Consider the following 113019-nt stretch of genomic DNA (forward strand, 5'->3'; position numbering starts at 1 on the left):
AGAAGTAACCGGAGATCATAAAAGATGATGATTGGGAGAAGCTTCAACAAAGGGCTGTGAGTACGATTAAATTGATGTTAGCCTTAGATGTGAAGTACAATATTTTGGAGGAGACTTCGCGAGTTGTATTACAAAAAAAAAATTAGAGAGTTTGTACATGTTAAAGTCACTCACAAATCTTTTATACTTGAAGAATCATCTATATCAACTCAAAATGAAGGAAGGTATTGATGTGAGGGATCATCTTGATATTTTGAATAAATTAATTATCCAATTAGCTAGTGTTGATATGAAGGTAGATGATGAAGATAAAGTCCTCTTGCTTTTAACTTCTCTCCCACAATCTTATAAAAGTTTGGCGATAGCCTTAACAGTTAGGAAAAAGACTTCGAAGGTGGAGAATGTTACCACAGTTATCTTGGATGATGAAAAGTTTAATAAGACAGGCAGTAGCAATAAATGTGGAGCTTTTATTGCTGGGTCTAGTCATGGTATAAGCAATCCACATGAAAACAATTGGAGAAGAAATAGTAAATCGAGTTCGAGACCTTGGGTGGACCTTGAAGATAGATAATATTATTACTGTCATGAGAAATGCCACATTTAATACCATTGTATGAAGATGAAGAAGATTTTACAGAGTTTAAACAATTTAAGATGAGTCACGGAAAAGAAAAAGAAGGAACTATTGCAATTGCAATAGATGATGGTGTTGATGGTGAATGTTTGAATGTGTATGATAATATGGAAAATGCAAAAGATCCATTACAAGATGAGTGGTTAAAGGATTTTGCTTGCCCATTCCATAGTTGCTCAAAGAATGAGTGGTTTGATGTGATTGAAGAAAAGAAAGGAGAGAAAGTGAAGCTAGCCAATGGAAACAAGATAAAGATTGAAAGTGTTGGAAGACTGAAGATCAAGCTACATAGTGATAGTGTGAAAGTGCTTGATGAAGTGAGGCATATTTCTAAATTCGAAAGGAACTTAATTTCCTTAGGTAAGTAGGATTCTTTGGGTTATGATGTTCAGTTCATGGTAGAGTCATGAGAATTAGCTGAGGTGTTCTTATGATCATGAAGAGTGAGACAATTGGTGCAAAGAATCTTTACAAATTGAAAGGAAGTACATTGATTGGAAGAATGCAAGTTAAGACAATAGACAACATTAACAATTAATAATGTAAAGAACTATTCAAGATAAAATTGATTTTTGTAAAAGTTGTGAAGACTAATTCTATTTAACTTGGAGGCAGAGATTGTTAGAATCAAGTTAAATTAGAATTAGAAAATTAGATAAAATAAAAAATTTAGTAGAATTTAAATTATAAAATTTAAAAATTAGAGTCTCAAAAAAATTAGATTTTAGTGACCTATATATATGAATAGTTAGTTGGCCGTTATATTGTATTATAGAGAGCGCACAAAGTAGAGATGTGTATCGAATTCTATAAGTTTTGTTTAAGTAATTTATGAGGGTGAAAAAAATAATTAATAGCTATAATTATTTTTTCTTGATAATAAATTTATTTGATAGAATATGTTTATATCAAATTATATTAAATTTTATATTTTTTATTTTATATAAATATAATTTTTTATAATATATAAATTTTATATATTTATATTTTAAGTTTATAATGATTCGCATCTGAGTAAGAATTTCTGGTGAGCCAAGTGCCATTGGAGGTTGATGGTCAATTATCATGGCTTGCTATTCGTGGTTCTATGAAGGGAGCGTCTCCTCTTTACCGAAGAAGTGCAGAACTTGTCTTCTGAATTTCAATCCTTTGATGTCTTGTGGGTTTGCCGTACAGATAATGCTGCGGCCCATACAATGACACTTATGCTTTTTCTCAAGCTGATGACTCTTTGTTTCAGGCTCTCGTTCCTGCTGTCCTTCGCCCGATTACAGTGAAGGCAGGCTTTCTTCTTTGTGTTTGCAATGAAATTTTGCTTATTCCATAAAATAAAACAAGTTGTTAAATTTTCAATTTTATAATTATAACTTTAAATCAATTGCTAATTATCAACTATCATATTTTAATAATTAAAAATAAATAATTATTAAAAAATTGAATTGAAAATCTCAATTTTCAATTTTAATATTATGATTATAATTTTTAAAAATTAATTTTAAAACAATTCTCTAGCATAATTTTTTTTTAATACAGCTGAAATTAGTAGCCAAAAATTTTAAAATACTCAGTTAATAATCTGAGTCGTATTCTAACTAAATGTAATTTAAGAAAAAATTTATCTATAATTAATATATATAATTTATAAGTATTCCCTCTAAATTACTCTTTATTTTATATGTTAAAATGAATTTTAAAAAATTATACATACATAATTATTGTATTTAATAAAAATAAAATTAAATAAATTAATACTTTAATTTTAAAAATAATACATAATTATAAATAAAATAATTTTTTAAAAAATAACAGAAAAAAATATTATATTAGAGTTAAAAAAATTAAAAAAAAAATAATTTTTTAGTAATTAAAAAATAAAATGAATATTAACATGATAATGTTTTGTCCACATTATTCATGCCGACAAAGCATATAAATTTAGAAAATGATTGAATCTAAAAGTGGGATCACCGACGTCGCTTTGCTCTGAAGAAACTTGCTCCTACCCACGTGATTGTTCCTTATCATTGACGCCATTAGACCCACATGCATTTATCATGGAAAATTTTGTCTTCAGTGGTTAAATAATTATTTCGTAATGCACAAAATTAAAGATTTTATTATTTGTAAGTATTTTTAAAATATTAAAATTATGAAAAATTTAAGAATATTTTATTAAAATTCTCTTATCTTAATTAATAAATTTTAATTTAATAATACTAAATCATCTTAAAATTATAAAATTTTAATTTTAAATCTCGATCTGAATAATAAAATAGAAAAACTCTTATTTTAAGATAAAAAGCCTACAAACTTATGCAATTTGCTTGTCTGAGAACAAGTTTATATAATATAAAAAATAAATTTTTAAATATTATACGATATAATATATGTGTATTGAGTATATTTAATAATTTTTTTAATAATTAATTAATTATATATAAAATATTAAAGTTTTCATTTATTCATAATTATATTTAAATATTTTAATTTTAAATTATATATTTTAATTTTTAAAATTGAGGGCAATTGTATTTAAATATTATAATTTAAGGAGATTTTATAACCACAACAAAATGCTTTGATTATAAACTATTTTTTGACTTCTTATTATTATTAATTACTGTTTTAGATGGATAAAATTTAAATTATTACTAATTTTAAAAATTAAAATATTTAAATAAAATTATTTATTATCGTAAATATTTAACCTTTTATGTCTGTAAACCTTAATAATTGTGGACACGCTCTAATGCTATTAATAATTGGCCAATTGTATAGGGAAGATTAAATATTTTCGTCAATTAATAATTATATTTAAATGCTTTAGTTTTAAATTATAATTTTATCAAAATTTCACAATTTTAGAATTTATTTTATCAATCACAATAAAATGGATTGACTATAAATTATTTTTAACTTCTTGTTATTATCAATATTTATTTAAATAAATAAAATTTACAATTTCTCAAATTAATTTTGAGATTTTAATTGCTCATAATTTTAAAAATTGAGATATTAATTCAAAATTAAAATATTTCTATATAACTATCAATTATCGAAAATATTTTACCTTATATCTGATAAGCATTAGTAATTGTAGACATAAAATGGACGTAGAATATTCAATATTGCTAAGTAATTAAATTAACTTTTATTTTATTTAGAAAATTATATAAATATTTATTATAGTATTTAATAGAAATAAAAGAAAAATTAAAAATTGTCACAATCTAACCTATGGGCCGGACTGGCATTAGGATCTGGGTCAGCCTAAAGCCTCCGAGGCCCGTGATAAGCCTAACTATTCCTCAACCCAATCCTAAGGCCCATTTGAGCTCAATTTTAAGAATTCAACCGGACAAAGTCCGGCCATAAAATAGACCATTCAACGGGGAGTTTTTGACTCGTCCGACCTGTAAACACAATATATAATAATTTGGAGAGTTCAGCTCACCCTCCACATACTCATAATATCATAAAATCCAATGGAAGCTCGGCTTCCTCATCCAATTCAGTCATGCATGTATTTAATATTCTTACAAATTTAACACAATATTATATTACAGTCCCAAATTAATTAAAATACTACTAATACATATAGAGTCTAAAATTTGACTAAATTATACAAAATACATTAGATATTACTAATTGACCTGCGAAGAAGAAGAGCAGGTTAATCACAACAAGTAATCCTCCTTTAGCCTGGAAAAATAAGATGAACAGGAGTGAGTGTTCGACTCAGAAAGTAAAATACTAATTTTAACCACAATTTCTATAGCTATCTAAAGCTAATGCTTCATAAGGAATGGAATGCAATATCACCATAAATTTCATACAAATCACATCATAACAGTAAAAAAGCAATTTGTAGCACTCACACACCTAATACTATTCAAACAATATATTTATGGGAGCTGATCCCCTATACAGCTCTCTTAATCCAACCTCTGCCAGCGAGTGTCTCTCAAGTCGGACTTTCGCTTAATAAACCAAATGCGGCGGCCAGCGAGTGTCTCTCAAGCCGTGCCTACCCCAACTTATCCATAAAGGACCGAGTCGCAGGAAGTGTCTTTCAAGCTGTGTCTACCTGTCCTATCCATATCCAATACCACACACCACATGTACGCACACTGCTCCAAATTATCATAAATAATAACCATGGCATTTCATCAATTAAGAATGCATTATAAAACGTGCCTAGTGTTTAACTACATATGTACATATTTATAAGTGATGCATGGGCATACTTGAACATATAATAATATAGAAATTATAATTAAAATTATTATTTTACTCACAGACTTAAACAGAGGTCACTGAGGCGGTTGGGCGGAGGAGGAAGGTTGTTCCCTCACACCTGATAAATTTCATTATAATTATTTAATATATTTGACTTAATACAAGTCTGAAAAAGACCAAAGACACCCTAAATCATACCGTAAATTTGGCAAAGTCTCTCCTATACCTAAGATCTACCCAACCTACAAAATGGTTCAAAATGCACTTCTATATCCATAAGTCACACATCCACAACTCAATCACATCACATGGCCCCTCCTGGGTCCACCCAAACAGTCAACAACCATAATTTAGAAAATTACAATTTAATCCCTACAATTACCCCTTTTGGAAAAGCTACCCAATTGAGCTTTAAAAATTCTAAAACTTTGCCCCGCGGTCCTTAGCAATATTATTAAGCAAATTCAAAAGGAATTATATTTTCTAACTTATCATGAATATTTTATAGATTTTTACTCGAAATCAGGTAGTAGATAATTAAGAAAAATGAGGGTTCGGGTTTACCTATGCCAATTCTGACCCTGGAGACCCGTCCGGGACGCCTGAAAATGGTGGGATAGCCTATACTCTCAACCCGGTTCTGAAACTTTCCCGGTAGTCTGTCTATCTGGTCTGAAATTATAAACCCAAGCAACCATCTAGTTTCAGCGAATTGAATGTACTTATGCGAAGCTCATGACACGGGGGTTAGTATATAATTTTTACGAAACTTTCTAAACTCATTTAATGCTCAGAAAAACACTGTGAAGTCTCACGGGACCCACTGAAAAATAGTGTCGGAAAAATTTGAAATGGGAATTGCCGCGAAGCTCTCGACGAGTGGAGCACTCTGGTACTCTCGAATTTTTGGTGGGATTTACGATTTTCGAGAAATCTAGTCCGAAAATCAAAATGGGCTAAAACTTCCCAAGCAAAAATTGAACAAATCGCTCGATGGATTTTTGTGTTATTGGTGTCTATGGAAAGCTCTCGAGATGTAGATGTATTTTGGGATAAGACCAGATCCAATCGGTGACCGGATCGGCCAAATTTTGGCATGCGCGTTAAGGGGGAGTTCTTAGGCCATTTTCCGGCGGCCTGGAGCGTCGGCCGACGGCGGGGAGGGGTCCTGGAGGTGCGCCGGCGACCGGGGAAGGCTGGGGCTGTGGCTGGCAGGTGAGGGGAGGAGGGAGGAGAGACAAAAAGGAAAGAGAAGTGAGGGTGTCGGGGCACACGGGGGAAGAAAAGAAGAAGAGAAAGAGGGCCGGTCTGATTCGACTGGTCCGACCCTATCTAGTTTGATTCGGCCGGTCCAATTTAGGATACCCGAATTTGAATTTTTGCTCTGCCTTAGGATAAAAAATGAGGCTCAAAAATTCTGAAAAAAATTTCAGAAAACTCAAAAAAATTCATAGAGTCTAAATATATTTTATTTTTGTCACGTGGTCTTTAAATAATTTTTTAAAAATTATCAAAATTTTATATTTTCTGAAAATCGAACCCGATTTCAAAAATTCGAAAAATTTCAAATAATTTTTCAAAATTTAAATAAAATAAAATATTAATATCTATCCATAAAATAATTAATTTAAATATTAGGGGTGTTACATTCTTCTCCCCTTACAGAAAATTCGTCCTCGAATTTTTTACACAAGGCAGAATAAAAGAACATAATTACATATTGAACAAATATGGGTACTTACTATGCATGTTTCGCTCTGACTCCCAGGTGCATTCTTCTACTGATTGGCTCCTCCACAACACCTTAATCATAAGGATCTGTTTTGACCTTAGTTGCCTCACTTGATAGTCCACTATGGCTACTGGCTACTCCTCAAATATCAAGTCTTCTTTCAGCTCTACTGTATCCAGTTGTTGCACGTGAGAGGGATCTGGTATGTATTTCCTGAGCATGGAGATGTGAAATACAGGATGAACATGAGAAAGGCTGGGTGATAACTCCAACCGGTAGGCAACTGCTCTAACTCTATCAGTAACCTCATAAGGCCCAATATACTAAGGTGCCAACTTGCCCTTCTTTCCAAATCTCATGACTCCCTTCATTGGAGAAACCTTCAGGAATACGTAATCGCCTACTGCAAACTCTACATCTCTCCGTCTGGGATCTACATAACTCTTCTGCCTACTGAAAGCTATTTTCAATCGTTCCCTGATTAAAGGAACCATCTTTAAAGTGTACTGCACTAGGTCTACATCATGCACATACGCTTCTCCCATTTCTGTCCAACACAGAGGATACCTACACTTTGTGCCATATAGCGCCTCATAGGGTGCCATCCCGATACTGGAATGATAACTATTATTGTAGGCAAACTCCACCAAGGGTAGCTGATTATCCCATTGACCTCCAAAATCCAGAACACACATACGAAGCATGTCTTCCAATGTTTGAATTATCTTTTTGGACTGCCCATCAGTCTGAGAGTAGAAGGCAGTACTAAAGCTTAACTGCGTGCCAAGTGCCTCTTGTAACTTTCTCCAAAACCTAGAAGTGAACTGGGGTCCTTTGTCAGATATTATGAAAGCAGGAACTCCATGCAATCTGACTATTTCTCGAACATAGAGCCTGGCATATTATGCAACAGAATAGGTGGTTTTCACAGGCAAGAAATGAGATAATTTAGTCAGACGATCTACAATTACCCATATCAAATCATATCCCCGCGTGGTACAAGGCAAATAAATTATAAAATTCATAATGATCATTTCCCACTTCCATTATGGGATAAGGAGCTCTTGCAGCTTCCCTGATGACCTCTAGTGTTCAAATTTCACCTTTTGACAAGTCAAGCACTTGGACACAAAGTCTGCTATGTCTCTCTTTATGCCATTCTACCAGTAGCTATCTTTCACATCATGGTACATCTTGGTGGAGCCTGGGTGGACATTGTACAGTGTATAGTGTGCCTCTCGCATGATTTCATTTCTAAGATTGTCCATGTCGAGCACACATATCCTGAAACCTTGCATAAGAGCGCCATCATTGGCAAATCCAAACTCATCACCTTCACCCTGCTGTACTCTTTCTATAATCTTCATCAATTGCGGGTTTCTATGCTGGGAAACTCTGATTCTGTCTCACAGGTCTGGTCTTACTGAAAAATGGGCCAATAATACCCCCTCATATGAAATATCTAAGATCAGACTTTGATCCATCAACTCATGTACTTCCTGAATCACCGGTATCTTCTCCACTGATATGTGAGCCTAGCGGCCAAAAGATTTTCTACTCAAAGCATCTACTACTACTACATTGGCCTTCTCAGGGTGGTACTGGATGATACAATCATAGTCCTTCAGAAATTCCATCCATCTCCTCTGTCTCAAGTTTAAATCCCTCTATTGGAAGATGTACTTCAAACTCTTGTGGTCAGTGTATATCTTGCACACTTTGCCATACAGGTAGTGTCTCCAGATCTTTAATGCAAAAACTACAGCCGCCATTTCCAAATTATGGATAGGGTAGTTTTCTCATGCCTCTTTAGCTGCCTTGAAGCATAAGCCACTACTTTTCCATTCTGCATCAAAACACACACTAAGCCAACTCTAGAGGCATCACAGTACATGATATATCCTTCACCGCTCATCGGTAATGTCAATACAGGGGCTGTAGTTAGACATTCTGTAAGCTTCTGGAAGCTCTCCTCACAATCATCTGCCCAAATGAATGGAACATTCTTCTGAGTTAACTTACTTAGAGGAGCTGTTATCCTGGAGAAATTCTATACAAAGCGCTTATAGTAGCCAGCTAGGCCTAGAAAGCTTCGCACCTTAGTGACTGTTGTAGGCCTAAGCTAATTCGTTACAGCCTCAATTTCTTGGTGATCCACTTGAATGCCTTCACTAGACACCACGTGTCCCAAGAATGAGATGCTCTCTAGCCAAAATTCACATTTTAAAAATTTAGCATATAGCTGGTGCTCCCTGAAAGTCTGCAACACCATCCTCAAATGCCACACATGTTCTTCCTCGGTCCGAGAGTATACCAAAATGTTATCTATGAATACGATGACAAAACAGTCCAGAAATGGCTTGAACACCCTGTTCATCAAGTCCATGAAGGCCACTGGTGCATTAGTAAGTCCAAAAGACATCACCAATAACTCATAGTGACCATATCTTCTCCTGAATGCTGTCTTGGGCACATCCTCATTCCTGATTCTCAACTGATGGTAGCCTGATCATAGGTCTATTTTGGAAAAGAATTTAGCCCCTTAGAACTGATCAAACAGATCATCGATCTGAGGAAGTGGATATTTGTTCTTCACAGTCACCTTGTTTAACCGTCTATAATCAATACACAACCTCAAGGACCCATCTTTCTTTCTCACAAATAAAACAGGAGCGCCCCAGAGTGAAGTGTTCGGACGTATGAAACCCTTGTCCAAAATCTCCTGTAGTTGCTCCTTTAGCTCTTTCAATTCTGCTGGTGCCATCCTGTAAGGTGGCATTGATATGGGGTTTGTACCCGGCACAACATCAATGCAGAACTCTATTTCCCTTCCTAGTGATAACCCTAGAAGTTCCTCAGGGAAGACATCCATAAATTCTCTTATAACAGGAACATTCTCAATATTAACACCTTCTATAGATGTATCTCTCACCAATGCCAAATACCCTTGACACCCACGCCTCAACATTTTTCTAGCACTAATTACTGACACCAAGTTATATAGAGCCACGCTCCTATCACCATCAAAACTAAACTCTTCCACACCAGGTATATGAAAGTACACCCTTTTGTTCTTGCAATCTAAAATGGCATAATGAGTTACCAATCAATCCATTCCCAAAATTACATCGAAATCCATTACTGGTAGAGGAACCAAGTCTGCTGGGAGGACCCTTCCATCCACTACCACTAGAATACCCGGAAAAATCATATCCACATTTATGTTGTTACTAAAAGGGGTAGCTACAGACAAGGGGCATTCTAAAGTTGTAAGGTTTCTACCCAATCTCATGGCAAAAATAGGAGAGACAAATGAGTGCGTAGCACCCGGATCTATTAAAACACGAGCCTCATAGGAACAGACTAGAAGAATACTTACCATAACTGCATTGGAAGCTTGAACATCCTGGTGGGTCAAGATAAAAACTCGAGCTTGACTCATACCCTGCAATGCAGAACCCTAAAATTGACTTCTACCTTTAGACTTGTCTCCAAATCCACGTCTTCCTTGTCCTCGGCCATGTTGGCCACTGAACTGACTGCCTGCTATGCTGGAAGCACCAGGATATAATTGATGAGGAACATTTGCAACAGAACCCTGTGACCCCATTTGTGGCTCACTGAACACTAGACATTCTCTAGCAAAGTGACCCTGCTAGCCACACTGAAAACATACTCTTGAACCCATCATACAAGGTCTTGAATGTCCTCTTCCACACTGCGTGCAAGGAGGATCCTGAACCAGACCCATAACTGTTATGACCCGAATTGTGACCACTGCTGGATCAGTACTCTGATCTGAATCATCGAGATTTGTATTTAAAACCACCCTTCTTGTTGTTTCTACTCCTTCCTCTGTAGTGACTTTGGCCTCCACTATCTGTGGTACCCATGTAGGGAACACCTGAAGAACTCTCTGCTCTATTCTTCTTTGTCCTTCCACTGTCATCTCCTGTATAGCTAATTTCAATCTGTCGGGCTCGATCAACTACCACATCAAAAGACTGATCAGACATCATGACTAGGTTTGCATACCTCCTGTCCAGCCCCTTTAGGAACCTCTTTACCTTTATACTTTCTATAACCACTGCTGTGGGGGCATACCTACTCAGTTCCAAAAATTCTGTAGCATATTTATCTACGGATCTGCCATTCTGCCTTAAGGCCTCAAAGGCCCACTACTTTTGATCTCTGAAGCTTTCTGGCAAACTTGTTGATGAAAAATTCCAAAAACTGGGTCCAAGATAATCCCTCAATATGAAGTAGTACATAGTTTGTCATCCACTGCTTTGGCACTGGCCCCAATATATGCTGCACACACTCTATAAGTCTCCTATCAGTCAACTGCAACTCCATCCCTGCCTATATACAGGAGTCCAAAAATCAGTAAGCATCATCTGACACATCATAAGTATCAAGCACCAACTTCTTGAAATTAATTATTTGTTTGGAAGGTTCCCCTCTTGGTGCGGTGGGCTGCTGCTGTTGTGGAGGGTGGACCATATATTATGCCATCATATCGATGGTTCTCTGCAATCTAGCTAAGGTAGCTGCCATTGGGTCCATGGGACCCTGGGCCACAAAAGACTATTCCTGAACTAGTGGCGGCTGCTCCCCTACTTGAGTAGCTCTAGGTCTCCTCCCCCACCTCCTCAGGGTAGGCGTCTCATCTTTGCTGACACCTCATCTGGCACATCCTGTTCTGGTGCAGTGGCAGCTCTTCTACTTATATGTATTTTCCTGAAATTCAATAGCATTAGCCCACAAAAATTCAAAACAGCATATTACACAGCTCTATAGACTCATATTTACACATAATTATATAAAACAGAAACTAGAAGCAAAGATGACAATGTAAGGATGAATGGGGACCCTATTCTCCGCACGTGACTCCTATTAGACTCTTCCCCAAACTTTAGACATATACTCCCTATGAATCTGGAGCCTAAGCTCTAATACTACTTTTGTCACAACCCAACCTATGGGCCTGACCGGCACTAAGACCTGGGCCAGCCTAAAGCCCCCGAGGCCTGTAGTAAGCCTAACTATTCCTCAATCCAATCTTAAGGCCCATTTGGGCCCAATTTCAAGAATTCAACTGGACAGAGTCCGGCTATAAAATAGACCATTCAACGGGGAGTTTTTGACTCTCCCGACCTGTAAACACAATATATAATAATTTGGAGGGCTCAGCTCACCCTCCACATACTCATAATATCATAAAATCTAATGGGATCTAAGCTTCCTCATCCAATCCAGTCATGCATGCATTTAATATTCTTATAAATTCAACACAATATTATATTATAGTCCCAAATTGATTAAAATACTACTAATACATGCGGAGTCTAAAATTTGACTAAATTGTACAAAATACATTAGATATTACTAATTGACCTGCAAAGAAGAAGAGCAAGTTAGTCACAACAATTAATCCTCTTGTAGCCTGAAAAAATAAGATGAACAGGAGTGAGCGTTCGACTCAGAGAGTAAAATACTAATATTAACCACAATTTCTATAGCTATCTAAAGTTAATGCATCCTAAGGAATGGAATGCAACATTACCATAAATTTCATACAAATCACATCATAACAGTAAAAAGGCAATTTGGAGCACTCACACACCCAATACTATTCAAACAGTACATATATAGAAACTGATCCTCTATACAGCTCTCTTAATCCAACCTCTGCCAGCGAGTGTCTCTCAAGCCGGACTTTTGCTTAATAAACCAAATGCGGGGGCTAGCGAGGGTCTCTCAAGCCATGCCTACCTCGACTTATCCATAAAAGACCGGGTCCCAGCGAGTGTCTCTCAAGCCGTGTCTACCCGTCCTATCCATATCCAATACCATACACCACACGCACACACACTGCTCCACATTACTATAAACAACAACCATGGCACATCATCAATTAAGAATGTATTATAAAACGTGCCTAGTGTTTAACTACATAGATACATATTTATAAGTGATGAATGAGCATGCTTGGACATATAATAATATTGAAATTATAATTAAAATTAATATTTTACTCACAGACTTAAACCGAGATCACTGAGGTGACTGGGCGAAGAAGGAAGGCTGTCCCCGCTTACCTGATAAATTTCATTGTAATACAAGTCTGGAAAAGATCAAAGACACCCTAAGTCGTGCCGAAAATTCGGCAGAGTCTTCCTTATACCTAGGACCTACCCAACCTACAAAAGGGTTCAAAATGCACTTCTATATCCACAAGTCACACATCCACAACTCAATCACATTACATGGCCCCTCCTGAGCCCACCCAAACAGTCAACAACCATAATTTAGAAAATTACAATTTAGTCCCTATAATTATCCATTTTGCAAAAAAACTACCCAATTGAGCTCTAAAAACTCTAAAACTTTGCCCCGCGGTCTTTAGCAATATTATTAAGCTAATGCAAAAGGAATTATATTTTTCTAACTTACCACGAATATGTTATAGATTTTTAATCGAAATCAGGCACTAGATATTTAAGAAAAATGAGGGTTCGGGTTTACCTATGCCAATTCTGACCCTGGAGACGCGTCTGGGATGTCTGAAAACGGTGGGATAGCCTATACTCTCAACCCGATTATGAAGCTTTCCCAGTATTCTATCTGCCCAGCTCAAAATTGCAGACCTGAGTAACCATCGAATTTCCATGAATTGAATGTACCTACGCGAAGCCCATGACACGGGGGTTAGTATATAATTTTTACGGAATCTTCTAAACTCATTTAATGCTCAAAAAAATACTGCAAAGTCTTGTGAGACCCACCGGAAAATGGTGTCGAAAAATTTTGAAATGGGTATTGCCACGAAGCTCTCGACAAGTGGAGCACTCCAGTACTCTAGGATTTTTTGTGGGGTTTATGGTTTTCGAGAAATCTAGCCCGAAAATCAAAATGGGCTAAAATTTCCTAAGTAAAATTTGGACAAACTGCTCGATGAATTTTTTTGTTCTTAGTGTCTATGGAAAGCTCTCGAGGTATAGATTTGTTTTGGGATAAGACCCGATCCAATCGGTGACCGGATCGATCAGAAAGACGAAACGACGCGCGCGCGAAGGGTGAGTTTTTGGGTCATTTTCGACGGCCTGAAGCATCAGCCGGCAGCGGGGAGGAGTCCTGGAGGTGCGCCGACAACCGGGGAAGGTTGAGGTGGTGGCCGGGCGGCAAGGGGAGTAGGGAGGAGAGAGAAAAAGGAAAGGAAAGTGAGGGTGTCGGGGCGCACAGGGAAAGAAAAGAAGAAGAGAAAGAAGACCGATCCGATTCAATCGGTTCGACCCGGTCTGGTTCGATTCAGTCAGTCCGATTTAGGATACCCAAATTTGAATTTTTACTCTGCCTTAGAACAAAAAATGAGGTCCAAAAATTTCGAAAAGAATTTCAGAAAACTCAGAAAAATTCATTGAGTCTAAATATATTTTTTGTTTTGTCACATGGTTTTTAAATAGTTTTTTTAAAAATCATCAAAGTTTTATATTTTAGAAAAATCGAACCTAATTTCAAAAATTCGAAAAATTTCAAATAATTTTCTAAAATTTAAATAAAATAAAATATTAATATCTATCCATAAAATAATTAATTTAAAAATTAGGAGTGTTACAAAAAATAATTAATACTTTTTATTTTTTTAAATACAATAAATAATTTTAAATAAAAAAATTTAAATATAATAAATAAAAATAACAAAAATAATATAAAAGAATATAATGAAAATTACTATATAATTTATACTTTTTAATAAAATTAATTATTTAATTTTTTTATTTTAAAAAATATACTATTCAATCTATTTAATTTTTATTCCGTAACTGCTTAATCTCTCTTTTCAACTCAATTATTTAATTTTTATAATTTAAATAATATAATTATTACATAATTTTAAATTTATTAATTATTTAATCTCTTATTACAATTATTCTCTCTCTTTCAATTGACTTAACCAGTCAAAAAAGTTGATAGAAGATATTAAATAATTTAAAATTAAAAATAGAAATTAAATAATATATTTAAAAAAAAATTAATTAATTTCTTTAGAATGTTGGGGCTAAATATTAATTTTGTCCCATAGTTTATTTAGAACAATATCCACTATTAGTCCACTTCTTGTGCTGTATTGGTGGTTTACAGCGAAGAACAAAGAAAAGGAAACAAGCAACAAACTATTACTAGGACTAACAAAAATGTGATGTAACAATCTTGAATACTGGAAAACAGGAGAGAAACCCAAATCAAACAAAGAAAAACTGGTGGATTTTTCTTGGCTAGCTAGCAGTTGTGAAGTAGGGTTAAGATTGGTGGCGCATGACTCATCGTCATCAACATCTATAAAAGGAGATAGACACCCTTTGTCCTTAACCAAGCCTTTTTCTTTTTGGGTCTTTCACAGACTTGCCAGAATGAGCTACATTTCTGCAACAGTGACAATGGGGTATTGGGAAGTGTTGGTCACTGGCTTTATGGCTTCATGGGTTTTGAGTGTAGTGGGTGATACTTTGCCTCCATGTGACTTCCCGGCAATTTATAACTTTGGGGACTCAAATTCAGACACTGGTGGCATATCTGCTGCGTTTGAGCCAATTCGAGCACCATATGGTGAGGCTTTCTTTCACAAAACAGCTGGTAGAGATTCTGACGGCCGCCTCATCATAGACTTCATAGGTAACTCAAAATTTTCTTCTCTCTGTATTTCTTTCTCTCTCTTTCTATGTGTGAGTTCTAATTGGCTTGGTAACTTTTGTAGCTGAGAGGTTGAAATTGCCATACTTGAGTGCCTACCTGAACTCCATTGGGACAAATTATAGGCATGGAGCCAATTTTGCCACAGGAGGATCAACCATTAGGAGGCAGAATGAGACCATATTTGAGTATGGGATTAGTCCTTTCTCTCTTGATATGCAGATTGTGCAATTTAACCAATTTAAGTCACGGACTGGAGATCTCTACCATGAAGGTTCTTATCTTTACTAGCTATTAACCGCAAATCTAAATCTTGATACATACAGTAACTAGTTAAATTCTTCCTTTTTTTTTTTTTTTTGATGTTCAGTGAAGAATACCCCTGAGGCAGAAAAACTCCCCAGACCAGAGGAATTTGCTAAGGCTCTTTACACTTTTGATATTGGTCAAAATGATCTTTCTGTTGGGTTTAGAAAGATGAGCTTTGATCAGCTTAGAGCAGCATTGCCAGACATCGTTAACCAATTGGCCTCAGCAGTCCAAGTACTAAGTAGCCCTATGCTAATAATGATTGCTTGAGTAGTTGCTTAACATGTTTTTAGTTTTTACACATATAAGGCAACTTTGATAAATAGCATATGTGGATATATGCATGTTTGTATTTGTTTCAGAATATATATCAACAAGGAGGGAGGGCATTTTGGATACATAACACAGGCCCTATTGGTTGCTTGCCAGTGAATCTTTTCTATGTCTCCAATCCGCCTTCTGGTTATCTTGATGAGCATGGCTGCGTCAAGGCACAAAATGAGATGGCCGTAGAGTTTAACAGCAAGCTTCAGGATAGAATTGTTAAACTAAGGGCAGAGCTTCCAGAAGCTGCAATTGCATATGTGGATGTATATTCTGCTAAGTATGGACTTATAAGCAATGCAAAGAATCTAGGTAATTTATTTATGATATTTGTCAAGATTCACCACAACTTTATTTTAAGCTATCATAAAAGATTGGAAAATGTTATACTTTTTTTTTTTGGGGATTATCTGATGTTAGAAGATGCCTATTTTGACTACTGATAAGAATCATTTGCAAGGAAATGTCCTTAAATTCAGCAGATATGACTATTACCTCTCAGAAACATGAAAGATTTGTTTATAATTTCATTGTTGTTCTTGTTTGAACCAAAATTGTAGTCAATTTTCTTCTTGTTATGAAGTAGTGGCGTGGCTTTTTGTTTGGAAAAGGAATTGAGAGGATTTTACTTGGTTTCTTATAATCTTGTATCTGTCATAATTTGCAGGATTAGCTGATCCACTGAAGGTTTGCTGTGGTTATCATGTGAATTTTGACCACATATGGTGTGGGAATAAGGGAACTGTTAACAATACTGAAGTCTATGGTGCCTCTTGCAAAGACCCTTCAATCTTTATAAGCTGGGATGGTGTGCACTACTCTCAGGCTGCAAATCAATGGGTTGCTGATCATACACAGAACGGTTCACTGGCCAACCCTCCAATCCCAATTACTTATGCGTGTCATAGACAGTAAGTGGAATAACCAGGTTAAAGAACTGGAATATTAGTATTGAAAGTGCGTTAGTAGAATTGCATGTTTTTAGGTTGAAGTTGCATTTGATTTGTGTTCTCAGGATGATTGTCAAATGACCATGAGAATTTTCCACTGTATCTGAGAAATCAGATTAAGAAAGAGCAATAAATGATCCCGTTCCCTATTAACATTTCCTCATATCTAGAGTATGTTAGCCTTGGTTGGCATGTTTGTTCCTTTTTGATAGTTTTTGTGTTTTCAATTGTTCTGGTTTAAATCTCAAGTTCATAAGCCAGGCTGCCAGTATATCAATAACACTGGCTCTCAGTCTATTTCTGGGTTCAGTTAATCCTTGGACTGGTAGTAGGACATTCTTGTTGTTCCTTTTGGTGAAATTCTTAGATACACCAGTTGGAGTGCATTTCATACCTTTAAGTATTTATGAGAGAGTCTTAGCCATGAATTAACTAAGGGATCTCATTGGAGCACTAAATAATTACTCTTACTGTTGCCGTTTTCTGACACTAGAGTGACCATATTCCAGTTCCAGCCATGTTGCAAGATTTCGGGTTCAATTAGAAGTTCGATATAAAAAATGCGTCAAGCTGTAGCCTTCTGTAACCTAAAGAAATGACTGCTATTCTATTGAACTTGCTGCAAGTATATGCATCAATTACCCAGCTACGGGGGTGTAAATGATCCTTGCCGAGCTGAGTTTTAAAAAGTTTATACTTGGATTGTTAAAATTTTTTCGAAATTGAGCCAAGCTCGAGTTTAACTCGTGTTGAGCCCAAACCAAATATCCATAAGCTGAAACTTGGCTCATTTAGAAAATGAGATCTAAACAAGCCAAGCTGAGCTTTTTATAGACCAACTCCCGAGCAATTCATGAATAATTCAACTAATTTACAAAGTGAGTTTTAGATTTAGGAATAAGAAGTTTAAATTTCGTAATTTTGATTAGCTACCATATAATTATATCATAATTTTAAGTAATATATTATTTTTTAAACATTCATAAATAAAATAATAAATATTTATAACATAATGAAATATAATAATTAATATAAATATTTTTACAAACGAGTCTGTTCACGAGTTTATTTAATAAATCCACTCTCGAGCCAGCTTACAACCTTTAACAAGTGGTATATTATGAAGTTTGAACTCGATTTGTTTATTAAATAAACTTAAAAATTGAGCTCGAGCTCAGCTCACTTTTTAAATGAGTCGAATTGAATTGAACCTCGAGTAACTCGCAAGCAACTTTGCTCATTTACACCCTTACACACAGCAAAGGTAAAACCAGGCATGCCAGCCATGGTACCAATTGGTTTTGCTATGGTCATCCTGAAAGAATGCCCTGTTGCCATCTTCAACACCATATCAGTATCCCACAGTTCGTTTTAAACCAACCGCTGTTGCTTGCTCACTATAAGGTTCTATGTCTTCCATGAGCCATCTATTAGACTGGAGATGCTATCGTAGGCCATATAAGAGATTAATGGGCCACCGCCATGCCTCTCCAGGGGTGGCATCACCAAATGATCTCTGTTTCCTCATATTTGAACCAATCTAAACAAGAGATCATTTTCCAAACAAGGCATGTTAACTGCTGGAAAAAATCCAAGGCATCGGAAGCAACGATCCTTGCAGTCCACTTTTTTAGAAGATAACAGAATCAGAAAACCTTGGAAACCCAGAGCATCAGCTGAAAAAGCGTCCTTACCAACATAAATCAGAAGAACAACCTTCCATATATTTTGATCTAGGCCATCATATCATCTTCTTAACCTATTCTTTTTGGTTACCACTGACATTTGACATGCAAAAGCACCAAAATCTACTCCTGTTTTAAGTTACAATAGGAATACATCGTACCACTCTCCTCAGCCACATCAGTTATAACAGGTGGTTTTTTTTCTACCTTTAATGAACTCGTAGTCAAGTTCTATTGTACCAAGATATCAATGTTCAACCATTTGACCTGAAAATTTTTCCAGCTTTGACAAGCTCATCACACTTAGATTGCCTAAAAAAGAATGAAAACTGACAATGCCAATCATTTACAGAGGATGGATTGTGCATAATTTTCACCCTTGCAGTCTCTCTGAATCCATTTTTCTATGCAATCCTGAATTTTCATTTTGCAGTTTGGAAGAAGAAAATCTAACCCAACTCCCTAATTTTCAAGCAAGTTGAATTTGGCTACTTTTATAGCTCAAATGAGGAAGGAGTTTGCTACATCAGTGTGTCCCTTTTAGTTGAAAGGAAGAAGGGGAGAATTGTCTGGCGGACAACACTACACAACAACTTTAATTATGCACAACTATAAACAAGGATTCATTGACGGTGTCCGTCAGGCAAGGGAACCACATTGTAAAAGGGTACTGCTCGTTGTGGCAAAGCACCATCTTCCTCATCATCATCAAACTCCAGCAGGTACCTGTCCAACAGAAACAAGAACATGATACAACAATGGTGAATTAATAACAGAAACTAGGACTGAGGGTCAAAAGTCCCACAATTTATTCTGTTGAAGACAAAGCATTTGGAAATCACATAACCATTACATAATTCTGGTTCAGACTATGTCAATGGTGACCCAGCGCACAAAGCATTCCACACTTGCGAGCCCTGGGGAGGGTTGATGTATGTAGCCTTCCTATGCTTTGCTTTGCAGAGAGGCTGTTTCCATGACTTAAACCCATGACCTCTAGGTCACATTTGGACTATATCAAAAGAATATATCATTTACAATGTCCATTTCTTTCACTTGAAGATTCAATATAGAATATGCTTCCTGCCTAATTTATCATTCATTTTTCATTTTTGGAGGTCATAGGATAAAATGATTAGCAAGAAAACCTTTTTATTTAAGTTCCACCAATCCACAGAATAAGAGAGGGAATAAAATGGATACTGCAATAATTTCCACAGAGCAAACCAAGGATGAAACCTAACGGGCATGTTACTTACTCGTCTGTCTTTCTCTGGAAATATAGAATTTGTTGATTGAGCACACCCCAATAATATGCATAATAAAATGTAAAAACTAATAGTTAGTATCAAGTCAGAGTTGTTAAACATATTCAAAATTGGATGACAAAACAATTGAAGAATAAAATTCCATTAGCTAAGTACAAGCACTATATTTTGTTTATAATCTATCAAAACAGGAGGAACGGAACAGTCACCTTGCGTGGCGGACTGACAACAGTTGCCTTGTAGAGTGCTGTTGTTCCTGGATAAACAGCCAAAACATGTCTTCCAGGAGGAAAATCAGGGGCACTAGATGGATCATTTTTCTTGGGGAAAGGTATAATACATGACATGGGCAGCTTGTATTTTCTGAAAGTAATAATGACCAAAATAAACATCATTCCTGTCAGTTAAGTACCACCATGCTTAAGGTAAGTTTTGAAATGAGCAGACAGCAAAGATTCAATAACAGAGAAAAGACCAAAGAATAATCAAGTCAATATGTGCAATTTAAAGGCATCCTTATACAAACATACCTTTGGCCACCACCCTCTTCATCATCACCTGGCTCCTCGTCAAGTACTTCAAATCTGCACATCAAGTTGAAGAACTTAATAGAGAAATCTTCTGTTTTAAATGACCTATTAAAGCAATAATCTCTCAATATTAAGTCCCATCACATTTTTTGAAAAAGTAAAGATTAACAATTTAATCAACAGGCAGAGGGGGAAAATGCCAACAAGCAACTCAGGGTATGCTCCATAATCCACTTACTAACACTATTCCTTCACTTGATGAGCCAAAGCTTTGAACTATGGACAGTGCCTAGAAAAAGTCAACCTTGACTTAAACTTGCAAACATAAGATATATGAAGCCCTGAGAATCAGTGACCAAAATATCTCAGAGAAATAAGGTTTAAAATATATTTGTCACATCTATATATGTATTTGCTCCAACTCAAAATTTTATTCCAGAGATTTTTTTCCCCCAAAATTTTCCCTCTCAGAAAAGCCAGGATTTTTAATGACAAGCAGGTAGAAAATACTTTTGTTTTTGGGATCTGTTATTGAGCACCATTTGAGCATTTTCAGAACTCATACACGTTATTATCTCTTTCACTGTAATGAAGCTAGTCCATGTTTGGTGAAAGGTCACTTGACAAAGACTTCTACCAACAGAGACCACAAGAATGCTAACACTTGCTAGTCTAGCATTCTATATATAGCGATTGCTTAGACATATTAGGATGCAAAATTGCAACATTGTTGATAAAAAAATAATAGTATTACCTGAAAACTAAAGTTAAACATGATCATCATTAGCCTAGCATCAACAATGCATGATTAACAATTAATGCCATCACATCATAGGATGCATTAGGATAGACAGAGTGTAGAAAAGTTCTCAACGATTTCATTATGCAAAATATTATCATGTGCTTTGCTGATGCAGGTAATGCCATAATAGCTGAAACTATATCTTTCCCATTGGAGCAATCACACTCTGATAATATATAACAGCAAATAAAAATCACAGTACTGCTAACAAACAAATCTCCCATGACCAATGCTCCAGCTAAAGAGCCGAAGCATCTCATGTATACAAGTTAAACTTACTCTTTCGTTTCCCTATCAAATTGCATCACTTTTACAACGAACCACTCATCCTTTTCAGCATTGTTACCCGTGACCCTAGCTGCTACCTGAAGAACAAGCCAATCCTTTCAGTGGGAAAGAGTGAAATGGAACTGTAGTTGTAATTATTCATGCAAGGAAAAACATCACTTAAATCAATATAGCAGCAATGAAAAATGACTGGACACCAAAGAGCGACATGAGAACCTGTTCACCCTTTAGACTAGCACAAGCTTCAAGTTGATTTCTCATGGAAGGAGAAAGCCTTGAGATATCTGACTCATTCTTCATTCTTTTCCTTTTCTGATCACTACCTTCTGCAATTTATTTAACAATCGTAAATAATGACAGAAGCATCCACTTAATTATGAATGTATACACGTTCTTTGTACTTATTTACACATCTATCAAATGACAGGTTGAAAAGCTAGCATACCAAGCAAAGACAGACTGTGTTATACAAAACTAACAGATGAGAAAAAGCAAACATAAATATATTCATATGTACATAATGTATGCTAAGGTCACAGTTTGTAGCCCACACCTATTCTCCTTCGTTGTTGTGCTAGAGGCCCAGATGGAAGCAGAAGATCCAGTTGACTCAACAACTGGTTGGAAACACTGCATCTCAATAAGAAAACAATGGATTGGTGAAAACTATTTGAATCACATTCAGATCTACAATAGATCAATGGAATCCAACCAGAACTCATCATTCAAGTACTGCACACATTTTTATAGAAATTTACAAAGTAGGCCCACACTCAGCATCCATAGAGAGAGAGAGAGAGAGAGAGAGAGAGAGAGAGAGGAATTAAAAGAAGCTATCAGCTTTACTGTCCATTAATAGGCATACTTTACTTCATTTTCTGAAAGATCCTTGGCCTGAGTATATAAAATTTTAAGCCTTGACAAAGAATTATCACCAGGCTTCTCAACTACCTCAGGAGCTGCATTTTACATGCAAAGAGTCAAGAGTCAATATAAATAAATAGTAATAGGTTGGCAAAAGATGGAGAAGAAAGCAAAAGAAACAAAATTAGTATGCAATAACAAAGGCATATTTCATAATTGGCATCCTAGTGTTCATAGGTAGGCTATCTACTAAGAAGAAAGAAATAGAGTAAAAACGCATGCCAGTTAGATGCCATGTATTCTCCAGCACAAGCAAGCACTCATTGAAGGTTCATGAAGGTGATGAATAAGTCTATAAAGCTTGAGGCTCATGATTGTCTCATCAAGTTGTGGATTTTAAGACAAAACACAGAATCAGAGATCAAACATTTGTTATTTCACTTAACAATTAAACTATTAGTTTCTACATTAGTTAATTTCCTAATAAGGTTGCAGCTTTTGCTTGACATAAAGGACACTTTAAAACCAATAGCCTTCCTTTTTGCAATGCACAGTTTTCTGTCAGCCTCAAATCAGTTAGCAACTGCAGTGGGATGAGGGGAGGGATTAAACAGGAACACGATATAGTGTTGTCCACACAATTATGTCGAAATCTTTTTATAGGTATATTAACTTTAATTCATGATACAGGATATGATAGGAACAGTAAGCTAACAAAAGAAACACTCAATCTTGGCTGATTACATAAGATTCACCACCCAAAACTATATTAACCAACATGGATATGTAATTACAAGCATATATGACAAAATGAGCTTGAAAGTACTTAATTAGGAGAGATGTCTTTGTCTTCATACGCATAAGTGCAATAAGTTAGTTTCCCTAACGCACAATGTTTGACAGAATGAGTTTTCATCAAGGTAGTTAAAAGCATAAGGCGAACTCAAAGTGATGCATCACCCCATTGCTTAAAGCGCAAAGCGCAAAAAAAGCACTCCCTTCATTAAAGGAAGCGCAAAATTATTCAAAATAGTTAATATAATATGCAAAGAAAATACAATCCTTTATATAAAATTTAAACCCTTAAAAAATTATCAAACATCCAAAAGTTTTTAGCATTTAAATTCAGTCATAACCAAGAGATCTTTGCTTGATGTTCCTATCAAAATCCTCAACACTTTCATCCTCATCTCTAAATAAGATCCATTTCCATCAAAATGTTCATCTAAATCAGTCTCAACATCTTCCAACGTTCACCTTGAAGTTGAGGCTTTTTGTCCTCTGAGCTTTTCTTTTTTTTTTTTTTTTTTTTTGCGCTTTAAGTGCAGAAAGCCCCCATTTCACTAAAAGCACTTTTTTATCTATTGCTGCGCTTTTGCAAGCGCTTTTGACTACACTGATTTTCATTAAAAGTAGTTTCTCTATGAAGACCTCTGAAAAAAAGACCCAAATTGCAACATCTAAAACAATCCTCATATCATATTAAGTCATTTCATCCATCGCGTGTTGAATCCTAAATCAAATACATATTAAATAAAAGCATTTACTGGGCAAAGAAAATTGCAGCTTAAAGAACCAACTCTTCACAAAGTCATCCAATTAACAACTTTGATTAATTCATTTTAGCTGTATTAAACTTACTAGGGAAAGATACCACAAATCTTCTTCCTAATCATAAATGTAGCTAAAAATTTAGAGTCAGGTTGATCAATTACGGTTGAGACAATGGGTCCACAATTCACAATGAAATTTCTTTTTTGAGAAATTGGTACTTTCATGAATTTGATCAACTAGAAAAATCCTACATGGTTCACTACTAAAATATGAACACCCGCAAGCCTGCAATGAAGAAAACAAAAAGCGTAACCTGAATTTCAAACTGAAACACAACAATCCCATCAAAATACCCCAAAACCAAAAACATCAACATTCACTAATCAAACAGAAACCCATCAACGTCAGACTAACCAAACATCAAATTACAAAGCACATTCGATCATAAACATTGGTAAAATGCAGTTGAAATCAAAGACTTACTAGCTTGGAGCTTCTTGTGCATCTTATTGATCTCCGAAAGCACTTCCTCTTGCTCTTTCCTTAACCGATCGAGCTCCCTCGAGTTCTCCAAAATTCCCGCAATGTCCGGCGACGACATTTTTTTTTTTTTTTTAAATTTCCCTTGTCGCAGAATCAGAATCAGAATAAGCAATGTTTGTTCTGCTTCTAACAGAAAGCTCGATTCTTTTAGCTACAGTCCCACTTCGATCTTCTCTTTCGTTGTTGGAAAGTTTTTACTTTTTCCCTCTATGGAACAAAAAAGGAAGGGTTTTTTTTTTATTTTTACCCATATATATATATATATATATATATATATATATATATATATATATATATATAGACTGAAGCAGTTTGTAAATGCTTAAGATTTTATTTATTTGATTTAGGATTGAAAAGGAAATCAGTGGATAATGAGTTTTTTTTTTTAATTCTTTTAATTATTATTACGATCATTCCGGTTTTGATTATGAGATGAAGTTATAATCCATCTGTTTGTTTGACATTGCCAAAATTATTTTTATTAGTATATTAGTTTTTTAATTAATATGCCTACGATTATTTATATTTGTTATTTATATTTATAATTTAATTTTTTATGAAATTTTTTTAATAATTTTTCATATATTATATGAAATTAATCACTTCATTAAAAAATAAATAATTCATTAAATATAAACATTTTTTAAATTATAATATTTTAAAATGTTAAATTTTATAAAATTTTATAATAAAAATAAAAATAATTTTTAGCTAAAAATCCTATCTTATAATAATAATAATAATAATTATTATTATTATTTTATCTCTACTCATTTTTAATTATTGTTTTTATAATTTACGTATAAGTATTAAATGTTAAATTTCATTCTTTAAATTAAAATAATAATAACGTTAATATTAGTTTAATTAATTTCATAAATAAAATATTTATTAAATTAAAAATTATAAAATATTATTAAATTAAAGATATTTTATATCTTTCATTAGATTAAAGTTTTATAGATAGTTATTCTTTATCATTAAATTTAATTTTAATATCTAGTAAATAAATAAAATATCAATTAAAACAATGTAAGCTTAATTTATAAAAATTATGAAATTGAAATAAGAATTCTAATATTACTATAATCGTATATCAATTCAGTTTCTCGATATATATATATATATATATATATATATATATATATATATATATATATAGTTTATTTAAATTTTTTTTATCATCAATACGTTATATAAAATTTTAAAATTTAAATTATAATTATATTATAATTATAATTGTAATTATAGTTATCAAATTATAATTTTACATATAAATAATTTGTTACTGATAATTTTCTGACGTAATTTTTAATTATAAATCAATTTAAGTAAATAAATATAATAATAATTATTATAAATAATTAATATAAAATAAAAAAATAAATATAATAATAATTATTATTATTATGAATAATTAATTAACTCTTATAATAATTAACGGTATAATGAATTTATTTAGAGTTTGGTAAAAAAGAATTTTAATAAAATACTAATTTATTGAGTAATTATTTGTTAAAAAAAGAATATAGCACATAATAAATTAGAGTTTATTTTTTTTTAATGCTTAACTATATAGGTGTATTATTGTAAATAGAATTTTAACTCTCATATTTTTTTTTAAATTATAATTATATATATATATATATATATTTATTATAATTTAGAATTAAAATTGTTGAAAAATATTAATAGAAAATTATATATATATATATATATATATGCTTAATTTTATTAAACTACCTAAATAATTTTTAATGAATTAATAATACTTGTAGGATTACAATTATATAATTACTATATTAAGAATTATAATATATTTTTTAATATAAGTTGAATTATTATTAAAATAATATTAAAATTTTAATTTATATTAATTATTATAATATTAAAAAATAAAATTATTAAATATTTAATAACAAATAGTTATAGCTAAAAGTTATTTAATATCATAAAAAATTTAACGATGAATTTTATAAAAAATTAATAATGATAATATTTAAAAAGTATTGATTATTAAAATTATTAACCATATTTTTTTTTTGCTAAATAGTATTTATGATGACTTTATATGATTAACTATATATATTATTTTTAATATGTTTTATTGGTAACGAATTATTTATTTATTATTATAAATATATTTATTTTATTTTTGTAAATAATAAATATATTAATTATTTTTTTATAAAATTTTATATTTCATTGAAATTAAATATAAGTAGGATTAAGTAATGTTTTTTATTTGAAAAATAATTTTGCTATTAAAACCTAACATTAAACAGGTATTATAAAATGATTCACATATAAAAATAAATTTTATAGTTTTAAATCAAAATTTAACAGGAAGATTTATTTATAATTAGTATATTTATTATTTTAATCATGTATATATTTTAATTAATTATACATTAAATTCTATAATAAATATTTAAGTTAAAAAATAATTAATCTCGATTTTATATAAATAAAAATTACAATAAACGTACCCTTATTTAAAATTCTCATGTGAATTCCTATAGTAAAGTTTGGATTTTAATGTTACTAGTTTGATGCCGCGTGTCATAATAGATTTTGGTATTAATCTTAAAATCTATTAAATATTATTATTGAAATAATTATTGTTAAAAATATATTTTAAATATATTAATTAGATAATGTTAAAATTAATTTAATATATTTTAATTATAGAAACACTAAAATAATAATTTTTTTATATTTTTTATCTGAAAATATTTTTTTTCTTATTTTTCCAAGCTTTTCTTATGTTTTTATAGATTAAAGTTTGAATTTTAAATTTTATAATTTTAGAGGTGATTTTAATATCAATAAATTAAAACTTATCAATTAAAATTGTATTTTCCTTTTTTTATTAAAAACTAAAATATAATTAAAAATATAAGTTTTAGACATTTTATTAACAATATATTTATATTTTTTCTAAAATTATAATAATTATATTTTTTGTAAAATTATGATATTTATATATATATAAATATATTTTTTAATAAAAAAATAATAATATATTACTATAAAGAGTAGATTACGGGAATTTAAGGTAGAAAAAAAAGTCTTTCGATCCCTACTCCGCATAAATCAGAATTAAAGAAAATTAATTAGATTTAAGGTAGGCCAAATCCGATTTAAAAACTTTTGTCATCTCTAAAAGAAATGCCACAACAAATATAATATATGTTTAGTTGATCAATTTAGAGTTATAATTTTTATGCTCTTAGCTACCTAAAATATTTAATAAACATAATATTTATAGTAGTTTTTTAAAAGTAATTTTTTTAAGATTTTTTTATTTAAATTCTGTTTAATATGAACTCCAGACATAAGATATATGGTGTAATTCACCGATTAAATATATGAGTTTTAAATATTTATATTTTATATCCATAATGAATCGAATTTAAATAAGAATTCCCATTTATTATAAGAAATGTTTAAATTTTTTTAAAAAATAATGATAAGGAAAATTGATATTTCAAGCTATTAATATTTTAGCTTTATAAATATTATTCATGAATTACTAAAATTTAATAGTTATTATTGATCACTTATTATAAAAACTCAAAATCTACAATTATAAAGCTTATTGATTACTCATAACAAAAAATTAAGTTAAAGGAATTGAAGAAAAAAAATAGATTTCTTAATTTCTCTTAAAATCTTCAAAAAAAATTTCTACTAATTTATTATAAACAGTGGAAAAATAAGAAAGTAAAAAAAAAATGAAAATTGAAGTTATGAATATACTTGTAACATCATAAAAATAGCAAAGGCTATATGATGAAGGTATAATAGTAAGAATTTATCTAAATAAAGTAATTAAATAATATAATGGAAAATAGATTTTCTTCTCTTTTGTTTCTATTATTTATTTTTTTTTAATTTTTATTGAACAATTAAGTAACCAAACAAAAACTAAGGCAAATAGATAATTTAAAAAAAAAAAAAAAAAGAAAAAACCACATAAGCAACCAAAGCAAACTTAAATTTAAGCCGTTCATAGATTATAATAAAATCTTTTATTTTTTCAACATCAATAGCATTATACAAAAGTGTAAATCCACCTCCACCGAGTAACGATGACAACGAATTAAATTTTTACGGATATTTAATTCGATCAAAATCTAATAAGATAAATTTGAGTAATATATAATTAAATTTAATGATGGATTCAAGTTAAAAAAAAATATTCATTATGGGTTCAGATCGAAATCAAGTTTTGTATATTGCACATCCATTACCCGACGAATTTATGGTTATGGCCTTTGCATATATTCATTTTGTTAAATGGTCTGTCGGTTTCACTCAGGGTGATTTCAACTAAAGTGCTAATGTGCCTAACTTTGAAGTTTCTTGTAAAGGGTTCTAATCAGACAACCATGGATAGATGATTAATTAACAAGTTTATGCCAATTACCTAATGGAAGAAAGCTTATTTTTCCCCCTCAAATTTTTGTCCATGTCCAAGTTTTTAGTTCAATTAATCCAAACCCCTCCCCCATATAGAAGTAATTAACTTATATTTTCAATTAATTAATATTAAAAATATTTTTAAAAAAATAAAATTATACACTACTTTATTTAAAAAAAGGGCTAATTTGAGTTTGAATCAACAAATTTGGATAAATTAATCCAAAAATTTTAAAATGAATATAATTGGTCATGGACAAAAAATTCAGTCCATTACCAAATCCAAGTTGCCTATTTCTGTAGAATTTCAGCTTAGGGTGAGCATTCGGTTCAAACTGAACCGAATTAAATCATAAAAATCAAATTAAATATTTTAGAAATCAAATCAAATCGAAATTAATGAAAATCAAATCGAATTGAATCGCTCTATTTTAAATTGGTTCGATTCAAATCGATCAATTTTATTTTATTAATTTTTTAATTTAAACTTAATTTTCAAATTATTTAATCTAATTTTGATATTAGTTTAAATTTAATATTAATAATCATTAATCAATGAAATTAAACAATTTATATTTATATAATTACATATAATTCATAAATTCCCCATTAAAATAAATCAATTCAAAAATTAATAAAATTATTTGATTCGGCTCAATTTAACTAATTTCTCTCTTCAAAACCGAACCAAACCGAAATAATTAAAATTTTTATAATATAAAATCAAATCAAATCGAACCGAATTATTTTAAAAATCAAACCAAATTATCAAATTAAGATGATTCAATTGAATTCAATTCGATTTATTCAGTTTGAACCTAATAATGCTCAACCCTAATTTCAGCATAATTTGTCCCTTCCTTTTTAGTCTGCAAATTATGGTGTTTACTTATGAGAATAATATAATACTTTCAAATGGCATTTTCCCATATAAAATTCTCAGGAAAAAAAAATCTCGCGAGGCACATTCTGAAGGCAAGGAACTTTATTAGAAGACGCAAATAAATGAAATATGGAGCAACGATGAAGGTTCCACGTAACTTAGATAATGCCTATGGGAGGTCACTACCGACTGGAGATAGTGGGTTATTCTGTGAATCACAAGGGAAAGAGACTCAAAATACTGAAACCCCTTGTCTGAAAATTCCCGTTATGACAGGGTCTTGAGATCATCTTCGTTAAGAAGTGAAGGAATAACTTGCACAGGTTGAATGACAAAACCAGCTTTCTGACAAGCGTCCTCTAGAAGCTTTACTTGAGAAGGCCCCTCAGGGCAGTACACGACAACAGCTCCGCCACTACCTGTAAATTTTGAAGCAGCTCCTACCCTTCGGGCCACCTCTACCATTTCTATGTTTAAAGCACCAATAACATCATCTCCAAACATGCTCCTGTAAATTATTGCATACCAGATAGGTTAGTAACTTTATAAACCATCTTACAAAAGCATAGGAACAATTTATTACAAAAGAATGCAAAACCAAAAGGATGAAATCAAGCTAAGTAATTTGGATGAAGCCTGCATAACATCAGCGACATTGATGATGAACTGCCTATCATCTCTCTCTCTCTAATTTCTTTTACCTAACAAAGGATTTCAATGAAAGGGGAAAAGTACAAAAAAAGTACCCTTAGTTTGAGACATTTCACATAGGGCCATTTGGTTTAGGTTTTGACTAACGAGTACCTTGTGATAAAGTCCAATAGCAAAGAAGGTCTAAACACCCTAACATCGTTAATGGCTGTGGTTTCAGAGCGTTTGGATCTTCTTTGTTAACGAACTTAATTACAGGATACTGTTTTGTCAAAACCCAAACCACAGGATCCCTCAAGCCACATGTTTATTTTTTCATACTTAGCCCTTAATGAAATCAGGTTACTATCATACATATGACCAGCCTTTGGGAATTCATACTTGAACTACATCAGCACAGAGGAAGAAGCATAAGCCATTCTTTAAGTGTTGAGAAAGAAGAAAATTATAAAATAATATCCGATCAGTTTTTATCCGCCATTTCCAGAGCACAGCGTATTCACATGAAGGATGCTCAGAAGAACAACATTTCATTCCCAAATCTAAATTTAAATTTTCGAAAGCCACCTAATCATATGAATTTGGAAACAAAAAGAGCTACAATTATATGAACCTAAATTCATCAAATGCAGAAATTAATTACCTTCGAAGATCAAAATTACGATTCATCAGGCCTGCAAGTTTGGCATAATCTTTGTCAAGAATTGCAGTTCGTCCTTCTAACGCTATATCTGCAACTTCTGCCATGGATGATATAATAAATTTGTCACCATTTAGCCACCTTTGCTGAACTGTACTATGTACCTGCATTTAAAATTGATTGTTATAAATGCAGCCCACAGCTACCATTCTGAAAAGCTCATACATAGTTGAGCCTACAATCTGAGTTAAGTTTAAAGCTTAGTATGCTTAGTACTAGGGAACTAACAATGAAAAAAGAGAAATAATAGATAATAAAAAAGTCATCCTTTTGAACTGACAGAACATACTAGGGAACTAACAATGAAAAAAGAGGAATAAGAGATAATAAAAATGCCATCCTTTTGAACTGACAGAACATGAGTTGAGGACCACTAAAACATAAATGAATTTAAAAAAAAAAATTCTGCAGTCAATTGCACACATAAAGAGACTCATACAAGCATACGCATGAAAACAAATAAATTTCAAAATAAGCTGCTTTTGCAGCTATGAAAAAAGCAGCTTATTATACAGAATGATGCTACTACATTGTGTTTTCCTTTAAATCTGGATTTTCTTTAGCATATGCAATACATTTAAATTTGGTGAACATGAAAAATTTGCAGGCAGTGCCATATTATATTAACTCTCAAAAATAAATATTTAAGAGAATTATATAATTCTAACCTTCCCAGAATCACTTGGATTCTCAGCATAGATGAGATGGAGAGGTGGAAGTAGACTAATATCCATGGGTGTGTAGATGCCATGCCCCAACTTATCCATATTTTCCTTAGAAAAATCCTGCAGAAGAGTTCACAACATGCATTAGCCAACATATTTATACAGATCAGTTGTGGATCTCTAAATTAGCATCACCTACCATATAAACAAGGCCTCCATAGACCTGTGCCACTCGATCTTGAAGGCCAGCAACAATTCCAAGTTCTTTCTCAGCATTGAGAACAAGTTTAGGTCTGACTTCAACTTTGATCAAATGCCGGACTTTGTAGAAATCGAGAAGGCAGTTCAAGGCCGCAGTTACAATAGCACTAGAACCTGAAAGCCCTGTCTGGAATGTCAAAATTAGAACTTAAGGCCTACGTTGTGAGTGCAAGCTTTGAAGGGGAAAAAGGAAACAAAAAATTCATTTCTTACACATTTTCAAAAAAAGCGATTTTTTTTTTCACACAATTCATATATCCAAAATTAAATCACTGGGACTGATAATTGGATTCTAAACCTCGAAAAAGTTTTAATTTTTTAGTATCACAGGGCAGATATACCATGAATTTCAGTAACACAGATAAGAATGAAGATCGACAAAATGGATGTACCTGGCGAGGAATATTAGTATCATAAGAAAGAGTGAAATTCCCACTATGAAGATCAATCTGGTTCTCTTTACAATGCTTATAGAAAACCCTACAAATCGCCATCAGCAATCGAACTCCTCCATAGTAGCCTTCACTTTGCAACCGATTCACCTATACGAAGTACAACGTTCAATCCACATTACACAAAATGAACTAAGCAAAATCGAACAAATACCATTGAAATAAACAGAGAGAGAGAGAGAGAGAGAGAGAGAGAGAGAGAGAGACCAAGTGATCGAGGGAAGAGAATTGGACAAGATCGTGTTTAGGATGGGGCTTGATGACGAGATCATCGGAGGGCTGCAATTGAACGATGGCACAAAAGTTGCCGAGGCTGAAAGAGATGGTACGGCCATAATAAACGTCGCTTGGGTTGCCCAAAAGACCAACACGGGCGTATGCCTTGTGCTCTATCGTCGTGGGCTGCTGAGCCATCATCGATCTCTGTAATTGAATATCAGGGCGGATTTCTGTTTAAAGAGTCCAAGTACAATGTGACGCGCGGGGCAACAAGAACCTGTTTGAGCCGATAGCCGGTACGGCTAATATTTTGTAAAATTATATTTAATTATTATTATTGTTATATAAAATGATTGGTAAGAGTATTTATTATATAATTTATTTAATTTTTAAATAAATATAAAATTATTAATTTATTATATTATATTATTTATTTTATTATTAAAATAAAAAAATAATTATTTTTTAAAATAATTAAATAATTTTAAAAATATAAATAAAATAATAAAATAATTATTATTGTTAATAGTAAAATTTATAATTAATTTTAAATTTTTAGATATAAATAAATATTTTATATTTTATGTTATTAATAAAAAATATTTTAATAAAATTAAAATATGTTAATTAAAATATTAAAATTATAAATAAAAAATAAAAATATTAATAATTTTAATTTTTAAGTTAAATAAAAAAAAATAATATAATCAAAATAAAAAATAAAATCAAATCAACTAAATAATTCTAAAAATAGAGTTGATACAAATTACAGTTGATGGGTATTATATTAATTATTTATCAGCTATCAATTTTATTTTTTTAAGCTTATCAAATACTATAATTTAATTATTAAATATCTATTAACTATCAATTAAACTCAGCAGATAAGTTAAACACCTTCGAAATATAATCGATAGTTCGCTGGATGATGACGAGGCGACACGCCAGCCGCGGTGGTCGTCTTTTTGAGGGACGTGGGAGACCTAGCGCTAGCAGGAGACCTTTTTTTTTTTTTTTTAATTAGTAGACGGGAATACGCTACCAAATTGGCGAGATAATCCAGCTGGACTGTTCTCATCTGATCTTGTTGTCATCAAATCATGCAACAGTGACCGTTCATTTTACCCACACAAATTATTTATTATTTTATTTTAATAACAAATTTTAATATATATTTTATTATACTTTATAATTTCCAAATTATATTACAAAATTTTAATATTAAAATTTTGATTAAGTATTATTTTATTTCAAAATTAATAAATAATTAAGTTAATTAATAGATTTTTTAAATTAATTTTTAAATTATTAACATATACTAATAAAAAAATAAAATAATAAAAATACATGTAATTTTGAAAATATCATTATTAAAATTCTTATATTTTAAATATAAATAAATTTTTTTAAAAAATATATTTAAATTTTCTAAATAATTTTTTAGCGAATAATTTTATATATATATAATTTTTTTAACAGTAATTCATCCTTTTTCAATGTAACCAAAAATTAATTAAAAAAAATAATTTTAGAGATATATAATATGATAAATATAGTTTTATAATATTTGAAGTTATAAATTTAAAAAAATTATAAAATTTTAAAAATATACTAAAAATAATTTTTAATTTTAATAGTTGAGATAAGATTTTTATATTTAAATTTAAAAATATTTAGTTAAATTAATATTTAATATTATAAGTTAATTTTTATAGATAAATTTAAATATAAAGATAAAAAAAAAATGTGTCATATTATGATTTTTAAGCATGTTTATTAGCCTATGTGACACACTATAATATAATAGAAAATATGACACATGCGTAGACTATTTATCATTTTATTTTAATAACATAATTTAATGTGTATTTCATTATACTTTATAATTTCATAATTATATTACAAAATTTTAATAATATTAAAATTTTAATTAATTATAATTTTATTTTAAATTTAATATTGATTAATAAAATTTTTTAATTAATCTTTAATTTATTTGACATATTCCAATAAAAATATAAATAAAATAGAAATAAAATACGTATGCCACTTCGCAATTTTAGAAATATCATAATTAAATTTTTTTTAGATATATATTTAAATTTTCTAAATAATTTTTTAGTGAATATATATATATATATATATATATATATTCAAAAGTAATTCATTCTTTTTTTATGTAATTAAAAAATAATTGATTTTAGGGATATATAATATGATGAATATAATTTTTGTAGATGTAAATTAAAGAAAATTTTAAAACTGTTAAAAAATATAAAAAATATATTTTAAATTTTAATAATTGGGTTAAGATTTTCATAGTTGAAATTTAAAAATATTTAGATAAATTAATATTTAATATGATAAGTTAATTTTATAGATAATTTAAAAATAAAGATAAAAAAAGAGTTGTCATATGATAATTTTTAAACATGCTTATTAACTTATGTGGCACACTATAATAAAAGAGGTGTCATATACACCGATTATTTATTATTTTATTTTAACAACATAATCTAATATATATTTTACTATACTTTATAATTTCATAATTATATTACAAAATTTTAATAATATTAACCTATATGACATGCTATAATAAAAGAGATGTCACATGCACGGACTATTTATTATTTTAATAACATAATTTAATGTGTATTTTACTATACTTTATAATTTCATAATTATATTACAAAATTTTAATAATATTAAAATTTTAATTAATTATAATTTTATTTCAAATTTAATAAATAAATAAGTTGATTAACAGATTTTTTAATTAGTTTTTAAATTATTTGACACATATCGATAGAAGGATAAATAAAATAGAAAGAAAATATGTATGTCACTTGGCGATTTTAAAAATATCATTATTAAAATTCTCATATTTTATATATAAGAAATTTTTTGAAAATATATATATATAAATTTTCTAAATAAATTTTTAGTGTATATATATATTAAAAGTAATTTATTCTTTTTAATGTAATTAAAATTTTACTTTTAAAAAATTAATTTTAAAGATATATAATAAGATGAATATAGTTTTATGATGTTTGAAGTTGTAAATTCAAGAAAATTTTAAAATTCCTAAAAGATACACTAAAAATAATTTTAGATTTTAATAGTAGAGATAAGACTTTTATAGTTGAAATTTAAAAATATTTAGAAAAATTAATATTTAATGTGATAAGTTATTTTTTTAGATAAATTTAAAAATAAAGATAATAAAATATGTATTACATGACAATATTATTCTATGTAGTACTCTATAATAAAAGTGGTGCCACATATCAATATTTTTAAGCATGCTTACTAACTTACATAACACATTCTCACAAAGCCTTTTTTAAGTTTTGATTTTAATATATATTACCTTCTTTGCTATTTTGATTATAATTAATTTTTTTTAAAAGAATTCTGGAATTTGCTAGTGACTTATGATAAGAATGTCTCCCCTCATTGATTTACCCAAAAAAGGAAAAAAAAAAAAACAAAAAAAACATAGTTGCGAAGAAATCTACTGAACAGCAAATTCTTCTGATAAGATTTTAGGCGTTAAAATCTGATTTCAAGATATTGCTCTCAAAAGTGCTTTGAGACTGGCCAATGAGATGCCAAATTATCGAGCCAATGGCTAAACTGTATTCGTTTCTTCTATCAGTTTAAGTGTTGATTGCAATAAAGAATTCACTCGGCTTCTAAAATTTACATCTGAATCTGATCCATAATTTCCCGAGGTTTCAATCAAATCCGTCTACGTATCGTTGGGTTCAATATTCCACCTGTCAAATTCCAAATAACCTTGTACAAAGCCAAAAATAAAGGAAAAGAAATTTTCCTTTATCTTTTTAAAGCACTGATTTTCAATACTAGTTATATGCTGAATGAAAACTGAAAAGGGTAGCAACGTAGCAATTCTACATGAAATAATAAATTAAATCCAAGAACATTTTGATTCAAGATTCAAGCTATCACAAGAAAGTAACTGAAGTAAACTGTACAATTCACTAACAAATGTACAAACCGAGTCAACATAAGAAAAATGCAATGACTTCAAACCATTATAAATAAGTGCCTAATCAGTCTTCCTCTTCTTCACCATCTTCAGGCAGCCCCATGTCATCTCCGATACCTTCAAGCAGTTTATCTACGTCCTCCCCTAGCTCCAACAGCCTTGCAGTCAGCTTTTCCACCCTACTCTGTTCTTGCCCTAGGCACACTAGCAAATCGTTCAGTTCTGCTTCACTCTCCTTCTGGGCTTCTTCCCTAGCTTCTTCCTTTATTGCCTCAATATCTGGAACTGTTGATGCTCCACCATCCTTCAAAGCTTTCACCTCTTTTTCTAGATGGAAGTTGGCCTGTTCAAGGCTGTTGTAAGCGTCAGACAGACTCTTTAGATCGGACTCCATCTTCCCAGCTAAATTCTGGTACATGGATGCCTCAGATTCAATTTTGGCCTTATCTGCTTTAAGCATCTCTATCCGTTGAGAAGCTTCCTGAAGATCTCTTCTAAGTGTCTCTGCTTGGACTCTTTCTGAGCCCCCACTTGCCCTTTGTTCAGTTTGGGAAGAGCCATTCCCACCTATCTTGGCCAGTTCCTCTGCCAAAGTTGCATTCCGACCAAGAAGATTCTGAGAGACAAAAAATACAAACCATCAAATCAATCTTCAGTTTAAAATTCTTCCCACAGAGGTGGTAATGGCTAGCCTGTCAAACTGCATTATGACAAAAAATTGAATGACATCTAAGATGCCCAGCACATACGTATACTGTGAGTGAGGATGGCAGTTCCAGTACAAGGCAATTTTAATTTGCCTAGCAGCAAATGAAATATAAGAATGATAAAATAGAGCATAACAAATGACTTGAGAATAAAATGATATTCTGGAAAAATGGGTTCTGGCCTAGGAAAGAACATGATCAATTCTATAAGCCAACATAAAGAAAGTGGGACAGAGCACAGGGGGTTACCAGTAGATTTATCAGTGGCAGCAATTTTTCAGCTCAACTCACTTGCCTATCTGAATCTGTTATAACATTATTGCAGTTCATAATATTCTTTCACTTTTAGGTTCTTTGCAGGCTTTATTTGTTTGATGTTTAGTTTAATATACAACACATTTGGTATCAGTGACATGAGTATATCGCACATGACCATTTTCATCCAGAAGAGATCATAGAGCCTGGCTTATTTAATTAACATTTCTTAACGTTTTCAAGTTGGGCCATATCCCACTGCAGGAATACAGGTGTCATACAACTAATGATGTGGTCCTATTTTATTTCAAAACTGGACTGGAAAACAAAAGAAGGTATCCTATCATGCCTGGAAGAACAGAAGTATTTACAATGAATTAAGACAACTAGTAGAACACACCTGTATCTCAGAGCATTGCTTCTCCACAAATGATTTCAGCCGCTTGATATAGTCTTTATCACTTTCTCCACCCTTCTGATCCAATTCAGCAGGCACAACTGCCACCTCATTTTTTGGACGACTGTATATCTCTGCAATAGTTTCTCTGATATCTGTCTCCACCCTCTTGAAAAAGTTAACAAAAGAGCTATCTAATATTGATGAAACAATAGGATGATCCTCATTCTTTTGATCAGAGGAATCCTGCTCTTCAACATCTTCAATCTCTTCCATGCTAGCTGCAGCAGATCTTGTCAATGGTTTATGAGGCTCTGTTGGCTTTGCAGGGGAGAAAATGAAGCTTTTCATCATTTCATCAAACTTAAGAAAGTATGATGCGAGCCCAACTTTCTGACTAATGGCATCAACTACAGTCAAAGCGTCCTTTCCGCTTTCACTAGACTTGTTGTAAATAACACACTCTCCCAAAAGAACTGCTGCCAAGCCCCTTATGCACACAGTTGCAGATGGATTTGACACCAATTCAAGGAGATATGTTAGATGGGGACGTGAATCCAGGAAGCACTGAACTGCAGTGGAGCAGTCAGCCATCCAAGTGACCAGCAATTTCAAAATAATTAGTTGAACATATGAGTTCCCAGTTGAACTTGATTTTCCATCTTTGTTTTTCATGTTGGACGCAAGAGCCAAATACTTCACCATACGGTGCATTAGTGGCTCTGCAGCTCCTAAGGATGACATTGGTGACTCAAGCTCAATTCTTAGAACCTGCAAGCATTCTCCAAAAATTAGATTATCTTGAAAAAGACGAGAGATTTTTCCTTGAGAAAAATCAGGTTCTCCAATTCTTATCAAATTTCGTGGTTATTAAAAAAAAAAATCAATACTAAAAAAAAGGCTACCCTATGGCATTCATACACAATTTGTCATTGACAAACAGTATCAAAAATTAAAATCGTTTTTCAAGTTACCAGTTACATGTCTATAATCAATTATAGCTAGTTTTACAGCTCAAGCTTGTTACAAGAACATGAAATCATACAATGGATCCTACATGATTGCATGGATACAAAGTAGCTGAATAAGAATGAAATGCTCTTCTGAGTGTTTTGAATGTCATTCTGACTATCACTTAGGGTCTATTTGGATGAGAGTGACAAAGGGATAAATAAAGGTAAGGAGAGGCAAATAACTATTTTACCTCTATTTAGGAAAAGGTGAGTTAATGGAGGGCAAGGGTAAGCCTTACCCTCCCTTACCCCTCGAATTTCAATTTTTCTTACACCTCCAATTGGGTTGTAAGGAAGGGTAAGGAGGGAGAGATGAGAGTTATGAATATTTCTATTCATATACTCCCTTAAATTTACCCCTCCTTCACCTCTTCCTAAACATAAAGAATACAAATTACCTCTCCTCACCTTTTCATTAATTCACCCCTTCCCAAACATGAAATTTTTTTTTTTATTATAACTCTCTTTACCCTTTCCCTTCTTTATCTTTTCTTACCCTTCCATTACTTACACTTCCCTCAGCCCATCCAAACAGATCTTTACTCTTACACCCTCAAGAAGGAATAACAAAAATAGAAGATCAATGTTTAAGACATCTGTATTGACATATTTGAGCGATATAAATTATGCATCCACATATCATGGCAAACCAAGATTGCATCACTTACATTAGTAGATACTGACGAAGGTAGATAGTAAACAAATCTCAGGTATGCAGAAAAAATCAAAGCAGTACTAATTGAAAGGAGTGCAAATATTTGTTTCAAAAATATATATAATTAAATTTAAATATATAAAAAAAAAACAACAAAAAGAAAGTGAATTTTGTAAGATGGTTCACAGTATAGCACGTATAATGATTGTTTCCAAAATGTTAACACCTTGTCATTCCACATTCATCTAAAAACAGAACACAGAACGAAATGAGATTGCATACCCTTTCCTTGCACTGGATATTGTCCTTAAGCACATGAGAAAGTACACTAGCAGCCCTGCAACAGGTCTGCACTTCAAGATATTAGCCAGACTTTTCAAGTGTGAAACATAAAGAAATAAATCTCAGGTTCTATTCAATGCATCTCAATATTTACAATTCACTGTAATTTTCTATGAGAAAAGCCAACTACTTCCGGCTTTTTTTTTTTCAAATAATATTATGAAATATTAAAAGATTACCTCAAGATCTCCATCACTTTCACTCAAAGTCAGACCATGTAACAGCATGCTGTGACAGATCATCCATAAAACATTCAATTTAGGCAATAAAAATTTTCATATGGCCAGGTCAAAAATAGAATAATAAATTAAAAAAAAAAATCATTAAATGCACTTGAAACAAACAGACCTTCCAAAAGACATGTTAACATCCTCCTCTATGGGAGCATTAGTCATTGAATGTGGTTGAGGGATTAATGTAGACGCTAACATAGTTTGACTATCAGAATTTGTCTGAACAAATATGACAAATGTCCAAATTAGATATCTGAACTACTCAATCAGTCAATCAGCATAAATGAAATATGTGAAAATTGGAGATACTAGCCTATTGCAGATTTTACATATTCAGAAACTAAAGGGTTTAATACATTCAATAGTTACACCAGCATAGGGAATCATGAGTCTAAAGAGCAAATAATTGAAGTAACCTCACAAAAACTCTTAAAAACATGGTCAGCTGCCGTGAACTCTTGCATACTGGATGTCCGCAAAATGATTCGAAGAATGGAATTCAAAGCAGGTTCTACTTGTGGCTCCTCACCAAGAACTTTGGTTGCAAGAGCATCGAGATTCTTGGGATGTCCAGCAATCAAATTACCAATACATCGCAGTGCCTACCAAAGAAATTAATTTAAATGAATAAAGCTTAATAATTGTTCACGGCATATTAATTTAATTGAGGAGAAGAAAAAGTCAGACATATACACAAATAATCAAGAATAAGACTGATCCAGTTACTGGTGAACTGCAAAAATCTATTCCAATAGGCCATAGGATGTAAATCATCTGACACAAACTCCAAGTTTTTTAAAGACTCTTAAAGTCTTCTTTAGATGTCATGGCTAAAGTTGCTGCCTCCAACAATTTGTAAAAACAAGTAAATAAGGTTCAAGAAAGATGTCTTACCTTACAACGTACAGCAATGGGAGCCCACTGACTTTCAACACCCAGCATTAGAAGATAATCCAAAACCTTTTTCTACAAGACAATACAACATGACTTTAGGATAAAAAATCACTATTATATCTCCAATGCTAGCCATTAACAAGAGCAGATATCATCTTGTAACAAACCTGAACCAGGACTGTTTTATTGGTCAGCTTGTTTGTGTCTTTTCCAGGCTCAGCCTCTGAACCCCCCATCATTAACAAATTAACTGTTTCTAATGCACTGAGTAGATTGATTGTCTACTGGATGGTTTTTGTTATAGAAACAAAATTTCATGAGTAAGACTTGTGTGATAGCATGCTCAAGTATCTACAGCATATCAAAATGTCAAGCCATTGAAACAATAGTGTCTAACCTTCTGTTGGGTAAAACTGTATGCATTTCCTCGTAGCTTCAAAATTGATATTAAGGGATCAAAGCCCATTGTCTCCCTTAGTAATATCTAAACCACTTAGTTTCAATTAGCAGCAGGATAAGAATGTTTGCACAAACAACATCAGAAGATACATACCTGATTAGAATTATTTTTACGGAGGAGATTGTTCAACAATTCAAGACAGTCCTGGGTAGTAACAAATATAAAGGTATTTCAGCAATAAGTTTATATATTCCTCTGCCACAAGAAAGGACACACTGAATTTGACTTAAAGAACAAGGGAAGGCCTTTTCAGCCATGGACACTCCAGTAAAAGTTTCACTTCTCCTGTATTTACATTTAAGAAGGAAAGAAAAGTAGTAACAATAAAATATTCAGACCAAATTTTAGTAAAAGTTAGTCTGATAATTTTCCCCCAGTGACATTTGTTAGGGACAAAAAAACAAAATAAAAGTGGTACACTGGTGTTCAATTTCTGTAACCCATTAAAGAAAAAAAAATACCAGTAGAATATGCATTCTCACAAAGTTTGTCATCATTTTTTAAAGACAAATTTTGAAATTTGCAATAAAATTCAATATGCTCTGTAAATGGGAATTCTCTTCAGTCCAATTCTTTATCAAAGCAATTGATAGATACAGAAATCAAAAGCCCATTCATGGTTCTGACAGATGCAATGACCAACTGACTCAAGTTTCCAAAGCATTGGCAATAAATTTTTATATATAAAGAAAGCTGCCTTAGCAATCACTCAACCTAGAATGCGATGAAAATTTGAAAAGGGGAGGAATTCCAATGGAAAATGTATGAATGAAAATTTTAAAAACTGTGGTTGTGCAAAAACCTTCAAGATATAAATGAATGGTTAAGCAGCCTAGTACTCCAAGGGAAAAGTGATCTAGCAGCAAACAAGCTAAAAAGTTGATAGATCCATATTATAAAAGTAAGTGAAAATCAAATCACCTGCACAACAACACCGCCTTCTGAACCTCCTTCCTCTTTGATAATGCTAAAAATCTTCTCAAATGCACCCTCAAAGACCACAATTTTTTGGATCTCCTAAGATTATCAACTAAATCAGTTAGTACTTAGTGAGAACATTATTCATGCAGGCTCAGCAATGAGGAAGAGATGAAAGAGATAAAAACATAGATATTATAGATGGTGAGGGTAAAAAAAATTCACCTCAGCTTCTCTAGTGAGGTAGGTAAGAAGCAATAAGGCCTCATTTCTTATAACCTACATAGTAAGAGATGAGTACTTTAATAGAACAGAAGAACAATGATTTCACAAATATAATGACTTGTTGACAACAAACTGTAAATACTAATCTAACATTTTTCTGTTTAAGATTTCATAAAACAAAAAAGAAAACTCAATAGTTTTCCTATGATCAAATATTAATATGTGAAAGGTGTAAGACTGACGAGAGATTTTTAAATTCAAAACTGACGAGATTTTTAAATTCAAAAACTTAAGCATGCTTGACAGATTGCACTTTCGACGAAATCCTACAAATAATTAAATTTAATTAAAAACTTTTCATTTAGTGAAAAGCTTTTGCACCTCTCGATCCATAAGCATATCCATCAGCCGAGTTATACCACGAGGAATGGTTAGAATGGCTTCCTGCAACCTGAAAGGAACTCAGAAAATTTCTTTCCAGCATAACTGAGGAAATGCAATATATATGTATTGGTAAAGAAGGAAAATGTTGCTATAAATTCACACCTATTTGGAGAATTTGTGAGAAGGGCAGTCAAAATTTGAAGAGTATAATACCGTACATAGAAATCCTCTTCTTTCTGCCAAATTGCCAAAAACAATAATAAAAATGTTCTCTAGCTAGACGCATAAAAATCCAAATTAAATATGCGGTAAATCAAAATGTATAGATCAATCTCACCAATAAGCTTAGAAGCAGGGAAATATTTTCTGCCTCTCGAGAAAGCAAATCAGTATTCATTAAAGCTGGTTGGACCTCATTCTTTGTCCCTTTTGCATGATCGATAGGTGTAAGAGCACTCACTAGAGTTTCTAGGGCACCTCGAATCTGCACCATGTATAATCCTTTTCAGTACATAATAAAGTGGGGTAAGCACTTCATTAAGGGGGGAAAAATATGTAAATATCAATAGAAGAGCCAAAAGGAAAGACCAATTATGCAGATGACGTAATAAAATCTCAAAAAAGGAAAGATAAAGAGAAATAGAGATCATTAGGATTTAGAAGAATGCAAGATCCAAACATTTTACAATTTGATGGTTCTGCAGAACAGAACTTGAGTTTTTTTTTTTTTTTTCCCACCATAACAATGGCAATCTTAAAAGGGACAGTGAAGGAAAAAATTGAAAAGAAAAGAAAGAAAAGAAGATTGTCAACCATTTCAATGTCATCTCTTTCCTCCTTTAAGACACCCATAACTACTGGAAATCCTGCAAGAAAGTAAATAATCCAAGCAATAAATGACAAGAATGAGGCAAAATAAAGCTTAGTTTACATAATTAAACAGGCACTTACCCATTGCTCCAAATGCCAGCTGTGCAGCATTACTTTCTGCCACAATAGATTGAAGCTCAGCCATGGCAGTCCTCCTGTCCTCTGCCAGAACACCATTGCTTATTCGGTCCAGCAACCGTTCAACATAGCTATTGATTTTAAGTGAAAAAGAAGATTAGTTCCATTAAACATAATAAATGAATGGAATAAATGCAAAATTCTGTTGACGAAAATGGAAATGAATGCTATGAACCATCAAGCAAATTATAACAAAGAACAAAAGTTTCTTATAACTCATTGAAAAACTAATATGAAACAGCAAAAGCCCTGCTATGGAGAAAGAAGATATATTCTCTAATGTAATCAAGCAGAAAAAATTTTCAAGTCTTGAATGTAAATTATTGCATTGAAGATTGGCCTGCACCGCTGGCTGCATGAATAAACTGAGAGATATAGATTAATTACCTACCCACAATATCCTAGACTCCAATATGTGACCACCTACCATACATCAGTGTATGTGCTTGAGAGAGACCATGACAGCCTCACTAAATTATAATGAAATATAAAAATGTCAGACAGGTTGTCCAAATCCATCAGGGGACTTTCCTTTAGTAGATATAGTGATGTAGAACAAAAAAAGAACAAGGACCAATCCTTGAGGAAAGAGAACTAATTCTCAATAATTTTATTAATCTCAATAATAATCATAGTCAAAGCTTCCTAATAGCAATAGAAACCCCAAGTCTTATTTATAGAATTAGGACTCCTAATCGCATTAAGATTTTAAAACCCTAATTCAATCCTAATTACGAATACTAAATTAAACCAAAATAAATTAGGAAATAATAAAATTCCTAAACAATAGAACTCTTAAATTCCCTAATTTTATAATGAAAATATTTCTTGAAATCTATCTTCCCATATTGTACTATTCTCCTCTGGTTGGAAAAAAACTCGTCATTGAGTTCTAAAGTGTTGAAGGACTAAGAACCAAGTAAGGAGAACACACAATACGATTATCTTGGACAGTAGCAGCAAGAACGGCTTGAAGAAATTTGCATTCGCTTTTGTATTCCTAGAAACATCTGGGCAAATAAAATCAATTAGAATAATAGTTGAGATTTGATTGACTTTTTACTCTCAAATAAACTCTTCAACAGGTGAGGGCTCAACAACCACAACTTCGGATTCTTCAATTTCCATTATCCGCTTTATAGCTTGATCGTCTTCAATTTCAAGTTGCTCTTCTTCAATTTCATCTTCAAATTGCTCTCTTTTTTTTTCTTCGATTACAAGTTGCTTTTCTTGCTCTTCTTGTAGTTTCCTTGCATTTTCAAGACTTCGTGCTTTTATATTTTCAATATTTTTCCTTGTATCCAACTGCTCTCTCAATTGAAACATATGTGCTTCTTTCCATACATTAAATTCTTCAACTTCTTTATCCTTAACTTGTTGATAAACTTGTTGACCATGATACTCATTTTTACATTCTTCAAGTGCTTTCTCCCTATATTCTAAGATTAGTTGTATATCTTGATACTCATCAAATAAATCACAAGGAGCATAATTAGGACGACCATATAAATCCATCAAATAACGTATCTCATCAGGTTCTTCATAATAGTCATCAATTTCAGTTTGTATTCTTTGAATTGTGTCCCATGACTCATCTAATTATATACTTGAATAAGTAATTTTATTATGTAGTCTTTCATTATTGCTCCTCCACATGGTATTCAAATTAAAAAAGCATACCTCATCTAAAGAAAACTCAAATTTCTCCTTTTAGTTGTAGCACAATCTATTGTTAGAAAGGTGATGTGGCGGCTGATGACATGGCAAGTTGGCAGAATGGTGTGGCAAAAGCAACAAGATCCGACCTGAGCTCAGGAAGAAGGTGTGAGCTTACATAATGCAGAAACGGATCAATGATATGACTCGAAAGAAACTTGCAACAGGAGCGTCAGATGACAGTTCCGACAACAGGAAACAGAAGATCGGTAGCCAGAGGAGGACTAAGGAGGGTCAGATGGCTGAAAAATCTGAAAATCTGGTGGGTTAAGATTCGAGTCAAGATTTGACACAAATGAGTCTTGAGTTACGTGCAACACCCAACGGCCAGAATGGTCACTACAGGGTCGCCACAGGCCAGCGAGGAGATCTGCAGTGGCGGCAAGGAGTTTTTGGAAGGCCGACGCTGCTGGTGCTCTGTTTTTCAAAGTTCTGTTTCAGGTTTTTTTCTTTAAATAGTAAACAGTAGGTAGCAGAGATTTTCAAAAGGACAAGAGTACTAGTTTGAAGGTTTGAAAGATTGTGGAAGCTAAAGAAATTTGGATTGATTTTGGGCTTTGATACCAAAATTGATGTAGAACAAACAAAGAACAAGGACCAATCCTTGAGGAAAAAGAACTAATTCTCAATAATTTTATTAATCTCAACAATAATCATAGTCAAAGCTTCCTAATAACAATAAAAACTCTAGGTCATATTTATAGAATTAGGAATTCCAATCACATTAGTATTTTAAAACCCTAATTCAATTCTAATTAATAATACTAAATTAAACCAAAATAAATAAGAAATAATAAAATTCCTAAATGATAGGCCTAATAAGAATAAAATTCCTAAATAATAAAACTCTTAAACTTCCTAATTTTACAATGAGAATAGTTCCTAACTTCTATCTTCCCATACTGCATTATATAGTAAAGCTGCAAACAACTAACATTGATTTTATTGTTTTTTAAAAGCAATATCAACTAGCCACAGTTTCATACTACACTGAGTTGAAGCAATAGATTCACCATTTTTTAAAATGTAGAAAATAATTTTTATATTAAAACAGTTCCCATTAAAAGCATCATCAACATGAGACGTTCGGAAGAACTTTATTACCAGAAACTTAACTTTTATACAGAGGTAAGATTAATTCACACAGCCATCTTAGAAGTTACTGTCTTACTGACTCCATTCCATTTAAGTTCTTTCATTTGCTCTTGGTTACAAGGAAATACTTTCAAAAGTAGAGCCATGGTCTGTTATGATCACAACCACCATATAATGACTATATTTCTCAATCCTAACTACCATAAACATGTACAGTAGCTGCAGCCAGTACTTGGTGAACCTCCACTGACGCATTCTTTAAACTCAAAAATGGTAAACACCAAAATCGAACAGCAATTTACCTATCTTCATTTGAAGCAGAATTGTCATTGCCAAAAACAAGCCCAACGACCCCCTGCCACCAATAATTTGTTATTTGATCAGACAGATACAAATGTGAAACCTCAAACTAAAATCACACTACAAAAAATTCATCCAAATTACAATAAATAACAAATTGATCAGCTCCAGAACGAGCATTGCGATTATAGTCTAAAAAGGACGAATACATCATAAGGTAATCGAGTAGTGATTTAACTAAATACAGAAGTCCAAGAATCTGGAAAACAAAGCAGCAATCATATGTAAAATTTGCATCAATCGTCTAACATTGGGAATCAAAACAAGATTAAGAGATGATCACCTTGTAGCGAGAAGCCAAATCCATCTTGCTAGGTTAGCTTGATAGCGGCAGAACACCTAGAACCAAATCAGATAGAAATTAAAACAAATTCACAATGGTAGAAGATTAGGGCTTTAGCTGAACTAAATAATCTAAGCAAAATTTAGGATCCCTCGCGCCGAGAAGAAGAGGGAGAGTAGTAGAAACAAAAATTGCAGGGCAGTTAAAAATGATACCTCACGTGTAGAGCGAGCGAGAGAGAGAGAGAGAGAGAGAGAGAGAGAGAGGGGTCGAGCTTTTGACCCAGAAAAGCCAGATGAATTACTACAGCAACACCTGGCTGGCAATGGTATTTAAAGGTATGGGCTTAAGCCCACAGGACCAAGGCCTACAAGCCCATTAAGTTTTGGGTTTAAGTCTTCAATTTTAATTAAAATAATAAATTATTTTAATAAAATGAATACATGCCAAAAGTAACGTTATTTTATAAGCATTCAATTTATTTAATAAAATTTTATATTAAATATCTAAAATACCATAATTAAGTTATATTTACTTCTTTATAAATAAAAATAAAATATAAAAATAAATATATTTATTTCACTTACAAATTATTTTAAATAATAAAATTTAGTTTTATCATTTTAAAAATTATTTTAAATGCATAAATTTTCTTACAATGGTTGAGAATAAGCCTGTGGTAAATCTCACGGAATGTCAATTAATATATTTAAATAATCTATTAACACAATTAAATTCTTTAAATTAAAATAAAAACATTATTTTTATATAAATAATTTATTTTAAATAAAAATATAATAATAAAAAATATTGTATATTAAATTTGTATTATATAGCTTTTCAGTTCAATTATCAAGCCCAAGGTTGGATCCCATTGAAAATTAAATTAATATTTTATACCAAAAAATAAATTAATATATAATTAATGTAACATCCAGAAAAAAAAAAAAAAAAGGTTAAAAAACGGGAGGAGGAACTCCCCCCCCCCCTTTTTTCTCTTCTCTCTCCTCTCCTTCCCTCTCTTCTTCTTCTTCCTTTCTCCGGCGACCGGTCGACGACGTCCCAAGCAGTTCCCCACCCGGCCGGCAACCCTCCGGCGATGGCCAGACCACCAGAAACGGCGGCAAGAGAGGGAGAAGAGAGAGAAAACGCGGGCACAGTGGGCAGCGGCTTTCCGGCACGATTCCGGCTTCGTCCGACGTCCGATCGAGGCGATTTAGGTGGCGTTGGAAATCTTGTTCCGAGAGCTTTCTTTTGACACCAATTTTGAAGCAAATGGAGGTCGGATGAGTGAGATATGGAGGAGAGAAGTTTCGGGTTTTTCAAGCTTTTTCGTTAGATCTACGACGATCCGACCGTTGGATCAACGATCCGAGACCACATATGGACTAAGGAAGAGGAGAGAAACATGGTGGTATGATCAGATCCGGCAAATGTCGCCGGGGCCGGCCACCGTGAGCGGTGGTTCCGGCGGTGGCTCCGGTGGGCTATGGAGATAATTCAACTTCCAGAGGCTTCCTCATAAATTTTTAGAATTTTTGAGACACAGATAAACTTCGGATAAGACTATTTACATTATTTTGCTGTCTGTGAAGCATAAATACAGTGTTTCTTAAACAGAAAAAATTGGAGAAAAATTCTAAGAAAAATATATGATGAAAGTAAAATTATTTGGAGATATTCTATGGTGTTAGTTGAATTTTTGAGTGATTGTAGAATATTTTTGAGAAATATGGATGGATTTTAGTTAGATTTTTAGCATATGAGCATATAAGATTATTTGAAATTAAGATGTTTAAATTTTATATGATTGGTTGAAGCTTGAGGATGGAGGTTTAAATATGTGAATATTAAATTGGGTTGAATTAAGGATATGTTAGTTGTTGAAAACTTAGGAAATTGAGTAAAATTCTTGAATAAAATATTCATGGGTGATTAGAAAATTACAATTCATTTTGCAATAGCCTTATAATATTATTAAGGACCACGGGGCAAAATTTTAGAATTTTTAGAGCTTGTTTGAGTGGATTTTTGAAAAATGTCAATTATAGGGACTAAAACGTAATTTTTAAGATTTTGAGTATTGTCTGATTTGGAGGGCCCAGAAGGGGCCATGTGATATTGATGAGATGTGATTGTGGAAATTGAGAATTTGGAAGTGTTATTTGAGCCTTTTTACAGGTTGGGTAGGTCCCAGGTATAGGGGAAATTCTGCAGGATTTCCGGCATGAATTAGGCTGTCTATTGCCTCTTTAGAGTTTTGTCTTAACTTAGTACTAATAAATTTATAATTTAATTATTAGGTGATCGAGGTCAGCTATTTTCCTGCATCCAATGATCCAATAGTCATCGATTATCTTGTGAGTAAAATATTAATTTTAATTGTAATTTCAATATTATTATATGTTCAAGCATGCCCATGCATCACTTATATGCATATATCTATGTAGATAAACTTTAGGCACGATTTATGTTGCATTCATAACTGTGAAAGTGCCATATATGTTGTTGCGGTAATTTGGAGCAGTATGCGTGTGTTGGCGTGCTTGTGATGTGGTGTGAACTATGGATAGGACAGGTAGTCATGGCTTGAGTTCTTCACTGGGACCCGATCCTTCGGGGGGGTAGTCACGGCTCGAGTTCTTCGCTGGGACCCCCGATTTGGTTTATTAAGCGAAAGTCCGGCTTGAGTTCTTCGTTGGCACCAAGTTGGATTTAAGAGAGCTGTATAGGGGATCAGCTCCCATATATTATGATTGATATTACAGGGTGTGTGAGTGCTCCAAATTACCTTTTTGATATTATGATGTGCAATTGTTGTTGATGTTGCATTTCACTCTAGAGGGTGCATTAGTTTTAGATAGTTATAGAGATTATGGTTAAAATTGATATTTTACTCTCTGAGTCGAACGCTCACTCCTGTTCAACATATTTTTTTTCCAGGCTACAGGAGGAGACATTTTTTGAATAACATGTCCCTTTTCTCTCAGGTTATGAAAAGATTACTTAATTGTATTATTATTCTCTAAATTTGTAATTTAGGACTCCGCATGTGCTAGTAGTAGCATTAAGCCTGTCAGGGACTGTATGAATTCAAGTTTTCGTATTAATAAATGAAAAGAAAAAAAAAATTATGAGTTTTAAATGGTTATAAATGAGGTAACAGGGTTGAGCTGGGCTCCCCAAATTTTTATTTCTGATAATTTCTGGGCTAAGTTGGCCCGAAATATGAGTATAACAGTTTAATTTAAATTATTTTATGTGCATATTGGGCCTAAATTGTGGGCGTGGTTATGGATTTGAGGAATAGTTAGGCTTACTACGAGCCTCGGGGGCTTTAAGCTGGCCCAGGTCCTAGTGCCGGTCCGGCCCATAGGTTGGGTCGTGACAAAGTTGGTATCAGAGCTTAGGCTCTAGATTCATGGGAAATAATATAATTGGGAGTGTAAAAGGAGTCTTGTTAGGATGTTACATGCGGAGTATAGGATTCTGTTTCGTCTTTTTCTGTAATTCTTTGTTTCTAGATTCTGCGTTATACATCGGGAAATATAAAAGTACCTCAGTTAGTGTCTTGATTTTCGTGGAGTACATAGAAATATGAAATAGATTTAGCAAACTTATTGAGGTCTGCCATGGAAACACGTATTCTAATAAATACTATATTTTTGTCAGTATGGGTTTAAATGGTGTGCCCATTTCGTGCAAGGCACGAGTACATAAAGGTGAGTTTTGAAAGTACAGTTGCCCTAGATAAGGATGAGGATACTACTGCTGGCAGTCGTCAATGGATGATCCAGTTAGAATAAGTTTATGATAATAGAAGATTCAAGAGAGATAAGAAATTAGGAGACCTAGTCTTTCAGGACGTATCGTAGTAACTATACAATGTTCTCAATGTCTGCTCTGTAAGCTGCAGATTACAGTACCGACATGAGATTATTGTGTAGAGCTGCGTGCATCCCCGTGGTGCTCCATAATGAGAGTGTTTGCGGATGGCTTCTGTTTTGGTACAGTTATGCCAGAACAGAGTTTTATATCTGCAGAGGAGTTGGGAACTCCTGGTTAGGAGTCTAGAGTTAGAATATTGAAAGGTTACAGTTGGGAGATAACTTGAGTCAGTGACTCAGTTACCCTAGCATGAGCTAGAGTTACAATAAGAATTGCCATCAGACCAGAGGTTTCGGATTAGTTGCAAAGTAAAGGTGACACCTATAGAGTGAGATTATCTAGTATTCAGTATGGAATTTTGGATGGTTTTTGCAGTATGACAAACATTTTGCTTAGAGCTTAGTGAGAATAGTATACCTTGTGTGTATTAGTATGGAATAAAGTACAACCCTACTACCTAGAGAAGGTTGAAATTATGAATTGATGATTTACAGAGCTATGATATGATAAAAGAGACATTAATTTGACATGGTTTTGGGCAACGTGGTAAATGTAGTACCTTTGTTGCAGCAAGTTAGGGTATAGTCCTATCTTTTCAGAAGGGATCGAAAGTTATTACTAATAATGGTGACCAACAAAATAGTGCCCCAGATGGGACTGTAGAGTGTGGTAGAAAGTAGTTGGCTCGGGTATCCTACAGAGGATACAAGTTCTATTATAGGAATCATATATAATCAGATCACGATGGGTGTAAATCCTTTGAATTGGATGACGGGTTTGGGTGCCCGGAATTTTAAGTTTTGGCTAATTGAGTAAACATGGAAAAAAAAAATAATAATAATAATAATAATAACAAATAAATAAAATTACTGCAGAATCAGTTCTCAAGGTAGTAAGGGTATTATGTAAACTAAAGGATAAGAATAGAAATCATACGATAAAGGTATGACTGCAATTTCCTGAGTTCCTTTCTAACTTCATATTGTTCGAAATAATAGTATAATCTAATTATAACAGTGTTAAGAGTAATAATTTAGCAAAGATAAATCACAGAAGGCCAATGGATAGAGAAAGTACATAATGAAAGTTCGGACAATTGATTGCAGATGCAATATAATTTAAATGCCAGTGAAAGTACTAGCTAGAGTGGTCAAAAGACCAAATCTGAGTAGCACAGATATGTGATAACGTGGTAGAGACTCTGAAAGATATAGTTAGCAAGTACAGCTGTCATGTTAGGAAGAAGAATGGAACCAGGGATAGAATAGCCAAGTTCTATTTTGGGTAAGACAAAAGAATTAAATGAAAGGACAACCTGAAGGGCGCGTAATAAAAGGAACAAAGTTAAGATATAGGGTAGACTAAGTGTTATTCTTGGCAAGGAGAATGACAAGGATAGAGAACCCGAAATGGGACCATATTAGTGAGAATAGTGATGGAGGTATGGAATCTAGGAATGTGATACTCATAGCAGGATGTAGTTGAGATTGTGACAGGGGCTAAAATATAGAGCTTGGAGTTACATGATTGGATCATACTTTATTTATTCCCTATTTCTAAAGTGAAGTGGATAGTAATGGGGCAAGAATATTTTAACTTGTTAACAGTATTAAGAAGATTAGGCGAGGAATACAATAATAATGAGCAAAAAGTAGAAGGTGTGCAATGATATTACTGACTATCTAATTAGGCAGAGAAAAAGAAGTTAGTAAGTAGTAAGTTGAATAAAAGTTAATCTAAAGGATTGAATAGGTATGATGAGTGGAAAGAATTATAGATAATGGCACATAGGCTTTAGGTTAGACTTTTGAGATAGTGAGAAGAGAGTAGAGGTTCATTATGAATGTCAGGCAAGCATTGTTAGTGTGATCAACAGAATTACTTTGCAGTGAAGCAATGACGACAGAACAACAATAGGGGTAGAACGAGAAGTGACAAGTATGGGTGGTTATAAATCACTAAAAAGTTAAAGGATCAAATTAATGACCATAGATAAGGGTGGAATTAATGTTGGAAGGATCTAATAGTGAGAGAAATCTTTCAAGAATCAACAAAAGTTAAGGGCACAATATAAACGATGATAGATATGAATTATAGGTCGAGTATAAGTAAAGTTAATAAATTATAAAATATTATGTCAGGAAGGACAATGGTACGGTAAAGGGTTCATGCAGATGATACCTTATAGGTAGAGCACAATTGTGCTAGGAGATGATGAAATTTAAAGAGAAAGACCAAGAAACATAGGTTAAATATTATTATATGGACAATCGAGCGTAGTTGAATATAAGAGTATTTTTCTTTCTTTTCAAGTTTAGTTTGTGCTTTTGGTTCTAGAAGGTTATATAAGGAACAGAGACTGAGTCAAGGAGACCTAGTTATTTGAGAGTTTGGTAGGCACCAATTCATACATAATTTCCTGATATGAGAATGACAGTAAGTACATACCTAGTGTTAAGTATGAAAGGACGATCAGAATAGTGACAGGAGTCAAATGGAGTTAGCTACCAAGGCTTGCAACCGTTTTAAACTATGAGCTAGAGGAAGTACTATTTATGGATGAGTTTCAATAGATGAAATTGTTTCTAATGGGAAAAGTTGAGGCTGAAGTTTGGAAAGCTATGGGCAGTATATGTGATTATATTAAGGAGAATGAACATGTGAAGTATTTTGTTTAGAATTAAGGTATGGCATACATTTTCCACAGCCATGTTAGTTCAGATGGAACTTATAGTTTCTGGGGCTCATATCCATCCAGGATAAGCAATTTCCTACTAAGGCGGGTAGGGAATGATAATGTTCTGATAGTTAAGTTGGAAAAAGGGGATACAAGAAAAATTTTCTATGGTTAATTATAAGTGTTACAAAAGGTGAAGAATGTGCTGGTAGGAGAAAATCGTAAGGTTAGAATTCCTGAAGTAATAGAACTAATAATCAAGATAAGACTAAGAAATAAAATGAAAGTTAAAGTTGATGATGGGATGGACATTCTTGAAGGAAAAGGGAAGTGGATAAGATGCAAAGGACAGGAAGAAAGCTCGATAGAGCCAGTTATAATGATGAGGATAAGGAGGAATAGGTATGCTAGGAACACACTAAGGGATGTTTAAAATAAGTTATTATGAGATGATAGATTAAAGGAGTAGTGGAGCCTCGATCTGAGTGCCAATGTGTCAGAAGTAGGCCACATGCTGAGTCTAGATATTTCCATTCCAAAGAAGGAGTGAGAATTGATAAAGTCGTATTGGATTGAGTTGTCAGGGAATATAAACACTTTTGTTACCTAGAAGGAGAGACCCAATTTACTTTCCAATGTTGATAAATGATACACTTGGCCCTTGGAGGAGACTCTACCTGACTAGTTACATAAGATGGATAGAGGTTGGTCTAAAGTGCCTTAGTAATGACACAAGAGATTAAAAATTTGAAGTATCATGGGAGTGAGAAGATTTATAGGTATTGACCACTGAGGTCATAAGAAAAGTGAAGATCTCGAACAAGATACCTAGATTAGGTGCTACAGGAAAGTTACTCATAGGATACCATGAAATAAGGAACATAAATTATGTCATTGGGGAAAACAGAGATTATTGAAACAAAGGAATGAGGACTGAAGTCACCAAGAGACATGTTGGGGCGTAATAAAAGTGAGGTAAGCACCAAAGTTGATTGAAGTTATGAGACATCAAGTCAAGAACAGTGAGATATAGCGAATACTTGAAATGTCAGAAAGATGGTCAATGAATAGTTACAAGATAAAAGCCCTCTAGAAAGAGATGATGACAAATAGGACACTATAGTAGAATCAGTGAACAGTAGGATGTCATATATAATATACGAAGCGTTTGAAGAATAAATGTTTTATCAATTTCTGCATAGCTGGAGGAGTAATGATTGTGCTTGTTCTAATAATCTTCTTTTCCTTATCTCTTGTTTATTCGAAAATTCGAGGACGAATTTTTCTTAAGGGGGGAAGAATGTAACATCCAGAGAAAAAAAAAAAAAAAAAAAGGTTCAAAAACGGGAGAAGGAACTCCCCCCCCCCCCCTTCCCCCTTTTCTCTTCTCTCTCCTCTCCTTCCCTCTCTTCTTCTTCTTCCTTTCTCCGGCGACCAGCCGGCGACGTCCCAAGCAGTTCTCCACCCGGCCGGCGACCCTCCGGCGGCGGACCACGGCGGCAAGAGAGGAGAAGAGAGAGAAAACGCCGCGCCGATGGCGTGGCTTTCCGACGCGATTCGGCCGTCGACGTCCGATCGAGGCGATTCCGTGGCATTGGAAAGCTTGTTCCGAGAGCTTTCTTTTGATACCAATTTTGAAGCAAATGGAGGTCGGATGAGTGAGATATGGAGGAGAGAAGTTTCAATTTTTCAAGCTTTTTCGTCAGATCTACGACGATCCGACCGTTGGATCGATGATCCGAGACCACATATGGACTGAGGAAGAGGAGAGGAACATGGTGGTATGATCAGATCCGGCAAATGTCGCAGCGGCCGTGGCGCCACCGTCTTGTGATGGTTCCGTGATGGCTCGGTGGGCTATGGAGATAATTCAACTTCCAGAGGCTTCCTCATAAATTTTTGGAATTTTTGAGACACAGATAAATTTCGGGTAAGACTATTTACATTATTTATTTATCTGTGGAGCATAAATCTGATGTTTCTTAAGTAGAAAAAATTGGAGAAAAATTCTAAGAAAAATATATGATGAAAGTAAAATTATTTGGAGATATTCTATGGTGTTAGTTGAATTTTTGAGTGATTGTAGAATATTTTTGAGAAATATGGATGGATTTTAGTTAGATTTTTAGCATATGAGCATATAAGATTATTTGAAATTAAGATGTTTAAATTTTATATGATTGGTTGAAGCTTGAGGATGGAGGTTTAAATATGTGAATATTAAATTGGGTTGAATTAAGGATATGTTAGTTGTTGGAAACTTAGGAAATTGAGTAAAATTCTTGAATAAAATATTCATGGGTGATTAGAAAATTACAATTCATTTTGCAATAGCCTTATAATATTATTAAGGACCGCGGGGCAAAATTTTAGAATTTTTAGAGCTTGTTTGAGTGGATTTTTAAAAAATGTCAATTATAGGGACTAAAACGTAATTTTTAAGATTTTGAGTATTGTCTGATTTGGAGGGCCCAAGAGGGGCCATGTGATATTGATGAGATGTGATTGTGGAAATTGAGAATTTGGAAGTGTTATTTGAGCCTTTTTGCAGGTTGGGTAGGTCCCAGGTATAGGGAAAATTCACGATTTAGGCATGAATTAGGCTGTCTATTGCCTCTTTAGAGTTTTGTCTTAACTTAGTACTAATAAATTTATAATTTAATTATTAGGTGATCGATGTCAGCTATTTTTACGCATCCAATGATCACAATAGTCATCGATTGTCTTGTGAGTAAAATATTAATTTTAATTGTAATTTCAATATTATTATATGTTCAAGCATGCCCATGCATCACTTATATGCATATATCTATGTAGATAAACTTTAGGCACGATTTATGTTGCATTCATAACTGTGAAAGTGCCATGTATGTTGTTGCGGTAATTTGGAGCAGTGTGCGTGCGTTGGCATGCGTGTGATGTGGTGTGAACTATGGATAGGACGGGTAGTCATGGCTTGAGTTCTTCGCTGGGACCCGATCCTTCGGGGGGGTAGTCACGGCTTGAGTTCTTCGCTGGGACCCCCGATTTGGTTTATTAAGCGAAAGTCCGGCTTAAGTTCTTCGCTGGCACCAGGTTGGATTTAAGAGAGCTGTATAGGGGATCAGCTCCCATATATTATGATTGATATTACAGGGTGTGTGAGTGCTCCAAATTACCTTTTTGATGTTATGATGTGCAATTGTTGTTGATGTTGCATTTCACTCTACAGGGTGCATTAGCTTTAGATAGTTATAGAGATTATGGTTAAAATTGATATTTTACTCTCTGAGTCGAACGCTCACTCCTGTTCAACATGTTTTTTTTCCAGGCTACTGGAGGAGACATTTTTTTAATAACCTGTCCCTTTTCTCTTAGGTTATGAAAAAATTATTTAATTGTATTATTATTCTCTAAATTTGTAATTTAGGACTCCGCATGTGCTAGTAGTAGCATTAAATCTGTCAGGGACTGTATGAATTCAAGTTTTCGTATTAATAAATGAAAAGAAAAAAAAATTTATGAGTTTTAAATGGTTATAAATGAGGTAACAGGGTTGAGCTGGGCTCCCCAAATTTTTGTTTCTGATAATTTATGGGCTAAGTTGGCCCGAAATATGAGTATAACAGTTTAATTTAAATTATTTTATGTGCATATTGGGCCTAAATTGTGGGCGTGGTTATGGATTTGAGGAATAGTTAGGCTTACTACGGGACTCGGGGGCTTTAAACTGGCCAGGGTCCTAGTGCCGGTTCGGCCCATAGGTTGGGTCGTGACAATTAATCTAGGAAATTAATCGTAACTGGCCTTTGAAAAGTGAAAAAAAAATGTTTTTGGTTTTTTTTAATTTAAGTATAAATTAATCAATTAACAAATAATAATAAACTTTTTTTAGAAAATTTCATAGTAATTAGATTGATAATAGAAATTCGATATAAGAAATAACTTATATATAAAAAATATTTTTTATTATTTGATTATAATGTTAAACTAATGATATATATTTATGTTATATATATTTAAATATTTTTACATTATAATAAGATAATTAAAATCTATAAAATAAAAAATAATTTTTTTAAAAAAATAAAAAAAAATATATATTTTTTAAACGACTTAATTTTTTCTGTGATTATAAAAATATTTTTCATTGACTCTTTTTCTTAACTTTTTTAAATACTAAAAAAATAAAAAATATATAGTTTTTTGAAATAAATAGAGAATTTAATATTTTTTTAAATAAAATCTTATTTTCTAAATTTAATTATTTTATATTAAATAAAAAAAAAGTATAATTATCATTCAAAATCATTTTTATATTAATAATACGATTTATAAATTTTATTGTATTCTTTAATGAAATTAGTAGTACGATTTAACTCTAAATTGGGAGAGCCTTTCGTGACCTAAAATTTTCTTTTATTAAAAAAATTTTTGAATTAAAAAAAAAAAAAAGCATTGAATGATGCACTCACATTGACATTGACATTGTTCGGAGTTTATTAGGGTCCCAAGGAAATATCGGGCAAGTAAAAGAAAATGCCAAAAAGACAAATAGACCCTGACAAGTTTAGGGGTTGACAGGTAGTAGACGATGGCATGAAAGGGACAAAAAAGTCTCAAAGGCTCCAACTATTAGGTGAAGCTCACTTTTAGGTACAGCACCAAAAAAAAAAAAAATGAATAAGTAACGAATCAGATCAACCAAATCATTCCAAATTTCCAACCCATCATCCTGACTTTGGATTACAAATTTGAATCCCATAAATTAAAGTTTTTTTTTTAATTAAAATTACATAAAAATTTTGTGTTTTATAAGTTATATATAATTCTATATAAAGCAGTTAAATATTTTGATTCGTGATATTTTCTTTAATAATATTATTATTATTAATAATATTATTATATTATATTTATTTTAATAATTTATTCATCAAATTTTATATATTTTTTATAAAATTTTTACAATATGGATTCCCCTTAAATTGACAGTGATAAAAACATCGTCTGTGGAAAACTTTACCTTAGGCTTTATTAATGCAAAAATGGACTACCCCGTTGCGTTGGCATGACGGCGTTTGTATGTTAAAAAAACATTTGTTAAATTGAGATTGTGATATGCATCGCATGTCAAGCCCAGAGGTTGCCACGTTTCACTTGTTGATTGGACAGCATTGCCATACTCCACCACGCGTGGCTTGCAAATATTGAGTTTGGAAAATCTAGCATTGCCAAAACTAAATTATACTCGTACTCACTTTTTTAAATAATATTATTATTAATTAAAAATTACTTAATTTAAAAAATTTAAATTTATAAATAAAAACTCTAAGAATATTTTTATATTTCTTATTTACTGTCCATCAGAAAGCTTTTCTCGTGTTCTTATCTCTTAATTTTTATGTTTGGAAAGATTAACGACGTAAGAATTAAATTCTATTTTTTTTTTTATCAAATTTATCAGATTTTAAAAGAAATGATTTTAATTATGGCTATTTATATCAAAATTACTTAATTATCCTTATCAGTGAACGGAGTTTGACGGCAATCTCTGGTCTTTTCCACAAGGATAAAATTTCGGCATGTGGTTCCGCATATGCCGCTCGGGTGTTACCCCTGATTAGATTCAAAAATATCACATTGTTATTTTTTAAACTATGCAAATTTTTTGAGTCTTGACTTAGATATTTTAAGCTTAGCTTTTTTTTTTTCCACAGTAAAATCTAATTTTTGAAGCGTGTGTATATATATAATATATTTAATTTTTAATAATTAGAATAACAAAAATATTAAAATAAATTAGAATAATTAAATTTATTTACATTTTTTATTTTTTCAAGAATTTAATTTCATTTGATATCAAGAATTATTATTTGATGCTTTATAATTGTTATTAAGAAATTTATTACGTTATTTTTGTTAATTTAAAACAAAAAAGTCCATCCTACTTCACATCACTGTTTTACTTGGATTTAAAAAAAAATATTTTGAGAAACAATCAGATAGTAGTATGATTAATCTTTCTTAACATTTGTGATGTAAAAATGAAAATGTTTCGAGTTTGAGTTTTTTTAAATATTTCTCATTATGCAGCCCATTAATTGTTACTATATTCATTGACCAGTGAAAGAGGGATATATCCTCGTTTTGTATTATATCAACTATTATTGAGCCTCAATTGAATAAAAAACAAAAATAATTCAAAATTTTATTCGGAATATGAATGAATTGAACTCTATTAATAGAGTAGAATCAATCAGGGTGATAAAGGGTCAGCTCAAGCTTAGTCTAGTGATCAAGACATCGTTCACATTGAACAACGCCTCAGGTTCGAGCCTTCTCCTAACAAAATGTATATCTGAAAAAATATATATATATATCAGGGTGATAAAAGGGGACTATAATTCAAATTTTAAAATTTTTACTTAAAAAATTTGATATTTCTTATTTGAAATATAAAAATTTATAAAAATTCAATTTATTGATTTTGTTTTAATATTTAGGTTTGAAATGAAAAAATTTAATTAATTTTAACTTGAAAATTTTAATTAAGAAAGTGGGAGCTTTGACTTTCCAAAAAATTAAGATATATGATCGATAAAATCAATAAAATTTTAGCACTTTATGAAAATTTAAAATTTATGAAATGAATTATTCAATTAAAGAAGACCTAAAAGTGTATGCATTTCTAATTAATAATCCTATCATCCAAAAAGTGAAAAATATTCACAGCATTTTCTTATTAGTTAGTTGGGAGAATGAGAATATGCTAAACCATCATATATATATATATATATATATATATATATAAAACAAAAAGATGTAAAATATTATCATTTCATTTATTAAATTAAATAATCATATAAAGCTAGTCTTAAATAAATACAAAATTTAAAATTAGCCTATCTTAAAAGTAGTTTTGGTTTGAGGATGACAAAATACTATATTCAAACTTTCTCTTCTACCTTAAATCCCTTAGAATTTGCACTAAAGGGAAAAAAACAATCAAGTACTTGCAAAAAATTGAAGTTTTATGTATGATAAAACCAAAGTCATAAATTAATTATTGTTTGAAAAACTATGAAGTTACAATTCCTATAATTTTTTTTTTTTTTTTGAAAAAGAGGAAGATGGAAATATTGAATCCCTCATTTTGAGACACCCAAAGTGAAAATGAGGCTCCTTGAATAATCAAAATAATAATAATAATAACAACAACCTTTATAAATTAACAATAGTCTTCACTTATTGGCTTTTGTTGTTCTCATATATAATTGCAAATACCTTTTTACAAGAGCATATATGTCTAGAGCCCCTCATCATTCCTATTTTTTATGCACAATGTTGTAATCAAGCCACCTACTTTATAACTTCTCATTGTTGTTTTAAGTATATTTAGAAAAAGGAAAAGCAAAAGCATCAAGTTAACTATCATATCTAGAAGTGATTTGTATGAAATTGGTCTCTAAGTGAATTTTATCTATAAAATTAAGAGTTTAAATTTTAAAAATATTACTCATAATATGAATATGAAATTATTATATGTTTAAATAAAAAAATTATTTTTATAAAATAAAGTTACATGAGTTATAATTAAAAATAAATATCTTTTACATAAAAAAAAATCATTACTTTTCTTTTAATCTCTCTATGTCATCACAGTCCAATGCCAAAAAAAAAAAAAAAAAAAAAAACTTAGATATTTGCTTGAAAGCTATGTTCCTTTTGTTGTGCCTTTGTAATCCACTCCATTTATTAATTTAAAAAATTATATATTTGTTAATTGTGGAAAGATAAAGTAATTAATGACTTCCTTTGAGTCTGTCCAATGAGCATTTCTTATGGCTAAGTGACAAATATCACAAGTCAAGAGAAGTGAGAATTCCAAGAACAAATGGACTGAGCTATCAAGGGGCCACTCCATTTTTTTTTTATATATCTTTTATTTAAAGCAAAATATTAATTTTTTGAAAATATATTAATTAAATAATATTAAAAATAATTTAAAATTAAATTTAATAATTTTTAATAAAAAAATATTAAAAAATAAAAATAATTTTTTAAATTATTTTTTAATAATATTTAAAATATTTTTTATGCAAAATAATTTTAAATCTCCAAATTTAATAATTTAGTGATAAAAATAAAATTATAAATAAATAAATGATCATAAAAAACATCATTCATTTTCTTTTAATAAGTGAATGAACCATTAATTGAGTAACAAATGAGAGATTAAAATCCTCATAATTGGATTAGATAAATTAATATCACAACATAATTATTGGTTGGATGGGAACATAGTATCTAACACATGCAATAATTTTTCCAAAACTCCTAAATTTTCCCAATTAATTATTGATTAATTACTAATCCTAATGAAGAAGCTAATCATCTATGATTAAGGAAAAACTTTAAACTTTCCAAAACCCAAATGCTTGAAAAATATTGCTTCATAATTGTCATTCTTTACTCTTTAGTAACTCTTAGCATTAGCAATCCAAAAGTTTTCATATTTATTTCTTTAATTAAATTACACCTTGCCTTTTCCTAACCTAAGAAAAATGTACCTTTTTATTACACCCAAATTGCAATAATAATGAGATAGAAAGTGGTAAATTACTCGGTAAAAATTATTACATTCGAACTCGATTAATATTTTTAATATGTTCTAAATTCGATTAAAAATTATTTTATTATTTAAATTCATTCAAAATTTGATTATTATTTGAAAAATATTATAATTCATTTAATTTCATATATTTTAATTAATAATCTATATAAAAATTTTTTATTAATAATTTATTTTTTAAAATTTTAATAATTTCATAAAAATAATTGAATTACATTTTATTTAAAATAAAATATATAAAATTTTTAAATATTGTTATAAATATATATTTTATATTTAATCAATTATTTATATAAACGAGTTCGGATAAAAACACCTAAAATTTAAAATTTAAACTCAACTCGAATATTATTACTCAAATCTCAACTCGTTCAAAATCCAATTATATATTATCTAAACTCATCTTATTAGAATTTAATTAAATCAAATATCATAAATATTCGATCTATTACCATATTTATTACTAATCTTACTCTCTTTTTTTAAATTCCTTAGTAAAGGAACTCGAAGGCAAATTAGTAAACTTACTTAGATTACAATAATTATTGATGTTAACATTAAAAATAAAAATTCTTAATTAAAACATATTAGTCATTTAATAAGGTTATTTAATAAGGTTAATTATGTTTAAATAACACTGTAAAAAAAGGTCAAACGGTTCCTTGTACAACTGCCCTCTGATTTGTGAACTTGCCAGATCAGCACAAATCCTAGTTGGAGACAGTTAACTTCCGTGTGAAAATAATTTCATCCGTTGGATCAAGGCTTGTGGAAAATTTGTGCCGATCTGACGGTGAACGAGGGGTGTGGCATGATTTTTTTTTTTATGTGGAAGAATTAATGTGCAGAAATAATGGAATTTATGAGGGTGATCTACTAATTTGAGTAGTTGTTTGTCTGTGTCCACGTTTCTCTCTCTATATATATTGGATTTTTTCTTTTTTTCTCGGAAAATTATAGTTTTTATCTGGTGATTGGGCTTAATACAAACCACCAAACGGCTATACAAGCCAGGGAGCGAGAGAGAGGGAAAGAGGGAAGGAGAGGGATCGTGGGATTTACAGTTACCGGATTTTTCTATTAGGAATTTGAGGGTGCTGGTTGAAGAGGGGAGAAAAGGTGTTTGATCTGGGTTTTGAGGATCTCTCTCAATTTTGCTTTGAGAGAGAGAGAGAGAGAGAGAGAGAGAGAGAGGTTTAAACAGAGAATTTGATTGAGCATTTGTGTTTTTTTTGGTCAATTTGTAGAGTGGTATTACAACTTGATCATAGAAATTTGGTGGTGGTAATCATGTCTGATGGGTATTACAGTTCGAAGAAGACTGATGATAAATGCGAAGACGTTTGTGGCCAGGTAAGGTTTTGAATTTTTTTTTCTTTTTTTCATTGATATTGGCTTTGTTTTCGAGTTTGAGGTAATGGGTGTCGTGTTTATCTGTCTTTGATTAACGTTCAATGGGATTTTTTTTAAAAATGCTTCAGCATTTGAAAATTGTGGGGATTGCTTTTATGCTTCCTTAAACTCTTGAACTTGGCTGATAGCTTTAATTTTTTAATTGTTGAGGTAATGAACTTTTATACGGTTCTGTTTTCTTCTTCTTCTCCTTCCTTTTTTCCCATTTCTCCTATTAATAGCTTTCTGAGATTTTTAGTTTCGTTGAATTTTGATGTCACAGTGCATTAGGATGGAATATGAAATGCATTTTGGATTTGAGAGTGAGGTTATTGATTTTGCATATGAATTGTTTACTACTTGAAATTTTTTTTGTTCTGTTCTATACTGGAAGGAATATGAAAATTGATGATTCGGGTTATTGTCAGAAGTTTATTTTATTTTTTTAATTAAGATTTCTAGGCAGCATTTGCCGCTTTTTTTTTTTTTTTTTTTTTTTTGACACTATGTCTTTCTCGTAGGAGGAACACTCCGATTATTTTGAGTCAATGGAAATGGTGTTTTTACATATGTCTTTACCAATTTCCCATTAAAATTTAGTTTGTTTCTGGTTTATAGAGCTCGATGCTAGCCTTTAAGGTTCATTTAAAACTAGTTGAACCAGTATACTGTAACATTTGAATTGCATTGTTAAAACTATGATGATTGGATATGAGTTTGAATATTGTTTCAGCAAGGTTATTTTAGTTATATTTTATTATGCAATATGATATGTTTAATATTGGGTGACAACCGGCGTTCGTTCGTCATGACTCGTGATATGGATTCTTAGTAAATAAACGATGAGTTGAGTATATGTTTAATATTGGTGTCTTAGGAAATTTTTGTTTTAATTTTGCAGCAGGCCTCCCGTGCAGCTTTGACCATGTCAAGAGTGAAGTGTATTTTGAAAGGACTGGATTTGAAGACCTATATATTCTTGTTTGCAGTTGTTCCTTTAGGAATTTTTGGATTGTGTTTGCATGGCCAGAAGATCTCCTATTTCTTGAGACCATTATGGGAATCTCCTCCAAAGCCCTTCCGGATAATTCCTCACTACTATCATGAGAATGTTTCAATGGAGACGCTTTGCAAGCTTCATGGGTGGGGGATTCGTGAATCACCAAGACGAGTTTATGATGCAGTTCTATTCAGTAATGAAGTAGATATTCTTACAATTCGATGGATGGAACTGTATCCTTACATAACCCAGTTTGTACTTCTTGAATCAAACTCAACATTTACTGGCCTACCCAAATCATTGCTCTTTGCTCGTAATCGTGATAAGTTTAAATTTGTAGAGTCCCGTCTGACTTATGGAACAATTGGGGGGAGATTTAGGAAAGGGGAAAACCCCTTTGTGGAAGAGGCATATCAGCGAGTAGCCCTGGACCAGCTTATTAGAATAGCAGGTATAGAAGATGATGACTTGTTGATAATGTCTGATGTTGATGAGATCCCTAGTGCCCACACAATTAATCTCTTGAGGTGGTGTGATGACATCCCGCCTATCCTTCATCTTCAGCTGAGAAATTACTTGTACTCTTTTGAGTATTATGTAGATAGCAAGAGCTGGCGAGCTTCAGTTCACAGCTACCGGACAGGGAAAACTAGATATGCGCATTATCGACAGGCAGATGTCCTCTTGTCAGATGCTGGTTGGCACTGCAGCTTTTGTTTCCGCTACATTAGTGACTTCATATTTAAGATGAAAGCTTACAGCCATTATGATCGGGTGAGATTCTCTCATTACTTGAACCCTAAAAGAGTTCAGGAAGTGATTTGTAAAGGCACTGACCTATTTGACATGCTTCCTGAGGAATACACATTTAAGGAGATCATAGGGAAAATGGGTCCTATTCCTCGATCTTACTCGGCAGTTCACCTTCCTTCGTATTTATTGAATAATGCTGATAAGTACAAATATCTCTTGCCTGGTAACTGCCAGCGAGAACGTGGCTGAACTGCTGAAATTTCTCACGAAATGAGGCATGTTTTGTAAATGTTGGAGGTGCATATTGTTCTTCTTTGCACCAAAAAGGGCTGTATTAGACACAATCAATGGTGATGGTGTGATAATGGTGCAGCTATGCCTTGTATCCAACAAATCCATGTCATTCTTTAGGGTGATGTAGGGATGAGCCTGATGTGTTCTTGGAGTAAGAGTGGACACACTGTGTATTCCTTTCTGTGGTCATGGATTTCTTCCGTTTTGGAGGCAGGTCCAATTTTTCCAGGGGATATCTTGTTGTGAACGAGGACTAGCTTTTATGGCTTTGGTTGACATGCATGCCACCTTTTGCCGGTATGGCAGATTAATTTTCTCTGTAACCGGAATTCATAATAGCACCTGTAGTGGTAACAGCTTTATGATTTTCAATAAATATTAGGGTCGATTCATCCGTCAACTCTTCCTGTGGTTAGGAGGCTTCTTCTATCAATCTATCCTGAAAGTGACGAACAATTTTTGTTCATGCATCATTGGAATTTTGACTAGTAAATCTGAGGAACACATTTGGCTAGGTATCTTTCATAATGTTGGAGAGCTTTGGTTATTTTTGAAGGAAAAGGTGGCAAAAAGGTGAATTTGACTCTTCAATTTTCCATAAAGTTTAATTTTAGGAAAATGATTTGATAAGCCTCTAAATTGTAGGCAATGGTCAATTGAGCCCCTATAAAATTTTTGGGTCCAACCAAACCCCCTTTACTCGCAAACTTCAATAATTATGCTCGTAAGAATTACGAGTGCGACTATTCGTTAACTATTAGGATTTCTCAGCCTTATCAATAAGGGCGACTAAACTTTGGTTACAATTGAAAAGTTGCACTGAATCGCTTTCATTTCACTTTTTGTTTTTTTTTTTTTTAATTTAGTTATCTTTTATGAAAAATTTGTTTTTCAATTCGATTAGCTTGGAAAAATTTTTTGAATCAACTGAAGTTTTGAGGTACATAGTCTGATTCTATCCTTAGCCCGTATGTTGTTTGCCTTGAGTAATCAGCCCAAACAGTGAGCCCAAATGTCCAAGAGCCCAAGATCAAGAGGATTTAATCCTAAACCGCAAATCTCCTCTAGGTCTTCTCTCTCTCTCGGTTGTGTACTAGATTACTCTGTCTGAATTTGAATTCGATTAATATTAACAAAATTGAAAGCCATCTCAAATTTATTTAAAATTTATTTTTAACTATCCAAATCCGTCTCAAATCTAATTATCATTACTAAAAAATAATCTGAAATCCGTTTAATTTTACATATTTTAATTAATATTTTGTATAATAAATATTTTAATTAATAATTTATATTTTAAAAATTTAGTTATTTCATAAAATATTTAGATTCCATTTTATATAAAATAAAATATATAAAAATTTACAAATATTATTATAAAAATATATATTTTATATTTAATTAAGTATTTATATAAACGGGTTCGGGTAACGAATACCCAACGTATAAAACTCGAATCCTACCTGAACCCGCTATAAATATTATTTTTTAAACCCGAACTCGATTATATAATACCCAAACTTATCCTGTTAGAGTTCGGTCGGATCGGATCGTATACCCCAAAAACCTGATTCGTTGCTATCCCTATTGTGTACGAAATGGCAATAGTTAGCCTAATTGGATTCACATATTTATGCCTTGTGCCCTTTTTTTAACGTTCAAAAACACACCATTTAAGGTAAGAGTTCTTTCCCCTTATAAGCACCTTTGGGGTGTCACATGAGCATTGGCCTATCAATTCATTGTGTTTCATTATTATAGGTTCGTTACTTTTCATTTTATGGGAGCTCATCTACTCGATGGCTTTAATAATCTCCTCCGCACCAAAGCAGCTCATCAACAATAGCTTTCATTAGCTCTTCCTTTCTAGTGACTCACTTCTCAAATGGCTAACCCCAAAACCCAAAGAGTGTTTTGCTAATTTTTGGTGATCACATGAAGGATTATGAGGTTCGATTCCATTGGTTGCTCCATTTTTTACTTGTTGTCTTCTGGCTAATTGCTAGAGTTTTCCACGATGATTCCTTTCCAGGTGCTAGAAGCATAGATAGAATCACTGTTGATGTCGTGATTTATGATTCAAGATAATATTTTTTAGGCAATAAGTCTATTTAGCCTTTGTAAACCCTGTCAAATGATTACATAATGGATCTAATTAAATCTTTCAATTTTTAAGAAAGATGAAATAAATCATCCTATTAATTATTAATCGGGTTATTATTATTATTTTTTTTAAGATGGCTTGGTCTAGGAGCCTTAAACCTTGAAGATTTTTCTTTCAACCAAGAACTATGGGAAAAAAAAAGATGGGTGGATGGCTTCATCTCAGGCTTATCAGACAGTGGCTTTTGTGCAACTTTGATGTTGAGGATTAATGATGGTACTGAACAAGCAGCCCACTGAAAAATAAATAACAGAGGGATTTCGTATAAATTTATGATAAATGGGTTTACTTGATCACATCATAAATGGGATTTTATTGATATATAAATTTTATATTTTATAATCGAAATTGATAATATGTGAAAATTGATTTGTGATGTTGCTATTTCAAAAAAACATAATTATTATAAATAAAAGCTTTATGGAATTCTATTCCACGCATTCGAATTAGTTAATTAAAGACCATTTAGAAGTCAAGGCAATTGAAGAGTATTTGATTATTAACCATCTCGAAGCTGCACTTGGCTACGTGGGTTTTTAAGAGGGCATTTGATTAGTTTACAAAAAAAAATATATAGCGTTGGCCCTGGTGGACGAAGTGAGAACCAGTAACACGGTCACCATCTTTTCATTTTTTAGAAGAGGATTCAAATATGATTTTATGAGATGAACAATATACTTTCAGCCACTTAAAATTTTAAAATATTAAAAATTATGACTCCTATGGTACAAAGAGTCAAGCTGCGAGACTAATAGATGCTCGTCATTTACTCCTTCACTTCCTTGCCCCAACTTTGAAAATTTCCTCCTTTTTTTTTATAAAATTAACAGCCATTTTGATTAAGTATTGGAGTAACAAATTTGGAAGGGTTTTCATTCAAATGCAGAAATAAGTGAATGGTATTTTATGAAAAAAAAAATAATAATAATAATAAACAAAGTTGTCCATTTATGTAATTCAGATCAGGACTCTCCATGAAATAATAACCATTTCATCCTTCAATGTAGATGGGAACACAGGATTCAATGATTTCAGCGTAACAAAATTGTTAAAGATGCTACAAGAAACGGGACAATTGAATGCTCAGAAGCTCTTCATTTTTTGCTTTTCTTTTTTTTTTTTCACAGGCTACTGCACCTTCTGTATTGCTTTCTTCCCTAAAAGATGCAAGTATGCAAAAATCTCAAGACATTGGGAAGTTCAAGTGAAATAGACTCTGCTTTCAATTATTAAAAAAAAAATGGATTAATTTACTCATCTTGAGTGGCTTGACATGGAAGAAATGTGACTCCCCAAAGTACAGAGCTATTCACTGTCCCAATTCTCATCCACCTCTTTTGATGTCTTTTTATGATTCACTACCTGCTTCTGGCGAAAATCCTCATTTTCATCTCTGGCCACATAACTATGTTTCCCTTCATTGCCTGCTCTGAAGTCTTCTTCTTCAGTATCTGATTCCCACACAGCAACTTCTGAATTGTTAAACGAATCTTCAGATCCAGAATCTTCCCACGCCATCTTTCTCATAGAATTATCTTTAGCATTTGTCCTGAAAGAGCTAATCCTTTCCAATTTCCTCCCAGGAATTTTAGATGCTTTTAATTCATTGAGCACCTCACCATTTTCATTGGTATCATTCTCAAGATCATCCACCCCAGTCTCATTTCTGATCATGGGATAAACATAAATATCCTTTTCTTCATCACTGCTGCTCTGGAAATTGTGACTTGCTTCTGTGCTTGATGCTCTAAAGTCATGTTCTTCTTGCTCAGAATTTGATTCCCACATTGCATTGTCAAGATCACTCAACATATCTTCTGATTTATGTCCCTTGCTCTGAAAGCTGTGGCTTGCCTCTTCTCTTGATTCTCTCAATTCGCGTTCTTCCTCAGAATCTGATTCGTGCATTATTGCATTGTCAAGGTCACTTAACATATTCTCCGATTCAGAACATTCTTCAACTAATTTTTCTTCAAATTTAGCCCCTGCATTTCTTCTGGAACCCTTAAAATTATAGACTTTACCAACCCCATCGAGTTTCCTGTGAAAATCTCTAGTTCTACTGTGAACACGGTGAGCTTCATTGGAATCATCAGCATCACTCCCAAGATCATCACCAACATCATCAGAATCCCACTGACCATTGTCCTCAGACATGTCACTATCATCATCTCTATCAGCACTCTTCTTCTCATGCACACCCTTCCAGCGCCTTCCATCAGAAACTTCATTTCTATGCATTTCTGATCTTCTAATCCTTCCACCAAAATCTTCTTTATTCCAATACCTAATCTTGCTCAATTCTTCTTTCTCTGCAGCTTCCTCTGCAGCCCACTCTCTATCTGCTGCATCCTCTATTTCAGCTATAAACTTGTCCAAGTCCTCCTGGTCACTATCAGCAAGGGGTTCTGGATGTTCCAAATTATCAATCAGATGCACTACTGGCTGTTGGTCCCCTTGAAAGACATAAGGACTTCCTTCCTTCTTGTCAATAGCATTGAAGAATGTGGAAGCCACTCTCTGGATGCTAGCCATGGCAACTGGATCCTCTGGGTTTATACCCATTCGACGGAGCTGCTGCTCTATTTTCTTGATGTTTAACTTCTGTGATTCAAGAGCTTGCTCAAATCTGGCTTTAAATAATGCCTACAAAACTTATCAGCATGTCATAATCCACAAACTTAAATAGGACTAGCTTTGAAGCAGAAGGAATAAGCCTACATCTAAATTATAGTGTCCATGGACAAACAAAATCCTATAAATAATAGCACAACATTTATCAGAACCACATGCAATTTTCCAGACACTCTCACCCTCGGTCCATCTATCCCAAGGATGTATGATCACAATTTAACATTGGGATCCTATTTCCTTTCCTTTTTTTTTTTTAACAGAACTCAGCTGCCAGCTATTCCAAATTTCCAATCCCAATGAGGAAACCACAATTATGTTCAATGCCAATGAGGTAGCATGCAATAGAGTGCAAAGTGCAATCTCCCATTTTGTAAAATCCGTTCAAAAAGAGGCTAAAATAAACCAAGAGAAAGAAAAATATGATCACTAACCTTCCTTTTTGTGAGTGTGTTAATAGGTATCAAAATTTTTGGTTGGCGATAATTTCTGCCACGGAACATGATAATTGTCTTCACATTATGAATGTTTATTACAATGCCTCCACTCAGTCTTGCTAGCATGGTGGCCATTTCTTTTATTTTTTCTTTTGGGAAGTTGTCACAGCATACTTGCACAGTCTCATGAAACTTCCAATGAAGATGCATATTCTGGACAACACCTCCAAACACTCCACGAACACCGACAGGAACATAATTTTTATTCTTGAATCCAATCTTCTTATATGCCTGAAGCTGCTCTGGTGTCAACAGCTCAGGGTCATGTACAGGGGGTGCCAGCTCTGGTAACTCATATTTCTTGAGCTTTTGTAGGAGCAATGCAACTTTCTTCTTAGCCTGCATTGATTAAATTGGAAACAGTAATTCACAAACTTTTGTAGGTAACACTACTGTAAGCTGGAAAAAGAGGAGAAAAAAAAAAAGGCTAATACTAGTAGCATTACAACCAACAAGAAACTGGGGTCACCATTGAACAGTGACAACGTACTTAAGCAGAAATATTCGATAAATTTTTTTCCCACGTGTCACCATTGCAGAGCATAACCATTACAAAAAATTATCAGTATGAACAATGATGACAAACAAAAAGTAACGGACAACATATGAGGTTTAGGGGGGAAAAAAAAGTAAGAAGACTGAAGAGAGTGAGCTCCTAGCTTAATAAGAATTGCATAGCATAACCATTAAAAATATTGTCAGAATGAACAATAACGACAAATGAAAAGTACTGGACAACAGATGAGGTTCAACAAAAAAAGAAATGAAGAGAAAGAGCTCCTAGCTTAAACTCTGTTGCTGATAGAAATTAAATTCACAATTAGTTTAATCCTCCGTTGTTTAAGAGTTCTCAAGGGTCTTAAAATATTCTAAATGTTCATGTATATTGTGCCATCATCCATGTATAATTGTAGCTATGTATACAGGTTAACCTAGATTCCAGAACATAAGCATTTGCGACCTTTGGAATTCTTGGCCACCTAAAAGCTTTGTCAATTATACAGGTCGGTTTCTTCTTTCTAAGACCACAAAACTAAATATCTAGACAGAGTTATGACTTTGTAGGCAATAACTAATATAAAGAGAAGTAGAGAACACCAGAGTTATGACTTTGTAGGCAATAACTAATATAAAGAGAAGTAGAGAACACCATTTCAATTTAGAGAGATACAGGCTAAGCAAATTGTTCCTTGCATTCCTATGAGCAGTCATCTCATTATATAGTTGCACATACACCACAACATGGGGGAACTGATCTGCAGATAAAGACGGTCCCAGCATTATGGTTACACAAAATTTTGATTTAATATCATTTTTCAGCACCTCACCATAAAAACTTTCACAGCATAGAATCTGTTAAATGATACTAGAAAAAGCTGAACCATATTTGTGCTGCTACTAATATTTTATTTAGTTTCTTAATCTTAATGACATTGTGTGCTTAACCAAGATTATACTTGGATTCTAAATCATGGAATAGTTCTGCTTGATGGATTTTAGGTTATAAATTAGACATATTAGAATAAGTACACTATTAAAAAATGATTTCATACTTCTCTAGGAATTGCAGTAATACACATACAGTCTTCCTTCCTTGTGAAATGACAAAGGAGTAGTCACATATAGAGTTGCAATTGCACTAGAAAGAAGCACAAATCCCTTCTTTACAATGATAAATCCAACACAACCACATTTTTCATTAGCTCACCACAAAGTTCGAGCATTGAATCTTTTCAATCATACATGCTAACTTATCTCTAATGTTCTTCATTAATTCAGTCAAACAATCACGAGTCCAAGCCCATCTCATTACACCAATTAACAGGATTAAAAAATCAATTGCTGATCCAGAAACAATACTACTATCATATATAAACTCCATAACTACAAGTAAAGCAAAGAAACATACTCTCTTAAGGTTGTAAATGAGCCTCTCCTCATCAGTCATCAATTTCTTCTTCAATTTTTTTGCTCTCCGAATCTCTCTAACTGTTTTACCAGATTCTTTTTGCATCCGCCTCTCCACCCTGCTTCTCATGCTCCTTCCTTTCGAAGTAGACATGCCGCGGCAACCCCCAGTATTGAAGGGATGATTCAATAGGGAAAATGAAGGAAACCCATCTTCAGAAATAATATTTGGTTGCATCAGGTTGATACAAGCGAGCTTTCGACCTACATCCTTTACTAACACGGCATTTCTGCAATTCAAGGAGCCAAATTCAATCAAATTCTATCATGTAATAAATTTCCACCCCAAGCCCAACAATCTAATCAATAATTTTGCTGAGAAAACAAAAAATAGATAAATTAAAGGGAAACCCAGTAAATCTCTGTTTTTTTACTAAGAAAATGGAGGGGGAAAAAAACTAAAGGGATGAACTTTGAATGCTTTTCACTACCTGCAAGATTTGGATAAGAGAGAAGAGAGCGTCCTAAAGCAGTGCCTGTTAAAGTTCCTCGCAGCAAACATTTACTCTGTTAAAAGATGTCTCTCCCTCTCTCTCGCTGTCTGCTTTCCCTTTATTTCATTGTTCTTCTTGCTCTTGTATTTCTTTGAACTGAGAATTTTCAGGGTTTTAGGTTTTGGGCTGGGTTTTATCTCTCTCTAGCTTCAGCTTTCTACACTTGTTTACTGATAATCGCAACAGAACAACTGAACGACATCGTTTGAGTAAAACGACGTCGGCAAAATTGCCGGTTCCGTTTGAGTAGTTGATTAACGTTTTTGAATTAACTGTATAAAAAGAAAAGCAGTAGAAACGACAACGTTTTAACAATTAATTTGTATTGACAACCTTTTTTTGATTCAATTGTTTGGCTTTGATTGTAGTCGATTTCAAGATCAGACGGTAATAAATTAGAATTTATTATTTTTTTATACATTAAATAGTAAAATATTAATAAGATATTTTCTATGGTTACTTTGATTTTAATTCACTTTGTTTACACTTACACTTGTACATTTTACCATTAGATTATCTGATGGGAGTCGTTGATTCAAGAATTTAACCTGTCATGAACAGCAGTAGCAAACTAGAAATATAGGGACACAGGACCATCAAATGGAGGCAAGAACATAGGAAATCAAGAACTTGAAAAATACCAGCAAAGTCATAGTTACAATTGCATGAAAGTTGTCCTTCAATTACACAAAAACATATTCAAGTTTCACTAAGGAAATCTAGATCCTAGCTAGAACCATCTTGGAGATGTTGCCCAAGATTCAATTGTTGCTTCCATGGTTTTTAAATTCTGAGTACCGAATGACATCTGCTTCAACAGCCATGGAAGCAACAAATTTATCTAGGCCAACAGGTCCCTTGAAAACATCCATCATCAAGCAAGCATAACATCAATACACTTCACAACAAGTAGATAGAGACCAGAGCACAAAAACCATTTGAGCCATTTCTACCACACACAACTAAACCAGTCTTTAACAACCCCAAAAAGACTCATATTTTGAGCTTGGTAGACTTCCATGCACTACACGAACCAGAAACAGGAGAAGCCGATAAAGCAATGAAACCGACTCTGCGCTGCTGATGAAAATGCTGGTAAAACCAGACAGCTTCAATCAGAAACTGGGACGGCACAAAAAGTGGTAAGCCATGTCATTCCTGGGAGGCTTTGCCCAATTATGTATCTTACTATCTTCATAATCGATCAATCCAACCTAGAATACTATCCTGAGAACTAAACTGCAGATCCTGAGAACTGAACTGCAGATCCTGCAGAACATATCAAAAGTTCAGATCATTAAATCGAGCATCAGTTGTAGTATAAAGTAAACATGCTGATGAATTGTGCTAAGAGATGAGACTTACAGCAAGCTGTAAATCTGGTGGAGTGTCCAGATCCAGGTTCTCGAGGTCAGCAATTCCACAAGGTGCATTATTGTTATTCTTATTATTATCATTATTTCCAGTCACTTGATTTGTACTGTGAGCAATGCCACTGTATGAGACGTTATTTAGTGCTGAACCATTAAGGAAAAGCGAAGAAGAATCGAAAATTTCTTCGCACAACAAAGAATCATTGATGCCACTAAAATCAGGGTTTTCCACAGCCTGAGATTCGCCAGCCAACCATGCATGGCATCCCACATCATCCTCAGGATGAACACTAGGTGCAGGGACATCGGGTGCTCTTTTAATAATGTCTTCTTCCTGGAACACAAAAATTAAACCTGGGTAAGAATTATGTATGGGATGAAATGAATTTGAGCTGTAATTAGTTAATTTTAATCATACTTTGTTAAATTCAGGTCACTCACCCGGACAGAGAACTGAAATACCATTTCATCAGCAGCATCATCAAATGTATCAGATTTCTTATGCCGTGGTGGATTGGGAGGATTTGTAATGGGGGTCCTTGGACTAGCATGAAGTGCCAAAATATCAGAATCTTCAACAGTAAGACCATCATCATTCATGTCAGTTTGCTTCGGCTGTTGGTAGAAAATTTTGGAAACCACATATTCACCGTCTTTTTCATCTTCATCAGTGCCCAGATGATATTGATGCATTACCCAATTGGATTTATCAGGCTTGGACCCCTTCTTTGCGCTTTTATAAAGAACCATGATTTTCTTGCAGCCTTTCTGTACTCCATTTTCCATCACAGATTTAGTCTTGCCTGTCTTGTGCCAGCGGACATGATCCTCATTTGAACCTTGCCCATTGTGGACCTTGCGACGCTTCCTTTGACCAGTAGCATAAGCATTGATCGTTCTGTGAAAAAAATGGACACTGCTTCCATCTTTCTTAGCACCTGAAACCAAATTTGAAAACAGTGATCAGAAATTCAGATAAAAGTTTGATTCATCATCCAACCTTCAGATTGCTGCTGTTCAGTATGAATGAACTCGAACAGAGAAGCCAACATAGTGGAACTTGGGACTTTGCCCAAGTGGAAAGATGCACCGCTCCTTACCAGGAAGGTTTTCAGGGTGGGTATAGCAAATCCCTTTGTCGTCAACCAATGTAGGAATGAATTCATCTATGAATGCTTGCGGTTTTGAGTCTCCAACACCACATTTAGCAGCTAAATGTTCTAAAATCTCTGCATCTGATGGATCAAACTTTACACCAGCAGGAAGACCAGGCCAATCATGAGAAACCTGAAAAGTAAAACCTCCGAACAAGACATTCCTTAGAGCAATGAAATGCACCATAAAAATTGAGAGCCAGCCACAGTTCCATGATATATTGCAATATCAATTTTGACAAGCTCAAAAGAGGGGAGGGAGAGAGAGAGAGAGAGAGAGAGAGAGAGAGATCATAAGTAAAATGGGAAAAGGAAAAAAAGGCAAATCATCCAGAAAAGGCAATAACATAAAGAGCAAATGATATTTTGAACTTACATCACTGTTATCTATGAAATGATGGCAATTTGGGCATTCACAATTCGCTCCATAGTCTTTGATTTGATAAGTAGAAGCTCGAGCGGGATTTCTCACTTTCCTTGCAATTGTTCGACTGTCGATAAGCCAAGCCCTGCAAAAACATCATCTACTAATGTAAACGCCAAACCACATAGAACCTGTTCCTATCAATGGCTTAAAGCCAACACTACTTGAAAAAACCGAATGCGAAGAAACCAGAGCACTCATGATCATCAGATACCATTTCCATTTACTGGGAATAAATTTGGGGAAAATTTGAAAATTCATCAAAGAAAAGGCAACTAATAGCAATACCAAAAGAAACCCATTAACCAATTACCAATACTACTTGAAAAGACTGAATGTGAAGAAACCACAGAACATGATCATCAGATACCATTTCCATTTACAGGGAACAAATTTGGGGCAAAAAAATATTCAGACCCATCAAAACCAGGGCAACAAAAATAAAAAAAAAAACGAACCCATCAACCAATATCAAAACACAAGCTCCACAGGTCAGACCCATCAAAACCAGGGCAACAAAAATCAAAAAACAAAGGAACCCATCAACCAATATCAAAACACAAACTCCATAGGTCCTGTAAATTTCAATTTCTCAGCACCCAGTGTTTCATTGATCAAAGAGAAGCAATGTAGCTATGAATTTTCTTAAAAAGTAGTAATTTTTCAGATTAAAAATCACAAATTTTATTTCCAATTCGTCTTTAACATACCTCGCCATGTCTAAACAGAGACAAGCAGAGACTCGGAACTGTGCGTCTTAAGCTTTATAAAACTCACTCCCCCTTCTCCACTGTCTATTGCCTTGTCTCTGTCTTTGTAGTGTTGAGCGGGAAATTAGGCGTGGCGGTGGAGGTTCGAGGCCAAGCATCTTTACATCGAAGTCAGCCACGTAGGATAAATGTGGGTCTAAGGCTGACTGAACGTAGACCCGAGGCTCAGAAGCCGTAGGTTAGGATACGAAGCTGAGCTGAGTGCGCCTCGTGTCGAATACTGTTGATGGCTAAAGTGGCCTAGGGAAGCGAGCAGAGGGGTGAAAATTGTAAATAAAGGAAAAATTGACTTGGCTAGCAAGGAAACTTGTGTGCCTGTTCCTGGGATTTGAAAGTCCTTCTCCTTACGCGGTGAGAAGATGTTTGCCTTGTTAGTACGAATCTTGTAGATATATTTGTTGATGTCAAGCTTTATTAATCATCTTCATGATGTCATTTTTTTTTTAAATTATGAGGGTAGAAATGTAAAATAGCTTCAGCATAATTTAATTATTATTGAAAAATTGTATTTAAAATTTCATTTTGTTCTGATTAGATGATAAATTATTAATAGGATGAGTGATTATTATTATTTATAAATAAATTATATTTTTATCATGTTATAAATATTTATATTAATAATTGAGTCTTTTATGTAAAAAATAATTAATGGTATATAAGATTTGATTATGATGTTTTAGATTGGAGAGTTCATGTGAGAATGAATATATTTATTGTGAGATTAAATTTTTATATATAAATTCATATATTTTATATATACACTTTAATTAATTTTATATATATATCGATATAAATATTTAATTTAATAATAATTAAATTCATTCTCATAAAGTCGATCTTATGTTAGATATACCCTTTTGGATTTAAGAGATAAGATATTTATTTTTTAAAAAATAATAAATATTTATCCTTTTTAAATTAAATATAAGCTTAATTATTTTTTTAATAGTTTTAAGGAATGTCTCAAATTCAAATCTTCCTATCTACATCTTCAAGAAAATGAGATATTTACCTTCTGATGAAAATTAATAAATATATTTTGAGTGTTACAGAGGGTGAAAAATATCTTGAATGGTTTATTAAGAATACACAATATACATCATATCATAGAAAAGAAGAGCACATTAAAAAAAAAAAAAAAAAACACACACACACAAACACAGCATTTATAGCTACATAAATATAAATTTAGTGATTATTAAGCGATAAATTAAATTTAAGTGATTTTAATCAGATTTAATAATTAGTTTAGCTTCTGCAGATATAATTTGCTCAATATATATATATAACTTTTTTAAAAAGAAGAGAATCAGAACTTGAAACTTGACCAAATTGAGGTGTACAAACCAAAAAGCAAAGCCTGCAAATGTGCAGTAGAAATGCATATGAATGCAAACATGTATCAGAAACCAATAGTCAGTCATGGTGATTCTTACAAAACTCATTTAGATTCATTATCAACAGGAGTAAAGGCCTCTGGATGGACCTTATTTTACAATAATGATGATACATCACAGCAAAACCTACCTCCAGTGTCCAGGTGAACTTAGTCAGAACAAACTGATATTCATGTAAAAGGAGTATGGAAAGTTAACGGAGACATCAGATACTAGGTCTGGTCTTTCCTGTTGCAACTGAACTAACTAGATTGACATTTTTCTTATCAAGATGTATTTCCTAATATTTTGAGACTATTGCTTATTGAGCTTGCCTAAAGTACCTCCACAGACGACTTTGTGCCTTTGGAGGGATCAGTAACACTGGTTAAAGCAGGAAAAGAAACTTCTTGGTTTGTCTTCCATCTGTGCTTCTGGGGTTTCCCCTGAGTCATCTCTAACAGCCATTAAAGAACTTGTGCCAGGAGACTCTGGTGGCAGTACAGCATTCTCTGAAGTGAATATCCGAGCAGGGATGACAGGTTCTTGTGGTGAAACGGTGGAAAGATAGTGCAGGAGCATCTGTATAATCTGGCCGAAATTGGGTCGAGCATTTGGATCCTCTTGCCAACATGAGGTCACGATCATTGCTAAATCCTCTGGGAGATTCTCCGCACTGGGTCTTACATTCTGAAATATGTAAAATCTTGAATCATCATGATATCCAGAATACTACTAATCTACATAATTAATATTTGAAATTTGAAAGATCACAAAGTGATCAGTCCTCTCATTCCATATCAACAGACGCTCCTGTCCTCAATTAAAGCATGTGTTAGATGGGAGATTTTTCAAAAATTCCATATTCCAAATCTACAGTTGTTGGTTATACATGTCCAAGTCTCTCAGATGTAATCTACATGGACAAGTAGAGGCCAAGTGATGGATGCATGACTGACCCACTAAACTAATGGCTTGAGTTATTTTGTCAAGTTGGCGTTCAACATGCCTGACCTCTTTTGTGAAAGTTCCCCACAATATGACTTCCCCAATCACCACAATTTCAAAAAAGTATAAACACCTCTACCACTCTTTCCTATCTGACCAGTTTGCAGCAGCCCCTACATTCTACTGGATTTGTTGTTGGTTATACATATCTCTCTCAGATGAAATCCCCATTGACAGGTAGAGGCCAAGTGATGGATGCATGACTGGGATGACCCACTAACTAATGGCTTGAGCCGTTTTGTCAAGGTGGTGTCCAACATGCCTGACCTCTTTTTTGAAAGTTCCCCACAGTGTGACTTCCCCAATCACTACAATTCCAGAAAAAGTATAAACACCTCCACGCTCCACCACAATTTCCTATCTGACCAGTCTCCAGCAACCCCTACATTCTACTGCATTTGCTAACTAATTAATCCATTCCACTTCTGAAGGATATCAATATTCAATAGAACTTGGTAAGCTTGTGGTTGAAGAGTATCCTTATTTCATGATGCATGATCATAAATTTGAAATATCAATCCTCAGCCCTTCTAACAGATGATTTCTCATGTAATATTACAAGGGCACTACCACTGACTGGACATAATTATGGTTTGTCATTAATTTCCCATGAGCATAATAAACTCTCATGAAAGATTTTCAACTTCAATATATGGTGAAAACAACATTGCTCACCTTAAAAGCTGCTGCATATGCTGCCTGTAGATTTGACATGCCTTCAAATGGCAATTTATTGTGGATGAGTTCCCACAAGACAATCGCAAAGCTATAAGCATCAACCTTGTGATTGTAATGCTTTTTCTCGCCATGCCTTAATGTGACAGTGCTGTAAAGCTGCCATCAAATATGATGGTTAACAACCAGTGTTTGGAACACCTCACTGAACAGGGGAAAAAAGAATAATTCTAACGCTACTTCATGTTCAAATATGATACCTCTGGAGCCATCCAACGATATGTCCCAGTTTCAGCAGTCATCATCTCTGTTAATGACTCTTCTCTAGCTAAACCAAAATCTGCAAGTTTAACTGTTTTATGGTCGGCAGTCAATATCAAGTTCTCTGCAAAAGGGACAGGAAACAAATTCGTAAGGAGTCATGCCTACTGCTTAATCCAACAAAAAGTAGCTACACATGTTTTCCTCAGTATCACTTTCCTACAGCCTAAAAGTTCTTAAGCCAAAATTTGATTTAGAATCTTCATATCAAGTATCCAAATCTCCCAAAATCATATCCCCATTTCCTTGAAAAAGAAACCATAATAAAAGTTCTAGACATTTGTAATATAATCATCCTTCATAATTATCAATTCAATATGACCCATATTATAGATGATAAGAAGAAAAAATGCAAAATTGAATTTCTAAAAGTCAATCTTCAACCTCAACTAAGCTTAGCTCTGAACTAGTTGAGGTCGCTATAAGGATCCTATTCCTCCATCCAATGGGTTCAGATTTCTGACTTCTGACTCTGAGAGTCAATATCTGCTTAAAACCAATGCTTAATATCAAACACTTTGCCCAAATATCACCAGCTCTTTCCAGCAGGAGTGAAATTGACATATAAGCATAAGGTACAGAATTACATTTATCCAACAGATTTTTCATGCAGTAGCACAAATTTATGCGTTAATTATATACATAATATAAAGGAGCATACATTCCCTTCTGTCATTGATGAAAAGTGGAAAAAAAAAAAAAAAAAGGTAAATATCAACTTTTACTTCACTTGTCCACAGGAAAGGGAAATGATCATAGAAGAAACAACTAAGAAGTAGACAGCCAGAACAAAATCTTCAGGTTTCATTCAAAATTGTCATAATTTGAGCTTTCAAATGCACAGGTGTACTTAAAGCTTGAATCTTGGAATTTATGTTGAAGAAAGCTTAAAGGATTGTTTACATGAAGAGATCTTATAAATGGTATATATTAGCAACAGTAAAAAATTAGACTTTGAGAAGGTTGGTTTGTTCTCTTCTGCATGCAAAAGCATGCAAAAATGTTTAACATTGCCATGAGAAAAAGTTATTAAAAATTATTGTAGCAGCATGTTCCTCACCATTGAAAAGATTTTGGATCAAAGATGTTGAGACACAAAATAATACATGAAACTAGAACATCATAAAAGTTAAATTGTATACGAGACACATGCATTTGTGCACAATTTATAAAAGGACAAATGATAGGATACCGTGTCTAAAAGCCTCTGCTGAGGCGATACCAATTCTTCTATTCATCAAGTCAGTCCAACATTATTAGAAGCAAAGGTACAAAACCTAGGGACTTCAAGTCTAAATAAAGCCAATGTCCATCCAATTGTAGTTGGACTGTTAAGTTGGTCCACAAACCTCTAACCAATGCTATTTATTCAACTTACTATGCTTGAAGTCCAACAACCATACAAAATGTAATTTTATCATACCAGGTTTAAGGTCACGATGAATGATTCCGTGTGCGTGTATGCATTCCATTGCACGAGCAATGTCAAGTGCAAACCCAATTGCTACATGCATCTCCAAGCATCTTGGTCGCAAGTTCAACAGGTATTTACGCAATGTCCCACCTAAAAGAAGCTCGGTTACTATCACCATTACAGGTTCCTTGCAAGCCCCAATAAACTGGTAACAAAAAGCAACACTATTATTGTGTATATGATAACTTCAACAATCGTTAGCTAAGATGTAGGATTCAAATCATTAAAATAAAAAATGCCCAATATCAAGTACAACGAAAGGGCATTACAAATTTTTGTAATTGAAAAGTTGTTGCTTATAAGTTAGTAAAATAACCTTGACTAGATTTTTGTGTTGAACTCTAGATAACATTGCAACCTCTCTCGCAAACCTTGCTTCTCTCTTGGCAATCTCTTCTGGGGTTTCTCCTCTATGAACAACTTTAATAGCAACATTTTGATTCTTATACCTATTAAAAAGGGGGAAGAAAAAGAACCTATAAATTACTGGAAGAGATAAATGAACAAAGTAAGCCATCATTCAGATGAACTTAATCAAATCACTTGATAGAATTTCGTGGTTCTTTTGCCTATTAAAAAGGGGGAAGAAAAAGAACCTATAAATTACTGGAAGAGATAAATGAACAAAGTAAGCCACCATTCAGATGAACTTAATCCATCTTTAGAACAGAACCACGAAATTCTATCAAGTGATTTGATTAGTAAGCATACTTCTTCTTAGAGGAAAAAAGATTGAAATTTAAGCAACGGCTTTTCTAAATTGAGAAGGAAAAAGAAAAAATGTCCAGAAAACAAAACTGGGTTTCAGTATATAAATCAGAGAAAGTCTAGTTATAAAGTAAATCAAAGCTCAAGAATTTCAAACAGAAAGGAAAACAAAGAACCCCCAAAGTTTTGACTTACTTTCCCTCATAAACTTTGGCATGAGCACCTTCTCCAATCTTTGGTCCAACAAAAAGAAGCTTAGGATCAACCAGCCACTTATCATCCAAATTGAATTCACCAGAATAAAACGCATTATTAGATCCCATTTCGGACTCAACACTGTGTTATCAGCTAATGAAGTACCATCTATTGACTTGAAAAACCAAAGAAAACGCCTTCTGTACAAAGTGTTTAGAATTTGAAGTAAACTACAAGGCTCAGTCAATTTAAAGAAATGGGGAAGGGGGATAAAAACTTTAAATAGATATGCCCCGTATTGTACCCCAAAATCACGCCTGCAGATCCAGAAAGATCAACATTTGCCTTTGTTTAGGAGGCAAAGAATAAAACCCCACATGTTTTAGAGTCAGTCACCAACAGAATAAGAAATAAAAAAATGGGAATTATTAAAACAAAGAAGAAACAAGAAAGCTCCCAACCCCTACCCAACAAGCTCTGCCAGCAAAACAGAGTAGTGAATAAAACTTTGTGGAAGTGAGGAAAGTGGCAGAAGATAAGAAGAAAATATCAACGAAGGATTTGAAGTACAGGGTAAAAGAGAAGGACCCAGATGAGGATTTGGAGTTGAGAGATTAGTTTAAGCTCTCTCTCTCTCTCTCTCAACGCGTATGGAGAAGTGCTCTGTTTCCTTGATCTACAGATAAGGCCGCGGCAGGATACAAGTCTATGTCAGACAACAGTAGTGGGTTTTTATTATATTTTTGTTTTCTACAAAAGGGAAATAAAATAACAAAGAGAGAAAAATAATAATAATAATAATTTCCCGTGGAGATGAAGAGAGAGATGTACATGATTGTGTGATAAATATTTATTTGGTAAAATTGATTTTGATTTGAATTTGAGACTCAGAATTTTAAATTATTGGTTTAAAATATATTATTAATAATAATAAATATTAAGATAAATTTAATATTTATTTTATTTTTAATATTTATTTAATTGAAAGTAAATGTATTAAGAAAGTAAACTTTTTAAAAAGTATAAAAAATAAAAATTATTTTATTTAATTTATATTATCAAACTTAAGGAGTAGGTTTTTTTTTTATTTCAAACAAAATAATTTATGTATAAATAACTTCATAAATTATCCTTTCTTAATTGTAATATAATTTGTTAATTTATTTTTAATGATATCATTATTTTTTGTAACTTATTAGTAAATTCATTTTTTAAAAAATTCATTTATATATTAAATATATTTATATTATATTCCTAAGAAATAATTTTTTTTAAAATGCATTTTTCTGAAAAGTGAATTTTACATAAATAGATTATTTTAAATCAATAAGACTAATTTTTGTTATTTAATTATTTAAAATTATATAAATGTATATAATATATTTATTTTTTATAATTTTAAAACAAAATAATTGTTATATTGTAAGAAAACTTTACAAATTTAAAATTATATTTATTTTATGAAAAATATCTTTTTTATAAATTTTTTTCATATTTTATAGCATTTGAAGCATTCAAAAAAATTAATCAATGCAAAAATATTTTCCTGATAACTAAGTTATTTTTTTTAAATAATTTTTTTTAAGAGAAAGTTATTTTTATTTTTTAAATTTTAATAATTTTATTAAAATAAAAAAATAATTATATATATATATATATCATTAACATAACATTATAACTAAAAAATGAAAAAAAAAATTTAGAGAATATTTTCTATATACAAGTTAATCTTCATGAAACAAATGGAATTTTTTACTCTATTTATTTTATAGAAAATATTTTCATTTATATTTTTTAGTGTTTATAATACTAAAAAAATAAATTAAATAAAAAATTAAATTATTTTTAAGAAAATAATTTTCTCTATTTAAAAAAAATATATTTTATAAACTTTAATAATTCTATTAAAATATAAAAATATTTATAAATATATGATATAAACACATAAAATTATTTTGACATTGTAACTAAATAATAAAAAATATTTTCATAATAAATATTTGGAAAAAATAATTTCTATAATAAATATTTTTCATACAAATTATTTTTCACAAATTGACTTCTTGCATCAACATTGAAGCATGATGACTAAATATTATCTCTACTTAGGAATGCAAGTGAGAGTCAACGGGTTATCCAGTTATTCATATCACAAGGTACTACATCGGGTTCGGTGATAGGTGTATTCCTTTGGGGTTTGATTAAATCGATAATGTTAATAGGTGACCTCGGACCTCAGGTCTAAAGAGATTATAATTGTCATATTCAAATCATTATTTTTTTCATTTTCAAGAAAAAAAAAACATTAATGGATTCAAGTACATCATCTTCCTTTTATTTAGTTCTTCCTATGTATAAATAAAATAAAATAAATCAAATCTTATTTTTGTTTTCTTAAGATTTTATTTCCAACAAATAATTCAATTTTTTCTAACAAACCAAAATATTAAATAACTTGAAAGTTTTTTTTATTAAAAACTAAAAAAATTAATTTAATTACTATTATTTTTTTAATACATTGGTGAGTAATTTTAATTTTATTGATGTTATGATTTTAGATGCATATATTATATTATTTATCTATTAAATTTCCACTAATCCATATTAATAAAGAAATGTAAAGGGAAAATTTAATGATTAAAATGTCAACTCTGTAAATATATAATCGATAATATTTTTTACAATTAATTTTAATTAAAATTTAAATTTAAGATTTTACCATTACAATCCTAAGACGAATTACTGAGTAAAATACTTTAATTAATAATAGTGTAAAATAATTTTGATAATAATTATAAAGAAAAATGAAAAATCTATTTAAAAATAAAAAAAATATATAAAAATATTGATATCTAATATTTATCAATTTGAGTACGTTTTTTATTTTCTAAAACTAAACTACCAGAATCAAACTGAAAATATATATATATTTTATTATTTATTAGATATTTTGATATTTTAATTATAACTTTTGCTCAATTAATAATTTAAATATATTTAATTTAAAATAATAATAATAATAATAATATTAATAATAATATTATTATTAAATGGGCTCGTTGAGTTGACTCCGATGCGGCAAAGCGTAAATTTAAAGTTTGACATTACAAGTTGCAATGCACCGACAGGTTTTAGCGTTGAGCCAGTCAATCAAGACAAACTTGGCGGTGCCACGTCATTTATTTGTCCAAACTTAAGGGTCAATATTGTAATTGTATCAATAAACGGACATATTCATCCTTAGGTAGATGACGTGTCACCATCAAATGGCTCCACAAGTTTGATTGGCACCACACATAAGTCATACTTGCCATGTTAGTTTTCAAAAAAAATAATGTTAAATATGGGTATGATTTCTTATTTAATTTTATTTTTTTATTGGTTGAACTAAAATTAAAACCCTAATTGGTATGATGTTGATAAGACTGAATCACATACAATAGTCCTAACTAATCTCAAATATGTTAAAAATATATTTCTTCTTATTTCTTTTTTTTTTAAATTTTATAATGAGTAATTAGTTTTTTTATTAAATTAAAAAAAATTAATTTATAATATCAACATAACATAATAAAATTAGATAATATAAATGATTTAGAATTTAATCGTTACACACTTTTATATCTCTTTCTAAGGTGTTTTTAATATAAGAACGAATAGTAATAGTTCAAGTATTTACAAATGCCTAACTTGATAGATCTAAATAAGATAAATTTAAATAATATATAATCGAATTTTAAACGAGTTTATATTTTATATGTTAGATATTCATTATTCGAATATATTTGATATTTTTTGGACAACAATAATTGGGTTTTGAATAGATTTGAGTAGTTTAAGGTAAATTTTAATCAAGTTTATAAGGAATTCAAGTATTAAGAATATTAATCGATATTGGATTCAGATTCTTGCAAAGTAATTTTTGTAAATATCCTATTTATTATAATCTCTAAATACAAACTTAATCTCATATAAAAAAAACAAGTATTATGACCGTTAGGTTATATATTTATATTTAAATTTATATTGAGTTAATTAAAATGTGTATAATAAATATATGAATTTAAATATAAATATTTAATTTAATGATTATTAAACTCATTCTCGTATAATATCAAGCTTCTTATAACATTGTCTTTATTCGATAAAAAAGTAATAAATTTTATTACCATTGTACTATTCAAAATATAAAATTCAATCATTCTTTTTTTTTTTAAAGAATTTATAGATTGAAAATTAGAAAGTGAAAGTATTTACAAATGCCTTACTCGATGGATCTAAATAAGATAAGTTTAAGTAATGTATAATCAAATTTTAAATGAATTTAGTTTTTATATGTTGAATATTCATTATTCGAACACATTTGATATTTTTTGGACAGCAATAATTGGGTTTATAACAGGTTTGAGTAGTTTAGGGTAAATTTTAATCGAATTTAGGATGAATTCAAGTATTAAAAATATTAATTGAGATTGGATTCAAATTCATACAAAGTAATTTTCGTAAATATCATATTTATTATCATCCCTAAATACAAGCTTAATCTCATATAAAAACAAGTTTTATGACCGTTAGATTATATATTTATATTTAAATTTATATTGAATTAATTAAAATGTGTATATTAAATATATGAATTTAAAAGTAAAGATTTAATTTAATGATTATTAAACTCATTCTCGTATAAGATCGATAAAAACAGTAATAAATTTTATTACCATTGTACTATTCAAAATATAAAATTCAATCATTCTTTTGTTTTTTAAAGAATTTATAGATTGAAAATTAGAAAGTGAAAGTTTGAGGGTCATTGATAGGGTAGAAAAGAAAAAAATTGAATTGAAATTGTCAAAAGTCATATATTTTAATAATGAAACTTGACGTTAAAATAAATTGACAAAGATATTGATGGTTGAGAGCATAAGAGAGTAAAACGTCATTGGCTTTAATTTTAAATGGCAACTTGAATGTGGTGTACCATTTGATTTGTTGTGATGAAATAGAAGAAAAAAAAAGAGGGGGGATAAAACGATGTCGGTGGAGAAAATGGAAAGGCAAAATGAAAGGTGAAATGGGCAGCCACCAAATTCAATGAAAATCCTTTCCCTGTGTGTGACTTTTTGAACCAAGATGTGTACTTTCCAGCCTTCCAAACAGATTTCTGGTGAGATTTATTAGACTTTTTGGCTATGGACAATAAAAAATTATTCCACTCTGAAACTTTTCATTCAATTGGTGATTCGATACTTATATAATCAAGGCTTCTTCTTCATTTAATGTTGAAGAAAATGGAAAATAAATTGAGCGTGGTCAATTGGTCATTGATTTGGTGGGTACACACCCAGGAGTTAATGTTATTTAAAGTCTGTGTTTTCATTTATTTTCTTGTTAAACTTTTTCTTTTTTCTATTTTCAAAGGATAAATTTCAAAAAGGCTGAAACCATCTTTTTGATTTCTGAATTTTTGAACACGAATAAATTTGGTTTATTTTGTGGAAAATATTATTTTTAAAAATATTTTTTTTATTTTTTAAAGTTTAGAGTACTCAGAAAAATTAATCAACAAAAAATATTTTATTAAATTATTTTTAAAAAAAATATATTTTTTTTTTAATTTTAAAATTTTATTAAAATATGAAAACATATATATATATATATATATATAAAATAAATATATACCATTAATTTAATCAAATAACAGAAAATATTTTCATAAAAAAATTTTAAAACTTAAAAAATATTTTTTATATACAAATTATTTTTTTTGAAATAAATGAAGTCTAATATTCTATTTATTTTGTAAAAAATAATTTAGATGAAAATTATTTTATAAGAAAATTTTTTCCAAAAATGTTTTTCAATGTTTGATTATCTTTTTAAATTAATAATATATGTTTATCTCATGTATATATAAATATTTTCATTTTAATAAAATCATTAAAGTTTAAAAATTTATTATCTTAAAAAAAAAAGTCATTTCAGTTATAAATGATTTAGATTTTCTTTTAATTAGAAAAATATTTTTTGTTAAACTATTTTTTCAAATATTCAAACACTAAAAAAATAAAAAATACATTTTTCAGAAAAATATTTTCTAAAAAAAAACTTAAAAATGGAGATCTTAGAGCCAAATGGCCTTTGAGAAATTATGGTTACCTTTTTTTAATTTAATGCGAATAATTTCCTATTAATTTTTAATTGTTGAGTGATATAAACATTAATTTGAAAGACATCTCATAAATATCAGAGTTAATAAACAGTAATCCTGAAGAATTGAAAATTAAATCCAAATTTTAAATTTTAATTAATTATGTGAATCTTTTTAAAATATCTGAATCAATCATCATCAATGTATAAAATATGAAAAAAACAAAGAAATCAATTTTTACACAATCTTGCTCTTCCATGTTAAAAGCAGCTCCTTTTTCATACTTTATGCATGAATAATATACTCTACAGTCTACTTAGCAATTAAGGTGATTACGAATTATTAAACTATACATAATTGACACCAATATTAAAGTACTTATAATTAATTAAAAAAAAGCATAAGTAGACATACTCTCCAAGTTGTTGAGCATCGCATCTTTTCATAATTTCAGGAAAATTATAGAATAAAATTCGTTATATGTATAATAGATTTATCCCGACCATTGATCATAGTAAGACTCATCATAATCTATGGCTAATTTGACCTGAATGACAGGTAAACCAATGCCTTCCGAATAGAGATATTATATGCCTGCCGGCTTATGTATGTATAAGGCTGCCACAATTGCATAATTTATGATCTATATCACACATTGATCAATCAAAGAAAGATTTAACAACTAAAATAAAGATCAATTCTTTGGAATCCTTCCTGATCCAATTCCTCCACCACCGTGAACTCTAGTTACATGATACATTTTTTAGTTATTGGGAGAACCCAAGTAATCTCTTTCAGATCCAGGAAAAATCTTTGAGAGTTCATCAAGGAACATAAGAATAAATAACAAAATTTCACTAACTTAATCCAATCTTACACATACTACAATTTGCAGAACCATGATTCTCCAAGTTGTCTCGTAATAACATCACAACAAGATCATTTCACTTTTCATCTCACCGACGCTTGTATAAACAAGGTTTCAACTCGGGCCATTCAATTTCTTTCCTCTTTGAACTTTGCTTCTCCTGCAAAGGAGGGATGATGAACAGATTACTCATATGCATCAACTCATACACAACTATGAATGAACTCTTAAACAATTTTTTGAGCAGATAAATCAAGTGCTACATGAAACTCAAAGCAACAATTAATCTTCAAAAGCAACTCACCTTCTTTCGGAAGTATAACAAAATAAACATTTTATTCGAGAAATCCTGCACATAATTTTTATCAGTAACAAGGATAAGAAAATTAGTTTAGCAAGCAAATGGGAGGACTATTTATAGACCTTGAGCATTGAAGCAAATCCAAGATCTGTAACGGCTTTTGAAAACTTATTTGGATCAGCTCCTCCAGTGTTTGGGTCAAATCTGCTCTTCACCTCTGCTATCAATAGCCAACCACTGTTAAAAAAACACAACAGAGAGAGAGAGAGAGAAGAGTTATACAATGAACTAAAAATAACCAACAAAGGGAATCCAAAACCTTAAAAAAAGCACTGAGAACAAACTTTGGCTTAAGAACTCTGTGTGCTTCCTGAAGGTAACTTGGAAAGTTAGTGCCCATCAATGAGAGGCAAAAGACTGCAACATCTACAGATGAGGCGTCAAGGGGTGTCTGCCAGAAATACCAGTATATGATCAATAATGAAAACCTGTTATAACAGGTATATAGACATTCTGCGACAAAAGATTTTGATCTCAAAGGATCTTTGCCATTGATCCATGCTATTTTATATAACCATCAAAAGCAACATAAACAAGTCACATACATTTGACATATCACAAGCAATTACTGAAGGGTCCTTGGATACAAGATCAAAAGAGAAAACTTTATTCTTCACATTTTTTGCGAGGCGTGCATCTCCTGGAACACAAGGAGGAAGAAGAAATTGACAAAACAACCAAAGAACTAATCAGCGAGTAGTACACACACAAACACACAATTTACAAATATGAGTCCGGTAATTACTGTACAACCTAGAAATAGAAACTGGAATTAGGCAAAAACTCACCACAGCCAAAATCAGCCACAACTAAAGAACTGCGATCTTTTAGCCAATTTATGATTATATTTACCGGCTGCTCAGGCCAATGTGACATTTGTTCTTGGTATCCAGAATGATACTGGCCATGCAAGTAAAAATAAAATCAAGAACAACCAGGAAAAAAAATCATTCAATGATACAAATGATGTTTTACAACTGTAGATAAGAGAAATCTAAAGAAAAAAATTTTCAGGCATATCAACAGACATTCTCAAATTGTGAGACTAACTATTATTGTGAGAATGTAAACAGCTTAAGAAGAATAAGATCATCACAGAAGTCAGCAAAAATTATATCCAATGTTCTATATTGGACGAAATTTAACTTTGATACCCTAACATTCATTTAGTTAGCATAAGCTTATACTTCACATGATTGGAGAAAAAAATGAAATTATAGATATTGTCACTGAAGAATGAAAAAGAAAAGAAAAATATATATCGTAATCTGCAATGGAACATACCATATCAAACAAGGATGGGTCTTCCTTGAAATAGTTAAGGGCCTCTTCTCCACTGATAAAAGAAAAAGGAAAAGAAAAGGATCAAATTGCTTCCAAATAGAAAGGCATAGCTTTCTTATTGATGTCAAGGACCAGTAAGCGTTACACAACGAAAAAAATAATCATCAGCTTCACTAAACATTCATCAATCTAAGTAAATTGAAATTCATCAAGTTTGATTAAGAGAGAATATTAAGAAACAATTACAAATAAGAATGGCAAGCTCCAAGCATCATATTCTCCATATTTTTGGGGATAAAAAACAATTTAGGGAAAACCCAATTGAAGAAACTACTATAATTGATAATTGAAATTCATGAAAAAAGCACTTAAAAGAAGCAAGCAAAACAAGAAAATTACGTGCAAGTGTAGAGCTTTTCATTAAGCATGTCATCAGCTTCACTAAACATTCATCAATCTAAGTAAATTGAAATTCATCAAGTTTGATTAAGAGAGAATATTAAGAAACAATTACAAATAAGAATGGCAAGCTCCAAGCATCATATTCTGCATATTTTTGGGGATAAAAAACAATTTAGGGAAAACCCAATTGAAGAAATTAATATAATTGATAATTGAAATTCATGAAAAAAACACTTAAAAGGAGCAAGCAAAACAAGAAAATTACGTGCAAGTGTAGAGCTTTTCATTAAGCATGCGGAAATGTCCCCCTGATAACCTCGCTCGCATCTGCATGTGTACAAAAATTTCAATTCAATAAAAAAATATTCTCAATTTCATTCATTTCAAACGTGATTGTATGTAACAGGGACAGAATAGGACCTTGTCAAGGAAAGAGGATGACTTTGGCTTCTTCGAAGAAGAAGGATTTTCAGGTTCAGGTTCTTTATGAATTTGGGTGGCGTTGTTAGATGGAGAAGGTTTATGTTTATTTTGTGATTTTACATGCTTGAATCTCTTGCGTTTTCTGCTTTTTTCTTCCTTCATAGCTTTCCTCCTCCTCCTCTGTGCAAAACCCTAAACCGTCTATCAAGCTTCTTTGCTCTGTCTACGTTACGAAAGAAGGAAGAGATGATGAGCTAGTAGCCAATCCACGCCTTAGTGGAGGCCCTGGGATCGAACACAGACCTGTCCAGGAAGCCCATTGAGATTCCAACTCACAAGCCCATGGTTACAGGTCAAAAAACGATTTCAATATTACTATATTAAAATAATTAATCGTATCTTCAGACTTTTTTAACATAATAATTTTATTAAATTTATAAATTTTTATTAAGAAAACTAAAGAGATTGTCAGGAGAGGTAGCTCGTAACAATTTCTTGAGCAATTCAAAGCTTTTATCCAATGTTGCAAGTGTGCAATGGCCATGAATGAAACATCACATGTACTTCTCAATTCAGACAAGTCACCATTAAACAAGGGTAAGATCTTGAAATGTGTGAAATCCCCTGATGTGGGTGAAATTTTGAAAATGCTATGAATTCAATCCAAATAAAATTCACAAGCTGAACTTTTGATGCTTCAAGAATTAGAATTTGATCTTGCACCATTGGCTAAGCTTCACTTATCTAATGCTCATACCGAGGTAGGACAAGCCTCAAATGCCAATTAAATGCCTTCTGATCTTTCTCACCTTCCGCTTCCTATATAAACACTTGTGTTCTCTGCGCCCTTGCAATTTCCAACCAACACAACCGCTAAAACTCTTCCTCTGTTCTTCTCCATAGCATTGCATTGTTGAAGAATGGCAACCCTTTCTGAGAATGTTGCTGCCAAGGATCAGACACCAGTAGAGGAGAAGGTGAATGGCGTTGAACAGAAGGCTACGAACGGAGTGAACTGTGAGAATGCAGGGAAGGCTATTGGAGAGCCAACTGTGGAAAAAGTTCAAGAAGAGATGAAAACAGCTGGAAAAGAAGCCGAACGTGAGGCGCCAAAGGAAGAGGAGAAGAAAGAAGAGGTAGGAATTGAGGTTGAACCTAAGACTGGGGTTTCCTTTCCGGTTAAGTTGGATGATGGGAAGCAGTTGCTAAGTGTTGGTTTGAGGAAGAAGTCCATGCTAGGCATGGGCATCAAGATTTATGGCTTTGGTAAATTTTATATCTCAGAACCTAATTTTTCCAATTCATGTACATTGCTTTTTGCTTTATAGTATTCCCCTTTTTTATTTCCATTTTGCAGGGATATATACAGACAATGAGAAGCTGAAAGATCTCCTCAAGTCAAACATTGGAAAAGCCCCAGCAAAACCAAGCAAGGAAATGTATCAGGTGGCAATTGACAGTGATTTGCCCATGATGGTGAGGCTGGTTATTGTGTTTTCTAGACTCACCATGAGCATGGTAAAAAAGAACTTTGATGAAGGTCTAGGAGCATCCATAAAGAAACTGACTGGTGGGAAGAAGAATGAAGAGCTTGCAAACAAGTAAATTTTCCAACACCTTATTCCTTATCATCACAGTTACCGTTATGTACTTAGCTGCTGCCAAAATTCAGCTCGTGTGTTTAAATGATAGGGTCATGGGTCAAGCACCAGATGAAATAAAGCTAACAAGTGGCTCTGTAATTGAGATTTCTCGCCTTCCTGGATTTGTTCTCCAAACTAAAGGTTAGGCTCTGACAAACTGCATATTCTGATGTTATGCACTAACTACACAACAAAATCTAATGTCAAATCCATTTCTGATCTTTGCAGTGATGGATGAGGTGGTTAGCAAAGTTGAGAGTGAACTTCTCTGCAGGGCATACATCCACATGTATTTGGGAGATGATCCATTTGATAAAGATGCCAAAGAAAAATTTGGGATGTCCTTGCTTTCTCTCTTTTAGTCTCATATCAGGACAATTTCCAGGCAGAAAGGAATAAGGTCTAGGTCCACTTCCTAGTGAGCAGTGACTGAGCAATTGCTCAATAATGAGGATTATAGTGAGATTGTAGCTGGTTCTGTGACAGGATGCGAATGTTGTCAATCCCCATTCCTCTATGTTGTTTGGTGAACAACATGAATTTAATGATTCTACTTTCAAGGTTTCAACAAAATGTAGACTAGTATCATCAAACTAGCTCATTCAACTATATCTTGAGATCATAGAGACATACAAACCCATCACAACGAGGCAACATAAAAAAAAAAAAAAAAAAAAAAAAAAAAGATTGTTGCTCAAACAATGTGACAGTGTCACCTCAGAATATGATAATTAAATCTTGCTCTAAGAATCCTAAAGATAATACATAGACAAAGTAAGTGCATGCATATTTTACAATAATATGACAGTTATAGCTTACAAGAAAATCTCCTCCATGCATTACAAGGGTGAGATCATTGAAAGCCGTAAAGAACTTTCCTAGGATCCAACTGCCCACTGCAATAACTTGATGACACATTAGAGAGTTCTTGGTGGCCCTTCCACTCTTCAAAAGGTTTCAAGACAATTGGGGTTTCAATAGCAGCAGAATCCACACATATCATTGTTTTATATTCCTCATCTCCCAAATCTTGGAGAGCCTTGGCCTTTTTGTGCCAAGGATTCCACAGAACTGCAACGTTAATGATATCCAAGAGTCACAAAACTATCAGAATAAAAATAAGAAGTAGAAAACAATCAGATACCATTAGGGCATCAGGATAACATTTTAGCACCTGCATCAGGCATGCCATCCTTCCGCAGCACAAAGGTTCTCTTCTTCTCATGGTCAATAATAGCAATCTTTGTAGGGGTGCTCAAATATACCCTATCAATCTGATAAATACATGAGCAATGTGAAAAGGGAAATACTTCAATACATATGTGAACTCAAATGAAGGGATTCAGAGAAACTGTATGAAACCATAAACTATTAGTAAACGGTGGCCAGTACCATTGTAGTTTCCCTCCAATAAATTTACATAAAGGTTGAAAGCATAAGAACAATAAAATGTAATACCTCGGCATCAAACGTAATTGCATCTGCCTGCTCAGTGAATCTTTCTCTGTGCATTAGATTATCAAAATAATCAAGAGTCTCCAAGCCCTCAACACGCACTTCACTGCAAATAAACAGCATCATGCAATGTAACCCATCTGTAAAGGATGGAAATGAAACATCTTCCAAATTAATCTTTTAATAAGAGATGCTTTCTACAAGTCACGACAAGAATTTAGCATATATGCTGATGGCAAAAGTGTGTAAAAATATGCAAAATGCAGAGAAAATGGGACTTTGTCATCAAGAGAATGGCAACAGAGACAAACTTCACCGTATCTGTGTGTGCCATTACGAACAAATAGAGATTTTGAAAATTCATAAGACAAACCTGATATCTGACACAGACAAGTAGTTACAGAGTGCAAATGTAAAAGAGAAGGCCTTGTTATCTGTATTTCTCACACGAGGGATCAAAGTGAGCTTCCCAGGACTGAGAGAGATACGAAGTCGCAACTCAAAGCTGTAGAAAATCACAAGGTAAAGATTCAAATATACAAACGTATATATATACATCCTCAATCTAGTCTTAGGTTTGTGCACAACATGCATACCCACGTGGCCAAGTCTTCACATCCTCTTCTGTGGACTTCAGTATCAGATCCACTGATGACTGGTTATTCACTGGGGACAAAGGTGAAGGATCACTATCCAGTGACCACAATCTGTTCCTTGCAAATCCATGCTGCTCTAGTAAACCAAGATTCCCAAACTGAAATAGCAGCACTGAATAAGAACTTATAATCCTGACCATTATAAAAGTGAATTACATTCTTCTTGATTTCTTGTCACACAAACCTGTGGAAAGCAGACTGGTATACCTCCCCTGATGGCTTTAGGTGGCTTCCAAACAGCCTACAAACAAGAGAAATCCACCATGACCAGAAGTTGCGGAGATATCTGTTGATTTAGTACATATAACAACTCAATCAAAAACAGCTGAGTTTGGAAAAGACTTAAAGCCCGATCTTTTCAACAAGAATGGAATGTGTTGTAATAATTATGAGATAGATAATTGTATCATACTATCATATACGAATTTAAAATATGTTTAGAATCTAAATAATTTGTTATTTGTCATGTTTGTAGATTTTTAGGCCAGCTAATTTGTTTACCATCATGCTGAGAGGGTTGCTGGATGAACATTAAGCTGTTGTTCCCAAACTGCTGGAAGGAAGTGGCTTTCCCTTTGCCAAAAGCTAAGATTGAACGACCAGACAAGTAAAAAATTGAAAGTGAAAGTTAACATCCAAACTAATAACTACTACCCCTTAAAGACACAGTTATTTGTAAAGAAACTATCACAAAGATCAATATTCTCATTTCTAGAATGTAAAAAAGTTTCAAATGAAGCACAAACACAATTATAAGCACAAAACTCCAATCAAAATAGCTAAGAAAAATGGCTCACCTTTCTGCTCATGAAAAGTAATTCTTCTCCGCGTTCATTCTTCCAGGAAACAACCTGTCCACCATACAGAAGCACCTGAAACAATTTGTTTGCGCAATTAGTAACTGCAAAAATTGAGGTACCCTTTTCCTTTTTCTTTCTAATATTTGGCCATTGTAGAAGATGGTGAAAAACGAAGTTTAACATTGATTAAATTTACTTTTTTTTTTAATTAAGGTAGAGTCATACCAGCAGCCTAATTTTGCAGGACACATCATCATTGACAGTCTCCAAAGCAACACATTTACAAAGAAAAGGAAAAGAGAGAGAGAGAGAGAGAGAGAGAGAGAGAGAGAGAGAATTATGGCCTTTGAGAAAGCTCGATTTTCTGACAATAAAAAATATTAAAAATACAATCAATTTTTATAGAATCATGCCTAAAGAATAAGGATGCTAACTCCTTGAAATACTTGTTACTCCCGTTTTCTATATATTCACTAATTCCCCATTATTATTAACCCCCAACCTTAAAATTCTCAAGAATTTAATGGCTCTTCAACTGACCATCAAAATTTGTTTTACTTTTCGCCCAAATTTATTAATTATGTGATTCTAAATGTTTAAATTACTTTTTATACCACCATAATTGTTTGGACCATCATATTCATTTCATGCGAAATCAACAAAACTCAAATGATAACTGAAAAGGAGGAAAACTTAAAAAGAGAGAAGAAGAAGGAGGAGGAGGAGGAGGAGGAGGAGGAGCTTAAAATCACCTCAGCAGATGAACCAGAGGGCTCACTCAAGATAATCCTGGGCAGTCCATCAGCATCATGAAATATATTCAACGGCATCGGTTTCAGATTCAACCTAGCCTTTAAGCTACTCACAATTGGGCTCACTTTCCCTTTCCTCCACTCCAGCTGCAATCCCACCAAGAAAATTCCCCACTCAAGAAAGAAAACCCAGAAAGGGAAAAAAAATAAAAAATAAAAAATAAAAAAACCAAAACAAACATGTAGTAATGGCAGTAAAACACAAGATAATAGCAATCCATATATGCAAATAATAAAAGAAATACATTCACATCAGAAAAGAAGAGAAAAGAAGAGAAAGCAAGAAAACAAGAGATGAGCAGGCTCACGTTTCTTGTTGGTGTTGTGACCGGATTAAAATAATAGAGTGCTGATCTTTTTCGAAAGAACAAACCCACCAACTACTGGCTCAGGACAAGTCCAGATATGTGTGTGTGTGTGTATATATAGGAAAAAGAGAGAGAGGGACAAAGGATATCCAAAGGTAGGCAAGTGTAGGCGTTATTGTCATTGGATGCTCTGCCCTTTGGTCCATGGCGTCTCTTTCAGGCCTAACCAGTGATCGTGTGCTGAGTGTTCAACTTTTTCTTACTCCATGGCCATTCCCGCACGTCACCTTCGAAAATTAGATGGGCTGCATGGGCCCCATTTTCACAATTTTTAGATTTTAGCAACCTTATTATACCTTTTGTTGTGTTAAATAATAGGGTAAATTAATTCTTACATAATGTAAAATAAATTTTCGATTAATACTTTTATTTTAATTTAAAATAAGTTAATTTTTTAAATCTAATTTCATAAATAAAATAGACATTTTCGTTTAAATAAAATTCAAATTATCATTAATTATAACTTAAATGATAAAAATATTGTTTTAAATTTAAAATAATTATATTTATCAAATTTTATTTTGTTAATAAAATGATCACTTCATTTAAAATTTATATTTAATTTATTATATATTTTATATTTAAAATATAATATATACATATATATTATGCCTATAACGTGATGCTTAATGGACAAATTAATAAAAAAAATATATTTATTATGTTTTGACATATATATATATTAAACACAAAACATATCATTATCTAAATATAAAATATATAATTATTTAAATTTAAAATTTAAACATGTATATACCATTTTGTTAACAAAATAATATGAGAGACGTAATTATTTCAAATTAAAAGAACGGTTAAGGATATTTATTAATTTAACTTATAATTAACAATAAACTATACTAAATTTGACCATTTTATTACCAAAATTAAATATAAAGCTGTTTGCACCATAATTGAATTTTAATTTTTTAGGCCCTAATTAACTATGGCTTCAAGAATTAAAATTAAATTGTTCACTTAAAATGGCCAGCCCATGGTTTAAGTTGGAGGAAGATTAAAAATCATATTGGACAATTATCCTTGGAGTGGGAAGCATGTCAATTGATTCCTAAAATCAAGTTTTTGTTACTAGATAACAAAAATAGTTACACAACATAAGGAAGTTGTTATATGGATAGGGAGCATTAATAGGTGGTTTTCCAAGATCATGCCATCTTTTGAGGAATAAGTGGAACATGTTGCACTTTTAGAGAGCAAGTAGCAGAAGATAAAATATTGTGATTTTCATGACAAGCTGAAATGGGCGGCAGATTTATATTTATTGGACTGGTTTAACTCCATCTTCCCATAACATTACCATAGAGTTTGGATATTAATGCCTCAAAAGGTGGTGGATTGACTAGAGTCACCACTCAGATAATAACCGGGACAAAATCTTTAGAAGGGACATGGGCAACTACGCCACCCCTCATAGAGGTCTATTACCCTTTTCTTATCATGAGCTTAATGGCTCAGGTTCGGGATAGTAGGTATGGAAGAGAGAATGCGTTATGCACCCTTTTCACCTGGACTTACTTGAGAACAAGGACCAACCTCCATTTGTGTTACTTATAGCATGTCTTATTATTTCTTTATCGACGTTCTTAATCATATGATATGCATATTTAAATTACAAGCATACATTGTTCAACTAAGCATACAACAACCATAACATACACATTTTGTAGCCCTAATTAATGCTTTATTTCTAAATTTAGATTTATTACCATTTTTACCATGTTGCCCTAATTAACATGTTACTAAGTTTATTACATGCTTTAGCTTGATTTGACATGTGAAAGATAATCAAAGATAAAGACAACCCCTAAGCATACATCTCCATTTCTCTAAATATGCAACACTTCTTTTATTTTTATCTTATTTCCTTAAGTTAATTTAGTAAGTCCAATTTACATGCATAAGTTAAAAGACAAGAAAAAAAAATCCAAAGAAAGGGGGAGGAGAAAAAATTACAAAACCTTTAAAAACCTACAATTAAAGGAAGGGGAAGGAGAAAAGAATACAACCCAAAATCTTAAAAGAAAGGCCTTAGTTCGATTACATGGCTCATTTGGCCAGTACACCATGCAAGAGGTATTGCAGTCATATTTGTACTTTGGCCACCTTTGGTACTCCTAGGATTGCCTTATTGCTATTAGGTCCTTCTTGCCTTCTTTGATGTTTACTTGCCTTGTTTGGGGAAGATCTTACTTGCCCTGTTTGTATAGTTAACATGTTTAAAACTTACCTTAATTAAACTCACCATATTTGATTAAGGAAAACAATTAAACTACTTGCCATATTTGATTAAGGAAAATAATTAAACTACTTGCCATATTTGTTAATTAGTATATTTATTTGTTACTATATATATGAATACAAATAAGGAAACAAATTAAACAAGGAAAGTAAGAACACAAAAAAATGAGTGAGAAGTTAGAACCCTAATCCAATACTATCCAGCTTGGGTCATGAATCAACCCTTGCCATCACCTCTCCTCTCCTAAGCCATGTCTATGATGTTCTAAGAGCACCACAAAAAATAAAAACAAGATAGTTTTGGATTTAAACAAAAGAAACAAATTAAATTACCTTGTTTTAACTTTTTTCCATACAAAGGTAACAATGAAGAAAAATATGTAAAAAATAATAAACATGTTAAAAAATGAATGAAACTTTATGCCAATGTTCTCAAGACATTATACAAGAACTTAGAAAAAAAACCACTAAAAAAATTACAGAAAAAATAAAATAAAAGTTCAAAAGTACTGTTTATTTATTGTACTTTATAAAAAGTTTGCATATCGAATTAAATAGAGTTAAGAGAAACTTAAAACATAAAATATAATCCTGAGCTCAATTTTAGGTGTAGGAATCATCTAATAATGTGAAAGCTTCATTGAGTTATGTCTTTGCAATGTTCAGGTATATGCAAATCGTACGCAATCAAATATAAAACTTTGAAAAATCATAACTCATAAACTACAAATCACATAAAGATGAGCCATATATGAAAATTGTACGACTTTTTTATGTACAATTTAGGAAAATTATTGTTGGGACTGAAAAAACATGCCTAACTATGACTTTTAGGTTAGGCAGTAGCAATACGTCCCTAGAAAGTTACACATAGTTTACAAGTTGCCCTAAAACAATATAATTGAACATGAAATTAAACTTAAAAAAAGCTTGCAAGTACATGAAAGAGATGCATATGTGATGTTCTACATGATTATTTAGGGTCTTTTAGCCTTTGTAAAACTAAAAGAAAGTAAAAAGAAGAAAGGTAGAAGATGAGAGAATGTGAGAGTCGACATATTCATACTACACAATTGAGATCTTAGTGTAACAAACAAGTTTGCAATCCAACACACACGTGATAAAAAGGTCATGTGACTTTTGATACGCTTAAATTGAGTAAAATTAATTTATTTTAATTGATAATAAAGAATTTGATTTATAATTTTTAACATACTTTAAAAGTTAATTTATAAGTTATCCTAAATAATATGTTAAGAACCAACTATTAGTGGTAAAAAAAAAAATAAAAATACTTCCCAAAATTTAAGAGTTTTAAGTTGATGGTGTATTTATATTTTGTGACATTATTTATTATGATATTTTAATTTATGATTCTAGAGAACTTTGCCTTCTCTCTTAAAATCTCTTATTCTCCTTTATTTTTCTCATCTTTCTCTTTAGATGGCTACTGGTAAGTATTTTCACTGGTAGCAAACTTTCCCTTTCTTTTGTGTTGTTTTTTTTCCCTAATAATTTGCATATTTCTTTTCGTTTGAAACGGATTTTAGTCATATTTCCTCAAATCTATCATTATTGATTGATTTTGAGTAAATAAATTCTCAAATATATTCTTATTAGTAAATCTTGAGTTTTTGTGGGTTTTTTTTTTTCCTTTAATTGTATAGAAAATGAATTGGGTCTAACTCCACTCCAAAAGGTAGCTCAAGATAAGAAGATTTTCTAAGTCTTATATATAGCACAAATAAATTATCCTAAACTAATATGAGATAGCAACTCCCCCTCCCTCTTACAAACATGCCTAGGCATGAATATTTAGAGTATGAAATTTACAGATAAACACATATGCAAGTGGACTAACATTGGAGCAGGATAGACTCTAGTACTATATAGAGAGAATGGACCGGGCCTGACTCCATCCAAAAGCTAGCTCAAGAAATAAGGTTTGCCAAAGTCTTATATATAGTTCAAATACCTTCTCCCAAAGTTTTTATATGTTTTTGTTGTTGAAATATTTTTTTTTAGAGAAGAGTACTTTAGGAAGTGCAAATATTTCCTTCAATGAAAAATCTAAATTTGAAGATTATCTAACGAGTTTTAAAAAAAAAAAACATGAAGTCAAACAGTAGAACACACAACTCGTTTATTGTTCAATCTATATGCTCAATCAATATTATCTGGTCTTTTAAATTCTTTATATTATTTTTTGTATAGTTGGTTTTATTTATGAAAAAATATAATATGTTAATTTATACTTATCTTTTGTACTTTATTTCTAATTAATTAAATATTTTTTATTTTTATAATTTTTTTATTCTAATATTATTAGTGATTAGAGATTCCTCCAAATATATAAATTTGTAATAAGTTTAATTCTATGTTGGATGTAAAATTATTTATGTGTCTTTTATTTTTCTATTAAAAATTTCACTAATTTCACATTAATATTAAAAATTTTGAGTTATAAAATTTTAAAATAATTTTCAATTGCTTAAAATTCAAAACCCTTTTTATTCTAGAAAAAAAAAAAACTTGCATTAAGGTCAAAATTCATTTGTTATTCTTGACATAAAATTGAATTGGAATAGATTTATAGTCAAATTGATTAAAAAATAAATAAAACTTAATGAGTTTTTTTTTAATGGAATTTATAGGAAAATAAGTGTATTTTCAAATAAAATAATAAAAAAATTAAGTTAAAATCCCTAAAATTATTTAAATATTATATAAAAATATAAATTTTAATATGTGATGAATTAAAAAAAATTATAAAATATTTTAGACCAAAAAATGAAATAATTGTTTTCCTACTGATTTTTTTTATTTAAATTTAATTTATTATAAATTTAAGATGCAATGATATTTATAATGGCCATCTATTAACATGAATTTTATTTCTCTTTCATTGACTCACAAATTAGCATGAATTTTAAGAAAAAGCACTGGCTCTCCTTTATTGGGCTCTTAATTTATTAATTTTAAATAATGGGAAAATATTAATTATTTCAACCACTCATAATTCAAATTATTTTCAACCATCCAATTTTATTCCTTTGTTCTGATACAACTTTTCATAACAAAAAGCAAATTTCACCATTTATACGGCCCGTAAAGATCTAATTCTCCAGCTTGTGCATGGACCACTCCCTGCATTGCCTGTTGAGGACTTGGGACTGATAGAGACAACAAACTTGAGACATATCAGGATTTTTAGGTCGGGTGTAATTCACTCAAAATTTTCAAATTTTGAGGACTTGTTTGGTTGGTTATACGCTTTGATTTTCTAAAAAGCCAAAACTTTCACTTTCTTAATCAGAGGAAAAGTAACTTACTTTTTCTAACCCAGTTAAGTTATTTCCCAAAAAATAGAAAGTGAATTTCTAAAAAATTAGGCCGTTTGAACCAAACAAGGCTTTAAATTGATACAAACTTATTTACAATTGGTTATACAATATATAATTTTATAATCATGATAAGTCATAGCCTAAACTCATGTAACTTAATTCCCATAATCATGTATAATCTAATCCTAAAATACAATCATAGTCCAAAATCATGTGAGTCAATGCCTATAATCATGTTTAATTAAATCCCATTGGTTTATACTAATTATGTTAACAACTCCTTCAAACTCAAGATAGCATGCCAATTTGAGTTTTTAAATATTACGAGAGTATTTGTTTTAACTTATAATCTAATTAAACTAATATATACGTTCTAAAAATAAGTTTATCAGTTTGTTTATAATATTTTGAGTTTATGAGATTAAAGAAAAAAAAGTTGGGGACTTGTTTTTCATTTGGTGCTAATAAGCACTATACTTATAAGTTGGTTGGATAAAATATTTTATTGTATTAATTTTATTTAATTTTAAAATTTCACCACATATCTTATTTAATATTGTTTTTAATAATTTTAATAATAAATGTGTGTATAAATATATCTCCTCAAATCTATCATTATTTATCGCTTTTGAGTAAATAAATCCTCATATTTATATTTGTCAATAGATTTAAATTTTTGTGATATTTTCTCCCCTTTAATTGATTTATTATATATTTTTATTATTGAAATATATATATATTTTTTGAAGAAGAGTCCTTGCGAGATGCACTTTTTTATTTAATAAAAGATCTTAATTTGCATGTTCTCATTAAAAGACCAAGAAAATAATGGAGTATATCTATATGTTCTGTAAATACTATTGAATATTTTAATTTTTTTTAATTTTTTTTATATGAGTGATTAATTTTATTTATGTAAAAATATAATATATTAATTTATAATTTTTTTTACTTTATTTTTAATTAATGAAATTTTTTTATAAAATAAGTTATATTTGTATTTAAAATGCATTTAACTTGAACTTAAATTACTTAATTGTTGAGTTAATGTTATTGAGATAAACAGAATCATCATTAGCGAGACTTTCATTTTAAACACTTTCCTACATAGAACTATGAAATTAGGTAGAGTCGGTATTTGATATGATGCAAGGAAAAGAAAATAGCGTTATCTTTAAAACCTTTATTAATTAAGCTTGTAATTATCTCTTCTAAAACGCCCTTTGGGATCTCATATCAGTTATGGAATATGCGTGAGTGCGAGTTACATGAAAATATGGAATTCATTAAAATTGTTATAGTTTAAATAGTTATCCATTCCTATCATAAATCCGTGTGTGCATGTGTTCTATATTTGACAAAAAAAAAATGTAAAAAGCCAAGTAGATAGCTAGTGTGCATGAGTTCATGATGAAAAAACTGAGGAAGGCCCAACTGTCAGTGAGCTGCTCTATTCCTTCAAGATCTCACATCAATTATAAAGTGTGCGTAAATGTGGATTATATGAAAACAAGAATTTCATTAAAATTGACATGATTTTAATAGTAATTTATTCTCATCGCTAACCCGTATGTATATGTAAAATATAATTTAGTAATTGATACTCTGTGTGCTTTCTAGTCTGATAAAAAAACTTAATTTTGTATTTATATAAAATATTTAAAACGTGAGATACGAATTTTATACATATATAGTTATAAATTTTTTTAATGAATTAAAGTTAAAAATTTATATTAAATTCATAAATATGAATAGCATTTTATTTGAATGTGGATTTAAAATATTTTATAAAATGATGTTATTTGAAATTCACTTAAAAAAATTCTTAACAATCCCATTCATTCACCTTTATTTATCGTTTTTTAGAAATTATTTTATCTAAAGTTATTAATTTTTTAAAAAATAAGAAATATTAATGAATTTTTTCAATTTTATTCTTATTCTATTAAAATAATAATTATTTTTATAATTTTCTAAAATCTATATTATCACTTCTTCTCCTTTTCTTAATTATCCAAGCTATGTCATCTTGAAATAAAGAGTCATTTAGTAAAATTAAAGAGTATTTTATTATAATTTAAGTGATTTAATTATATTCTTAATAATTATAAAAAAACCTGAAACCATAAATAAAAGTGAACGAAGAGAGTAAGTAAAATAATATTTAAAATTAAAAATTATTTTATAATTTATATTAAAATCAAATACAAATCCCTTATTTAACATTTTAGTATCCAAAATAAATTTAAATTCTTTATCTTCTTTCATGATTTTAAGGAAAAAAAAGGCCTAAAAAAGAAATTAGGGGAATAGCATAGTGGGACAAGAGAAATGTGGTGACCAAAGAAGCTCAAGTGCAAAGGTTTTGTCAGAAGTGATATTGGCCTAATTTTACATTATGGTAGGAAATAATTTGATGTTACTTGTTAATGGTCAATTGTAGCTAAGGAATCTTTCATTAGCTCAAATGTTATCCTTGAAAACTTGGGGCTATTGGATGGTGAGAAGAGTGGAGGCTTTTTTATTAATTTTCAATTAAATTATTAAAGAAAATGACATGAAAATAAATCTGGTATGCAATTAAAGTGCTGATTTCTTCTATATTTATATATTTAATTAAGGGGTCCCCATCATAGAATCTATAGAAGATGATATTTTATTGTGCAATAATATCATATATATCTCACTCACTATCATGCACTTGTGGGTGGATGTAAATGTTCAAATGAATATAAAATTTTTGTTAAATTATCTTGATTTTGATTTTTTTTTGGATTGATTACGTATCCCTAATTTGTTTTCTTGAAATTGCATGATCAATCCGATAATTCAACTAAAGTTACGTTTGAGTTCATCTAAATTGACTTGAATTTCAGTTTTTGAATTTGTCAGTTTAGAAGTTTAGAACCGAATAGATCAATTATAAATACTTAATTTGATAAATATATATAGGATTAAAACTCAATTATATCACTCTAATTATTAAGAAAGTTTAACTTAGCTATTTTTAGCTTTTTATCCAATTTAGTTCAAAGTTTTAATTTAAGTTCAATTTAGTCCAACAATCAAGAAATTAAACTTCTTAATTTTTGGGTTTAAATCAAGAAATTAAGAAATTTAGTCATAAAATCAAGAAATTTAACACATAAATGGCTAAATTAAACTTAAATTGAAACTTTTAGATAAAATTAAATAAAAAGTTAAAAATTAATTAAATTAAACTTTTCAATAAATATAAGGAATATTTTGCCAATATATTAGTGAGATATATTCCTTGAGCAATGAGTTGTAATTGATTTTGAAGGGAAGTAACCGACAGATTTTCTTAATAAAACAAGCAGCAAATCACATCTTAATTACTATGGTTTTGGACAACAGCTCATTTGCTGGGCCAAATTAACTTATCCAAAGCCGTCCATATTAGGCTAAAGATTGCATATATTCTATTTTTATATTCGCATTTGCATTATAATAGGCTTTTTGTGTTGAAAATGTGGTGACATTTTCCAACAATTCAAGTTGTAAAGGGCAAAATAATTATTTAAAAAATTAAAGGAGCAAACATTTCTTTTCTTTTTTCTGTCCATAATTTTCAGATTTTATGTAATCCAACAAATTTTGACATGAAAAATCTCCTGATGGAGATACCAAAATTTCCTGATAAGATAACTTGTTTAAAGTTTGTCATTAGTGACAAGCTGAATGGACAACTTTGCATCTGTAAGCCAATCACACAAATTAATTAACCACACAAAGAGAAAGAGAATAACCCATCAAGAAAAACCTGAAAAACCCAACAAAAAAAAAGAAAACTTAGAGGAGCCCAGCTTCTCCTGACAACCTGGTGCAGTTGTTGATTGCTTGTAGTGCATATTGAATTCCTGCACAAGAATGGTTACGAGACAGGTCAGAAGCAGAATCGCTCTTTGATTTTTATTTCTTAGAAATTTAGAGTCAGTGTGGGGACTTTCTTGCAAAACAAAATAGGGTAGAATGAATTCTCTTTATTTTAATTTATTATTATATAATATAAATTTATTTATTAAAAAATAAATCGTAATCTTAATAATATATTTATATTTTTTATTAAAATTATTATATTTATATAAATAAATTAATTTTTAATAAAAAATAATAATATATTATTTAAGGTATTTCTCCAGAGTTTGAATTTAGTTGGATTGAATCTGAAAATTCCATATGTCCTAGCACTAGAGGTGAATACTATTCGATTTGAACAGAATAAATCGAATCGAATCACCTTAATTTAGTAATTTGATTTAATTTTTAAAATAATTCGATTCGATTCGGTTTGGTTTTACATTCTAAAAATTTTGGTTATTTCGGTTCGGTTAAGTTTTGAAGAGAAAAAAAATTAGTTGAACCAAACCCAATCGGATTGTTTTATTAATTTTTAAATTGATTTATTTTTATATGGAATTTATGAATTATATGTAATTATATATATATAACTTGTTTAATTTCATTGATTAATGGTTATTTGATTCAAATTAAAGTTAAAATCATATCAAATAACTTGAAAATTAAGTCTAAATTAAAAAATCAATCAAAACTCAAAATTAATTGATTCAAATCGAATCAAACCAAAATAGAGCTATTCAGTTTGATTTGATTTATCATTCATTTTAATTTGATTTAATTTTTAAAATATAGTAATTTGATTAATTTAATTTTGATGGTTCAATTCGATTTGAACCGAATGCTTAGCCCTACTGAGCACAGAGAAGAAGCAAGAGATGGAGGCATCAATCGGAAGAACACGAGGAAAAATTAAATAAAATAAAGGTATGAAGATAGAGTGATAAGCTAACAATATTGAATCATGATAATGTTAAATAGGCAAAGCCCACTCAGGCATATATTCTTCTGGGCATGGGAAGATATCATGCCACTTCCTTTATATCCTTTATTCTCAGAGAAAAAAGATTCGAAAAAAGTTTATTTTTTTATTATCAATGAGAGAACTAATTTTCTTTTTTTTCTTAATTTTTTATATTATAATTAGATTATTGATATACGGTAGATTAGTTTTTATTAATTATTTTATTTATTTATTTAGAATTAATTAGACCATTTAGTCTGAAAATTAATTAAAAAATAAACGAGGAAGAAAATCTATGCTTTGTAAAGTTTTTGGATTAATATATATCAATAATTTTATGATTTTTATTTAATTATTTTCAAACTAATTAAATATCAATTTAACAATCCAATTAATAAAGTTTAATTAAATAAATTTAATAAATTATTTGATAAATACTTCCATATAATATTAGAATTATATATTTGATAATAAATTTATTATTTATTTTATTTATAAAATCTTAATAAATGCACTAACTAGGCAAACAAGTTAATTTGTGAAGCAAAATTCAAGCATATTTTGTGTGCGAAGCCCAACTCCAAAAAATTTGTGGACTCTTCAGAGCTCATAACGTTTTGGACATTATTCAAAATAGTTTACGTTAGCCCATTTTCTCCTAAATTTCTTTTTCATATCATGTTATAGGGCAAATTTTCAAAAAAAAAAAAAAAACTTATACTTTTTAAAATTTTACAATTCTACCCTTATTATAAAAATATCAATTAAATCCTATATTTTTTTAATTCTTCTCGATTATACCCTACCATGGCATGACAGGACAGCTGACATGGCATCTCTATTATATCTGACATAGCAGTTTCCTCTATTCTCTTAACGACTCAAGCATTTTTTCTTTAAGTTATTATTTAATTTTAATTTATTTTAATTTTAATCATTTAAATATGATTTATATAATTATTTATTTCCTTTCATTTTTCTTTTACATTTACTTAATTTATTTAATTATTAAATTCATATTAATTATTATTTTTGAATTTATTTAAATTGTAACATACTAAAATCACACCAAAATTACTGATTACAAAAATATTATTTGTAAAGCGTGAGCAACTTCTCTTGTTTTCTTTTTAAATTTAGAAATATACCAAAAATTCTTTTTTATTTTTTTGAAAATTAAAATTTTATGAATCAAGCTAGGAAAAATTTAGCTGAGTCAATATAAACCAATCCAATATCAGACCCCACTTAGATCAACAGTGGAAAAACTTGGAAAACCTCAGACAACAAAATGTTAGATAAAGAACTTGGAAGCTGAATCGATACAGTTGGACTAGCATAAAATAAAGCTACCTTGGCATGAACTACTCAATTTGCTTGTCTTTTCACCCAATGAAAGTACATCTGAAACTAGAAAATGTTTACAATCACTGAACTCCGACCAATCATCTTCAGAAGTAACCATCGCATTAAACACCTCTTTACAATCTGTTTCGAGCAAGACATGACGAGGAAAATGATGAAGTAGCCATCTCAATTATTCACAGAGAGCCACTGCTTCAGATATCCGAGGAGGAAGGCAACCATCTTGGAAACCAGAAAAACCTGTTAAGAAGTGTCCATTTGAATCCCACACAATAGCCCCAAAACTTGACTCATTCTTGCCTGTACTAAGATCTCACATTGATTTGAGATAAGATAATGTGCCCTTATATATGGTATTGGGTACTTCTCTCCCCTTGAGTTAACTTTTGAAGATAAGTTAGGTCCAGCTTATTTTCTTAAGATAGTATCAGAGTTTTCATAACCAATATTTAGGCCTCTCATGAGTATTTCATGCTTTACGTGTTTGATCTTAGGCATGAGAGAGTATATTAAGATCCTACGTTGGTTTGAGATAAAGGTAACTTGTCCCTTGTATGTCCTTGAACATGGACACTCCTTCCCACTTAAGTCCGGTCAATTTTTTTAAGAGACAGCTAACACTTCAGCGTCAATATTACACTTGAAATAATTTGATGGAGGTACTGCCCATCCTGCTGGAGTAGAGTCTTGATGCTGAGAAGGTTCGACTCTCGCTACGGAACACTATTGGTCTGGATATATATATATATATATATCCAAGATGGCTCAAACTCAAAATGGTCCAAATCCATCCGACATCTTAAAATATTATCATTTAAAATTTCACTTGAAAAATTTTAAATTATTTTATAAATTTATTAAAATATTAATTTAAATAAATTTATTATCATTATGAATTACAAAATATATTAAACTAATAATTATAATAATATATTATTTTAAAAAATTATTAATTTTATAATATATTCAATATTATATCGATTCTAACTCCGATCAAGCTTAAAAATCTTGTCAAAAGCCTTCACCAGGCAACAAAGCAATCAAAAGAAAGCAAAGAAATCTTCCAGCTTATTACTAAACTGAGTTGAATGGACAGAGATGAATAAGTGGGTCAAAGTAAAAATATATAACATGTAAAATAGACTTACTCGGACCTTGATCAATCATGGCTAAAAAATTTGAACTAAGTAATTATTTTTTTTATAAATTAAATTCTTTTTATTAATTATCTAGAAAAAACTTAACAAAATAATACATTCTACATCCCAATAAAATTTAAATTACAAAACCCAATCTAAGGCTTGCAATGTTAAGTGAAAAATAATTGGAGGAAATACAAAATAAAAGCAAAGCAGATCAACAAAATTGCTGAGACAAAGCAGAAATGAAAACCGAAACAGATTATCAAAAATCATAAAAAAATCAGTTGACAGTAAACTAGAAAGTTTCAATCCATAAGCATGCATTCTCTTGGCATAAAATGAAGAAGGAGAACAGGGCCTGTCATTCATTTGACGCTAGAGCCAGGCAACAAATTCAACGGATCTAATAACTCTCTGCTTTGCCAAAGTATGAGCTACAAAGTTGCATTCACGAAGAACGTGCTGGATTGAAATGTTTGGGATCACATATTTTAAATAATCAATAATATTGAAGACCTGCTGCAATTTCCACGGTCTATCACAGCCAAAGTTTCAGTCTTGGTTAATGGTTCCCCTTCAGAAGAAATTTCTTTAACAAAATGTCTCAGGCAGGTAGACCCTCTCTCCCTATTCCTATTCATCATTGCTCATTTCAAGTGTTCCATATTCTAAGCAGAGTGAGAGTAACACATCTACAATATGGTGATGGTACCTTGATCCTTTGCAAATTAGATGATACTGAGGGGGTGTTTGGTTCAGTTATTGGATGCAGCTGATAGCTAATGTATATCCAAACAGCTGAACTAAAGTGTTTAGTAAAACTCCAAAAAATTAACTGATAACTGAAAGACAGCTAATAGGATACCTATCAGCTGCAAATTTTATTAGCTCTAAAATAGGAGCTGTTTAGAACTGCTCTATATATTTTTTTATTTTTTGACTAAAATATCCCTACTCTAATATTTACGCTGTGTCCTTCACTGTATTATCTTCTTGCTTCTATTTGAATCAAAATACCAATTTCTTTCCAATCTGTTATCTTCCTTATTTTATTTTCTTGCTCCTATTTCGATCGAAGTTGTGATTTCTTTTCAATTTCTGTGTCATCATTGTATCTCCTTCTTGAGCTTATCAATTGAAATTCTAATTTCTTCTCAAGGTAGAATTAATTTGTGACATTAAAGTGCATCAGATTATCCCTTGTTGAGTCAAGAAGGTATGATTTTCTGATTTTTAATTCTATTTATACTATTTTTGTGTCTCCTTTTTTGGTTTTGAATTTAATTTGATTCTAATGATACGTGATCGCACTGCTTATGAACAAAGAGTGAAAGGTAGCAACTCTAAACTTAAATTATAAACTC

General features: G+C 31.6%; 11 protein-coding genes across 17 annotated transcripts; 3 read left to right on the forward strand and 8 right to left on the reverse strand.

The window, feature by feature from the left end:
• The first annotated feature begins 14706 nt into the window (after positions 1–14706).
• On the forward strand, positions 14707–17048 carry LOC110656571 (GDSL esterase/lipase At5g14450). The gene is made up of 5 exons (XM_021813415.2): positions 14707–15284; positions 15367–15576; positions 15673–15845; positions 15974–16247; positions 16603–17048. Exons 1-5 carry the CDS (start codon positions 15023–15025, stop codon positions 16848–16850), a joined length of 1167 nt encoding a protein of 388 aa, XP_021669107.1. The 5' UTR covers positions 14707–15022; the 3' UTR covers positions 16851–17048.
• Positions 17049–19036: 1988 nt separating this feature from the next.
• Positions 19037–24688, reverse strand: LOC110656570 (SAGA-associated factor 29 homolog A). 2 transcript variants are annotated; one of them, XM_021813414.2, is made up of 9 exons: positions 24360–24685; positions 22324–22417; positions 22012–22088; positions 21675–21784; positions 21450–21535; positions 20369–20422; positions 20048–20201; positions 19830–19843; positions 19037–19296 (listed from the first exon to the last, which is right to left on the reverse strand). In XM_021813414.2, the coding sequence occupies exons 1-9, from the start codon at positions 24475–24477 to the stop codon at positions 19194–19196; spliced, it is 810 nt and encodes a 269-aa protein (XP_021669106.2). In that variant the 5' UTR covers positions 24478–24685; the 3' UTR covers positions 19037–19193. The 2 variants fall into 2 exon arrangements, with proteins under 2 accessions (XP_021669106.2, XP_057991926.1); XM_058135943.1 differs by lacking the exon at positions 19830–19843 and having other exon boundaries at positions 24360–24688.
• Positions 24689–29811: 5123 nt separating this feature from the next.
• On the reverse strand, positions 29812–32949 carry LOC110648530 (glucuronokinase 1). Its single transcript, XM_021802797.2, has 6 exons — positions 32664–32949; positions 32397–32546; positions 31943–32131; positions 31747–31863; positions 31022–31182; positions 29812–30235 (listed from the first exon to the last, which is right to left on the reverse strand). The coding sequence occupies exons 1-6, from the start codon at positions 32871–32873 to the stop codon at positions 29995–29997; spliced, it is 1068 nt and encodes a 355-aa protein (XP_021658489.2). The 5' UTR covers positions 32874–32949; the 3' UTR covers positions 29812–29994.
• Positions 32950–36577: 3628 nt separating this feature from the next.
• LOC110648525 (golgin candidate 6) lies at positions 36578–47932 on the reverse strand. Of its 2 annotated transcripts, XM_021802789.2 has the most exons (20): positions 47854–47932; positions 47639–47694; positions 47298–47350; positions 44128–44255; positions 43990–44042; positions 43514–43660; positions 43339–43412; positions 43174–43243; positions 42793–42846; positions 42571–42666; positions 41743–41793; positions 41587–41673; positions 41357–41470; positions 41190–41261; positions 40712–40897; positions 40411–40514; positions 40242–40290; positions 40003–40068; positions 38056–38823; positions 36578–37309 (listed from the first exon to the last, which is right to left on the reverse strand). In XM_021802789.2, the coding sequence occupies exons 2-20, from the start codon at positions 47660–47662 to the stop codon at positions 36758–36760; spliced, it is 2748 nt and encodes a 915-aa protein (XP_021658481.2). In that variant the 5' UTR covers positions 47663–47694; positions 47854–47932; the 3' UTR covers positions 36578–36757. The 2 variants fall into 2 exon arrangements, with proteins under 2 accessions (XP_021658481.2, XP_021658483.2); XM_021802791.2 differs by lacking the exons at positions 43514–43660; positions 43990–44042; positions 44128–44255; ... (1 more) ...; positions 47639–47694; positions 47854–47932 and having other exon boundaries at positions 43174–43236.
• A 15749-nt stretch (positions 47933–63681) lies between these two features.
• Positions 63682–66653, forward strand: LOC110648531 (uncharacterized). Of its 2 annotated transcripts, none has more exons than XM_021802798.2 (2): positions 63682–64167; positions 65108–66653. In XM_021802798.2, the coding sequence occupies exons 1-2, from the start codon at positions 64105–64107 to the stop codon at positions 66206–66208; spliced, it is 1164 nt and encodes a 387-aa protein (XP_021658490.2). In that variant the 5' UTR covers positions 63682–64104; the 3' UTR covers positions 66209–66653. The 2 variants fall into 2 exon arrangements, with proteins under 2 accessions (XP_021658490.2, XP_021658491.2); XM_021802799.2 differs by having other exon boundaries at positions 65111–66653.
• A 2739-nt stretch (positions 66654–69392) lies between these two features.
• On the reverse strand, positions 69393–74148 carry LOC110648527 (CRM-domain containing factor CFM9, mitochondrial). The gene is made up of 4 exons (XM_021802792.2): positions 73945–74148; positions 73455–73743; positions 71483–71884; positions 69393–71063 (listed from the first exon to the last, which is right to left on the reverse strand). The coding sequence occupies exons 1-4, from the start codon at positions 74013–74015 to the stop codon at positions 69723–69725; spliced, it is 2103 nt and encodes a 700-aa protein (XP_021658484.2). The 5' UTR covers positions 74016–74148; the 3' UTR covers positions 69393–69722.
• Positions 74149–74622: 474 nt separating this feature from the next.
• On the reverse strand, positions 74623–78035 carry LOC110648528 (SUPPRESSOR OF GAMMA RESPONSE 1). Its single transcript, XM_021802793.2, has 6 exons — positions 77669–78035; positions 76911–77043; positions 76481–76667; positions 75822–76318; positions 75373–75714; positions 74623–75276 (listed from the first exon to the last, which is right to left on the reverse strand). The coding sequence occupies exons 1-6, from the start codon at positions 77674–77676 to the stop codon at positions 75202–75204; spliced, it is 1242 nt and encodes a 413-aa protein (XP_021658485.2). The 5' UTR covers positions 77677–78035; the 3' UTR covers positions 74623–75201.
• Positions 78036–79157: 1122 nt separating this feature from the next.
• LOC110648529 (serine/threonine-protein kinase STY13) lies at positions 79158–84278 on the reverse strand. The gene is made up of 6 exons (XM_021802794.2): positions 83486–84278; positions 82899–83031; positions 82532–82727; positions 81048–81172; positions 80788–80946; positions 79158–79794 (listed from the first exon to the last, which is right to left on the reverse strand). The coding sequence occupies exons 1-6, from the start codon at positions 83611–83613 to the stop codon at positions 79480–79482; spliced, it is 1056 nt and encodes a 351-aa protein (XP_021658486.1). The 5' UTR covers positions 83614–84278; the 3' UTR covers positions 79158–79479.
• Positions 84279–90307: 6029 nt separating this feature from the next.
• Positions 90308–93269, reverse strand: LOC110648522 (ribosomal RNA-processing protein 8). 2 transcript variants are annotated; one of them, XM_021802780.2, is made up of 9 exons: positions 92969–93269; positions 92814–92875; positions 92147–92198; positions 91651–91762; positions 91408–91502; positions 91147–91253; positions 90925–91039; positions 90806–90850; positions 90308–90661 (listed from the first exon to the last, which is right to left on the reverse strand). In XM_021802780.2, exons 1-9 carry the CDS (start codon positions 93131–93133, stop codon positions 90590–90592), a joined length of 825 nt encoding a protein of 274 aa, XP_021658472.2. In that variant the 5' UTR covers positions 93134–93269; the 3' UTR covers positions 90308–90589. The 2 variants fall into 2 exon arrangements, with proteins under 2 accessions (XP_021658472.2, XP_021658473.2); XM_021802781.2 differs by having other exon boundaries at positions 91408–91499; positions 92969–93216.
• A 321-nt stretch (positions 93270–93590) lies between these two features.
• On the forward strand, positions 93591–95187 carry LOC110648524 (chalcone isomerase-like protein 1). Its single transcript, XM_021802787.2, has 4 exons — positions 93591–94237; positions 94329–94572; positions 94664–94755; positions 94843–95187. Exons 1-4 carry the CDS (start codon positions 93892–93894, stop codon positions 94974–94976), a joined length of 816 nt encoding a protein of 271 aa, XP_021658479.2. The 5' UTR covers positions 93591–93891; the 3' UTR covers positions 94977–95187.
• Positions 95188–95301: 114 nt separating this feature from the next.
• LOC110648523 (putative glucose-6-phosphate 1-epimerase) lies at positions 95302–98955 on the reverse strand. 3 transcript variants are annotated; one of them, XM_021802783.2, is made up of 9 exons: positions 98646–98953; positions 98278–98424; positions 97523–97597; positions 96910–96966; positions 96666–96823; positions 96443–96574; positions 96073–96175; positions 95789–95888; positions 95302–95685 (listed from the first exon to the last, which is right to left on the reverse strand). In XM_021802783.2, the coding sequence occupies exons 2-9, from the start codon at positions 98353–98355 to the stop codon at positions 95468–95470; spliced, it is 921 nt and encodes a 306-aa protein (XP_021658475.2). In that variant the 5' UTR covers positions 98356–98424; positions 98646–98953; the 3' UTR covers positions 95302–95467. The 3 variants fall into 3 exon arrangements, with proteins under 3 accessions (XP_021658475.2, XP_057991989.1, XP_021658476.2); XM_058136006.1 differs by lacking the exon at positions 98646–98953 and adding an exon at positions 97227–97310 and having other exon boundaries at positions 98278–98350; XM_021802784.2 differs by lacking the exon at positions 98278–98424 and having other exon boundaries at positions 98646–98955.
• Positions 98956–113019: the final 14064 nt, after the last annotated feature.

This window comes from Hevea brasiliensis, chromosome 15 (genome assembly GCF_030052815.1).
Source record: "Hevea brasiliensis isolate MT/VB/25A 57/8 chromosome 15, ASM3005281v1, whole genome shotgun sequence".
In the NCBI taxonomy this organism is placed as follows: domain Eukaryota; kingdom Viridiplantae; phylum Streptophyta; class Magnoliopsida; order Malpighiales; family Euphorbiaceae; genus Hevea; species Hevea brasiliensis.

Bases quoted from the DNA above. Each gene is read 5' to 3' on its own strand.
- LOC110648531 (XM_021802798.2), top strand. From the start codon at position 64,105: ATGTCTGATGGGTATTACAGTTCGAAGAAGACTGATGATAAATGCGAA. The intron at 64,168-65,107 runs GTAAGGTTTTGA...TTAATTTTGCAG, and splicing joins GCGAAGACGTTTGTGGCCAG to CAGGCCTCCCGTGCAGCTTT.
- LOC110648530 (XM_021802797.2), bottom strand. From the start codon at position 32,873: ATGATGGCTCAGCAGCCCACGACGATAGAGCACAAGGCATACGCCCGT. The intron at 32,547-32,663 runs GTCTCTCTCTCT...TACTTCGTATAG, and splicing joins TCTCTTCCCTCGATCACTTG to GTGAATCGGTTGCAAAGTGA. The intron at 31,864-31,942 runs GTAGGTGATGCT...ACTCTTCTGCAG, and splicing joins ATGGAGGCCTTGTTTATATG to GATTTTTCTAAGGAAAATAT.
- LOC110648528 (XM_021802793.2), bottom strand. The intron at 76,668-76,910 runs GTAAGTTCAAAA...TTTACTTTTCAG, and splicing joins ATTTCATAGATAACAGTGAT to GTTTCTCATGATTGGCCTGG. The intron at 75,715-75,821 runs GTGAGTGACCTG...TTTGTGTTCCAG, and splicing joins TATTTCAGTTCTCTGTCCGG to GAAGAAGACATTATTAAAAG.
- LOC110656570 (XM_021813414.2), bottom strand. From the start codon at position 24,477: ATGTCGTCGCCGGACATTGCGGGAATTTTGGAGAACTCGAGGGAGCTC. The intron at 20,423-21,449 runs GTAAGTTTAACT...CTTGATGTGCAG, and splicing joins TTTGATAGGGAAACGAAAGA to ATTTGAAGTACTTGACGAGG. The intron at 20,202-20,368 runs GTATGTTTGTAT...TATTACTTTCAG, and splicing joins GAAGAGGGTGGTGGCCAAAG to AAAATACAAGCTGCCCATGT.
- LOC110648527 (XM_021802792.2), bottom strand. From the start codon at position 74,015: ATGTTTGCTGCGAGGAACTTTAACAGGCACTGCTTTAGGACGCTCTCT. The intron at 71,885-73,454 runs GTATGTTTCTTT...TAATCAATGCAG, and splicing joins TCATTTACAACCTTAAGAGA to GCTAAGAAGAAAGTTGCATT. The intron at 71,064-71,482 runs GTTAGTGATCAT...TAAGTTTTGTAG, and splicing joins ACACACTCACAAAAAGGAAG to GCATTATTTAAAGCCAGATT.
- LOC110656571 (XM_021813415.2), top strand. From the start codon at position 15,023: ATGAGCTACATTTCTGCAACAGTGACAATGGGGTATTGGGAAGTGTTG. The intron at 15,577-15,672 runs GTTCTTATCTTT...TTTGATGTTCAG, and splicing joins TGGAGATCTCTACCATGAAG to TGAAGAATACCCCTGAGGCA. The intron at 16,248-16,602 runs GTAATTTATTTA...CATAATTTGCAG, and splicing joins AAGCAATGCAAAGAATCTAG to GATTAGCTGATCCACTGAAG.
- LOC110648522 (XM_021802780.2), bottom strand. From the start codon at position 93,133: ATGAAGGAAGAAAAAAGCAGAAAACGCAAGAGATTCAAGCATGTAAAA. The intron at 91,254-91,407 runs GTATGTGACTTG...TATTTCTGGCAG, and splicing joins TTGCTTGTGATATGTCAAAT to ACACCCCTTGACGCCTCATC. The intron at 90,662-90,805 runs GTGAGTTGCTTT...CCTCCTTTGCAG, and splicing joins TGTTATACTTCCGAAAGAAG to GAGAAGCAAAGTTCAAAGAG.
- LOC110648523 (XM_021802783.2), bottom strand. From the start codon at position 98,355: ATGCCGTTGAATATATTTCATGATGCTGATGGACTGCCCAGGATTATC. The intron at 96,967-97,522 runs GTGAGCCATTTT...TCTTGTTTGTAG, and splicing joins TACTTTTCATGAGCAGAAAG to GCTGTTTGGAAGCCACCTAA. The intron at 95,686-95,788 runs GTGCTAAAATGT...TTAACGTTGCAG, and splicing joins GGATGGCATGCCTGATGCAG to TTCTGTGGAATCCTTGGCAC.
- LOC110648525 (XM_021802789.2), bottom strand. From the start codon at position 47,662: ATGGATTTGGCTTCTCGCTACAAG. The intron at 42,667-42,792 runs GTGAATTTTTTT...TGATAATCTTAG, and splicing joins ACCTCACTAGAGAAGCTGAG to GAGATCCAAAAAATTGTGGT. The intron at 40,898-41,189 runs GTAAGACATCTT...TTTCTTTGGTAG, and splicing joins CCATTGCTGTACGTTGTAAG to GCACTGCGATGTATTGGTAA.
- LOC110648529 (XM_021802794.2), bottom strand. From the start codon at position 83,613: ATGGGATCTAATAATGCGTTTTATTCTGGTGAATTCAATTTGGATGAT. The intron at 83,032-83,485 runs GTAAGTCAAAAC...CCTTTTTAATAG, and splicing joins GCCAAAGTTTATGAGGGAAA to GTATAAGAATCAAAATGTTG. The intron at 79,795-80,787 runs GTGAGCAATGTT...TACATATTTCAG, and splicing joins CATATGCAGCAGCTTTTAAG to AATGTAAGACCCAGTGCGGA.
- LOC110648524 (XM_021802787.2), top strand. From the start codon at position 93,892: ATGGCAACCCTTTCTGAGAATGTTGCTGCCAAGGATCAGACACCAGTA. The intron at 94,238-94,328 runs GTAAATTTTATA...TCCATTTTGCAG, and splicing joins CATCAAGATTTATGGCTTTG to GGATATATACAGACAATGAG. The intron at 94,756-94,842 runs GTTAGGCTCTGA...TGATCTTTGCAG, and splicing joins ATTTGTTCTCCAAACTAAAG to TGATGGATGAGGTGGTTAGC.